The sequence below is a fragment of the Silurus meridionalis genome, chromosome 1, assembly GCF_014805685.1.
Source record: "Silurus meridionalis isolate SWU-2019-XX chromosome 1, ASM1480568v1, whole genome shotgun sequence".
NCBI classification, from domain to species: domain Eukaryota; kingdom Metazoa; phylum Chordata; class Actinopteri; order Siluriformes; family Siluridae; genus Silurus; species Silurus meridionalis.
In genome coordinates this window covers 4,838,339-4,981,423 of record NC_060884.1, presented here as the reverse complement: position 1 = coordinate 4,981,423, position 143,085 = coordinate 4,838,339, and the positions used below count along the sequence as shown (strand labels likewise).

The 143,085-nt window shown below is 37.4% G+C and overlaps 12 protein-coding genes across 18 annotated transcripts; 6 read left to right on the top strand and 6 right to left on the bottom strand.

Annotated features, from left to right (window-relative positions):
• The first annotated feature begins 4,931 nt into the window (after positions 1 to 4,931).
• fdx2 (ferredoxin 2) lies at positions 4,932 to 8,605 on the top strand. Its single transcript, XM_046852500.1, has 5 exons — positions 4,932 to 5,140; positions 6,574 to 6,628; positions 6,792 to 6,898; positions 7,140 to 7,227; positions 7,557 to 8,605. The coding sequence occupies exons 1-5, from the start codon at positions 4,966 to 4,968 to the stop codon at positions 7,711 to 7,713; spliced, it is 582 nt and encodes a 193-aa protein (XP_046708456.1). The 5' UTR covers positions 4,932 to 4,965; the 3' UTR covers positions 7,714 to 8,605.
• A 421-nt stretch (positions 8,606 to 9,026) lies between these two features.
• On the top strand, positions 9,027 to 13,981 carry zglp1 (zinc finger GATA like protein 1). Its single transcript, XM_046858904.1, has 5 exons — positions 9,027 to 9,163; positions 10,060 to 11,263; positions 11,455 to 11,564; positions 12,355 to 12,445; positions 13,067 to 13,981. Exons 2-5 carry the CDS (start codon positions 10,077 to 10,079, stop codon positions 13,197 to 13,199), a joined length of 1,521 nt encoding a protein of 506 aa, XP_046714860.1. The 5' UTR covers positions 9,027 to 9,163; positions 10,060 to 10,076; the 3' UTR covers positions 13,200 to 13,981.
• A 1,146-nt stretch (positions 13,982 to 15,127) lies between these two features.
• Positions 15,128 to 20,654, top strand: LOC124392166 (forkhead box protein D3-B-like). Its single transcript, XM_046858916.1, has one exon. The coding sequence runs from the start codon at positions 16,909 to 16,911 to the stop codon at positions 17,788 to 17,790; it is 882 nt and encodes a 293-aa protein (XP_046714872.1). The 5' UTR covers positions 15,128 to 16,908; the 3' UTR covers positions 17,791 to 20,654.
• Positions 20,655 to 58,472: 37,818 nt separating this feature from the next.
• On the top strand, positions 58,473 to 67,627 carry lyl1 (LYL1 basic helix-loop-helix family member). 2 transcript variants are annotated; one of them, XM_046854091.1, is made up of 4 exons: positions 58,473 to 58,671; positions 60,345 to 61,164; positions 65,287 to 65,381; positions 66,594 to 67,627. In XM_046854091.1, exons 2-4 carry the CDS (start codon positions 60,629 to 60,631, stop codon positions 67,172 to 67,174), a joined length of 1,212 nt encoding a protein of 403 aa, XP_046710047.1. In that variant the 5' UTR covers positions 58,473 to 58,671; positions 60,345 to 60,628; the 3' UTR covers positions 67,175 to 67,627. The 2 variants fall into 2 exon arrangements, with proteins under 2 accessions (XP_046710047.1, XP_046710056.1); XM_046854100.1 differs by lacking the exon at positions 58,473 to 58,671 and adding an exon at positions 59,820 to 59,938.
• Positions 67,628 to 72,328: 4,701 nt separating this feature from the next.
• On the bottom strand, positions 72,329 to 79,705 carry LOC124388938. Its single transcript, XM_046854078.1, has 6 exons — positions 79,491 to 79,705; positions 77,772 to 78,325; positions 75,713 to 76,061; positions 75,199 to 75,276; positions 73,663 to 74,633; positions 72,329 to 73,547 (listed from the first exon to the last, which is right to left on the bottom strand). The coding sequence occupies exons 1-6, from the start codon at positions 79,507 to 79,509 to the stop codon at positions 72,741 to 72,743; spliced, it is 2,778 nt and encodes a 925-aa protein (XP_046710034.1). The 5' UTR covers positions 79,510 to 79,705; the 3' UTR covers positions 72,329 to 72,740.
• A 6,381-nt stretch (positions 79,706 to 86,086) lies between these two features.
• On the bottom strand, positions 86,087 to 93,864 carry LOC124392780 (HMG box-containing protein 4-like). 3 transcript variants are annotated; one of them, XM_046859990.1, is made up of 12 exons: positions 93,753 to 93,864; positions 92,434 to 92,562; positions 92,263 to 92,338; positions 91,832 to 92,131; positions 90,674 to 90,853; positions 90,478 to 90,581; positions 90,307 to 90,388; positions 89,278 to 89,342; positions 88,990 to 89,107; positions 87,460 to 87,704; positions 87,075 to 87,197; positions 86,087 to 86,430 (listed from the first exon to the last, which is right to left on the bottom strand). In XM_046859990.1, the coding sequence occupies exons 1-12, from the start codon at positions 93,753 to 93,755 to the stop codon at positions 86,386 to 86,388; spliced, it is 1,470 nt and encodes a 489-aa protein (XP_046715946.1). In that variant the 5' UTR covers positions 93,756 to 93,864; the 3' UTR covers positions 86,087 to 86,385. The 3 variants fall into 3 exon arrangements, with proteins under 3 accessions (XP_046715946.1, XP_046715936.1, XP_046715954.1); XM_046859980.1 differs by having other exon boundaries at positions 93,689 to 93,817; XM_046859998.1 differs by having other exon boundaries at positions 87,111 to 87,197; positions 93,689 to 93,817.
• A 1,215-nt stretch (positions 93,865 to 95,079) lies between these two features.
• Positions 95,080 to 97,433, bottom strand: LOC124400792 (heme oxygenase-like). Its single transcript, XM_046872593.1, has 7 exons — positions 97,286 to 97,433; positions 97,047 to 97,103; positions 96,695 to 96,806; positions 96,331 to 96,546; positions 95,912 to 96,184; positions 95,704 to 95,791; positions 95,080 to 95,611 (listed from the first exon to the last, which is right to left on the bottom strand). Exons 2-7 carry the CDS (start codon positions 97,097 to 97,099, stop codon positions 95,490 to 95,492), a joined length of 864 nt encoding a protein of 287 aa, XP_046728549.1. The 5' UTR covers positions 97,100 to 97,103; positions 97,286 to 97,433; the 3' UTR covers positions 95,080 to 95,489.
• Positions 97,434 to 99,122: 1,689 nt separating this feature from the next.
• LOC124400700 (heme oxygenase-like) lies at positions 99,123 to 101,446 on the top strand. The gene is made up of 7 exons (XM_046872471.1): positions 99,123 to 99,271; positions 99,454 to 99,510; positions 99,751 to 99,862; positions 100,011 to 100,226; positions 100,373 to 100,645; positions 100,764 to 100,851; positions 100,943 to 101,446. Exons 2-7 carry the CDS (start codon positions 99,458 to 99,460, stop codon positions 101,062 to 101,064), a joined length of 864 nt encoding a protein of 287 aa, XP_046728427.1. The 5' UTR covers positions 99,123 to 99,271; positions 99,454 to 99,457; the 3' UTR covers positions 101,065 to 101,446.
• A 1,343-nt stretch (positions 101,447 to 102,789) lies between these two features.
• On the top strand, positions 102,790 to 106,840 carry LOC124400857 (heme oxygenase-like). Its single transcript, XM_046872701.1, has 7 exons — positions 102,790 to 104,520; positions 104,609 to 104,682; positions 104,764 to 104,875; positions 105,004 to 105,219; positions 105,316 to 105,588; positions 105,727 to 105,814; positions 105,906 to 106,840. The coding sequence occupies exons 2-7, from the start codon at positions 104,630 to 104,632 to the stop codon at positions 106,025 to 106,027; spliced, it is 864 nt and encodes a 287-aa protein (XP_046728657.1). The 5' UTR covers positions 102,790 to 104,520; positions 104,609 to 104,629; the 3' UTR covers positions 106,028 to 106,840.
• A 1,506-nt stretch (positions 106,841 to 108,346) lies between these two features.
• Positions 108,347 to 120,736, bottom strand: LOC124400483 (target of Myb protein 1-like). Of its 2 annotated transcripts, XM_046872402.1 has the most exons (16): positions 120,528 to 120,736; positions 117,309 to 117,393; positions 117,120 to 117,198; positions 116,284 to 116,433; positions 116,004 to 116,138; positions 115,270 to 115,401; positions 115,002 to 115,118; positions 114,460 to 114,593; positions 114,177 to 114,219; positions 113,829 to 113,946; positions 113,614 to 113,680; positions 113,063 to 113,138; positions 112,244 to 112,312; positions 111,030 to 111,089; positions 108,998 to 109,034; positions 108,347 to 108,876 (listed from the first exon to the last, which is right to left on the bottom strand). In XM_046872402.1, exons 1-16 carry the CDS (start codon positions 120,577 to 120,579, stop codon positions 108,737 to 108,739), a joined length of 1,494 nt encoding a protein of 497 aa, XP_046728358.1. In that variant the 5' UTR covers positions 120,580 to 120,736; the 3' UTR covers positions 108,347 to 108,736. The 2 variants fall into 2 exon arrangements, with proteins under 2 accessions (XP_046728358.1, XP_046728399.1); XM_046872443.1 differs by lacking the exon at positions 112,244 to 112,312 and having other exon boundaries at positions 120,528 to 120,735.
• A 3,438-nt stretch (positions 120,737 to 124,174) lies between these two features.
• bglapl (bone gamma-carboxyglutamate (gla) protein, like) lies at positions 124,175 to 125,726 on the bottom strand. The gene is made up of 4 exons (XM_046856197.1): positions 125,439 to 125,726; positions 125,093 to 125,341; positions 124,877 to 124,991; positions 124,175 to 124,502 (listed from the first exon to the last, which is right to left on the bottom strand). Exons 1-4 carry the CDS (start codon positions 125,587 to 125,589, stop codon positions 124,400 to 124,402), a joined length of 618 nt encoding a protein of 205 aa, XP_046712153.1. The 5' UTR covers positions 125,590 to 125,726; the 3' UTR covers positions 124,175 to 124,399.
• A 5,185-nt stretch (positions 125,727 to 130,911) lies between these two features.
• On the bottom strand, positions 130,912 to 137,581 carry LOC124389185 (endoplasmic reticulum resident protein 27). Of its 3 annotated transcripts, none has more exons than XM_046854506.1 (7): positions 137,470 to 137,581; positions 136,405 to 136,490; positions 134,488 to 134,625; positions 133,636 to 133,770; positions 133,371 to 133,496; positions 131,906 to 132,103; positions 130,912 to 131,689 (listed from the first exon to the last, which is right to left on the bottom strand). In XM_046854506.1, the coding sequence occupies exons 1-7, from the start codon at positions 137,525 to 137,527 to the stop codon at positions 131,648 to 131,650; spliced, it is 783 nt and encodes a 260-aa protein (XP_046710462.1). In that variant the 5' UTR covers positions 137,528 to 137,581; the 3' UTR covers positions 130,912 to 131,647. The 3 variants fall into 3 exon arrangements, with proteins under 3 accessions (XP_046710462.1, XP_046710456.1, XP_046710471.1); XM_046854500.1 differs by having other exon boundaries at positions 130,912 to 131,692; positions 137,470 to 137,580; XM_046854515.1 differs by having other exon boundaries at positions 130,912 to 131,692; positions 133,654 to 133,770; positions 137,470 to 137,577.
• Between the last annotated feature and the right edge of the window lie 5,504 nt (positions 137,582 to 143,085).

The window sequence follows — 143,085 nt, the reverse complement described above, 5'->3', positions numbered from 1 at the left end:
GCCCCTGTGCTAATAAATAAATAACCCCTTTTACACACGATTTAACTGTATATTTTTCTAAATATTAATAAAATGTAAAAGATGTGCATTGTATTTCATACCTACACAAACACTTAACAGCTGGTTTCATTATCTTTAAATGCTATTTAAGTTACATATTTTGTGAAACATTTTCTATAGATTTGGCCCTGTTCCCTTCTGTGACAAGTTCTCTTTGGAGAATGCAAATTATGACACTGTTCTAGTAATGGAAGCCCTTTGAGAAAGCAACATACAGTAGGGTTGAAGATGGTTAAGAAGCTAAAATGGCAAGTCTGTGATTTTATATAGTGTATTATTCTATGTGCAGTACAAATTTTGGAACACAAATGAAGATTTAATGAGATTGCTTTTTGAGGAGGGTGTTCTCTATCGCGGCTCTGGCCGCGATGTTGCTGAGGCAGGGTGGCGTAAGATGTCGTGGGGCTTACAGGCGGATCTGGCAGAGGGCCTGGAGACGGGCTTGTCCCTTTTACCCGCCTAACCTGCCAGGTCCAGCTCTTGCTCTCTGGTTCGGAAGTACGCGGTTTGGCAGTTTCTTCCCCCAGTAGAGGCAGCCTTGTGCTCTGCCTTTCTTCCTCTGAGGGGGAGAGTATGGAGACTAGAGAGCCCACGGACTCCTCCCTGCCTTTGCTGTATGAGTTGCTCCTAGAGGTAGTGACTCATGCTGTGTCCAATTTTGAATGGGCTTGGCCAGATGATAAGCAGAAGCAGCGTGGATGAACGCTTTTTGTGCCCTACAGTACTACCTCAATGCCGGGGCCTGCCTTTTGCCATATTTTGCCCGCCTCTTCACCCCACATATTTTGTGCGCCCACAGCCCGGAGTTACTGGTCACAAAGAAGCCCAAAAAGAGAACTCGGACCCCTCTGGCCAGGCGACGCTCTAATCCCAAGCCTAAGAAGCCGGCGAACCTAAGGGCCATCATCCCCAGCAAGCGGGCTTCGGTGCAGAGACCCTGACATCAAGGGGTCTTAGGTCACGGGGGGCGTTGTACATCTTATTATACGGTGCCCATCCCTCTTCAGCGCCAACAGGAGGTCAGCCTTTAAACCTGCCATGTTCGTGCTTCAAGGCACAGCGACCTCTAGCGACCTCTAGCGAGTGTGGACATATGCCGAGCACTGGACACAGCCGGTTTAGCTTCACCTGGTCAGGGGCTTACAAAGGAGGAGGATAGAATGCCTGCAGCACGACAGGTCATGGGGGAATAGAGGGCATCTTAGGTACATCGGACTGGGGTAAAGAAAGGCACTGTGCCGTGCCAGGAGTGAACTCTAGGATGGACGGGGCCACAGAAAGAGCCTGTGGTCCCTGACCATCTTCAGGAAGGATTTAGCCAAAAGAAAGGCAGTCTTAACTGACAGAAACCTAAGGGCCACCACAGCTAATGGCTCGAAAGGGGGGCTTTGACAGAGCCTCCAACACAAAAGCCAAGTCCCACACAGGCACTCTGGATCATGTCCCGGGCCTCACCCTCTGGGTGCCACGCAGGAAACATGTCACTAAAGAGTGTTACCCAGCAACTGCTCAGCAAGCGGAGCACAATAAGCCGCGATAGCGGACACGTAACCTTTCAGGGTGTCCAGGACATTTACAACGCTGTGGGCTGTTCCACCCCACTGACCTTTGTCAGGTTCTATAACCTTGACCTTAGAGCCAATCCCGGCTTCTCTGTCCTGCACTTTAGCTGTGCCCATACACACTAGGCAGGGACTGGTCAGTGTGGTGTGATTGGACACTCGTTCCCATAGCGTTGTTGACACAGCTCGAGTTCCTGAAAGGGAAAGTCTTTAGGTTACGTATGTAACTCTAGTCCCCTGAGGGAATGAGATGCTGCATCTTCAAGCCACACTTCCTGCACTCCTTCTACTTTCAGAAGCTAGCGTCGGCTCCACCGCATGTGCGTTTTATGCTTCCTGGTCATGACGTCACACCGCCGGTGACATTGCAAAATTGTTGACGCAGTGCCTTGTTCCCTCAGTGAACTAGGGTTACATACGTAACCTAGAGACAAGCGTATGTAATATTAAAATTAACACTTTGAGTGTTAAGTCAACGCTGCTCATTTTACTGTGTATAAAATAATAGTAGAGTAGTAAGCATATAACAGTTCCCTGAACAACCAACAAAATACAGCTGACACTATTTCACGTCACAAGATTACACAAACTTAATTCGCACCATCTGAGAATTCTGGATCTAAATCTCATGTTGATTCTTTTTCCACTATGATTTTTTTTCTTTTCATTTAAACTGCACGCATGACCTACTGTTTGCAGAAAAGCAGATTTACTTTTGCTTAAACAGGCTTCCAATGTGATATACCACTGACACTTTAAAAAAGTCACTGTGGTGAAAAGAAGTGTGAATCTAAGTAGGGTTTCATTTTCTATGCTCATATAAGAAATTGGAGAGAGCTTTGGAAGGTAAATCGTAATGAATTGTAATAATCATGTGCAGATATGAATATAACCCACAGGAACAGTAATATTTGTAAATGCACTGGACAGGAATATATGTAGTACTATTCTTTGCCTCAGAGCAAAAATCATCAGTCAGTGAAACAAAGGCCTCTATCACAAATGTGACTGCTTTCTTCTAATCTGCTCCCCTTCATGAGTCTTCTCAGTAGAGTGGGAAAAAAACCCCTAGCTGTTTAGTCTAAACATCTAAGCAACTCTGTGATAGAAATCACACACACACACACACACACACACACACACACACACACACACACACACACACAATAGGCCTTTAAGACTCATATATAAACAGCGTTTACAGATACATTCAGAATTTTATAGGAACATTTTTAGACCTTCACACTTATTAACACCTTGTTCTATGAATGTACATGAGAGAAAGTACATTAACCATGAAAACTAACGAAAATAAATAAGAGTCTTTACTGGACAGACATTAAACTGCCCTTTAAGTTTCTAAAGATCTTTTACACTTGCACCATGAAAAGTGCCCTGAAAGGAAACATTAGCCTAGCACCAAGCAGGACAGGTTTTCTAGATGTTGGTGCAATCAGTCTAGCTCCCTGACCTCCAGTCCATCTACAGCAAGTGATGCTGGATCAAGGCCAGGTAGACACTGAAAGACCTCAGGCATCTGAAGAATTTACTCTTCTACTTTTTTTGCACTCTTCTGGGAGGCACTTTTGCTCCCTGAAATTCAACACAGAGAGAATGAGGAGGAGCTTTTACCTACAGGCCATTGAGGTCCATAAACAGCAAAACTCTGGTTAGAGACCAGTTCACACAACACCCATATCACAGCCTGATTTTTCACTCACATCTGCACTTTATTCAAAATAATTTTGCTGCTGATGTTTATAATTCTCTTTTGTAGATAGATAAATAGTTACAGAGATGCACTATGTAGACAAAAGTATTAGGACACCTGCCCTTTCCTGTTATATGTGGTTCTTCCCCAAACTGTTACCACAAAGTTGGAGGTACACAATTGCACAGCATTGTATTGGATGTGGTGTTAATGTTTTTCTTCACTTAAACTAGGAGACCCAAACCTGTTTTAGCATGACAGTACCTCTGTTCATAAAGCTAGATCAATAAAGATAAGCTTTACATGGCTTGGAGTGCAAGACCTTGAGTGGCCTGCCATTGAGCTCAGACCTCAACCCTAATGAGATTGAAACACTGACTGCACTCCAGGCCTCCTCACCTCACCTACATCTGCCTCACCTACCGCATCCAATAAGCACCTGGCTTTACTAACACCCTTGTGGCTGAATTAACACAAATCTCTACAAGAGCACTCCAAGACCTAGGAAAACATCTTCACAGAACACTGGAGGTTATTATAAAAGGGGACTAAATGTGTAAATAGGATGTTCAAAAAGCATGTAGGAATGTTATGTCACAAACATTTGTGCAAGCAAACAAATAAAAACATTTGTAACTTTTAATAAAAGTGTACAGGAAATGGTTAAAAGAGTTTATGTATTCTTGCTTATTTTAATGGTCAAACTCTTTTTTTTTCTTTTTCGTCGTATGACAGTTGAGTAGGACCTTTTTTGTGTTAGTGGCTCCACCTAGTGGCCAAATTACAAAAGTACATTCATTTTCATGTCAGGTATTAATACTGAGGGTTTTTTTGTTTGTTTTTGTTTTGTGTGTTCTTTATTTTCCAGAAATAGTGTATTCCAAGTACTGAGAATACAAGGTAAATTTCTAAATATTTCAGGTGGGTAATAAACAATTTAATATTTAAAAATTAATTTAAAGTAGATTTAGGATAGATGTGTGATTAAATTGCGATTAATCACGAGTTAGCTCTTTTAATTAAATTAAATTAAATAGATTAAATAGCGTCTAATAGAAAGAAAGTCTAAAGTCTTAAAGGAAGAAAGAAAGGAAGAAAGAAAGAAAGAAAGAAAGAAGATTATTTTTTACTTTTTTATTCACATTTTTGGGGATTTTGTATAATTAATGAACACAGAAGTTGAATATGTGCAGTGGATCACTTAAGTTATTTCACTGTTAAATAAATTTAGTTTACAAACAAAAAATGTAAAATTAATAGTAACCTCTTCAAACAAACACAAACTGGCAAATGCTCATAATGGTTTTATTTAAATAATCGTTATGAAAGTAATGAAAGTAAATTTAATACAGTTAAAGAGGAGCTTTAATTGTTTTAAAGCTTGTATTAAAGCTTGTATTAAAGCTGTCTTTCGACTTATTCAAGGCTTTTCAATAGAACAGCTAAAGGGTTTAAAACAAACAAACAAACAAACAAACAAACAAACAAACAAACAAACAAACAAACAAACAATCCTTGGCTACTCCGTGTAACGACTGATGTCACAGTTGTCCACTAGGCGGTGACAAACACCTTCATCTCGCTAAAACTCCCAGCGAAGAAGAAGAAGAGGACCCACGTGACCAAACTGTCATGGCGGCCGCCGCTGCAGTCCGGACGAGCGTCGGACTCTCTTTAAGATTGGCCAAAGTTGCACCGCAGTGCCGTGTTTGTCCGTTTAACCGGTTAAATCTCTGCAACGGCGCCACGATAGCAAAGACAGATCGCCGTTTTTCAGCGCCGAGCAGAGAGTTACAGACTTCCATAAGTGAGTGAGATGAACTGGTGTGCTCCATAGGCTGGATAAATCATTGGTAAACACGAACGAGGTGCACGCACGCACGTGCATGCTAATCCCTGTTATTTTCACTGTCGCTTTTTTCATCTTACTTGAATGTTTTGCACAAGTTGTTAATAGTGATGAATCACTAGGGTTGTGCAATATATCCGTGTGTATCGTTATTGCGATATCAACTGCCGCCCGTCGATCTGTTCATCCGTCTTTCTACCCATTCGTTTCGATTAAATGTATTTTTTTGCTGCTCTTTCTGGTGTGGCTCGTAGCACCAAAAGGTTAAGGAAGGTCAATCCAGACATCTCAATTCCCATCAACACTTTCAATTCCTTCTTTGGAATCCCCAAATATTCTCAAACAAGGAGAAAGATGTCATTTCTTTAGTGTGTCCATGTCTGTCCAGACATCTCCTTCCCAATCAATAGGTCTTTCTACGATGCCCAAACCACTTCACTTAAAGCTTTTGCCCAGCTTTTCAGAGTAAACCAAGTATATCTGCAGACAAGTCATTCTTCACCGCTAGTTCTTCTGTAATGGTTTTAGTCACTTATGACCATAGTTGAGGACATGGAGCTTCTGCTTCACAGCTACAGCATCTGTTATGCTTCTAATGTACCTAACTTCTAATATTTTAATCTAGTTTCTAATATTTTTGACACTTGTGAACATGTTCATAAGCTACTTAAACCCATTCATTGTAGTCTGCACAAGGTCTCTCTTCGCACTTGAAGCGGTTCATCCCAATCTTTTTTGTCCCTGAACTTGGATTTTAATGTCAGCAGGAAAAAGGAATTGCAAATGAGCATAACAAACTCTTTTTCCCCCAGTAGAGACCAGTTCCTGATGCCCTGGTTGAGACGTATTGTCATGGATACATTCATAATACAACCTGTTTTGTACATCACATCACCTTATCAACATGGCTTCTGACAATCACAATATGTATCACAGTGTGAGCTTTTTTCCCCAAGCTCTTTTACAAAACATTTGGAAAATAAACGGTCATAATTGGTTAAGACAGGAAAAGAATCTTCTGCAAGCACTTAATTAGCAATTTAAAGAATTGCATTTTGTAGATATACAGTGGTGTAAAAAAAGTGCAAAAGGGTCTGGCTCGAGAAATTGAACTCTGGTGTGATAAGCCACAGTTTTAACGGGGGCAGACAATTTTTCACACAGGGCCAAGTATTTTTGGATTGTGTTTTCCCTCAACGATAAAAACCTTTCATTTAAAAACTGCATGTTGTGTTCACTTGTGTTATCTTTTACTAATATGTAAATTAGTTTGACGATCTGAAACATTAAAATGTGACAAACATGCAAAGAAATAAGAAATCAGGACACTTTTTCACACCACTGTAAAAGCTCTGAGTTTCTAAGTTTTTCATTGTGGTTTATTGTTTCAGATCGGCACCAGGGCGAGGAGGGCAGTTCGACTGTAGAAGATCCAGATGAAGATGTGTACGTCCTGTGGAATATTTCCTATAGTAACTTAAATGATCTGTATTATTTTGTCCACATTCTAACATTTATTTATTTATTGGTATCAGTGCAATTTCTGTCATGTTAAATTATACTCAAATCATAAGTTCATATTTTACTCAACTAAAGCTTTCTGCTGCAGCATTAATGTGGTGTTTATTGACCGGTCTGGACAGAGGATACCGGTGAAGGCGAAAGTGGGAGACAATGTTCTGTATTTAGCGCATAGACATGGCATCGAACTTGAAGGTGAACTTGATAACATTTTCATTGCTTTTTATTTCGTACTGGCATGACACGTTATAAATCCGTATCAAAGCGAACAAAATAAATTGGAGCTGTGGGTCTTACTTCATGCAAAGCGAGCAAATGTTGCTTATGTTCGATATGAATAAAAAATAAAGACCATTTTGTTTCCGTTTACAACAGAGCTGCCTGGAATGTCAAAGTTAATAAAAAAAATAATCAACTCGTTCTCCTGTTATTTCAGGGGCCTGCGAGGCATCGTTGGCTTGCTCCACCTGTCACGTTTATGTAAATTATGAATACTATGACAAGCTGCCTGAGCCTGAAGAAAGGTAAAGCTTAGTACATTGTAAACATATAATAATTTATATATAAATAAAAAAATATCCTGCAACTTGTACCTGCGTTTACCCTTTTTATCAAGTGAATCTGCGTTAAAGAACATTAGAGGTTTTACAGATTTTGACTATAGTCAATGTGTAGTTTCATTGTAAATAAAGTTTAATTTTATTAAGTATTAATATTATTAATAGACTATTCCTTTATTTATTTTTTATATATTATTTGTAGAAAAGCTTCTCTTTAACTATGAGTTTAGACCATCAATTTATATGCATGTCTTACGCATCTTTCATATTCGTAATATCTTTAACCTTTAAAGGGAGGACGACATGCTTGATATGGCCCCATTGCTGCAGGAGAACTCTCGTCTTGGTTGCCAGATCATTTTGACCCCCGAGCTGGATGGCATTGAGCTGACGCTACCCAAGGTCACGCGGAACTTCTACGTTGACGGCCACATCCCCAAACCTCATTGATTAAAGGGTTAAAGTCCCGAACGTGCAAACAATGGGTGACATCTTTTCTCAAGATGACTGAGAAGCTTGTGTTTAAAGGACTAAAGAACACTGGTGAAAACATCAGTCAGATATTTCCGTTTTCAAGTGTGTCCTGATAATCCGCACACTCTGAATAGTGTTTTCGAAGCGCACAACATCTGGATCAAGAAAAGTCTTTGATCCCTTCGATCAGAAACGTAAAAATGCCTTTTGAATCTGTTAAGTTAGATGGTTGAACACCGGGACGGAACGTCTTAGAAGCACCTCCGAGTTCTGGAGTTCTGTTGTAGTATTCAAAAATTTCCAAAGGTAGTGAAGGTGACATTTTGCTTTACGCACATCAGACATGCGCACAATTTTTCTGTATATATTCTTATGTGAGTGTGTAACAGTGAAATGCATTATGGCATTGTCATTTTCTTTTTAGGATGTTTTATTTTTTTTTCACAGTATGATTAATTTAGATCTTTTAGAGGATAAAGGAAGAAATTGAGGTGTTGGTTAGTGATATTTCTGCCTTCCGAAAGAACACAATTTTTCTAAAGCTGGTTTTCAGAATGATTAACAGGATTTACAGCTGTGTGTGTAATTTAGTCAAGACCTGACGATATTTTTGTGGAACTAAAATTAAATTCTCTAAACATGGCAGGAGTATTCAGCGTCCAGTGATGGCAGTATGTGAGCCATAGTGCACCCATTAACACGTTTTAAACTACGAATATACATAATGTTTTTGCTTTAAGAAATAAAATCTCACTGTGATGTAAAACCACTAAACCCACAAACTTTCAATGACAGCAGCTGGCTTGTAAATGGCTTTGCGTTACATTACACGTTTGTCAAACGAATTAAAATAAATCATAAATCTCAAGATGTTTAAGTTGGAGACTTTTTTGTTTGTTTGTTTTTTTGAGACATTGTGGTCTCTTCAAATGGAAGCCATACTTTGTGTCCTTTGTCTTTGTGCACTTTACTTTGAGTAGAGTAACAGCTAAAAAACCAAACTGTCTAATAAAGCAAGTTCCATATAAATGTGCACATTAAACAGAATAAATCAGACCATAAAGCTGTCATTGTTGACGTTATTTATATATCTATAGAGAGAGAGAGAGAGGTCGGCTAGCATGTTTGCTATCTATTAATTAAGCCTATATTACCTAATAAAATTAAATTCACAACTAAGATGTAATTTTAGCTCTAATTCTTTTAGTACACAGGATGAAATGTAATGAATGAATTATATTAAAATGCAAGTGCAATTTTAATGAAGTAAATTTCCAACTAGCAACACCTGGACACCTGATGGTCACGTGACACCCTCCTCTCACGTGACGCGACCGAGAGTCTAAAAAGATAAATGTATAGGGGAAACGGTGCTTGTATATAAAAGTAAGGTGTAAGTAAGGAAAAAACGTATTTTTTCCTCCAGGTAAGAAGTGGACTCTCACCAGGGTTATGTTTGCTAAATAACTTTAGATGGAACGCAGTTTGGAGAGATTTTAGCGACAGTAATTGCAGTAATGAGAGAAGCTCAATTAATTGTGCTTGGAGATAGAATGAAAGGATCACCAGTGTTCACGGTGTCAGATTTATTGTATAGATTTTAATTTGTGTATACACGTAAGAAAGTTGTCAAGATTGCATTGAATTTGTTTGGTGGGGTTGTCTTTGTAGTACTTTATATTGGACAAAGTCACACCTGGTGCGGTAAATGCTGGCGCGCGCGCGCCCACCTGTGCGTGAGGTGTCGCCTCAGATCATTCAGAATCTAGAAATGTATATATGGATGGATGGATTGATTACTTTATTATTTGACCACAGTGTAAACCTCCATCTGAGCAACAGTTTAGTTCATAAGACTTATATACAGCCTACAAGTAAGTGTAAATGTGTATAAACCTCATACCATAACTATCATTAAAACAGACAGGAGTTTTATGTTTCATTAACAAAAAGCAAAAATCTTAATGATCACTCGTGTGGTTAATCTTAAGCTTTTGTTCCACAATCATTGAAACTGTTCATTTGTATTTTTATTTCTAGGTTTAGTAAAACATGCTTAAAAATCAACCCCTTTTCAGCTTTCAGTAATGTAAGACTATAAGGTAAATTTGTTTAGTGAGGTACAAATAAGTGTATATATGTAAATAATGTATAGTTTTCACAAGAAGACTTTCATAGTTTTAACTGGAACAGCTGTGTGACTCAATATTTAGGCCAAAACGTTCTCATTAAAATGAAAATGTACTGATGGGCGAACATGCATTCCAATAATGGACATGAATTCTATTGACATAACCGTTAAGTGTCTTCTGTTTATCTCAGAAAATGGTCAACGAAGCATGAGTTCAGAAGGTAACACTCCAGCTGATCTCAGAAACTGCCCCAGGACTGCAGAAAGTACCAGCAAGAACATGGATCCGGAAGACCTTTGCAAGACTCAATCTTCTATCTTGTATCTTCTTCAGGAAGCCACCAGGCTTGTTACACCACCAAAACGGCACAGTCCAGATGCAGAAAAACTCCATGATGGCACAAAAGAGACTATTGTTTCACACTCAACTAGCTTGATGCAAAAAGATCCAGAGGTTAGAACTGTCACAGGAACCTTCTCTATGTTAAGCAGTAGTCCATGGGAGGTCATGAGTCTCATAAACCTCCAGTGCGAGAGGCTGCTCCACTCTGATGGAACACATGGAGAGGAAGAGGACTCGCACACCCACCAAATGAAAGTAGATGCTACATCTGAAGACGGAGATACTGCACAAGAATGGTCCTCATTTCCTTCAGCTGTTTCCACTTCTATAATGGCCAGAGAAGCTAATGCAATGGAGCGTGCCATTGAGTCTGTTTGCTGCTCTGTTCCAAATAACGTTGATCCAAATGACCACCTGACAATTGAGAGCGTCACTGAGAATGGTGAAGTTGCAGCAACCGTTGAAGAGGATCTCGCAGAGCATATTTCCAAGACCACAGAGGAAAGTTTATTTTCCAGCACAGTTATGAGTGAAGAAATGATGGATCACAGTATCCTTGTTGAAACACCAGTGCTACCCCTTGACTTGACCAAAAAAGTGGAAATTTGTGAACACACCACAGAGAGTGCTGGGGGTTTGAATGAAATGGCGAATGTCTCGTCCATTTCTGAGGCTCCCCAAAGTCATGAAATAAGCTCTGTTGACTTTACATCATCTTTGGTTGCTGAAAAATATGAAGACTCATGCTTATTTTTTAATGACTGTGACGATGCAGTGTGTGAAAGAGCAATTATGTTAGGAGCACCACCTTCAAAAACAGATTTAAACAATAACCTAGAGGATCCTATACTCCAGGAGAACGAAAAGACTCCTTCAGTAATCTCCTCTCAGCTCCTATATGGTAACCGAAGGAGGACACCTAGGAAGCAGTCTCACCCTGTACGCAGCCCTGATTTACAAGATCCAGGGCTTCAGGGAGTCACGTTCAGCATGCATACAGAGCTAGATCACAGCACAGACCAGTGCCGCCTTCTTATCACCTCCAACTACAGGCAAGCACTGGATCAAAATTATTAAATTTATAGGGTTTAAGTTTTAATAGGGTTATGGTGCATTCACAAATTCATGCAATTACAAGAAGTAATCCTGAGGATTTTATTTTTTTTAATTTGTGTAATTGTAAATCACATTTGTATATTTTGCGTTGTGTCCCTGCTGTTAATGTTAATGGTGTGTCCTGTAGTAAGCTATCCAGGCGTGGCAGGAGGAGCAGAAGCTGTAGGCCCCGATCCTTACAGAATTCCCAGCGAACCAGCAGCTCAGAAGAAGAGTGTGACTCAGCCAGCCAGTGCGGTAAGTAGCGCTGTGAATGTGTGATTATGCTCATATACACATACATACATTTATATTATAAAGACTAAGACTAGAGGAGGGCCAAGAAAAAGGTATATGAATGTGGAGAGGGATGACATGCAGGTGGTTGGTTTTAAAGTGGTAGATGTAGAGGACCAAGTGATATTGAGATTGATAATCCACTGCTATGACCTCTAACAGCAGCAGCCGAAAGAAGATATACACCGATCAGGCATAACATTATGACCACCTGCCTAATGTTGTGGTGTTCCCCATTTTGCTGCCAAAACAGTTCTGACCCATCGAACATTAACAGCATTAACGTCTTCAACAATTTGAGCTACAGGAGCTCGTCTGTTGGATCAGTGCACACGGGCCAGCCTTCGCTTTTCACGTGCTTCAATGCGCCTCGGGCGCCCATGACACTGTTGCCGGTTTACCACTGTTCCTTCCTTGGACCATTTTATTAGATACTGACCACTGCAGACCAGGAACAGCCCACAAGAGCTGCAGTTTTGAAAATGCTCCGACAGTCGTCTAGACATCACAATTTGGCCCTCGTCAAACGCTCTCAAATCCTTACGCTTGCCCATTTTTCCTGCTTCTAACACATCAACTTTGAGAACAAAATGTTCTCCTGCTGCCTAATAAATCCCTACCTCGAACGGCGATAATATATTTATATATAAAGGGTCATTAAACATGGAGCATGACATGTATTATGTTATGTAATATGGATGATTTTGGTTGATGAAATGTCTCTCCTACTAATGTGATTCTTGTTTTTTAGAGAAGATATGTGCATCTTGCTGCACGAGGAAGACTCCTTTATGGCGAGACGCAGAAGATGGTACACCACTCTGCAACGCCTGTGGAATCAGGTGAGATTGCTAAGACTCTGATTACCAGTGTACTGTATATTGAGGGCATATAAAATTTTATTGGCTGATTGATTTATAATCGGGCATGTTAAAAGGGTGGCTGAAAAGCATTCATCCAGTTTCAGGAGTTTGAGGATGTGGTTGGAACACTGAGTGCAAAAATGACTCTTTGACTCAACATTGAAAAGAGTCAAATATATCTATGAATTAAATGTGGCCCTATTTATTCATATATAATTGTGGTATCGTATCCAGAAGTGGGTTGGTGGAGCTTTCTTCTGAGTATGTTTTAATTGTATTGTGATTTTAAAGTGTAAAAATTCTTCACAATTTCTGAATGGAACATTCTGCCCTTACATATATTTCGTTTCTGGATTAATTTAGTGTGAAAGAGGTTTGAAAATACTGGAGTAATATGAAATGTTTTGTTAGAAAACAATTGGTCACTCAAGTTCTATTGCTCACTCAAAAACAGGTTTAAATTATAAGTGGTGATTTGTAGAGCTGCTTAAATCCAGCATGAGTTCAGTTCGATTTATATTTTAGCCTAATTTAAAAAAAACCTCGAATATTCCTCACTTCTGTTGTTATGATTGGGAATCCTGGTTTGAATGTGAACAGGTATAAGAAGTACCGTGTGCGCTGTCTGCAGTGTTGGAACATTCCCCGGAAGGAAGCCAGCTCCAACTCCAAGTGTTTGAAATGTGGAGATCTCCTCCAACCCGCCTCGCAAAGCAAACGGGCCGGATGGTAGGATGAACCGGTGTTGTACATTCCTGCTTCCATACATTCTAGAACCATCTCATCAATTTTCTTTTGGGAAATTAGTTTGTTTTAGAATATTAATATGAAGCATGGATGCACTCCTGTATAAAAGGGCATTTCTCAGCTTTACAACAATGAGGAAAGTAATATATAAAGTTTCTTTAGTGTCTGTGTGTTTGTCAAAGCTCTTGCTGGAATAGTTCTTAATATTGTTAATACTTCCATATATTTGTCACTGTGTTACAATTTATTTTTATTTATTATTATTATTTTTGATTGAGCGATAGAACTTTCAGTCTTACTAATTGTTTCTGCCTCCAAACAAAACAGTTTACTGTCCCAAGCTCCTTTATAATTTATTATCCAACATGTAAACATTGTGGGAAAGTGGTGTCTGTAAAAATGGTTAGATTTTGCACCTTGTCTGTAGTGTTTGCTGTGGTGTGTAATGGTGTGTAGCCTATTTAGGCCTTAAAAGCATGAATATTGCTGCTGTCTTTACAATCTCTTCTTTGAATTTTTTGTTTTTTTGCTGCCTGTGATGCATTTTTACATAAGATTTTCTGGAAGCTTGTTTGGATTTGGTTGAAAATTAAATTGTGATGTAGCACTGGGTATATGTTGAATGACCAACACCAAAAATAGCAGTTAAGTATTTTGTGCTGCCACGTGATGGGTTGAAATCATTAGTTTTATTTCAAAACAGGGTGTGCATAATTAAAAAAACAATTACCAATGGGAATTAAAGCCACTGATGAAGCTGTTGATGAACCCTGGCTAATTGCATTTGGACCCCCAGCCCATTTTGTAAATTGTTCAATAGACCCACAGAAAACTTATCTGCAACTTCAAAACCTTTGAACACATTAGAAAATTGTAAGCGACACAGATACCACATATAATTTCCATCTAACCATAATCTAAAACTTAAAAAAACATTCAAAAATGCTCAAACTGGACATGGATCCAAAGGATCTAAAATAAACGCACACGTCTCAATCCAGCCTAATCTCATTTCCATCAGTTTACTTCTCTCGAAATCTTACTTCAGTTTTTTATTAGAGCCATATAGCTGAATATGGACCAGATGAAGTGTAAAGATTTAATGTGCATTAAAGCAGTGGAAAACTTGCTTGATCATCTTATTATCCTTGTTCCCAGCCTTGAAGGGTATTACTATTTCTATCAGCAAGGAGCTACATTACTTTGAAGCAGGAAATCTTTTCCTCATGTGTCGCAAATTAAAAATTTTTTTCCTCCAGTAAACTTAAAACTAACCTGAAAGCATGGGCTTAGACTGAAAGCAGCTATTTTGGAAATATTGATTTCTTTTTATTTTCCTTGTAATTTACTTTTTGCCATTGTGTATAGGACGGAAGGCCACATTTCAAGTACATAAATAATGACTAATATACAATTGTAGATAATTGAACATGCTACTACTTTAAACCACTCAATATCTAAGAATTGGCACTGTTTACCTTTCATGTCAAAGTATTTCATATTGTGTATATATTTGTGCGTATGTGTATAATATTAGCTGCATAAAACACTGTTCAGCCATCAGTTCCTTTGAAAGCATGAACAAAACTACACATGTCCAAACGTTTGCGTTTGCTCCATAGACTTTTTGAACATCACATTCCAGATTTAGTCTCCCTTTGCTGTTATAATAACTTCCATTCCTTTGTCCTGGCTTACACTTGAAAATTTGATTAAGGATGTGTGTGTATGCCCATTCATTAATGAAAGAATGGTCATGGCATGGTAGTGAGGGTCATAGGCTGATTCACAGACATGCTATGTATATTGAGGGTGTTGGTCACAAACCTTTGTCCATTTACTGTATAAAGTAAAGCATTCCATTAAGGACAGCAGTTTGCTAAGAACAAAATAACACTTGTGGTGTGCTGGTATAGGAAGACAATACACTCTACAGTAATGTGATTGGGCCAGTTGCTGAGTTAAATGTAAATCATCTAAAGATATTATAGATCAACTGAAGAGATCAAACAGATTAGAAAATACAAACCTGAAGATCTGCCAACTCACAACACATTATTTCACTACTGTTTTGTAGCCTGCTTATATAATACATTATCAAATTGGTTGAACTGCATCAGAACAGAGGTGAAATCCTGCCTCCGTATTTAGCAATGTGTACACAATACCAACACTAGGTGGAAGTGTCTTTCTATTTTCTAAAAGTGGCCAAAATCCCATGTCTCCAGAGAGTAAAGTAGTAGCTTTTCCCTGTTCTGGTGTATCACATTTATATTAACGCATGCTCTGACCCTTCTTTTTTTTCCAATTTTGTTAAAGCAAGGGGGACCCAAACTAGTGTCAGTGACCCATCAATCGCCCATTGCTGATCACCTGCAAAATGCATCTCTCACACCACAATGAGATAAATCTAATGCTTGTAAGAAAATATTCTCATGTATCTGTCCTAATGAACTAGGTTTTCATTTCATTTAGACTTCTTTTACTCTGGACAAGAAAGTGTATAGAAAAGTAAAGTGATTACAAGTAATATAAAGGCAATTTGGTTTACATTAGTTAGTCTTATTGTGTGTAAATTTACACACACTCAGAAGCACAAACAGGAGCCTCAAACCTCGTATAAAGGTCGATTTTTCAAACCTGTTTTTTGTTAAGTCAGTTCACATAGACGGACAGACAAACTAAGGAATATATATATTTATATAATAAAACAATTAGATTAATGTTATTTTATCTCACATCTTTGCCAATAAAATCACTTTATAAAACTGTACAGAAATAGTTCATATCAAAATGACAGAACAGAACGTTTGGTTTAGGTGAGGTGAAATGAGTATCACTGAGCAGAAGCATAAAACAGTTGATGAGTGCCTTTTACATGTCATTCTGGCCAATCAATTATTTTTATTTGTGATTTCTTATATATAAGAAGGCTAAAGACCTCAGGGAGACGTTTCGATCGTCCAGCATGATTGTGCACTGATATTTACAATAAAGAGAAATTCTCTTTATTATTCTCTTTATCTCGTTACTTACTGATAAATGGGCTGTCATGAGGATGTTCAGATTGTGTGGAACACGAAAAAATATTAATAAAAGTTTTGTCTTTTATTTTTAATATGCTTTATTATAGCAGGGACTGTGCTTTACTAATTCTTCCCTTATTTTGGGTCAGACATTTTAAAGCACATTTAAGTTCATCTTGAGGTTTTGTACGTTTAATAAGAAAAAAGTATATAACAAAAACTACTTTTCCCCAATATTTAATATATGAGATTTGTTTTTAAACCAGTGGAGTGTGTTGATGGGGCCTATTTTTGGTATGAAGTCTGGTCTTTCCTGAAAAAAAAAATGACTTCACCTCCCTCTCATCTACTAATGGATAGAGTTACACGAGGGAAAAACTCTTGAGGATGTTTTTCCTTTCTTTCTCTTTGCTTTCACCTACAGGACTAAAAGTTAATGCCCCTCCTCTTGCGATTTTTATCCCAATCAAAACAAACATTTATCTTTTGTGAAGCATGAATGACGCGTCCGGAGCGCACTCTTTCTTCCATGGCAATTACAGTAAAGCAAGGCGTGTTTATTTTAGTTATTTCATTTTTTTCTTTGTACATTGATAAGATCATTACCGCAGCTCGGATGTGAGTGTGTGGATCCAGATCTGAAAGCGTTTCCTCGTTTATTGCGGGATAATGATTCTGGATCAAAGCTCCATGGAGGAGCCCGACATCGACGTTGTTGGAGAGCAGGATAAAGATGCTCAAGAAGTTCAGACGTCCAGGAGTGAGTTTAGGCTCAAGGTGAAGGATCCAGGTGACGCTTCGAGCCACAGCGACGCGTCGGGTGTCGCGTGCGTGAAGCCGCCGTACTCCTACATCGCGCTCATCACCATGGCCATCCTGCAGAGCCCCCGCAAGCGGCTGACCCTCAGCGAGATCTGTGAGTTCATCAGCCGCCGCTTCGCCTACTACCGCGAGAAGTTCCCGGCATGGCAGAACTCCATCCGGCACAACCTGTCGCTCAATGACTGCTTCGTGAAAATGCCACGTGAGCCCGGAAATCCAGGAAAAGGCAACTACTGGACGCTGGACCCCATGTCCTCAGATATGTTTGAGAACGGTAGTTTCCTGCGGCGCAGGAAGCGCTTCAAGAGGCACCGCTGCTTCACCAAGGAGGTGGAAACGCCGCTTCCGGGATTCCAGCTCGGATCTTACGCTTCGGTTTTACCGGTCCCGGCTTTGGATCTCTACCTCGAGCGTTCACCATCTCATCCTCCTCCACATCCTCATCCTCCTCACCCTCATCCTCCTCCTGGTCCTGGCTTACCGGTCGGCAGCCTTTTACCTGCACTTTCCACTCTTCTCAAAGGCTACCTCCCGCATCCATCACGCTCTCTCCCGCTCGACTCCTCCCGCACTCCTTTCCCCTGCGCGCAGCTCGCACCTCCGGCCGCTTTTCCGCCAGGATTTTATACACTTCAGCAGGAATATCACAAACTCCAGGCTCTGAACAACAACGCGTTCACCAGCAAACTTTTACAGCGATTCAGTGACGCGACACGCAACACATTTTAGAATAATGCAACAGCAAATATGATTCTCCAAACATCACAAACATCATTGGTGTCACCTGAGGAATTGACCAAAAAATTGCATTAATAAACCCGACATCTGTGGGAAAGTTTTCTATGTAAATATTTTCTAAATATAGAAAAATTGTATGAAATGATCCGACACTAGAGAACAGCAATAATAAAAACAACTAAGAGGAGCGTGCTATCATTTATCATGGACTGTACAGTTTTCATTCTTTAACTTTTTTAATTTTTGTTTCTGCATTCAGACTTTTGCATCAGACCGAATATGAAATGATGAACGCTTATAAATCTGATTATATGAGACTTATACTAGATATCAAACTTTTCCAGAGATTCAGTGTAATGCATTTTGATAAAGAAAAATATATCAAATATTCTCTGAAATATATATATATATATATAGCTCAAATAAAGACACACACGCAAAAAACATTACACCCCAAAACAACTTTACTGTTATAATGAGAAACAACAATAATAAAACCAACACGTGTGAAACTATTCGAAAAAAGTCATGGTAATTGTTTAAACAATAAAACAAAAATGATCATCAACAGTGTCGTGTAAAAACTACATTTTTGTTCGAATTTGTTGTATTTGGATCCAGGGGAAAAAACCAAACAAACACAAATACCATTTTGCGAAATAAACAGAGTCGTATCAGAAGATTGCTTTATTTGATAAAGTTCTAGTTTTAAGCATGTTTTATTTTTCTTTTGTTTATTTTTTGTTGACATTCACACATTTATTATCATTTTAGTTTTTTTTTCTTTGAGTATTTTGACCCATGAGTGTTTTTCCATTTTGAAATAAAGGACTAGCCTACAGTTTAATCTTTTATAATTATTATTATTATTATAATTATTATTAATATTAATTTTATTGTTATTATATTAGTTTATAACTTAAAAGGACATGTTGGATCTTTAAAAACATTCAGTGAAAATCTAGATGACATTTGTTTGTCACATCACAGCTTTCCATGGTGGTTGTTTTTGTTCATCTTCATAATTATTATTATTATTATTATTATTATTATTATTATTATCTTCATTACTTCAACACAAGCATTTTAGCAACATTAGATATATTCCTATATATTTTATATTGCAGGTTATTACATATTTACATTTCTTGCATTATTCCGATTTTTTTCCTGCAAGAGGAAATGCAAATGCAGATTAAAATGTATATTAATAGAACGCAGTTATGGTTTATAGGTTGTACAATGCAGTGAACAAATATTTGTTTAAGTAATATTTTTTCCACTGGCTCACACTTTATGGCTAATACTATTATAGATTGATTTTGACTACATAATTATTGAAAAACTATTAAATAATATTGACAATAACATGGATTTCGGCTGAGTTGAATTGGACGACCCGGCTGATATTTTTAAGATATAAAGAGCTATAAAGTAAAATCCAAACATTTACACAGTATTTAATCCAGGTTAAGTGTTCAAGGTGGTAATGGTAATTAAATGTTTTATATTTTGGTGTTTATTAGGCATCTTAAATTTAATCCACAGCTATTTAATAAGGCACTGTGCTAAATTCTGCCTTGTTTTTAAGCCAAATTAAATGTTAAATGGTAGCTTATGCAATATGAATGGGGTGATTGTAAATCTATGGCCCAGTGGAAACCTTATTAATCTTTCAAGTACGAGAGTATAAACGGAAAAGAAGCTGCGTCTAATAGCTACAGCTTTAAAGCCACAACGATGGAAGGAAAGTGGCATCAAATTTACATGATTTATGATTGATGTGGAAATTTCTAGACAATGTTATGTCTCATGCAGTTTCCCATTTGGTCCATGTGATTTTATTTTCTACATGGGATTAATTTTTATGTGTGACCCCCATCACCCCTCACCCCCCCAACACGATTCACTTACATCATCCAGTCATTTTCACAATTTATTTTTTCACATGCTGTGAAGGTCATATAAATTTATCTGATATGTGATTCATTCAGATGTAGGAAATAGGATTTTTATGCACATAGCACTATATTCCCTACTTGTACTTTTTTACCATGGAGGTCATGTGGTTTTTAGTTTTGTTTCATCTTCGATGTATTTTTATTTTATTACATATAGAACATTATTATTCACATGTCCAATTTCAGAATATAGCATAACCTCCTGACAACCATATGAGCACACATTCCACACTTATCCCCTGTGAAAGACCTATACTATGATCATGTGATCATATAGGATATATTTTCTGTAAAGAATGACCTTGGGTGAATGCAGGAAAAAAAATTTGGTGTTAGCCATCATTCACAAAATACTAAAAGAGTAACACATTCGCAAAGCTCCTTGATTGACTTCCGTGGCTTTATCACATACATATATATATATATATATATATATATATATATATATATATATATATATATATATATATAAAGTGCAATCATGTGTTTTCGTGTCTAGAAGAGGATCCTCATGTTTCCCTGTTCCTTTTTTTTTTTTTACATTTGCTGTACATTTGAAAGTGTTTGGATGATCAAATTCTATGCCTTACTGAACATGTGGGACTGGGAAAGATTTCCAAAGAAGATTCTGACCATCTCCAGATGAATGTTTTGGAGGATATTTAATGGAAAATAAACACTCGCTTGCATGGCTTGTTTCATTCCATACTCGTTTCTTAATCGAAATCCCAAACCTATTATTGGGGAAAAAAAACATCACTATTCAGAGCTGCTCTGTGTTGATTGCATGTCTCAGTGGGAAACGTTTGATGGATTTGCGCATGGATTTGTGTTTTTGCGTGCAGAAGCATTGGGGTCAGTTTGCACCTGACAAAATAAACAGTGTTCTTTATATTTGGCCAGAAGGAGTTTTCCATCTCTCTCTCTCTCTCTCTCTCTCTCTCTCTCTCTCTCTCTCTCTCACACACACACACACACACACACACACACACCCTCATTCACATTTTCGAGCATTTGCATCATTTTTTCGTTTATATGCATATGAACACAAACCCTGTCTAACTAATTTTTGTAGCCTTCTGCAGGCACGAAAGTCCAGCTGTGGAAAAGTTGAAGACTTGCATGAGATTTACTGAGATGAATGAAATATGATTTATTCTGTTGTTGTAGTTTCTGATGTTTGTTTTACAAGAGTACAGTATCAGTAAAATCCCGGTTTTGTTCTTTGAATGATCTGAATATTCGAGATTAAGGGTGTACAAGACCCTATAGACAAGGTCATTTAAAAAAAATAAACACAATAGACATCACAAATAATCACTGCCAGTTAATTTGTTGATAATATATACAAATATAATTTAGATAATTACAGAGATTTTGCATAGTACATAATTTAGTATTTTTTTTAAGAAATAGAAATATGCTTTTTAGGGTTACTAGATTCTAAATCACAGCACTTTTACTTAAATCAATGTTGGAAAATCATAGACATTTTTTCAGGATAAAGTAAAAAAGCCAGCAATAATCATAATTTTCCTCAATAAAATATTTAAAATTCTAAACATAATATACATTTTAATGAACGATTGGTTTTCAGAAAAAAAAAAATACAACATGGATTAATGTGCCACACATTGAGATACACTATATACCCTATATAGATTTGTATGTAGGTTGCCATTCCACATATAGTCCCCATTTGCTGTTATAATAGCCTCCACTCTTTAGATGTTCCACTAGATTTATGAGTGTGTTTGTGGAGATTTGTGCTCATTCAGCCACAAAGTTGAGGAGGCCTCGGGTGAAGTCAACATTTCAATTCATCCTAAAGGTATTCAAATGAGTCAGAGCACTATAACAGGTCACTCAAGATCTTCCACTCCACTTTAAGCATATCTTAATGGAGCTCACTATATGCACAGGAGCATTGTCATTCTGGAACAGGTTTAGGTTTTGTAGTTTTAATGAAGGCAAAATTTAAGTCCACAGCATCCAGAGATACTCAATACAATTGTGTCTCTCCAATTTTGTGGCAACCACATACCACTGGAAAAGTCAGTTGTCCCAATACTTTTATCCATGTGCAAAAGTGGTTAGATCTTGAAACCTAATATATGTTCTAGGCTGAACATATTACTGTTAGCATTTGCTATTGCATGCTATTGATAGAGATTTTATCCAAAAGACCAAAGGAAATGCTGTCATTTTTAAATATCATTGGTGATCTTGGTTTATACATTTTCTGAAACAGTTTACACACAGTTTTTTTTTAACTTTGGGACAAATTTAATTCATATTTTCCATTCCTTTTTAATTCAACTTGCAGAGAAGCAGCACAGTTCCCATATCCATTATGACAAGGTCGATTTATTTCTAATCATTTTGAGTCTTCGCTACTACCCTCAGACACAATGCAGCTCTCTAGCTATTTCTCAACTCAACAGAGCTTGCCCTCGAGGCTGTCCTGATCATGTTGAACAAGCATTCCATCCTGTTTTTCATTTTTCCCTCCTTCTTCTGTTTGTTCTGCCACATCTGTGAACGTTCGCTCCTAACAGCCCCAATACAAATGTAGCCCAAGATGCTTCCACAGAGCCGATGTGGAAAGAAAATGCCGATGGTTTATTTCAAGGCTACAGAACGACTTCATAGCATACATAAGCATTTAATAATACATAAGTATACACAGAGTTGCCAGTTTATTAAACGGCTTGTGAGATGCAAAGTGAGATGAGTTGTTTCATGCAGACATTAACCACCCAATTGTCCGAGCTCGGTCTGGGAGTCGAATTATTGCCACAATGCAAAACAAACCCTCAGAACCATAAAATATTTCTTCAGGAATGTATATAATCGAACAAATATTTTTAAATCTATATATTGGTATTATAAGTCAAAACTGTTTTCACAAAGGTGTTTTTTATTAAACTTATTATTAACTTTAACTTATTAACTTTAATAAACTCTTTGTCATATAGAGTATTTTAGGAAAATATTTTGAGGTGCAATATTATAATTGAAGTGTTTTATTACTCACATGATTTCGTAATTTGTCCATGATTTCATGTTTGTATGAAAAAAAATAACCACACCATATTTTCTATTAATTTTTTTATAACTCTTAATGATGTGGAATGTCTGTGAAACAATATGTAAAAGAAAAGAGTAGGCGCACCCTTACCCTCACATAAAGTTGCATTTTTACTTTTGAGTACTGACACTGGAGGCTCTGAAAAATGTTAATTAAAAACATCTCGATTACAGAAAGCGAAGCAAACCAAAACAAATGAAAAACAAGGGTTATGTTTAACGCCCGCTATGCGAGTCCCCGCACAAACTGTTATTCTACAAACAAAAATCTATTGAAGTGATGCTTTTTTAAAATTTTTATTATTATTTTCTTGCATCTGTCACTTCTGTCTGAACTGCATATTTTCACAGAAAATTAATCAACACCTTTAGAAAATTTGATAGGCTCAAAAACGAAATATTCTGCTTTGGAATATAGTTGTTTTTTTGTGCATCCCGAGAGGTCACATCATAAGACAAATTTTTACACAGGTATTTTTGTAAAGAGATTTTTCCTTATATATTATTTCAACGCTCCTGAATTTGTCCAAATGTGTTATCTGATGGTTATGCATTCTCTATAAAATCATTATGTAGATAGGTTTCCCATAAAGTTCCACATAAACCTGGCCTGCAGCTTGTACAATCGTAATGCCAGCATAATTTGCAGTAAGTCTAAATGGGTTTGACAGAAGTGTTACAGCTGAGGATTGACTTCAATAACGTGCACTTTTCTGCCAACATGCCGTTATGCTGACAAGCCCAAGATGAACACAGAATGCTAAGCTAGTTTGAGCACTGCACAGCCATGGGTAGTAGTTAATGAATCGCACCAACATGGTCACATGAAGTCACACAAGCCAGCTGAATGATAATGATAAGTAATGACTGGTTAGGATCAGAGTGAAGGCTGAGGTAAATAAGTGATCATTGCTTTCTTGATTTGTGTAAATAGGGGTATCTTGTTAGGATTTTTTTTTTTATAATTTTTGATTATATTTGTACAAACAAATACATTGGCTATTTATGAGCTCTATATCAGTCTGTTTTTCAGACTTTGCTGTGCTTTCATACTGCTTCATAATTTTTTTTGTGGCCAAACTATATTAAGACTTAATTATAAGCTGTACTACTTTTTTTCTACAGTTTCTCTCTCTCTCTCTCTCTCTCTCTCTCTCTCTCTCTCTTTCTCTCTCTCTCTCTGTATCTCTGTGTTTTTTTCCTTTCTCTTTGTCTCTTTGTATCCGATTTTACAGACCATTTTGAGTTTTTTGTTCACTTTACTAGGGTTTCTACAAATACAAATTATACAATAGAATACTTTACTGTACTATACTATACTGTACTGTACTGTACTATACTATACTATACTATACTGTACTATACTGTACTGTACTATACTATACTATACTGTACTATACTGTACTATACTATACTGTACTGTACTATACTATACTATACTACACTATACTGTACTATACTATACTATACTATACTATACTATACTATGCTATGCTATGCTATGCTGTACTATACTATACTATACTATAGAATAAGAAATACCAGGTAATTTATATTACATATTGAAGGTAGACATTGAACTCTGCAGGGTTTTGGAAAATTCCCACCCCAGCTACAACACACCCCTACTTTATTTCATTTTTCCAGTTTTTGTAAAGGAAACACATTAACAATGGTGCATATGCATTTCTTTATCTAGGCAGTATATCTTTAGTGTGGCCTCCAACAATGTATAAATTATTTACATATCAGCTGTGCAGAAACCTTTTTTTTACTGTCCCAAAATATACAGTAAATAGAAAGTGCAATATATTTTTTTAATTACAATTTATTTTAAATAAAGCATACCCGAAAGCTACATGTTGTGTCTACATGTGTGCATGGAGAATAAATATATAACTCAAACAACCTGTTCACTTTCATTTTCAAGCTTAGATCAGAAAGGTTGCCAAACATTTGATAAAACTCTAAATACAACTCAAAAACCACACTTGAATGCAGCCCAAAGGTTTGGGACAACATTAGCAACCTAATTTGTATGATTTTTGATTCATCTAAGGTAAATAATTGTTTATAAAGTTGATTTGTCTTCACATGTCTAACTCTGTGTCTAGAAAGCCTTCATCTTCCTGAATTTTTAAATAGAAAATTTGAGTTAAGGGGCATTTCTTAGTCCTATTCTATTGGATTTTTAGCCGAACACAGCACTATAGAAACACCCAGTACACTGCAGTGTTTTACAGTCTAAACTTCTAATATGATGAAGTGTGTATGTGTGTGTGTGAGAGAGAGCCTGGACCCCCCTGCTGTTGGCAGTAATGACAGTGACATATCACAGGAAAGCCACCCAGAAGGGTCTTGAGCTCAGACTGCAGCCATGCGTTCAGCATGAAGGGGAACCAGTGAGGGGTGAAAGAGTGTGTGTATGCAGGACAGATTAAGGCAGCTGATGAGGTACAGAAAGAGGAAAATAGTAAAGCTGTTAGTGACGGCATAAAACCCAGAGCAAGACCGATGCTTTTATGGACACGCGAAATAACGCTCTTTCATCTCACATGTCACTTTCAGATGAATTTGTCTGTTTCGGCGCTCGCCTGTAAAAAACGTCTACCCGAATCGAGAGCACAGTTCGAGATCACAATGTGTTTGTGATTAACTCAGTGACCAGAACTGAATCAGACGACAGGGCATCTGCTGAGCTTTGTATTTCAGACATGCTGCATTATTTACAATTATTTTATTTACTCTTCAGAGTAAATACATGCGCGCCAACAGACATGCTGCTGGAGTTTATTAGATAACCGTAATTAAGAATTGTTTCCACAAAGCTCAGGACCACCTGGTCAGGCTGCAGTGTATGTGTTTGTGTGTGTGTGTGTGTGTGTGTGTGTGTGTGTGTAGCCATAATGTGGACTTTTGCAACCATTTTACTTCTTCTACTTAATTCAGTTTTGTTCAGTTCAATTCAATTCACTTAAGATTTATTTACCAGTTCTGTTCAGTTAAGTTTAGAACAACTGGATTCACATTCACATTCAGTCCTGCACAATTATTTATCTATCTATCTATCTATCTATCTATCTATCTATCTATCTATCTATCTATCTATCTATCTATCTATCTATCTATCTATCTATCTATCTATCTATCTATCTACATTCTTCATGAATCTACTCTGAGTTTTTATGTTTTCCCTTTTCTAGCTTTTCTATTTTTTCTTCCAGGTTGTTCTGCTCCTCTCGCAGACATCTTCTCCTACTGTAATGTAGTTTATCAGAGTCACATGTCTCTCTACATGACACAGAAGCCCAGGAGGATTAGAGGTTTCTCTGAGTGCTGCTGCTTGTGGTGACATCACATTGCTGGTGTGTGTTCAGGAGTTTGGAGTGGAGATTGTCGTGTTATTGATGAGTGAAGATGAGTGAGATTGAGTGTGAATGCGTGTGAGCGAGTGTGGGTGAGTGTGAATCTGCAGCTGCATGCAAAATTGTGAAAAATGAAGCACAGTAATGAAGTGAAAGATGCTGACAGGAACAGCACACTACTGACGCCATTCTATACCACTGCTGTCCCAATGCCTCTGATCTGCAGCCAGAGAGAGAGAGAGAGAGAGAGACAGACAGACAGACAGACAGACAGACAGACAGACTGTTTAAGTGCTGTTACTAACTGGTGTCTCTTTCCCTCTATGTTGTAGATTCGTTCTGCCTTTTTTAGATTATTCATTATTCTTTTATCCTAGAAGTCTCTCACTCTTTTCTCCTGGTTTCACTTCTGCTCTGGTTTCTCTCTTTAATTCTCTTTACTTAATTTATTCTAGTTCTCTTTCATTCAGTTACACTCATTTAAGGTTTGTTCTGTGTAGCTCTCTTCTCTTAAAATTAGTTCAGTTTTATTTAATTATTTAATACAATTTTACAAAATTGTTTTTGTTCTACTAAGTTCAGTTGATTCAATTCAGAACTCACTGAAGTTTAGTTCTGTTTAAACCCAACCAGGTTGGGTGGTGCTTTTTACTTTTCATATGTACCTTACAGCATAGTAAAATCCTTTCTTCGCATTTCCTAGTGATGCTAGGAAGCTGGGGACAGAGTGCAGGGTCAGCCATGATAGAGCGCCCCTGGAGCACAGAAGGTTAAGGGCAGGTTCAAGAGCCCAAGAATGGCAGCTTTGCAATACTGGGACTTACGTTTGATTATAATTACTACTTCTACTACTACTACTACTACTACTACAAAAAAAAAAAAATTTATAATAATAATAATAATAATAATAATAATAATAATAATAATATGATTGCTAATCCTTCTCCTTCTTTTCTGCCTTCTCTTACAACTAAGACTACTACTAATAAGATTAAATCTTCTAGAAATATACTATTATAACAGTTATGCTAATAGTAACTAAACATAATAGTAATAGTGAAATTCAGGGGTCATTCAGAAGCTTCAGGTTCTCTCTGTGTTTTTCTGTCTGTCTGTCTCTTGTTCTTTTCTCTTAGTAAAGTTTGTGTGTGTGTGTGTGTGTGTGTGTGTGTGTGTGTGTGTGTGTGTGTGTGTGTGTTAAGCTCACCTGTTGAGGAGAAATTGCTTTTCTCTGCACAAAGCCAGGTGTCTCAAGATTTTCTTACTCCCTGTCTTTTTTTTTACACCCTAAAATGTCTTTTTTACCACTTTATTATTTTTTATGATGTTGATGGTGATCATTATTATTACTATTATTATTGTTATCTTTTCTTTGTTTCAGTCTTGTTTATTTTTAATTATTCTTTCTTTCTTTCTTTCTTTCTTTCTTTCTTTCTTTCTTTCTTTCTTTCTTTCTTTCTTTCATGGTTATCACCAGTTCTCTCTCTCTCTCTCTCTCTCTCTCTCTCTCTCTCTCTCTCTGTGCCACCCATGCTGTTCTCTATGGGTGCTGTTTATGTGTGTTCTCTGGTGGTCTTGGTGCAAGCTATATATTTTTTTGCCCTCATCCTTTTCTTTTCTTTTTATTTTTGCACTCCTCTTTTTTTATAGCGAACACAAAATTGTTCCTAATTCCCCGCTGCTGGAGGGGGCTAATTTGTGGCTTTTGGCTGAGCGCATGAGTCTCCTAATTTAAAAAAGCTGCACTCTCTTGTTCACCCTCGTTCCTTCACTTTTCACATTTCAAGCTTGACATGCCTGCTTGGGAATCGTTAAAAAATATAGATAGAGAGTGAGAAAGATAGAGGAAGATTGAAAGAGAGAGAAAGAGAGAAAGAGAGATAAGTGAGCAGTTAGAAACACTCTTTAAAAAACATGCTTGAGATGAATGAATGATTTCCAGACTCATTAGCTGTGTTGAATGCTTTTTCTGAATGCTGGGAGCACAAGTTAGTGTAAGGATAAACAAAATGATGATATTGCAGGTTGTTCCTGTGTCCTGTTTCTTTTTGCACTTTTCTGCCAGGACTACATGGTAGCTGTGTCTTTCCTCCACCGCTTCACAGTGACCTTGTGTTCCTCCTGAATGAACCATAAAACATGAAGAATGTCGTCATCACTGCAGTTTGCTCTGTACATTATTCAGGCCAACCTCGTAAAAGTGTTAAGAATTGCATTTTCCAGCACTTTGGTGGTTTTCAATGTGTGTGAGAGTGTGTGTAATGTGTGATATGCACTTGAAAACACTAACTCGTTGCTACTTTGTGACCTACTGCAAGATAGCAGTTAATGGAAACCACACAAATGCGCACAAACGATGAAACAGTAGTTTTCCATTTCAGAACCTGAAATTACGTCTTTTTCAGCTCATATTTTGGCATCGGTCAGTGCGAGTGCAAAACTTAAGAGGTTTGAAGACAAAATTGCATGGTATCAATGCTATTAATAATATTTTTTATACAGATTTATTTAGATTGATTTATGCCAAACAAAAAAGTAAACTGCAAAACATGTTCATGTTCATTCCCTGGCACCCACAAAACACAAGGAGCTGAAACAAAAAGCAAGGTAAATACATCCTTTAGTAATCCAACTCAGCCACTGCAGTGTATCATCTACCAAGGACACATGCCAAAGACACACTCTTCAAATAAAAAAAAAAATTAGATTACAAATTTTTTGGATTGCTTGATTTTCATTTCATCACGACATTTTTGTTCAAATCACAAAAACTCGTTTGTGATTTAAAAATTGTTTGTAATGAACCTTTTTTTCCGATTATTCTTTGACAAATACCAATTTTTTGTTTTTGAAAAAAAAATTGGCCACGCATGTGTGTTTGTTTGTGTGTGTCTCTGTGTGTGTTCATTGCTGCACATAAAACCTTAACAACTGCAGGTGCTGAAGACCCAAAAGAGAGAGGGAGAGAATGAGTGTGTGTGTGTGTGTGTGTGTGTGTGTGTGTGTGTGTGTGGTGGAACTGGGAGTCAGAGGAAAGAAAAGTATGTGTCGAGGATGTAAAGGCCAAAGAAACTATTATTGTGTTTTGACTGCTGAGGCCACAGAGGTGAGTTTATTTGAGCGGCTGTAAAAACGGAAAAGCTGAGAGTGGTGTGCCACGTGGCTGCCCTGAATGCCATCTTTACTTCTCCCCAGTGACAAATACAAGCTTTTAAAGAGTGACATAGGCACAGAAAGTCTGAGGATTGAATTAGTTTGATGTATATATGCAGTGCATTTAGAAAGTATTCAGACCGCCTTAAATTTTTGTCTATTTTGTTATGTTGCAGTCTGATGAATCTCATGACTCTACATTCCGTACCCCATAATAACAAAGTGAAAACAGAATTCTAGATTGGTCTGTACATTTAAAAAAAAAAAAAAAAGAAACACTGAAATACCACATGTACATAAGTATTCAGATTCTTTACTCAGTATTTAGTTGAAGCAACTTTGGCTGCAATTCCAGCCTCAAGTCTTTTTGAGTATGATGCAACACGCTTTGCACACCTGGATTGTGAGACTTTGTGCTATTCTTCATGGCAAATCCTCTCATGATTGCTCATATTGGATGGGGTCCGTTGGTGGACAGAGATCTTTCCAGAGATGTTTATTGAGTACATTTTATCAGCATCCCAATGTATCATATGTAATTCAGGGACTACCTGTATTTGGTAATATGCTGATATGCTGTAGATGATCACTGGTAGGGTGGTGTGATGTTGCCTGGCACAATACTGATTTACAGATTCCTCCCTAAAGTTGGTTCTTTTTCAATAGTACACTCAAGTGATACATTTCTCCTGAATTTTGGCATACATATTTGCTGAATTAAACAAGTTCTCCTCATGCATTACAGTAGCTGTAAACAGTCTTTTATCCTCATCATGAAATGAGACAAAATATTTCCTGTGGTGGAAATACTGTCAGATTTTTCTGTAGAAATGAGATGATTTAAAAGGTTTGGTGTGTGTGAAGCATATATAAAGAATCAGATTTTTTTTATTTAGAAATGGATATTGTTACAAAGCAGCTTTACAGACAATTCAAAATGCAGGATATGAGAGTATGAAGAGGCTTTGTTTTAATAGGAAGATTCTGTATAAAGAAATTTTTAACAGCCATAAGCTAGTCCATTCCTAATAACCTATTAGCTTGATGCTTTCTAGCATTCATAGAGCAGTGTTTTCAGTACCCAAATTAACTCTATCAAGTTATTATTGCACCTAGTGGTCAAAAATGGTAACCTCACAAACCACTAGCTTTGGGGGCAGGATGACCCTGTCATAATTTCACTGTATGAACAGTTTTTGTTATGGTTCAGGTATGCAAGACAACTAATGCTTTAGCCACTTCTGTCAAACACTGTGACACTGGATCTTCTAGGTCTTGTTAGCATGAACACTGGTGCATTTAGCTGCTGTATGTTTTGGGTCAAAATGCAGCAGCCATGCTGTTCATGGGAACAAAAAAGGGGATGATATTTCATCCATTCTTGCCTTCAAACTATTATTAAAATATATTTTTAATTTGATATAAATGTATTGTTCTCATTGTCTTGGAATACTATGTGTTATTTTGAAGTACTTTGGGTCAACCTTTTTTGTATTAGATCTACTCTATAAATAACATTTGTCTTGACTTGTCAGTGAACTATTATAGGTTTTGAAGTAACCACTGTCAAATGTTTAGTCATTTCTTTTACAGTCTATTAACTAAGTACAACAGATATGATTAGCAAAATTGAATCTTTATTATGTAGCTAGCTAAAAGAAGGTAGCCAGGTTGTTCATTTGTCATTCAAGTGCAATTAGCAGCAACCAGAACCCACTGTATTTACACCAAATTCTTTTAAAGGTTTATATATAAAATTATGTTATGATCATTAAGTCTGCACAAAACTATATTTCTTTATATATGGAAATTAAACGTTATGTCAAATCTGTATAAATTTGAGGGAATTGGTTTGTCTGAATTTTTGTAAAGCTGTTTGTCTGTGCTATGGGGCACTTGACAAACTTAGATTTGAACCATTCATTAGTATTGTCTTCCTGACCCACATCAATCTATAGTCATAGTAATGCAGAATATTAATCCTGTATTTAAGGGGTTAAATTAAGGGTGAGGAGAAAATGTCTTTAAAACAAGTTTTGTTTGTCCTTCAATACTGACCTGCCACCCACACACTGACCAGTGTGGAGGTCAGCGTTGATTCTTTGTTAGAGAATGCACTCCAATCCTGACAGGAGTGTATACTCCTTTCTGCCTACTCCCTTGCTTCCTCATTCTCTCTGTCCCATGGGCCCTGCACAGATGGGCCGGGTGTGAGGTTAAGAGGGTTAGCAAGGTTTTTTTTTCATCCAAAGGTCAGGTTCACTATCCCACACACTATGCAAGACTGGACCACCCTGGCAGAATTTTACTTACACACACACACACACACACACACACACACACACACACACACACACACACACACACACACACACACACATTCACACTTGCTTATATCCTTTGTCTCACTCACAGTCATCTTGAGCAAGCCAGTCTATGAAATCCTGTTCTGTATACCACCTCTACACTAACACAAGAAACCGGAAGATAGTTCGAATCTCAGGATTGTCAAAAAGCAATATTCTTTTTAATCCTCACGCATAGTTTATATTATTTTCATGCTCTTTCAGTTGTGGACAAATCTGAAAGCACTGCACTATGTTTTGACCTTTGCTTTGTTTTGAATTCTGTCTCGCTCTGTCTTTGTCATTGTCTGATTACCCGACTGTGTTCACCTGTTCCGTGTTCAGCCCTTTAATTAGCTTGCTTGTTTATACCTATTGTTTCCATTTCCTGTTGCGAAATCTTGCCCATTGTTTTGTGCAGCTCTGAATATTGTCTTTCTGATTATTGTATCTGGTTTTCTGACACGTGTTTGGATTATCGTTTTTTGATTATGAACTTCCCGGCTTTGATGTTGCACATTTGTGTATTGACCTCAGCTATGAGGTTGATGCTTGGATTTTCCTAAATAAACATCATGCTGAGTTTACAGATTTGCATCCTGCCTCTAACAGCTTGGCCCCAGGCCTTGCTTTGCTACATGTCACCTTTGTCGCGATCACGTACATGCTAAAACACAGAACTTAACACACTTCGTGTATCCCCATTTCCTTAATAACGCTCAAGTTTCTGCTTTCAAGGAGAAATGACATTTCTGAACTCAGCCATCTGGTGCAAAATGCATTTTTTCCACATTATGTCATTATATCACCTTCTACAGAATGACTTTGTTAAAAACATACAATCTGTGTGTACTCTGACCCTGTTTCCTTTCCTTCCTTTCTTGTCTGTCTTTCTGAAACAATAATATTTCACTTCTCACTGAAAAATGGCTTTGAGGCGTCTCAGTATGCTTTTGCTGAAACGGATAAAAGGCACATGAAGACCGTGTTATGTAAGTGTTCCAACAGAAAAAGATTCCTAACGCCGCGTATGAGTTCAATATGGGTCTCGGGCTGCTTAATCTCGCTCTAGTGTGTCAGAAACCTAATAGAGTTGAGCTAAGTGGAACGCTGTCAGCATGCAAACAAAGCTGGGATTCACTTAATAAAATGGAAACACAATAACACAATAAGAATGTGGGGGGGAAATGTATAAGTGCAGATGTGCAGGAAAGCCTGAATTCCTTTTGAAAAGCAAAAACATGACCCTGTTTAAATAGACAGAGTGCTGAAGTCAGACCATCTGGTCCACAGACTCGCGATCGCTGGAATTGGACCCTTCCTATTTCTGAGTGGGAAATAAGGCAGAGGATGTATCATTCCACTTCCAAGCTCCTGTCTTTCAAAAAAAAAAAACAAATCCGAAATTTCACAGGCACTTACTTTTTGACATGTAGAAGGATCAGAGTAACCGCCACTTGGGTCAGTTCGCATCTGACAAACCCTGGACTCGTCAAAGGCACAGTAATCATTACAAAACTGGACTCTTTCACATCGAATCTGTTATTCATTTTCTTATTGATAAAATACTGCATATAAATACGCCGTTTCCATAGGAATGCAACATTTTATTGCTATTCAGACGTGATAATCGGTTGACCATCAGATTTAATCAGCGGTGTCTACAGAGCGAAATTTAAAACAAGCCTTTCGCACAGCTGCCCAATGTATTATTAAAATCGCTAGCATTTGAAACTTGTTCAATCAATTATCAAATATTTTTAATGCCAATATTCAAAACAGATTCATCTGTGAACATCTTTTTCTTCTCAAGTTTCTGTCTTGATTGCAAAACTACCAGAATCTCAATATTTATATTCTGTCTTAAATGTAAAACCTAAATTGGCATGCATTTGTTTGTTTCTTAGCTTACAAACCTCATTCCCCTAAAAAAAAATACATTCTGTAGATACGTAAATACATTAATGTAAGTATATTTGTCACAGCAGAGAGCTTTAGAAATGTAACTGTATGAGGTATAACATACAGTGAAATGGAACAATGTGCTTCCAGGTCCAAGGTGCTACATAAAACAACATAAATTAACACAAGATGATGAAAAAACACAAAACTGACTATGACCCTACATACTGTGCGTGTTAAAATGTGTGCAGAATTAATTCTTAGTGCAAATTACACAACACAATAAGACAATAGAATTGTCCATCTAACTATATTAAATATATATTTTATTTATTTTCTAACTTTTTTTTTTTTTCCCTTCCATCCAAACAGGTTATAAGCTTCAACCAACTGAAAAAAATGTAAATAAATAATTAATCATTTAATATTAGAATATACAATGTAGAAGCTAATTTGTTTAATTCCCAATAAATCCCAATGTAACTGCAAATAAGCAACTTCTTTCATTTATGGTAAACATGAGTTTCTCATGTAATTAGAAATAATTTCCAGCAAAAGTCAAACAGCCTCCTAATCACCCAAAAACTTTATTTCATAATTTGCATCTAATTAATAATAGATTTAATCAATATAACGAGGTAGGCTAGTTGGTTTGGTGCTACTAGTGATTAGGGGCCTACAATTGGGAGTCAATAGTTTTTTGTAAATCACAATGAAAAAAAAAATCAGACATACTAGATTTGAAAGCAGTGTATGACAGAGCTAAATGAACAACAGTATTATTTTAACTGAAAAATACCAGTTGTGTTGTATTTTTGCATATATAATTATCTGCCTTTGACTCTGTCAGTCCAGCCATAACCTAAGATCACACTACATTCCATGTTTGAGCTCAAACTTATCTACCAAATTCGGAAAATTCATTACATTTACAGCTTACATCCCTGCGCCAGTGTGCGTTCGATTGTACATGTGTATTTTTGTATAACAGCGAAAATAAACCTAGAGCGGATGAAGTCATGCTAACGGATTAAACTTCTTTTCTGATGGGTTTTGGCACTAAAATACCACCATAATTGCTCTCTTACCAATATGTACACAAACACACCTAACCTGTCATGCCTCACAGCTTCAAAGCGATACAAGGATGAAGACCTCAACTCTGTGTGTGTGTGTGTGTGTGTGTGTGTGTGTGTGTTTATGTTTCATTCAGATGAAGTCATCAGAGTTATACTGTTATGTTACTTGACCAGAGAGCAGCTCTGTTTTTGGCTCGTGAAAGACAGCAACTGGACTCCGTGTTGATTTTGGAGTGCATGATCAATCCAGGCCACTGAGACTCGGCGGCGTTTTTTTATTTTTAAGAGAGCGCCGAGTGGAAAGTAAACCTCTACAGTTCTGAAGTAAAAATACCTATTAGGATGACAAGCCTCAGTGCAAAACCAAGCTTTAATATGCTTTGCTTGCTCACATGAAGAGCAAAATATTCATTTTCATTTCTGCACCAAAAACAACATCATATTTAACCTCGGTTTGGATTTAAGTCAGCGTTCAGAGCACAGAAAGTTTGCACGTGCAACATGGTAGCCGGGTAATCATTTCTCAGAGGAGGAAGTTCCTCTTATTCAGAAAGGCAGACAAATCTGTATGTGAATAGGAAGTGGCCCAGAGTTAGCGCCATATTGAAAGGATTGTTTCGGTACAAACTCTTCAAATGAATAAAACAAGACAGTTCAGTTAAGGACAGCTCATCAGGAAACTTGAATAGGCACTCTTTACAATCGTGGTGATCAGAAAAGAATCTCAGAATGACATTCTAAACCTATTCCCTTTACCATTGTGGGTACATAGTCTATTTCTAATAGCGTAGAAGATTCTATATTTACAAGGCAGGTTTAATGTGGGTTTTTATAGATTACAGTGAGTAATACTTTCTCCTAAACCACAAACCAAACCTGTGAGTCTGCATGGCATTTAAGAATAATTACAGATATTTATAGAAATCATTTTGGGGTTACTTTCATTCTTCTTATCTACAGTCAAATCCACTTTCATTGGATGTAGAATTCTGCACACCTGATCTTTTTTTTTCTTTCCTAACTCTAACCATAACCCTTACCCATATCTTCATCTTCAGTAAGAGCGTAACCCAGGTCAGGGAAAAACCTTAGACTCTGAGACAGATATGCAGATATAAATGAGACATCAACTCTTTTGAAATACAACCATTTCTTTCAAGATGTACAACTTGTAAGTTAAATAAGCAACAGGTGTTTTTTAGCATAGAATTAGCTAATAGATCAAATGTGGTTAATTCAAAGCTATGCTAATGACACAAGTATGTTAATAAATCAGGTCTGCCCGAGTCATCTTGACACCCAACCTCTGGTTGGAGTTCTCTTCAATTGGAGACCACTCTGTGCAGCTGATGATGGTTCCATAACAACAGCTTAAAGATGCATAAAATCACTGAGCATCACAAGAACTGAATGGACATATCGTGCCACCCAGATGAGGATGGGTTCTCTTTTGAGTCTGATTCCTCTCAAGGTTTCTTCCTTATATCATCTCTGGGAGTTTTTTTTGCCACAGTTGCCATTGACTCACTTATTAGGGACAAACTTGCATTTGTAAAGAACAAACCAATACATACTTTTATTACCATTTAATCTGTGTGAAGCTACTTTGAGACAATGTCAATTGTTAAATGCGCTATACAAAAACTGAATTAATGAAACTTAAATAATTTGTGTACAGTGTGAAGCCATACTTTTAAAGTAAACTCTTCTGTCAGTTTCACTAAATATAAGGAAACATTTTTTAATGTCACACCGTCTTCACCAATTCGAAAGACCTTGGACTTCCAGTTAAACATGTGACTTGTATTTTATAGGGGCGTGTTCAGGTGACAGAGTTCAGTGAATGTACTGAATGTTTCATAAACTATAATGGATGATTCTTGAAAGGATAATTCATGCAGGATGATGAATGTGAAGGTGAAGTGAAGCTACAGTAGGCTGGAATAGGTTAAGATGCTGTTTGCTAATATTACAATTCAAATGAATTCTACATGTTTTTAGTGTTCTTACATTTATTTGTATTTATTTGTTTAAAATTTTCACATAGTTTTGGATACTTTATTGGAGGAATCACTTGAATTCTGATAGATGGGATTAAAAACACAGGCACATACACACACACACACACACACACACACACACACACACACACACACACACACACACACATACAGAGTAATCCAGGCTTACATTGAAACCCAAATCTTGGAACTGTGAGGAGGAAAAGCAGCCCGCTGTACCACTATGTCATTTCTAACCCATTTATTTAAATTCGATTAAATTAGATTTGGAGCAACCATTAGATTTACAACCTTCTAATTAAGGTTTTGTATGAGTGATGATTATGAGTTCAGATCTCATGAATGGATCTGCATACTCACAAATATAAAAAAGTAGAGCAAACCGCTATAGGCCACGTCCATGTGAATCTTCCCATGTGAATCTACACTTGAAGACGCATTCATACATTGCCATTGTGTTACACGTCTATAGTATATTTATAACAACAGGCTGACTCTGTTCTGTTTATCCCATATGGTAAATCCCCTTGAATGAACTCTGACCTGCTGCACTTTAATCTCAAGCTCATTGATTTATTTCGTATCCTGTATTGCAGAACCAAAAACAAGACAACACTACTCTACATTTCGCTGCTGCCCAATTACTTTCATACATACTGTTTCTGGTTTCAGTCTAATGCAGGTCAGTTACACTGAACATGTCATTTGTCATTTGCTTTTGTGACCTTTGACCATGATCTGTGAAGCTAATGTTGCTATCTGCTGTTTAGCATAATACAAACGTAGCGCATAAATCATCACGCACTTATGTCACTCTGATTTGAGGTGTTCAGTGCATTAAAATGGCTTCAAAACAATATATAAGACACTTTTTTCTCTTAAGCATTATTCATTGCTTGTTATCTATGCTAGCTTTGTAGCTTCAGTGTACAAGGCTAACAAAAATAAACAAACAAATGATCAAACTGCTTGGTTTAAACTAGATACACTATGTGGCAAAAGTTTGTGGACACACGTTTTTGGTGCTTTTTGAACACCCCATTTTATATCTCCACTCCACTCTTCTGGGAAGATGTTGCACTTGATTTTGGAGTGTGCTTTTGCAGATTTGTGCTCATTCAACCACAAGGGTGTTAGTAAAAATGAAGTACTGATAATAGGTGATGAGGCCTGGGGTGCAGTGAGTGTTCCAATAAATCCCAAAGGTGTTCAATAGGCTTGAGGTCAGAGCTCTATTGCAGGCTACTCAAGGTCTTTTTGTTATAATATCCAAAGACATTCTACACATTTGTGTACCTCCAACTTTGTGGTGAGTTTGGAGAAGAAACTAATATAGTCTAAGTCTTGTGACCCAATTCATTGTACATATAGTGTATATTATTACATGCAATCAACTGTTAAACATTAATAACCATTAAAAAGAGCATCAATTGCATTGTGTTTGTGTAAATCTTTAATCAATCATTATCAGAAAACCAAAATAAAACATTTTGTAGAAATTTGTTGGACTCTGGAGGCTTAATACCATCCTAATGGTCCCTTTTGGTGTCCAGTAGATACCAACATGCAATCTACAAGTTGCCAAAAGTGTTCTATTGGTCCTTAATGATATCCACTAGGCATAAAATGCCAGAAGACAAAGCAGTTTGGAGTTAAAACCAGTACAAATTCTAGGCTTTCTATTGTTGTTTCTATTGTTGTTTTTAAGCTTGTGATAAAATGGATATCTGCAAGAGTGAAAGGGAAAGTTTATAGGACTGTGGTGAGACCTGAGATGTTGTATGGATTAGAGACAGTGGCATTGAGTAAAAGACAGGAGGTGGAGCTGGAGGCAGCAGAGCTGAAGATGTTGAGGTTTTTATTGGGAGTGACGACGATGGACAGGATTAGAAATGAGTTTATTAGAGGGACAGCCCATGTAGGACATTTTGGAGACAAGGTGAGGAAGGCGAGATTGAGAAGGTTTGGACATGTTGAGGATGGAGCCACCAGGAAGAAGGAAAAGCGAAAGACCAAGAAGGAGGTTTATGGATGTGGTGAAGGAAGACATGCAGGTAGTTGGTCCGACAGAGGCAGGTGTAGAGGACAGGGGGGTGTGGAGACGGATGATCCTCTCTGGTGACCCCTAATGGGAGAAGCCAAAAGAAGAAGAAGATTGTTGTTTTCAAGCTATCGAGCTGCATCAAAGTCACAACAAATCATTATCTTCAGACCGTAATAACTGTGTTTGTAATGCTAAAGCATTTGAAATTATGCTTTCTGTTTCATTTTTGGTGTAGGTTGCTATTCCAAACTGATATTCTTAGTAATAGTAAAAAACTCTCTCTATATATATTTATTTTTCTACTGACAGCCTTCCAGTTGCACTCGCTAATCCGATTTCCTTTGTCTTAAATAAAAGCGGATAAATTAAGTGTCAGATGAAAAGTTGCTGGACAAGAAAACAAGGTTCTTAAATCAATTTTTTTTCATTCTTGTGCTCTGTGGTGCTTCACCACAAAATGCAAAACTAGGTGCCAAATCTTTTTTCTGCCCATATGGTTTTAGTGAGCGATTAGTTCTCACTCACTTTCTCTCTCTCTCTTCCTCTTTCTCTATCTATCTGTAACCCTCTTTTTTCTTTTCTCCTCATCGATCATCCGTTATATAAATCACCTTCTACCATTGTGTCCCCATGTGCTCCACGTATTAAGATTGACACAAACCACAACATTCATAACTTGTGTTTTATAATTATTATTATATGTGTCATTATAGGCCATTAAATAAAATATTTATCTTTTTGACATAAAGACAAAGCAGTTGGGAGTCTGTTAAGAGTAAAGTTGAAGGCAAATAATTGTAAAGGATGACTTTGGCTTTGGTAGCATTACATTTTCCCTTTACTTGAACTAGGAGACCCAAACCTGTTCCAGCATGACAATGCCCCTGTGCACAAATCCAGCCTTTTTAAGATATGCTTCAACAGTGGATTTCTGTTTGACCATTTTTATAAAAAATATATATAAATAAATAAATATAAAAGAGGCTAAATCTAAACGTTCAAAACATAACACACATTTATTCCTAACGTCCTTTCTTTACTCAGATATTAAAAGTTATAATAGACTCCACCGAATAATAGTTTTTAATCACTAAACATTTGTTTTACTGATGCGCCAATTCTTAGATAAAGCACCAAAATCCGCCATAAAGCACTCATACAGCTATCCGTGTAGAAATATAGCAACAATTTCCGTTTGGAAATCGTCCTGATGATTTACATCATTTAAAACACCCTAATTTATTTGAAACACTTACAAGAATATTTTGTCTTCATGCTCTATGTTAAGTATGGTTGACTAATAATGAACATACATTTGTGTATCCATATTTGCCCATGCCCATGTTGATTAGAGTGTTAAAAACTAAAGCATTTTAGAAAATCTTATACAAAATCCTAGAAAATCCTATTATATTATGATTTATTTTATACCTTGGTAGTATTCAGAATGCTGTAACTATTACATCACTTGTAAGCACAAGCCTGAAGGTGGCAATAATCCATAATAAGAGTTTAGAGAAGTGGTTCGAGCTGATAGGAAAGCTATGGAAACTGCTCTGTACCACCAGGGTGAACAGAAAATCATGTCAAAACCATGCAACACTTCAAAAGCAGATGGAGCCCAGTGGCCTAGTAAAAAAGCACACCAGCTTCCTTTCCTGTCAGCAAAGCAGAAGATGGGATTAGGAATTGGAAAATTGGAAATGGATCAGGTGATGTTTTGTCTAGTTTCGCTGAAACTGTGTATCCACACTTCCCTTTTCTTCGCTTGTAGGACTGAAGAAAACGCGTGCGAAACGGCACTGTGAGGTTCCAGTTTCCAGATGACTGCATTTATGTATTTTTCACTGTGTGTCAGTGAACTGAATTAACTCCAGTAACTAGAGAGACTTGATTTCCCACTTTGCTACTGATTAAAATACTGTAGCTTCACATTTTCTTTTATGGCATTTGGCCGACACCCTTATCCAGAGCAACTTACAATTATCTTTTTGATACAACTGAGCAGTTGAAGGTCAGAGGAACCTTCTGATCAGAAGTCCAACATTTTAACCAGTGGGCTACCCTTTGAGCCTGATTTGTGTTCCCTTATTAGCTTGCTTGATCTACCATGTCACTCCTGTGCTTTCTGTGAATTAGCAATGAACTGTTCTGTTCTTCTGTTCTTTCTTCAACACTCTTTTTTTCCCTATCTTTTTTTTTTTCACATTAACCATTGTCTAACGACATGCATGTACCCCATGGTGTGGTGGAATAAACCTCCTACAGCAATAATTTCATTCATTTATTTCAGGCTCACATTTAGGAAACATTTCATCATTGCTGATGCTTGATAAAAAGTATTTTGTCTGTGTGTGTGTGTGTGTGTGTGTGTGTGTGTGTGTGTGTGTGTGTATATATATATATATATATATATATATATATATATATATATATATATATATATATATATATATATATATATATATATATATATATATATTTACATGTGTAAGCAGAGCATATGGTGAATGAGTTCCAACCCTTGTTCTACACAGTTTAACATCTGTAAGCTCTGTATATTTCAGGCCTGTAAATCTCTAATGAGAGACACAGCCAAATGAATAAAAGCTTCGTCCCGTAACGAAACCCATACACCACCACTGCACTCGTGAATCAAATTCGTTCTGTTTCTTATCATTTTCTCATTTAGCTAAGTGAGCACAGACTTTTGGAGCTGTTTTACAGTTGGTGTTTATGTAAGTCTCTTAATTGGGTACCCTATGCTGAGATTTCTGTTTATGGATTAGGTGTAATGGTCGAGGCTTTCCTGTGACCTTCACAGCATTTGTAGCATATGGACACATTAAGAGCATGTCACTGTCTGTTTAATGCTTCATATACACTTAGTGGGCATTTCAATAGGAGCAAATTCTCATTCAGGGAATGATCAAAGTCACTTAATCACTTATAGTTCGAGGGCTTCAGCTAATGTTCAGAAATCAGAAAAAAAGAAAAACATGTCAGGGCCAGATGAGTTGGTTTGTATATTTCAGGAATGATCTGTTTTGGATGAAAATACTCCTGGTCTCTAAAAAAAACCCTAAATAATGATAGCCATTTAGTAAAAGTACATCAGTTCTGCAGGTGGAAATATTAATAAAAGAGGTCAGAGAATGAGAAGACTGTTTTGAGCTGACAGGATGATGATGGAAACTCATGTACTGTAACAGATCTGTACAGCTGTGGTGAGCAGAAAAGCATTTCAAAATACACAAAGCATAAAACAGCAGCTACATTGGACACAAGCTCACTAAAATTAAATAGTGAAAAATTTGAAAAGTATCAGGTTAAAGTTTTGTGTAGTTTTGGTGTATCCTCTCTCATTTCTGTTCTTTGCAGACAGGATTAAACAAAACTACATGCCAAAAAAAAACCCTGCTTTGTCTGTTCTCCAAATGACTGTATTTCTGTAGTGTGTCACAGAATCGGTATGATAGTTCTCATAGATGTTTTCTTGTTTTGGACAATGCAATTTTTTTCTGTGTGACTATTTTAAGACCATAGACAATGAGCTGTTTAGGGAACTCTTCGAATGTCTTTTCCATTCACCATGACACAATGTTACATGTTTATTATACCGTACATATGCGGTAAACTGAGCCTCTGTCTATACTCTGTACACATTTGTGCACTGTATACACTCGTTTTCTCCCTTACACTATATAGACAAAGGTTAAACATTCCATTCCATATTTAGTCCCCATTTGCTGTTTTAATAACCTCCAATCGTCTGGGAAGATGTTCCACTAGATTTTAGAGATTTGTGCTCTTTCAGGCGCATAAGTGATGTAGGTGAGGTGAGAAAGCCTAGGGTGCAGTCAGCATTCAATTTCATCTCAAATGTATTCAATAGGGTTAAGGTCAGAGCTCTTTAACAGGCCACTCAAGATCTTCCGCTCCAAACCATGTAAAGCATATATTCATGGAGCTAGCTTTGTGTATAGGGGGCATTGTTATGCTGGAACAAGTTTTTGTCCTCTAGTTCAAGTAAAAAAAAAATTTTACCGCCTCCAAAATCATCCAGTTCCTACAACTTTGAGGTAACAAATTGGCGAAGAACTACATATGGCTCAAAAAAATGTCAGGTGTCCCAATATAGTGTGTTTATGCTCACACACCCACACTCATTCATCTACTGTAGATTTATATACAATTTCATGCCACACACACACAAGCACTCTCAGTGGAAGATCGGAACAACAGAACACAATTAATCCGGAAAAGATGAGAGATGAGGAATGCTGAGGGCAGCTGCAGTGAGTGTGTGTATACACACCCACGGTCGATGAATGTGCACGCACACACACTCACACACACACACAACAGGTTTGTACATATAAACACAGACCTCACAGGCGTTCATACTGCAGTTTATGCCTTGTTGTTCTTTTCTGCTCATTTCCACAATAAGCATCTTTCAGATTACAGATTCTGTCATGAAGGATCTGATAAAAAAAAAAAAAGATTACAACGTTTAAAGTCAAAGCAACCAAATGAGTTGCATTACATTAACTGCTATCTAAGATCTGCTTGTTTGAAGATATGAGGCTCATGAGAGCACAAACAAATAAACAGTAAGGATTTGGAAGCCATTCATGGATTTTCGTTATCTTAATGGAACGCCACAAATGGGTGTGTTGTTGCTTTGCGTTCTGCCTTTTTGTGTTCAGCTGTGTCTCCGTGTACCCAAATGTCCCCTCCCATTCATATCCATCCCGAAACAGTATGATGACTCAACCAAGCATTGCTACCTCACAGCACCAGGGTTTAAGGTTTTATCTGGGATTTCCTCCATCTCTAATAAACATTATGGGTTTGCTACTTCAAATTTCCCCTACCTGTGTGTATGTCCTCACAAGGCTCTGGATCTGACATTACTCTGACCAGAGACTTTGCTGGTTATTTTCCAGTGTCACCCAGATAAGGACGGGGTCTTTTTTAACTCTGGTTCCTCTCAAGGATTTCATCCTCATATCATATCAGGGAGATTTTTCACGTCACTGGTCACTGGCCACTGGCCCACTCAATTATTATTGTAAAGCTTCTTTGATACAATTTTCATTGTAAGGGTGCTATACAAATAATATTGATTTTGAAAATTTTATATATATATATATATATATATATATATATATATATATATATATATATATATATATATATATATATATATATATACACACACACACACACACACACACACATAATGATTTATACATTTTTAAACATTAACTAATAATGACAATTACCAATTTTTTTTAATCAGTATTTATTACATGTACTGTGAATATTTATTTAATCTGTATTTCTTTAAACATGCACAGAAGGGGATGGATATGTGTATGACAGATATTTATATATATATATATATATATATATATATATATATATATATATATATATATATATATATATACAATTAAATTTGTTCCCAACATTATTTTCATTCTTTATTTCATGCTATTTTTAAACTTTAGAATTTATTTTACTTCTTTTTATCCTTGTATTCTGTTTCTTTCAATTTGTTGGACAGCCGTAAAAAAGCATTTCTCTTGTCGTACTTTGTAATAATATTTAATTTTGAGTTTGTGCATTTATTTTGCACTTATAATTATTATACATTTTACAATTTTTTATACACTTATAAATATATCACTATAAGTGATACCTTTCGCCATAAAAAGAAATGTTTCGACTAATCATAGCTTTTTATTGGTTCCTTTTTTTTTTTTTTTTTGCCTGGATACAAGCTGTTTGTTGTTTATATATTTAGCAAGCTTTCGAAGTTTTCATTAAAATTAATCTAATTTCTCTGGAGTTTTAATCGTCATGTATGGGTGTATGAATACTAAGACAATAAAAAAGTTTTATTTTAATAATTTAAAATATGTGGCCCCTCAGGACTTTTTTCTGCTTTATAGGCTTTGTGGATTTTAGATGTGTGTACCATTACATCACTACCAAACGGCTCGTATATCTTTCCCTAATTTTACAATGGCTTTTTTTTATACTCAATGTATTGTTGAAAATAGTCTCAGGCCTGGACTCACACAGCTCAGCAAACAGATGCCACTTCTTGTACACTTTTCTGGTGAGAACTTTCAGAATCATCTTTTTCACCTCTTTTTATACACTCTTATTGAAAGCAGGGGATTATAAATGAGTCATTTTGGATTGGACAAAAAAGTCATGGCACTACATCATTTGGGTCTGGTGTATCATTTGAGATTGGTTTGAAATGAATATGATTGCATGGTTGCCTTATTTTAAACAGTTTATTTTTAGCCTTCTGAGCCCTTTATACCAGTCAGCTGTAAAGAATTAGTGTTTGCTTATTAAATTAAAGGTGCAATTTTTGGTTCCCTAAGGAACTTTTGGACTACAGAATCATTTTCGATCATAAATGTTTTATGCTTTATTTTGATTAGGCTAAAGCACATTGCTGTGGTACATCAACGATACGCATTTTACATCGTATTGCTCTCAAGATCCTTTTCTGGCACTTTTATCTTTATTGAAGCTGCAGGTTTGTTTGGAAACTTCAGCAGGTTAAATTGTATGAATTCCTACCCAAGCTGCACCCCACCACCACCACCACCTCCACACACACACACACACACACACACACACACACACACACACACACACACACTTCTGCATTTCCACTGACACCCTGCAGAGTCTCCCTGCGCCATCACTCCCGAATCTCTCTATTGTTCTGAACTATTGTTTTTCTTCCACATCCCTTTTTTCTCCCCCCTGGCTCTTTAACTCCAGGCCACATCTGTGTGACAGATGTTTAAACTTATGAGTAAGCTTTCTCTCTCTTTCTTTTTTTTGGAACACAAGAGCAGTATTAATCCCTCTCTCCTCCACCTTGCATAGACCACCCACATGAGCAGCCCTGCCTCAGCTGGACAGCATAAAAACCTTTTCTCTCTCTCTCTCTCTCTCTCTCGCTCTCTCTCTCTCTCTCTCTCCCTTTCTCTCTCTCTCTCTCTCTCTCTCTCTCTCTCTCTCTCTCTCTCTCTCTCTCCCTTTCTCTCTCTCTCTCTGACACACACACACACACCATCCACATAGTAAGACAAAACTGCACCTATGACTCTTATGCTGTAATTACAAAAGAACACCAGCTGCGGGTCAGTATTTTTAACCTTTGATTTCAACCTTTTTAAACACTACTAGCTTCTTCACCCTCTGTGCCATCTATTACACACACACGCACACACACACACACACACACACACACACACCCACATATCATTTAATAAAAAAAGAAATTATAATACTTTATGCAAATGTGTGTTTATTATTATTGAAACCGACACAAAATATTCTTGTGAAAGTTTTAAAGTAATTATGGTGTTTTAAATTATGTAAATCATCATGACAATAAAAACCAAACTTTGCTATGTTTCCACACAGACGGTTTGAATTGCCGGATGTGTACATTGGCGGATTTTGCTGCTTGATTTGAGACTTGCTGCCTCAGTATAACAGATGTTTAGTGATTGAAAATGAATTGATGCTAATCTAATAGTTGTGCTAAAATCAGCGCATGGACCCCATTACCCATCAGCCTCTGCAAGTCACCTGACCTAGTCAAGTCGCATGAATTTCTGTGTGTTTGTCAAGCTTTTGTTGAGGTTTGCATGTTCATATGTGTTTGTGTTTGTCTCAGCCTTGTACCTAGTCTTTGTGTTGTTTTTATTGGTATCCATGGTTTATATTTATGGTGTTGGTTTTCATAGTTTTTGGTTGTCATGGTTTGAATTAATAAAATAGTGCTTACGTGACAATAATGGAAGGGTGTCTAAACCGAAGAAAAAAACAAATAAATAAACAATGCTATACTGTGCTATGGCATAATTTATTGTCCTCTACTTCACATTGCGATGCTTTAATATACTATACTATAACTATACTATACTATACTATATAGTAGAGGTGCTCACACTTTTTTCTAATAAAAGGCAGAAAATCTTATTTGATTGAGGGCTGTGGTCCAAAAGTATATTCACCATACCAATTTATTATATTTAAATAAAACTTGCCATGGTACCCCTAATTTATAATTCCATAATATTTACAAATAAACAAAATATATAATACATTACTCTGCAATCTGCATAAAACTAATGCGATTTTATACTGTAGATCAGTGACACTTATAGTACAATGAAAACATAAAAACGATCCTATTTATAGTACAATAAAGCTCATTGCTTAATACAGCCATATGTTTGTAATATCTGTGATCTTTAATGAGAGACACAAAGCTGCTCCTTTTTTTTTTTTTCAAAGTCAAATTCACTTACATTCTCTACATTTAGTTTTCTTTTACATTTTTGCAGCTTCAAAATAAAACTAAAACAATGTTATGCTAAATTAGAAATAAAAATCCGCTTTTTCCCTCTTCTCATAAATGGCATGACAGGCCAAATCAGAGGTCACTAAGGCCTGACTTTGGCCTACGGGCCCTTATTTGAGCATCTCTGCTATATAGTTTACAAATGTTTCTCCAGATCGTATAGAGCAGATTTTGTCTCCTTTAAACTCCCCTTTCTGTTTCACATCAGTTTTAATGCTAATCAAGTTGACGAATAATGGAAGTCTGTTTCACCCAACAATGTTTTCTCGGGTCCAGTGGGTGTAACAAGTTTTACAGCACTTCTAGCAGAGAAGCCCATTTGTGGTCCTGTTACTGTGTGATTTCCTCCGCTATGACACATACTAAACCTGCTCATGAACTTCGGGGAGCCAAATGAGGTGTGCATGAGCTGGAAAATCTACAAACTGTGCTGTACACTGACCAGACAGGATCCTTACACACACACACACACACACACACACACACACACACACACACACACACACACACACATAGTGGTCCCTGTGACTTACACTGATGTAGTGAACATTGTATTTAAAGTACAAAATATGACATTTATGGCACTAGCAGTTGTGAACCACAAAGCAGTCATATACACTATATTTCCAAACGTATTGGGTCACCTGACCTTTATTGCTATGTGTAGTTCTTTTTCAAACTGTTACCACAAAGCTGAAGGCACTCAATTGTATTGGATGTTTTCAGATGCACTATTTTGCAATCACTAGAACTTAGAAACCCAAAACCGTTCCAGCATGGCGATGCCCCTGTGCAAAAAGTGAGCTCCTTGATAATCTGGTTTACTGGAGTGGCCTGCTATAGAGCTCTGATTTAATCACACACATCAGTGTGTGCCTTTCGTAACACCCTTGTGGCTGATGAACACAAATATCCAAAATCTAGTGAAACATCTACCCAGAAGAGTGGAGGGAATTATAAGAGCAATTTAGGACTAAATGTGAATACTTTAAGCAATATAGTGTATATACAGTAGTAGAACCACAGTTATACTGTATCATTCGCTTGACTTGAACTTTAGCACCTCAACAGCATACACAGGCATGTAATTTAAATACATTATGTAATTATTATAAAAATTACAAAGTATTACAGGTGCATGAACACTAACCTTGCATGTGGAATTACTCTCTGAGTTGCGCTAATAGAATATTAGTCAAGTACACTAGAGAATTAAAATTCATTGGTATAAAACATTATAGGTATTTTTTCTGCTTTCAATACATGAGTGTAAAATGATATAAGCCAGTAATAATAACAGTAATATTAACAGATTTGTATTTTTTTTGGCGTGGTTTTCAATTTTCATTTTTCTCAGTCGCTAGTAACATGTATGTCAATGAAAAATGATATACATAACTACAGAAACCATCACAGAAATGGTTTCCACTACAACCCATACCCTTACAACCCATCAGCTGTTTACTAATCAAACCATTATTAAATGTTTTTCATTATGGAGTGTTTCTGCACACATTATTAAACCATTATCATCCAACTAATGTTACCTTTGTAGAAATATTTGGATCTGAAGGCTTAAAGATATCCAATGGTCCATACTTGTGTCCAGTAGACTCCAACATGTGATCTACAAGTTGCCAAAGATGTTCTTTAGTCCTTAATGATATCCACTAGATATAGCATGTCACCAATAGATGGTCCACAATAGAGCCCACAGGATTACACCACTACACTTTTACCGTTTCTAATGAAAATTAGTTCCCAATTCTTATTATAATCTCTTTTTTCTTTGGTGTGATTAACGTCTAGTCCAGATTAAATGCAATTCTGTCACTCCATCTAGTGGCACTTTAAGAGAAATGCAGTATATGCTCTCAAATTTTGCATAGAAGCACGAACAGTTTAAATGATGTACATTAAAACAGGTTTTAAAAAATCTGTATCATTTCGAAACCACTAAGATTCACATTATGGGCCAACAGGAAACAACATAGAGAAAGAGAGGAAGGATGAGTAAAGTGATGGGAGTGATGTGCACATGGAAAAAATGAATATGTGGGCACTGTAGAGTAGAGAATGGAAAACATATCAGAAAGAGTTTAGGGATATGAAGCTATTTCCTGGCATATCACACAATCTGGGAAACTTTATCGCCTTTCCAAGTTCTTATTACAAAAGCCAGACCTTTGGTAATGAACATTTGCTGCATGAATAGAGGACAGGAATGGCTACTGTTGTTTCACCATGACACTGTGACCTTAGGAGCATGACAAAGCTTCAGAGTGGCGGCACTTCATCCTGATTCCCCAGCAGGTCATTGTGTTCCTCGCTGGGAAATTGTGGGGAAGTGTATTATGAGGAGTATTTGAGAAGTCCTTGTGGAGTCATAAACTCGAGCACATACCATTTGGAGATATAAGAGCTAAGATATAAAAGCTCTGTGAGAGAGCAGGAACGGTGGTGTTCTTCACAGACAGACACTGTGGTCTTTGGATCCTCTGATGCTTTGTTGCTCTTGATTTTTTCAGGATTTATTAGCCTGTTTCGGTTGATATTTTCTATTATAGCAGTTTATATTAATGAGCTTTTCATTAGGAGTAACGAGGACGGACAGGATTAGACACAAGTTTTTTAGTGGAACTGCACATGTAGGACGTTTTGGAGACAAGGTGAGGGAGGTGAGATTGAGATGGTATGGACATGTGCAGAGGAGGGACACGGGGTATATCAGTAGGAGAATGCTGAGGATGGAACCGCCAGGAAGGAGGAAAGAGAAAGGCCAAGGAGGAGGTTTATGGATGTGTTGAGGGAAGACATGCAGGTAGTTGGTGTAAGAGAGGCAGATGAAGAGGACAGGGTGGTATGGAGATGGATGATCCGCTGTGGCGACCGCTAATGGGAGCAGCCGAAAGAAGAAGAAGAAGCAGTTTATATTAAAGTGCTCATTTTAATTTCTACATATTTTAATTTCATGGTGGACACTCCACATATAAACTTTTTATTTGACAGGGAAATTAATAATTTTTCCTGTTGGTTTTTGTTGTCAATTATTACACTATTTATGTGCTGACAAAAAAAAAAGTTGAACAAGAACCATATGTGGTTCTTCCCCAAACCCCAAAGCTTGAAACACACAGTTGTGTAGAATGTCTTCTTTGTGCACAAGGTGAGCTCCATGAAGATATGATTTCCATGGTTTGGAGTAGAAGATCTTGAGTGGCCTGCTTAAGAGCACTGACCTCAACCATAATTAAAAACTTCGGGATGCATTTTAATATTGACTGCATCCCAGGCCTTCTCAACTACAGCAGAACCTGCTTTTGCTAATCTTCTTATGGCTGAATGCACACACTATCTATATTACACACGTTATGTATCAGGAAACAGGGACTAAATGTTGAATGGGATGTTAAAAAAGCACACTGTACAAATCTTTTGGTCAGGTGTCCACATATATTTATTTAATATAGATAGATAGATAGATAGATAGATAGATAGATAGATAGATAGATAGATAGATAGATAGATAGATAGATAGATAGATAGATAGATAGATAGATAGATTAGACTAAATTGTTTTTTACCTATGCAGATATGTTAAAAACTATGCATTCGATACAAATGCCAACTTGTATCCGATACACACTTTTTAAAATTGATGCATCACATCGTTAGCATCATTTTATGGCAATGCACCAATGCGAATCAGTGAATCTTATCATTCCTAATATATTTTAGTATTGCCAAGGATTATTAGAAATATTTTTTTTTGCCTGAATAAATTAATATATGAGTACAGCGGGTTGCTAGTGATTCACCATAGCGAGCTAAGATAGCTGACCAGAATTCACCACACTGGAATAATTGAGCTTGGCTGAGGTTTTGTGGTTTTTGCTTGATGTCTTTGAACCTCACCCACATATTAGCCATTTTTACCACATCTGCTAAGGTTAGTGTTGAACAAACAGGACATGAATTCATTCCACTTCTTCAGTTAAAGTACTTTAGAAGGCAAATGCAAGCGCTGCACATCATTGGCAATGACCTTGGCAGTGCAAGGCCATAAAATCCATCCAAGGTCAGGCTCATCAAACGCATCCCTGCTGGAGCTTCCCTCGTTACAGACAAGTGGAGTGAAATTTATGCACATTTTAAAGGAAAAGGGGTTTAAAAAGTCCACTACTGTCTATGCACTTAGCTTATCTGCTGGATGGTAAATTTGGGTAAAAGATAAGAGAGGCCTTCCTCTGACCTTAAACCACCCCTCATTCCCCCTGCTGCGCCACACTCCTAATTGGAAGCATGGGCCCCTCGGTATCACGTATTAAGAAATCACTTGTGAATTATGAGCGTTTGTGAGCTCACACCTGCAACTGTGGCTGAGATATCCTGTTTGGAAATGGACGCTGGCCTCGCCAACGGCCCCCCATGACACCCCTTCCACTGTGTCCAACCCCCTCAGCTTGAACAGGAAGTGTGGACAGGAAGCAGCTGTCCCCAACATCCGCCTTTGGCTTCTCAGGTGCATCCTGGGTACTTGAAGCCCACAACAGATACACAAATGTATATATCTGAATCTTTTTATGAGACTCAGCATGTAATAGATGCTGATGATATTTTTGGTCTGGATAAAAGAGCTGCTTTTGACACACAAAAACCTCAACTCTGAGAAAAAACTCATGAATTCTCACTGGATTTAATCATCAATCCATATTTCTACAAAAACTCCTATTATGTAACAGCAGGGTCATATACAGACAACACTAAGATTATTTTGCATATTTATTTCAATTACTAACACATTTAGTGATACTAACGAAACGTATTTGTTCCAAATTAAGGGCCTGAAAGAACGCAATCAAAAACAATGAATAAGGTAAGAAAATCGCAGCCTATAGTAGAAAAATGAGTTGCATATCTATGGTGTATGTCTATGGTAGCTGACTCTACACATTACTGGAATATTTGGGGCTCCTTGACTTTGGTGGTGCAGTGCTGTTCTAGGTCAGGTTGTTGTCTCTGTGATCGTTATGAATTTTTGTGTGTGATATTAAAGTAAATTAAGTTGTAGTGTGAGCTGGTTTTGCAATATGAGCACATTCTTCACCATTAGCAGCACAGCATTTTGTATCTGAGTTGTATTAAATGAAGAAAAATGAGACTTGTATAGAACCAAGGGTTCCATTTAGTACCCTTAGTCATTTGTCCTTCTGAGGTCTGAGGAAATGATGCTGTCTAATGTGTGACTTCAGGATTTCATTACCACCTTACAGGAACTAACACATGATTCCTACCTGAGAGATTTAACCTAAAAGGCAGGGTTTCTCAGCAGAGCTACCAGGAAACAAACAAACAAGCAAGCAAACAAACAAACAAACAAACCAAAACATAATTACTTAATAACTTACATAATAACTTTTAAAAACACTGCGGGGACCAGACTTTTTGCAAATAAACATTAAATTCAGATTAGCGTGTGTTTAATTTTATTTCAAAAAGGTTTTATTTAGTGTTTTATTAAATGTCATATATATATATACAGTACAGAACAAAAATTTGGACACACCTTCTCATTCAAAGAGTTTTCTTTATTTTCATGACTATGAAAATTGTAGATTCACACTGAAGGCATTGAAGCTCATTCTCTTGATAAGCTTCAAGAGGTAGTCACCTGAAATGGTCTTCCAACAGTCTTGAAGGAGTTCCCCGAGAGATGCTTGGCACTTGTTGGCCCTTTTGCCTTCACTCTGCGGTCCAGCTCACCCCTAAACCATCTCGATTGGGTTCAGGTCCGTGACTGTGGAGGCCAGGTCATCTGGCAGCACCCCATCACTCTCCTTCTTGGTCAAATAGCCCTTGATGCCTTCAGTGTGACTCTACAATTTTCATAGTCATGAAAATAAAGAAAACTCTTTGAATGAGAAGGTGTGTCCAAACTTTTGGTCTGTACTGTATATATATATATATATATATATATATATATATATATATATATATATATATATATATATATATATATATATGTATATAATCCTGTCCTCCTAGAAATCTGTCCTTTTTATTTTTAGAATGTAATGTAATATAACTTAATTTTTGTAGGTATAAAACGAAATTATTAAAATAATTAATATAAACAAAGTTAATATTGTAAAAAATTGCAACATGAGTTTTGTAGCAGTGCCTGATGCATCATTTTAAGTGAAAATAGAGCTCCAAAATAACCAGCTTCCACATTCACACATGCAGGCAAATAAGAGTCAGCACTCTTGCTTCTGTAGCAGTTTTTGGAGATCGGAGGAAACTGGGAAACCCAGAAACAAATCCATGACAACTTTACCTGAGAGTTCGATACAACAAACATTATAAAGCGTTGGTGTTATTTGAGCTTCACACTCACACAGAAAAGATTGTTCATTTTAGACTGTAGAAGTGTGACTGTGACTGCTGATTATCCAGCTCTCTAAATTTGATTTATTTGGCAGTTCTTGTGCATTGTCCACATATTAAAGGGCATTATTGTTGGCAAATGCAAACTAGAACCATTGACACATTTGTTGTAAACATGCCTAAATATCTTGCTGTGAACAAGAGTGAGAATTTCCGTTTGGAAAACTGGGAAAACCCCCTCTTCATGATACATCTTGGAGCTACAGGACATATCTGTGTGATACCTTTGAGGTATGAAACATGAAACTTATATATTCTAATATAATAATGAGGCTGAGAAACACAGTGTAGCATTGTATCACTCTATTTAACATCAAACAATATGCTATGCACAAGTTTCATAGCAGAATGCTCATTTTACATTATAGAAGATTTTACCATATACTTTATCGATTATACTATTTTCCTTTCGATTGTCTACTCTAAGCCTGGTATTAGGACTTAGTACTCATATAGAGAATATATTCCCGAATTAGCAACTGAAGCCTTCTGATGTGTTTCTCTAATAACCGACAAGCGATGATGCACGTGCACACACACTTGTCTGTGCTGGCATGCTGCAGTGTTTGTCACTTTCCCTACAAAATAGACTGATCTTATTGCTCTAAACAATTAGCCTTTCTGATCCCTATCGCAAAACACTCACAATAGTGTTTACACGGACCGCAGGAAGCGTGTCCATGGAGACTTTTTACTGTGTGTGTGTGTGTGTGTTTGAGAGAGAGAGAGTGTGTGTGTGTTTGAAAGAAAGTATATGGACATTCTATTTTAAATATTTATTTTAAAAATAGAACTAAATTTCAATTACACAGATGATTTGAGATACTCCTTATTCAATATTCAATTTCAGTGATGTTTTACCTCAACTGTTTTCTTTTTCAGAGTATGTACACATGATTGTAGATCCTTGTGTTGTCCAGGTTCTCCTAATGGTTCTTTGAAAAGGTTTCTGCATTCCTATGATGTGCTACTTGGATTTACAATGTAATATCTAAAAAGCCAGTTTTCAAACACAGATATGTCCTGTGGCTCCAAGATGCATCATAAAGAGGGGTTTTCCCAGTATTCCTGCTGAAAAATCTCACACTTACTCATGTCCAGGAATCTAGGCAAAAAAAAAAAAGTGCATTCTCAAAACTATTTGTACAAACAGCACAACACATTGTATTTCTTACAAAGGTTAATGAACATCGCATTGCCTTCAGAATGAGAAGTTTTTTTGTTTAGTCATTTGGATTACTGAAAATGCCCAAAGTTGAATTTCTACTGAATGGCATCTATCAATTTCAACAGCTCAATTTCAACACTTTTACTCTACTGTAATAGTGTCTGTTTGTTTTCTGGTTGTTCATCTATTTTCAGAAATTATAATTCTGTGTTTTGCTCTCTTGCCAATTTAAGGTTCATGAGATTGACCTTTGACCTGTTTTAGAGACCTTGTTGATTATTGGTTGATCTGATGCCGTACACTCACCTTCATTAGTGAAATTCAAAGTTCATCTGCCCAATTAATCAAGTCACATTTTCAAAAAGTGAATAGAAAATTTTGATGATAGATGACAACAACTGGTTTAACCATTTTGCATTCGATGACTTGTGCAATGAACTGATGCCTAAATGTTTTGGAGGTTAAGACTATTCAGGTGAGAACCAGAATAATATATTTAGATCAACATGACATAAAAAATTGATAATGTAGAAAACAGCGGACAAGTGTACACAATCAATTAAATTAATGTACCAAAGCATTCGCAATTTGATCGCAGCAATGAGAACTGCTTTTATGATGTGCACAAGTGACTAAATAATTTGGAGGACAAACAAGTAGTTTTGGGAATTTAATTTCTGTTCTGAGAATCGCTCCAAGCAAGTAAAAAATACTGTAAAACTAATGTGTAATTTTTTGGCAGTAAACTGCCAAACTACAGTGAATACTATAAAAAACCTTAATGATATTTTTTCGGGCCACTAGGAGACCTTCCAAATGGCAGTAAAGAAAGAAAAAGAAAGAAAGAAAGAAAGAAAGAAAGAAAGATAGATAGATAGATAGATAGATAGATAGATAGATAGATAGATAGATAGATAGATAGATAGATAGATAGATAGATAGATAGACAGACAGACAGACAGACAGACAGACAGACAGACAGACAGTATCTCACAAAAGTACACCCTAAGGTCCACGTGTAAGTGTTCAGACCGTATGCAACAAGTCGGTTTGCATGGCCGTCATTTCAGAAAGTAGCCTCTTCTGAAACTAGCTCATAGAAAAGCCCGCAAACAGTTTTCTGATGACAACTTGTCCAAGACCATGAAAAACTGGAACCATGTCTAATAAGACTGAGATAAATGTCCAGCATGTGTGGTGATGCCCTGGTGAGGAGTACTAAAAGCATTGTGTCTTGCCTACAGGCAAGCATGGTGGTGGCAGCATCATGGTCTCGGTCTGCATGAGTGCTGCTGGTACTGGGGAGCTGAGGTTCTTTGAGGGAAACATGGATTTCAACATGAACTGTGACATTCTGAAGCAGAACATGATTGCCCTTTTTAAAGAAACTGAGCTGCAATGCAGTTTACCATCATGAAAATGACCCCAAACACACCACCAAGATGAAAAATGTCTTGCTGAAGGTGAAAGTTTTGGAGTGGCCAAGTATGTCTCCAGACCTGAACCCTATTAAGCACCTGTGGGGCTTCCTCAAGCGTGTCTAACATCCAGCAGATGTCATTATAGAGGACTGAAAGAGGATCCCAGCAACAACCTGTGCAGCTCTGGTGAATTCCATACCCAGAAGGATTAAGATAGATAACAATTAGATTATGGTAGATAACAATAGTGCTCACACATAATATTGACACTCTGGAACACAGTTTTGACATGTTCACTTAGGATGTACTCACTTTTGTTTGTCTATTTTGACAATAATAGCTATTTCTTGAGTTATTTTTAGAGGACAGTAAATCTATACTGCTTTACAAGCTGCACTACTCTAAAATATATCCAAGTTTCATTTCTATAGTATTGTCCCTTGAAAAGATATACTAAAATAGTTGCTGAAATGTGAGGGGTGTACTCACTTTTGTGTAGTTAGGTAACTCCAATGCAGCTAATGATGCTAATACCAGAGACTAAACACTCATTACTCTTTTTTGTTTTTATTCTGTAATACATTAGGTATAAACTATAATGACATGAATATCACTACATATAAGAGCAATTGAGTTTACCTCTGCTTTATTTGACCTTATTATTAGAATCAGTTTCCTCCAGGTGTTGCTGCAAAGCCCCTTGGGAATTGCATGACTGCACGCATGCAAAGGTCTATTGAAACCCTGCGGGCAGGCTGCTGGTCTGACCTGGGCGTTAGAGAGTCTATTATACTCCTAATGCGGGATATATTTAGAAATAGAGAAATTCACGTCTCGAAGGAATTGCATTTTGAGACGCTCTCACAGGCTTAATTTAGCACGTAGGCAAATCCGCAAGAGAGATGGGGAGCTACTGTGCTGCAGTGTGCACTCAGCTGGAACAACAGGTGCTAAAGACACAGCAGGAGATCAGAAATGAAGGCACTAATATCAAATCTATTTATTGGGAAAAGTTTATAAAGCAGAGGAATGAAACTGAATATAGTTTAGTTGCAGTTTCATAAACTGAAAGAAAAAAAAATTTTTCTTCTGCCCTCTGATCAAGGTGAACTCAGACCCTTCAACATGCTCTTCATGCAAATCATTTTAAATGTAAATGGTTTGATGTAATTTAAGATGAAATGATGATTGAATTGATGAAAAAGATGATTTCTGCCGAGGCTCATGCAAGGACTGGGAAAGAGGCCATGTTAGGTTCATTGATTTATATTAGTAAAACAATTGAAGGCCCTCTTTGAAGATGTTAAAAAATTCCCTTTTATTTAAAAATAATAATAAAATTCACTAAATTAAATCAAGTGTGTGTGTGTGTGTGTGTGTGTGTGTGTGTGTGTGTGTGTGCTCATGTGTGCGTGCGTGCGTGTGTGTGTGTGTGTGCTTGCAGCCATCTTTGGTGTTTCTCACTTGTGATGTAAAGCCAACTTCCTTCTAGCTGTGATCCAAGAATCTCTAGAGTCCAGAACTGACCAGGGAGACCAGGGATTGTGTGTGTGTGTGTTTGTGTGTGCGTGTGTGTGTGTGTGTGTGTGAGAGGGGTATATGCGGGTGGGGGGGCATGTTTCCTTATCTAAGGTCCGCAGGCGGTTTTTGAGTCTCTTATCAGCACTCACCATATTGTCTGAGTACATCCTCCTGTCCAGCAGAGAGCGGAAAACTGTTCCCTCTCTCCCTCCCTTTTTTCTCTCTCTCTCTCGTCTGTCTGTCTGTCTCTCTCTCTCTCTCTCTCTCTCTCTCTCTCTCTCTCCCATCACTCTCACTGTCTCTCTCTCCCATTTCCCAAGTCCAATACATTCCCATCTAATTTGGAAGCCAACTGGAGCACCTTGTTGGCTGTGGGATTAGAAGGTAAAGGAAAGAAAGAGAAAGGAAAGAGTAAGAAACAGACACATTTGAGAGAACAGTGACCGGAAGATAAATCCATCACCTGCATTTACACAATAGGTTCTCATTGACACAACCAGTAGAACCAATTTCGTGTTTCCATTCTATTTGTGATGGTTAGTGTCGCTGATGTAAGACCAGTCCTTCATATTGATATTTACGCATTTCTGCTTTGAGGACAGAAGGAGCATATGAAAACTGAATAAAAAGAGAGAGAGAGAGAGAGAGAGAGAGAGAGAGAGAGAGAGAGAGAGAGAGAGAGAAGGCAAGTTTGTGTGTGTGTGTGTGTGTGTGTGTGTGTGTGTGTGTGTGTGAGAGAGAGAGAGAGAGAGAGAGAGAGAGAGAGAGAGAGGGAGAAAGAGAAAGTTACTGAGTAGGGAATGAAAGGCGTGATGGAATAGGACGTCGTGTTTGTCACCCAGAAGACAGGCACTCGAAGACATGAGGACACACACCAGTAGTGGAGACTCTAACATGAGCGTGTGTAAAGGTGTGATCAGCATTCTATCCACAAATATGGTAAGTACCTTAAGGAAGTTCTCAATAAGGCTATTAAGGAAGTTGACTTTATCGACAGCGCTCTGTTGTTAGACGGCTGCAAAACTGAACCATTTTCTTTCTTAATAAATAACTTCGGTTGATATTTCCATGTGACAAACTAAATTCTGACCACTTTTATCAACTATGTACAGGCTGAGTGGTCAGTTTATTAGGGATTAACACATTGTTCAAGCGAATGCGGCTCTGTAGACGTTTTAAAAATCCAGCTCAGAACACACTTTGCCACTATGTAGCTTAATAAGGATATTATTATACTGTTAGCTTCATAAGATAAAAACTTATAATACAATGGTAACAACTTATTCTCCCGAATTTTTTTATTTTGTTTAATAGACTTACTGTTATATTATAATAAATATAAATAGACATTCTATTATAATAATAAACATTTTATATTATAATAATAATAATAATAATAACAAATACATGCATCTTTAATACTATAACCTTCAGTTCTAATAATACTAATGATTAAAAATAATAACTTTACTAATTAGAAACAATTACTTCAGCTCTGTCGATATATAAATCCAGACACCAGTTTCAATTTTTATTTCACTATTAACAGACTTTCAGTAATAAATATGTATTAAGTGTCAGATGATTATAAAATGATAACATTATATAAATCATGAGAATATTTTATTATTATTTCCACATCATATTATTAATCTTAAAATATATTGTATTGTAGTATTCATACTGAAAATAGTGTTGAAATATAAAGAATTCGGATCAAATTAAACATGAACACCAGCAGAGACTGCATACCTCAATAAATATGAATATTAAATATATAATAATCAATTCACACAGTATTTCAAGAGATGTTATTATGTGCAAGAGTTAATATCAATTTAAAAGTTGATCATGACCATGTGCTTAACATTGACTTTCCACATCTTTACAGTATTATGCATCACTAAAACCCCAGAGTATTGAATAGGAATATGTTTATAAGTTTAAGTAGAAAAAGGAAACACACTCGTTGAATGGAAGCAGGCATCTGAGAAAAAGGACGAGGGAGAGAAAAAAGGGGAAGGATCTAGATTGCAAAAGCAAATCATGAATCATTCAATGGCGGGTAAAATGTATCTGTCACCAGTCCATATTTATTCTGGCTGAAACAGATGTCATCAGTGGTTTATTGTTTTATTTTACATTGGTGACAAAAAACGACTGAATCAGTAATTGTAGTTGAACTGAGCAGACAAGACACTAACAGGTAGAAATGACAATCTTGAATTCATTGTATCTATTTGGACTGTAGTAATAACCATAGCAATGCCTGTGTAAGAGCAACTTATTTATTTTTATTAATTAATAAATGATATTTTATATGTGTATTTCTAGACATGTGTAGCTTATCACAGGGGAGTTAAATGTTGTTAATTGTTAAATTATATTTTTTAGTTTAATAAAATACACAAACATATGCATAGTTAATCTGATACAACTGCATTCGCATGAAAAAAAAATACTTCCATGTGACTAAAAATATCATTCACTTGTATTATAAATATCACAATAGAAGTAGATTGTGATCATAAACCTGGCTCTATATACAGGCCATGGAGGCCAATAAAATCTCACATTTCTTCAACTTCTGATGATGTTTTGCATTTGTTTAGACCCCCTGAATGCCGTTTGAACTGAATGAACTGAAAATAAAACAAAATGCACCCTGTCGAGACTGACGACATGGGATTTGCAGACTAAACATTGCGGATTCCCTGACTGAGGCGTCTGAAAGAAGAATAAGCCAAGCTTCTGAGCAATGTCATCAGTATGCACTGATTCACACAAGCCAAGACGAAGAGACGTTTTACGCTTTAGTGTCTGTGACGGCAAAGAACACACCTGAGGCACAGAGTTAGAGCTTCTGTAGCTAGAAAGAGACAGAGAGAAGAAAACCATGATGGAGAAGTTGGAGCCCACGGTATCCCCCTCCCCTGCTCTGTCAATGACGGACCCCTTAACTCCTCCGAACACTCACTCTCCATGCACCAGCAGCCCTGCAGCGAACGAAGCTAATGGTACAGAGAGTGGTGCAAGCACAAACCCAAGTAGTCCTGCTACATCGGGAGCCAATGTAGAGGAAAAATCGACAGCAGCAGAGAATGCTACCTCACCATCAAACCCAAGCGTCCCTCCTATTTCCAGTTCCACGTCCACAGTCGTCCTCTCCTCTCCTCCCTCATCATCCCCTGCTCCTCTTCCCCCTAACATCCCTGTGATCAGTCTGGCTCACAGTAAACCCCCTCTGCCCCCAATTCCCATGCTTGGGCCTCAGCTAACCGCCCTCCACCCCATACCCACAGTGCCACACGGACCTGGGGAGATTCGACTGGCACAGCTAGCTGCCCTGTCCGGAAGTCCAACAGCCACAGCGCCACCACCTAGAGCTCTACTGCCTCACCAATACCTGCCTGGACACTCATTACTCAACAGGTAAGAACGGACAGTGCTATAATTTCACATTACTGAGTACTTATTATATACTATTATCTATATTATAATTGTAGATTTTATATGTATATATATATATATATATATATATATATATATATATATATATATATATATATATATATATGCAGTCAGTCAACTAGGACTAAAATTGACTCTTCTTTAGTGAAAGGAAGCATAAAGCTGTCACGTCTTGCACTGTGCATGCTATAAATCATCACACACTGCTCTCAGACCACATGCTAAGCAATCTCACGATCGATGCTTCCTCATGTTGTTTGACACAACTGGTAAAAAAGAATGTTGTCCAGTTAAACCAATAACATGATGAAAAATGATTTTGGGTAACTCAGCCCTGTTTGGAATTTTAAAACATTCAGCTTTATATGGCTTCGCAGTAATGCACATTATTAGTAATTATACAGTATGTATTATTAATTGTGATTGCCCTGATCTATGCTCGGTGAAAGTTTTGGGATCGAATGCATAAATAAACAGTAGAGTAAAAGCAAATCTTTATATTTAATCTCAAGGTTGATGATTGTCTTATAACCTCAATTTTTACTTGTTCTTTCACTTGGCTTATTATATGTACTATCAAAGACAATCATTATCAGAATCACAATCACAATCATTGGCTTCATTGGCCATGTATGCCTGAGCATACAAGTGATTTGTTTTAGAACAAACTGACAGCACATTTAACATACAGGCACTGCAAAGTCCTGAACTGAACATAAAAAAAATACAAGCAGGCTTGCATATAACACAACTAGATGACTATGCATAAACTTTTTTTTTTTAATACACATTGGCCTTTGAAAGCAAGTGCAATGATTGTCCATGTAGTCAATTGTCCAAAAATATATATACAAAGTAGAAGTAATGTAGTAATTAAAAGTCCAGTATACTAGTTTGGGGTTATGGAAGGGTGTTTGGTATCTTTGTGAATGCCAAAAAAAAAGCTATAATTCTCTAATTAAAATCTAAAAACTTTCCAATTAAATGCTATCTTTAATCAGTAACAATTTCCATTTCTCCATGTGTATTTTGTTTATTTGTATGTGAAGGAGAAATGCTTGAGCAGGAGTGTTGGTACATTTGGTTACACACAATCATTTTTACATTCAATGTAGTCATATTATGCTAGTTTTTAATAAAATGTTTAATAAATCTGGACCTAAGAGGCATTTTGTACAGTTACATAGAGTTATAGAATAGAATATAGCAAAATACACTACAATACAATAGAATACAATACAATACACTACAATACAATGGAATACAATACAATACAATATAATACAATACAATTGTGTATCATGTGAGTACAATAGAATGAGGTATTACATTGTTATAAGATTATGTAATAAGTATGTAATAGAAATAATGGAAAGCTGTACATAAAGGAAGAAATGTGCAATATGCAATTGCATATTTGAGTTGTAAGCGGTCTTTAGGTTATCAATCACATTTTACAAAAACAGGCTTCATAGAAGTTTTGCAGAAACTTATTTGTTTCTAGTACAAAAAAAATGAATTTGACACAATAATGGATTTTAGAATTTGTTCTATTTCTGCTTGTGAAAAATAACCATCATATAAACACGTGTGAAATGTTTATTGCTAGTAACCTCCAACTTAAGTTAAAACAGTCAAAGGCATGATATTAGCTTGAAGCATTTTTATATACATATAGCAATATTATATTAGATTAGCATTCCAGTGGTGTTGTCATAACTCATTGTAAAATAAAAACATTTGAATATTGAGATTGTGGTGTATTATTCTAAACGAAAGGGAAAAACTAGCATTATTAAATTTTTTTTGTCCTAATTTGTCTCTCATCTGTGATTATCGGTGCATTTGGAAATTTGGAAGGATTTCTTTAATCATTTAGCACATACAATTCAATAGAGGAAAAAGAAACAGGAATTTGAAGCCTTCTGTTCGCCTGCTGTGATCAAGTTCAGTCTAAATTGACTTCATTAAAAAAAATATTGACAAGCCGATAAACTCGGCTGGAACAGATTGCTGCTAATCCAAAGGTAGCTGTTTGTAGAGGTGCCGAATTGACTATTTTAGCATTCAAAATTATATTCTCTAGATCTTTGTGGTTCAATGTTTTCAGGAACTAAAGAGAGAAAGAAAGAAAGAGAGAAAGAAAAAATAAACAGAGGCCGATTACTACAACAGCAACCCATGACTTATTGCACAAGTCCTCTGTCTGCCTTCTTTTTCTGTGGCATGCTAACAACTTCTTTCTACTGCTGTCATGCAAAGAGTATAATTCGATTATACAATTTCTATATTGTGCAAGAGAAGCATGGACCATCGTGCAAAGGTTCCTGTTTTTCAGCTGGATCTCCTTGGACTTTATGCACAACAGCGTCGTGTTAATACAGAATAATGCACAATAACAAAACACCCCCATGCCTTATCCAGATTCATTTGAGCTGACAGGGAGGTAATAATACCTCAAAAAACTTTACAACCGTGGTGAACAGACAAGCATCACAAAACTTGACTGCGGCATGACATTAACTGTGTGTAAAAAAAAATTATGCTAGCAAATATTTCTCTATACACAATACGATTATTGCAGGAAGCAAAAGTTATATTATTTGCCTGTCAAAGGTTTGGAAATACAGTCTTTTCTGTTTTTTAGGGACATGTATGTTCCTTCTGTTTATATGTAACAAACTAAAATATGAAATAATGTGAAGATTTTCTTTGACCAAAAAATAAATAAATGAACAGATCTTACCGTTTATTTGAAAAATCCTCCCTTAGCATGAATAACAGCACACGCCTGGCATCCAGGTAGTTTGTTTCTACAAATAGTCAGCGAAATAGTCATGCCTCTTGAAAACCAAAGGTGATCTTAACTAGTTGGAGATTTCTTCCTGACCTTGCAGTTCAGTTCATCCCAGAGAAGTTCAATAGGATTTAGGTGCAGTGACTAGCAAGCCTTTCTATAATAGATAACATTTTTTGCTTTCTACATAACGTTTACAGAACTTGGATGTATGCTGCGGGTCGTTGTCTTGTTGTATGGTGAACTTGGTTCCAGTTAGCCACAGTCCAGAGGGAATTGTATGGTGCTGAAGTATGGAATGGTAGCCATGTTGGTTCAGTATTCCTTTCACCCAGATTAAGTCTCCAACCTTCCTGCTCCAAAACAACCCCAAACCATCTTCTCTTCTCTTCTCTTCTCAATCTTAATTTCTTCTGTTGTCCATCTACAGAACTTTCTTCCAGTAATTCACTGTCCAATTCTTGTGTGGTTTTGCTTTTTATGTAGTTTGTTGCATATAAACAAAAGGACCATGCATGTGTCTCAAAAAAAAACTTTTTATAGGCACTACAGCTACTACTGAGTTAACACTTACAAGCAAAGTGTTTCCAATGATAAAGGAGCATTACAATTCAAAACTGCTTATTCATTTCAATTTTTTTTGAGAGTGGGTGAATGCATTTATTAAAAACTCTAATGAGAATACTTTATTAGTGGAAAGTTGAACCTCTATGTTTTAATGCAAAAGATATGTTATACATAAAATATGTCTTGAATGTCTTAAGACATTTTTGTAGACTCGCAAGTTTAGACAACGAAGCAGCCCTAACCTATGCATATATGATGTGTGTATGCTCGGTGACTGAACGGTCAAAATTAGGTCAAGTTCCTTAAAATCCTTCAAAGAAAAGCAGATATGTAGAAAACGTTCTAATTTAACAAGCAGCCTGAGTTACGAAAAACCTGTTGCACGTTCTCTTGTCTGGAACAGCTAAAGATCCACATCGACTCCCTCAGTCACCCACTGTACAGATGTAATGAAGTCAGGTCTTGACTGGTCACATCGTTTCAATCTAAACACAGGAACTCACACAGGAACTAATCAAACTCTAGATAATTGCTTTGTATGGATTTTTTTTTCTTACCTTCTTCGAAACAGCGGCTAAACTGTGCAGTTTGCACAGAAGATTCCAAAAGTACAAATGGTCCCAATTATAAAACTGTTTAAATTTGGTTGGTGTTCTATTATTTTTTTGTGCCTTTTAATTGCTGATTCACTCTATTTTATTTTGTTTTGTCTTTTGTAGCTCTTTCCTAAGTCCCTCCAATAGTTTTGGTTTCTTCACCAACAACCGTGTAAAGAGAAGACCATCATCCCACTTTGAATTGGATCTCACTGATTGTAAGTTAAAACATTCCCCTTGCTTCTCAAGTCCCATGAAGCATACCCAAGATTACACAACACCCACTATGTCAATCGATCTTGTTTTTTCATACATACACTATACGTACAAAAGTATCAGGAAACCTGACTTTTCCAGCCAAACTGTTACCACAAAGTTGGAGGTACACAATTGTATAGGAAAGGTCTTTGGATGTGCTAGATTTAATTTATTTCGATCACTGCACTAAAAGGCCCAAACCTGTTTTAATATCACAGTGGCTACATGCACAATGTAAGCGCTAAGAAAATATACATGGTTTACATGGGTTAAAGTGGAGGACACCTTTAGGATGAACTGGAGCACTGACTGCCCAAGAGGCATTTTTAGATTCATTTCTGTTTGTTTATTTATTTATTTTATTGCAATTATAATCTATTGCATTATAAGTTTAATTTGATTCCATTAACTTTTCTTTTATTATTATTTTATACATTTCTTTTATTTATCTCTTATTTATTAATCCTTTTTTTTTTTTTATCCCATTTGCTGTTCTGCACCAGTCATGATTGGGAATGTGAAAAATAAAATTTAAATTTAAATTGGGATTCTGTAAGTTGCTAAATGGGTTTCTGCCAAAAGCCATACATATATGTAATATAAACAAATTTAAGGCTGATTAAGACTTATGGATTAAGACTGAGAGTTACAGTAGGTTAAACAGTGAAAAACAGTTTTTTGCCCTGTCCATTGCTGATGCAGTTTCAGCTTAAAACCATTACGTCATTACATGCTAGACATTCAGTTCTTGAAATAGCTTGATGTTTCACTGAATCAGCTCGGTCTTCAGTACGAACACAGTTTCAGTGGAAAATCTGTGTAAAGTAGTTCCATCCACTAATGACATAGCATGTATGCACTGAACGAAGGTCAAAGTATCAAGTGTAAAACTAAAATTGAAGTAATATTTATCAATAGAACTAATAAATGCAATGTAGTAAATCAGGAGTTTAAATTGATGGCAAAATAAGAAAAATGTAGGTTAAACTACAGTATTATTAATTCGAAAAATGAAACTTCTGTTATGTTTTGTTCTTTTTATCCATACTGTACTATACCACTCTACATGACTATACATGATTATATACTGTAGGTCACATGTCTATGGATCATGCATGTGTCATAGCTGTTCCTTTCTTGTTATATGAGATGTGTTTATGTTTCTTTCTCAGGTCCTCCTCAGAAGCTGGCCAGACGTGTTTTCACAAACAGCCGTGAACGCTGGCGTCAACAGAACGTCAACGGCGCTTTCTCAGAACTCCGAAAGCTCATCCCTACACACCCACCAGACAAGAAACTGAGCAAGAACGAGATCCTGCGGCTTGCTATGAAGTACATCAACTTTCTGGTGAAGCTGCTGAATGACCAAGCCAACGACAACAACCTGACTGACAGCGCAGAGGAGGACAAGAGCAAGAAAGACGCAAACGAAATGCTGGGCAATGGAAACAGAGACTGCAGTCGTGTCCTGCACTCAGCGCATCCCTCAGACGGCACATTGTTGTCTCAGGTCACAGCGGCACTACCTGCTGTGCGCCTGGCCTTAGTCGCTTCTCGCCGAACCAGAGACTCCACTGATTCAGTCGTTGCCTTGACTACGTCACCTGGCTCCAGTTGCTATGGTGACACGGACAGTGAAGAGACGTTAGGGTCACAGAATTCGAGTATTGTTAAGAAGAGTGTTAGTGAAGGGATGATGGAAAAAATAAAAGATCAGATACAGGCTGTTATGCCTGCTGGATACCAGCGGTGACATCATGTGTGACATCGCCTGTGATACCATGTTCAAACACTGGAGCACAAACTGACAAAAATAGAACAGCTGGTCAAAAAATGTACTGCTATATATATATATATATATATATTGTGTGTGTGAATGTGTGTGTGTGTGTGTATGTGTATGTGTTGGTATTTCTGGGTGAATTTGTGCTATTATTATAACGATCTTGTTTGAATTTAGATTAGTTGGTTACATCCCTCCATACAAACACTTACAAACAGTGTTAAAATTGAGACGTTTAATATCGTCAATGTTGGATTGTGTGCAGATTAATTATACGCATCTGAGAGGTTATCATGTTTTTAATCTCTCTCACACACACACACACACACACACACACACACACTGTTGTTGTAATATTGTGGCACTTTGAAGCTTTCCATATGGGTTTCCTGTAAGGAAAAATAAACACAGTGTGTATTTGGAGACCTTTGCACTGTTCAGGAACAAATAGGAATTGTGTCTAATATAAAACAAGGAGAATTTATTTTTTGACTGGTATTAATGATAACTGATATAATTTTTTTAATCAGGGAATGTGAAAATGTTTGGAAAGACCTTTTTTGTCTCCAAAAAAATCAAACAACGTTCACATCACCAGATTTAAACAAATCTTTAGTGAAAGATAATAATAAAGGGAATAAATTTACAGCATGTCCAGAGCGACTTACAGGCACTGGGAGTGGCAGCTTGGTGTGGCTGGGATTTGCGCTAACAACCTTAAGATCCAAAATTTGATGCTTTAACACAACGTTACCACTTTCCATAATATGTTTTGCAGTCAACATCATTACTCTTTAACTACATAGGCTAGTTAGTAAAGTGATATTGATACTAGCATTGTTATTTCTATGGTGTGTGATACCATATAATACTGTTTAAAAAAAAAAAAAAAGAAGAAGGGTGAAAGCACCCTTAAAAATTTCACTCTTCTGGCATAATTTCCGGCAGGTTTTATATAATATATAATAAGTGTGATTCATACACTATGTTTAAATGCCAGGGAATTTCCCAGCATTCACAATCTCGGAAGCAAGTCAAAAGGCTAGCTAGGCCTTCACAAGCTCTCATTCCACATTAGCAAATATTATTAGTTTTTATAGTAACAAAAATTTATTATTATTTTTTTTTTTTATAGAGGAAAGAAATTCATGGCAAACGAAACATGGGAGAAATTCCTGGTGTAGCAATTGTTTTTTTCCTTGTATTTCATAGTATACATCAGACTGGTTAAAGCTAAGCATTTTGGCTTCCATAGTTTAAGGAAAGAAGTACAATTGCCAATAAATAATGTTATTTTTTTCTATATTATCAACATTTTGAAAACTTTGATCTCATTCATAAACTGTACCTTGTACAAAGGAATCCGAATATATATATCCATGTGTGTGCTTTGATAAGGGACTAAACTGGCTACTATCGAAAAATATGATAATAATGCTAATATAATTTAAAATAATAATGAACACAGCAATAATTAACACAGCATTGTTAACACAGCAAGAGTGAACGGGTGTACTATGATATAAGATGAGATCAGACCTGTCTCTCAATGCTTGGTTCTTAGGTTCATGGTCCTGAGGCAATTTTGAGGGCTTCATTGACTCATTAGCTAATGTATTTCCACATATTACACGCATACATATATTGTGAACTGCCTGTAGAGATGAAATCAAATTTTTGATATTGTGTTAAAGGTCCTTTTTTAATCAGTAGCTGCCTACTGATTTTTTCTTACTTTCTCCGCTAAAGAAACTTTTAAGAGATGTTCATGTAACACTCAGTAATAATCAGCTGAACCTGTTGCTAGTGTGGAAATTATGTAAAAAATACACGCGGTATATAAATTTAAATAGTGGCTCTAAATAAGCAAAGTGGACAATAAACAATACAGTGTCATAAAATAAGATATTTCCCCAGAGCATATTCGAGAAAAATTAGCAACTCTTTCACTGATACTGCTTGAGGGACTCCATTTTACAGTATAAAAAACATTTGTAAGTAGTTTTTGCTCATATTGAACATATTGTATAATTTATTTGGAATTATATGTCTGTATTATCTGGACATTGTTAGACCAACAGTAATTTGGCTTGATAGCATGACATGTCATCATGGTGACAAAATTTTTTAGCTATTATTATTTGGAAAATATGGCCAAAACTGTCTTTTTGTAATAAATAAGGTTGTACAAATACAATATCTTAGATTGGTGTTATATGACAATGTGGAAGTTTAGATTAACTTCTTACATAATTATTAGATTTTAAGAGTACATAATATAATATAATTATTATACTATCCATAATAATTAATGTTATTCTAGCTGATTATAAATATTGCATCTGTATTTTTATTTTAAAGTTTATTGAAGAATTTAGGTTAACAATTTGCTGGTTTTAGGCCAAAGGTCATAGGTCAGCCAAGATGGCTGATTATATAAAGCTGCATATATGGTAGGTTTTCAATCTTTCAAATTTCTCGGAATTGGAAACTTTTAAACTGAATTTTTTATTCTTACATAGTTTTCTGACTTTACTACTACTATGATTATACAATTTGAAGATTTTAGATTCTTTCAAACAGAAACATTGGAACCAAAATGGAAGCCATTTTGTTGCTCTTTGTTTTCTTTTTAAGATTGGCGTTTCTTCCTGACAGTACTTGCAATCCATGATTGTGGATGAGTTAATTGGATTAAAGATAAACGCTAAAATATGTTTATTAAAGATAAAAAAAAACAGTGTGGCAGATGAAAAGAAGGCAAGCTAGATGTACGGTATATCGATTAGCTGATGATTTCAAGCTCAACAAATTCCAGATCTCGTGCACAAACTCTTCTATTATTTTTACCACAATTAACACTACGATAACTATGATAATCACTTAAATAACTTAGTTGTGACCAATGCTACTGGAAACATCCAGAAATCTCCCACATGCTACTGTACTGTACTGAGCTCTAGCCAACATTTAGCAATAGGAGCTACACACCTCTTTCTCATAGCAAGCAGCAGCATTCTATCATGTTCCACATGTGAGATTTGGGCGTTGAATGACTAGTTGAAATATTTACTGCGATAAATTGCCGAACTTAACAAAACAACAGGGAAAGTACCAAGAAGAGTAGGGTGGAAATCATTAGATGGTGTCCTGGAACCGGACATCGTTTATCCATTACACTGGTGTGGGAATCGGACAGGACTGGAAAAAAAGCATCAGCTTTTTGAGACTATTTTTTTTTTCCACACGACTGCTGGGAGTCATGGCTGTGGTCAGGTACCTTGGGAGGTCAACGAAAGTTGCAGAACTATACTGGTGACTATACGAGCGTTCCTTGCTGCCATTTCTTCTCCTCTATCAGGTGTCCAGGAAACGGTGTTCAGTTGGTGCTGTCTCATCAGCAGCCAGCCCACTTCCTGACCCTGATCATGGGAAGAAGCGTACGGGAAAAAAAAAGAAAAATGAAAATCACCACCAAAGCGGTTTCTCTGACAACACACACCACATCCCACAAGGAAGGGAAACTTGCATAAGTGTGTAACGCAGGCCACAAGAGAGCCACAGCCTCGGTTTCTCATCCTGAGTATCACTTTTTAGATAGGATGTTATCATTTTAGCTCAGTTGTTAGATAAGCAACATGGACACCGTGCACCCCTCCATCTCTGGACCCCGATATGAGAAGCCCTAGAGGGGCTGCAGTGGGGGCGTCAAAGTGGTCTGTACCACAGAGATAAACCTCCCTGCTGGTGCCTTCCGTGCCCTGGAGCAAAGCATTGTGGGCACCACACCCTCGTTGCTGGCACAGCGCTGGGCCACCTGCTATATTTCATCATTCCTGCTGTAGTTACCGCAGTTACGACATCCCTGATGACACGGAGCACTTCCTCTGGCCAGGGTCACATGCCGCAAAGGGCTACACATACACATATTGAGCGATACCAGAAAAACATGGTCCCGCAGAGCTGGAAAACAAGCTCAAAAGGTCAGCAGCATCCCAAACAACATAATAAATGCACTTAGTACATCCTCAACAATCCAATATTCAGTACATCTGAAGATGACCGAATTAGTGTTTTTTGACACAACAGTTTAATAAAAGCAATAAACTGTAGAGGTGGGAATTTCTAAGATCAATGAATTTTTTTTAATTATTATTATTTCTGTAGTTGTACACATTTACAACCACCATCTTGAAAAAACATCTTGGTTTTAAGAAAAATTCCATCCAAAAAAATCCACCGAGAACGTTTTTCTTGTTCATTCTTATCATGATTTTTGTATTGTATACCAAGATTTATTTATATAATTAATTTTTTGAAGTTGAAACTTTCTCCAATGCCATGCTGGTCTACTTTAGCATATGTTAATGGTCTCTACATTTGCCCACAATGCTATCCGTCTGCCTGGTGATTGTGGGGCAATTTCTAGGCCGTGCCTCCTACACTGGAGCTGACAAGCACATAAGCCACACCTCCTCCTCTGGAACTTACATGCTGCGAATACGGGTGGCAATCGTCTATTCAGATATGCAACAACACCACAAACCATGTTGATTTTATATGCTTTAGAAGCTGTGCTGTATAAAAAGGGATGGTGGGGCATGAATAAACATACACTTACTTGTGTCGAGCTTGCGTTTCCAGTGTCCAGCATTGACATGCATATTAATGGAAATCAGTGGAACAAAAAGTGTAATGCGATCATGGTTTAAGACTGACAGGTTCAATGTGATTCATACCAAGAAGCATTAAGAGAGAGGTACTATCCCAAATAATGCTGACAATATCAAAAAAGAGATGTATGTTAAAAATGACTATTGCTCTGTTGCATCTTAACTTACAAGATTACACAATTAATAGAAAGTCTGAATCATTATAAAACTGCTACCGAGCTGGAAAATTGAGGAACTTTACTTATTTTGAAATTTAAAAAAATAAAAGTTTAATGTCAGTAAATTGAGATGAATTTTCCATATATGGCAGCATAAAAAACGGAAGAACATCTAACCATTTAAAACTTTTATTTTATTGAACCAAGAATTTGGCTGAAAGTCTATTTGCAATGAACTGGTTTCTGGTTCACATTTGACACTGAAACCATGTTTAGAGTTTTTGATACAAAAGACATTTTCCACCAGAGGTCTTCAATTTTATTTTTTTTATTAAAAGTGCAGGTGTGGATACAAGCTTTAATCCAGTCTAAAGTATAGATTTTAGAATAATATATTAATCTTCGATAGATGAATAGCAGACCTTTCACACAAGGTACAACTAAGTACTGAGTTACATTAGATATTTTTAGTGTTTCTTAACTTTCTTACACTTGATTTTTCATTTTTGTTACAATCTTTAGTCCATCATTTGCCTTTACTTTCCGTCAGTCAAAGGCACAATCAAACAAACCACTGTTCAGTTTTGTTCACAACTGTTAAAGTTTTGTTGCTCACTTGTGTTAATAAAGAACAGCTTCAGCATTAAGTTATAAATAGCAGAGACTATAAGCGTTACTGGCAGCAATTTTTCCATTGCTGTCCAATCAGTCTGTTTTGGGTTTGTTGTATTTTCGTCTTCCATATTCTGCAGCTACAGATCCTGCTGTAGCCCCAACAGCACCCCCTACAGGTCCACCAACGTATAACCCAAGCACACCTCCTAGCATTGCTCCTCCAGCCACCAGCTTAGGTACCTGCTTGGCACCTTCCCCCACCTTCTGCCCAACAAACCGAAGGACGGATCCGAGCACAGAAGTCACAGACGTTGCTGTAGATTGGGCTGGTTTTACTTTTTTCTCATCTTGTTCAATCTCCTCTTCTTCTTTCAGAGAATGTAAAGTGTTTGAGACTGCTCGGTCCAGATCATCCTCTCCCCCTCGGCCTCTTCGCAACTGTGCAGTCTTTTCTTTCCCTGTCTCCCCCTCTCCCTGGTAGCTGTAATGGCTTCTTCTGTTTTCCTTTATCACCTGCTCTACCTTTTCCAGCAGATCCTTTATATTATCTCCATTCCTATCTTGCTTTAGCACGTGGTAGCGGTCACCACACTTCTCCACCAACTCTAGCAACTCGGGCCGCTTGGCTGCGATGTATTCCTCCACCTTTACATCTTTTAGAATGTCACAGTGTGTAAAGAGGACCAGGGTACATCGTTGAATGAAATCATTGCCAAAGGAATTTCTTATAGAGGCCAGGTCATGCAAGTTTGAGCGGCCGGGCAGGGTTATAGGAACACACAATAGAAAAGCATGAGGACCTGGGGCACACAGATCAATACAGGAGGACAGATGGGTTGCTAACGTCTCTGGGGGACAGCTGGGACTGAACCAGTCTGGAGTATCCACCACTGCCAACTACAGGAGGGCAACAGATTGACTCATTACTAACATGACCTACCACTGGCCAATCATTCACATATGCATATGTGTTGTAAGTCTGAAAATGTAATGTGAGATAGATAATACTGACTTGTTTCTGTCCAACCACAGCTGTTCCTTTTACACACGTCTGTGTGGTGGCACCAGTGGCATCATCTTTACGCAGTTTAAACTCATCTCTGCCCAGAATGGCATTCCCTGCTGCACTTTTTCCAGACCCAGACCGACCAAGAAGAACCAGTCTCAGTTCATTTGAGGAGTCGCTGGGAAAGGAAAAAGAGGAGGCAGCAGTGGAGCGAGAGAATAAAGCATTAGAGGAGGACAAGAAGGTGGTATTGGTGCTGGGAGAAGATGAGACAGAAGTAGAGGAGGACAAGAAGGGGTTATTGGTGCTGGGAGAAGATGAGACAGAAGGGGAGGAGGACGAGAAGGCAGTATTGGTGCTGGGAGAAGAAGAGACAGAAGGGGAGGAGGACGAGAAGGCGGTATTGGTGCTGGGAGAAGATGAGACAGAAGGGGAGGAGGACGAGAAGGCGGTATTGGTGCTGGGAGAAGATGAGACAGAAGTGGAGGAGGACAAGAAGGAGGTGTTGGTGCTGGGTGAAGAAGAAGAAGCAGCGTTAGAGGAGGACAAGAAGGAGGTGTTTGTCTTGGGAAAAGCAGTGTATGTAGCAGTGGAGGAGGATGAAAAGGAGGTATTGTTTGGACGAGTAGAAGAAATCAAACCATTGGTAGAGGTTGGGGCATTGGTGGGGGAAGATGAAATGGCTGTAGAGGAGGAAGAAGAGATGGCAGTGGAGGAGGAAGGGAACAAGGCATTAGAAGAAGAAGAGAAGGGAGCATTGGAGGGGGAAGAGGTAAGTGCAGCAGATGAATAAGAGGAGAAGTTAGTAGAGGAGGAAGTGGAAAAAGCAGAAGAAGAAGAAGACAAGGAGAAGGGAGCAGAGGACAAAGAGGAGAAGGCATTTGAAGAGGGAGAGTAAGAGGTAATGGTAGCTGTGGGTGATTTGGGTGAAGTTGGAGCAGAGCTGGTGTCATCTGTGGTGCTGATTTGGTAATGAACTGAAAAAGGAATGAGAGAAATTTCTATGCATTACACACAAAGTTCTTTCAGGCAAGTATGAGGATTAAGGGAAAGAGTATGACGGCTAATAGTGGGTGTATTTATGACACAACATAACTTTAATTAAACAGTTGCAAGATCAAGTTCAACTGGTTCAACTGACTGTCAACAGAAATATGATTAAAAAAACACCAAAAAAACAATCGGTAACACTTTTCTTCTAATTGGTCAGATGGACGGTGTTGATTCTTTTACTAGAAAAGCTGCTCATCCTGTAGTTCTAGCTGTTAGGTTTCAGTGATCTTGTTCTAATATGTCATGGTTCCAATAGTAACAACATGTACAGGGACTTGTTTGACTGAAGCGCAACACAAACAAAGTTGCAAAAAGTATAATCATTGACAGGTTTCTATAAATATTTTTGGAAGGTGTCTTCAGTATCAGTGTTTGGTAAAAGGAATCGCTGTGTCTTTCTGAGACAATCGACTTCAAGTTTCAGCAGAAACTATGACCAAAAAAAAAAAAACCACTGACAGTAAAATTAGGTGGTAAAGGGTGACTCACTGGTATTAATGTAGTTGTGGTTGCTCTGGTTTTTGACTGGTTGGTCTGTCTCGGACATTTGGCTGAGAATGGCGCCCTCTGGTGGTGAAAGAGGAAATAGTTACGTATAAAACGCATGTAAAGCAAATGTCAAGCTATATAAAATACAATTGGTACATTTACTAAAACGATAAAATCTTTTATTCATTAAGGTACATTTCGTGTTACTATTATATACAACAATTACTAAGTTATGAATCATGTACTCAAACGATCTGGTCATAACCATTAGAAATCATCACAGAGATCACACTGCTTTCCACTGCAAAAATTATTACTATTATTATCTCTTTTACAGCTACTGAAACTCAAATGTTGTTCCTTCTAAGCACTTGTGTGTGGGTATGTTCTATGTGCTGATGCTGGGAATAGGAATTTTTGCTTAGGGAGGAAATCTGTGTTGCATACGCTAAATTTGCAAAACATTCAATCTGAAACAAAGCATATATGATTAATAATAACTGAGGCTTGGCACCTTTACTCAATTTGAAACTGGGTTGCTTCTGCTTGAGTCCTATGGGCGAGTCGTCATACCATGACTGAGAGTCAAGCCCATTGACCAGCTGCTGTGATAACACCCTTCCTGTTGCTGGTCCCATGCTCCTGACACGGATTTTTCCTCTCCTTCCCGACTCTTCCCACGTCTCCTCTTTGGCCCATAATGACTGAGTCAGTGTGCTGTGATCTGGTTGCACCAGCTCCTTCTCCTGCAGACTGTACCTCCTCTGGAGCTCATACTCTTTCTCAGGCACTCGCTCCTCTACCTCTTTCTGCATGGCACTTGGCAGGTAACAGCCGCCGGTCCTCTGTGTCAGCTTCTCAACCTGGCAGTAAGATTCATCCATATGAGTTACACACATTCCATTCATTCCAATCAAACAAAGCCTGCCATTCTTCAGTTTCATACAGTATTGCCAAGCTGCCATTCTTGGGCCCTTAAGCCTTTGTGCTCCAGGGACACTGTATCATGTCTGATTCTGTGTTTTGACCCCAGCATCCTAACATCTCTGGGATAGGTGAAGAAAAGATTTCACTGTGCTGTAATGTACATCTGACAAGTAAAAAGCCCTTTTACCCTTTTTACCCTTTAGTAGAAACTTTCAAGCTTTGTTAAATAAACAACAGCCTGTAAAAGTGTGTTTGCTCTATATTTTCTAGGGTTGCACTAAATGGTTTCTCTATTATTAACAACCCAATGATTGACATATTCTAAAAAAATGATAAAAAAAAATTTTCAGATTATATACAAAATTGCACCAATTGTATTGACTATACTTAATCTGCTATACCCTACTGAACTACAGTATACTACATTACACTATACTACACTATACTACACTCTACTGTATTATACAATAGAATACAATATGCTTTTACATTTCAAAATACAGTATACAATATGATATGCTATACTCTACAACACCCTACACAATACTGTACTACACTGTACTACACTACACTACACTAAAGTACACTAAACTACACTTCTAACTGTTTTATCTACTGTCCTGTCCTAGATCACAATGTTGGAGCATAATAGATACAAAACACATGAACTCCATCTCCGAATCTTCACCCTTTGTAATTGAAGCTATAAATCTGGTGTAGATCTGAAGATCAATGACTTCGCCGATTTTTACCAAATGCACCATTGGTGCGCAATGGGGGTCAAGCCCAACACAATGCTCTTTACTTTTATTTTATTTTATTCAGCTCTAGAGTGGAATTCTAAGTCTTTAATTTACAATGTATTACAATCAATTAAATATACAGCATTGGTCAGCACATTTTAATGGTTTGTTTCAGTTAAATTCGACATGCGGCACATGGGTTTAGATGGAAAAAGACGTATGAGTTCTGCTTTATACTTCAATAGAAACTGTAGGCAGAGCCACAAAATATATCTGCACTTTAGCACAGTGTTACCAGGTTGCATTCTATAGGAGGAACATTTAAGCATAAACATGTGTTCTGATTGCTTTGAAATTATAAATAACTATGTATTTTTTTTATGTTGGCCATAGGGTGAGCAAAATATTCAATTAGCGGAACAAGGCCAACATTCAGTGGAGTTACTGTTACCACCCCTAGTAAAGCACACCCAGATTTCATATTCAACTACTACAAATTATGATTAATTTATAATAATGACCTCTTGTATGTTTTGTCCTATTATAGTTGCATGTGGAACTGTGTGGACTATCAGCTTTCAATAATCACCTACATTATACCAGGAATGAAAAATAATGGGAACTGGAGACTCCTTCTAAAAATGTTAAACACTCACAGTAATTGTACTGGATGTAATAAAGTTTTGCATTATTTTATGTGTTGTAAAGCAGCTATATGAAGTGTCCACCATGCAAATACCTGTGGAATATGTTGAAAGCATAATGTAGTAGATTGAATACAAACTTTGCAGTTCAAATTGCTGAAATAGAAAATGAATCAACACCTTTAAACTAATCAAAATCTGTCATTCGTTTTTATAAAATGGATTCAATTTGGGGGGTTAAAAGCTTCAGAAAGCTCACCTTCTCCAGCAGTGATCTGACCTGCTGTCTGTCATTTGGTCTGCGGTTATTGATCACATGCCAGCGTCCGCCACACTCATTCACCATAGCACCGAGTCCAGGCTCCTCCAGGCTCACGTATCGCTCATGGTCTCGACCTGTCAGATAATCCCCGCAAGTAAGCAGCACCAAGGAGTGCTCCAGCGCACCTCGGCCAAACACACGCTCCAGCTCAGCAGGGATTCGGCATTCCATCTCAGTGAACTGTCCTACGGGCACCAGGATGAGGAAGGCATGCGGCCCGGGTGCCACCAGGCTGAGAGCCCTCTCTGTCTCTCGCTGAACACTGAGGTCAACATGCACACCTTTCCAGTACCAACGTGGCGTCTCGACCAGTTTAAGTCGGCGTCCTTCTGACACGCCACACCGAACCTCATTGACCCTTGATGGCACAAGGGGGCTGATGCTCGCGCTGTCAGTCAGCAGAGTGTTAATTGTCAGGGTCTTTCCACAACCGATGTTGCCTACCAAGATTAAGCGCAGCTCTGGGGTGCCACCCTGGCTTTCAGATAAGTCTGTAATAGAGAGATTGAGAGAGAATGAGAATGAGTAGAAAAGTAGGCTGCACTTGATAAAAAGTGTATAAGATTTTTTTTATTAGATATTAGACAAATATCGGATCATATCCTGTACAAAAAATGTGTATTAATGCATGTATTAATTTTTATGTATACATAAGAACTTATAACAATAATAGTGTTACAGCTCAAGTCATTCATTCAATAGTTATACAGTCTGAAAAACTCATTCCACAACATTCGGACTTTCCATACATGCTTCAGTAATCATGTGCTTTACTATGCTCGATGCACTAACGCAGATGCCATAAATTCTTATTCCTTTCCATGAATGACTAACGCTAGATGACCCATATGGGTTTCACACTGGTGTATGTGTAAATTTTAAGGTCAGGGTGTGTGTCGTATTTTAGTCATGCAAAAACTGCATTCTTCATCTCTTACACAAACACTCACACTCCCATATTAAACACCCAGTCGGGCTTGTTAAACAGCATTCAGCAATGTTTGGTCCCACACACACACAAACACACGGACACACACAGACACACACATAGACACACATATGGACACATTCACTCTTTTTCACTGGAATGAAATTTGCCATGTGCTAAGCATCACATTATCTTATCTGATTACTTCGGAAATGTTGATGCACTTTGTCATAAGGCAGCGTTAGGAACAGATATTTGGATAGTGTGTTTGGAAGATACTGGAAAGTCATTGAAAGTGATCCGACTCGTATTGAACACTTAACAGCTTTTTAAATCACAAATTCAGAGCAAATTGCCGACAGACTGGAAGAACGTGGTATTTTATATACTGTATTTTATATACTGTAACAGCTGATTCATTGTACAGCCGTTGTGTTTAGTATTTCAAAAGGAAAGATTGTATGTTGCATTTTACATTTCTAAAGTTACAGTCGGTTTGTAATAATTCAAAACTCATTTTCTGTCTTGACTATAATCATAATTTATATCATTTTTGCTATTATTAGTATACAGAGATTTAATGAACTATTGCAATTCATCCGTTTACTTAATTACTTGAGGAGTTGGAAAACAATAAGTGGTTAAAAATATTGTATCAAGAACAAACAATTTTTTTTAATAATTTATCATCTACAGAAGTAAAAAACAGATGGCTGCACTGATCTTACCTCGACTACGTACATCCATGTTTCTTAAACCTCAGCAGCCGGAATGTCTAAATTCCTTGAGTGTCTCGTCGTCTCTTTCTGACTGGAGCAGCAATTTTACTCCTCTGCTGGTCATTAGCCAATGTCTTTCACCTTAACCTGTCTGAAGGACCTCCTGCTTATGTCCTCCCACGTGCATTCTCTCTTCTACCAACCACAGACACACACACATACACACACTCACAAAACTGGCTCCACAGCACTTATTGTTCACAAGCTTCCAGGCATTCTGCATGTGGGTGGAGGTGAGACTGCTATCTTCCACCTGTATGAATCAGTTCCTCTGTTACCGTGGTTACACCCTCCCCCAACAAACCTGCAAGACATCCCAGCACATGACAGCTTTCAGATCATTTGCTGCAAGCTCATTTTGATTGAAAGTTTGCAAATACTATTACCTTACATGGACGTCCTAACAAGTCGCACACCTTTTTAATATATGTACATATATCAGACCCCTTTACTCTGATACCCCTAAATAAAATCCAGTGCAATCAACTGCCTTTAGAAGTCACCTAATTGGTAATTAGAGTCTAATTGTGTGTACTTAAATCTTAGTATAATTGCAGCTGTTCTTTGAAGGTCTCTGAGGTTTGTTAGAGAACATTAGTAGCAAACTGCATCATGAAGAATAAAGACCACACCAGACAGGGCAGGGATAAAGTTGTGGAGAAGGTTATAAAAACATATCCCAAGCTTTGAACATCTCACGGAGCACTGTTCAATCCATCATCAGAAAATGGAAAGAGTATGGCACAACTGCTAACTGCTAACATGGCCGTCCACCCAAACTGACAGGCCGGGCATTGATCCAATGGAGTGAGTAGCCACAGTGACACTATAATTTCTTTCTTATTTTATTTTTTATACCCATAGCATTGTTGTGTATGTTTTCAAGTTCAATTATATATTAATTATATGTATATATTTTTTAAATGCACTAAAAGGCAAAGAGTAAACAAAGTTGCGGTCTGCCAATTAAAGTGCCCCTATTTTTCTGCACGTTATCGACTTTAATCCGTTCCTTAAAACTGGTCGAAATGCGAAAAGGTCGAAGAGCGAATGTAATTATTCCATAAGAAATAATGGAAAACCAATTAATCCGTTCCCGGCCTCCACCGATACCCATTTACTAATTTTTTAATTTTTTAAAAAATTTTTTTTTTTTTTTTTTATTTTCCCTGTGTGCAATTTCAGCCAACCAACCGATTTCCTGTTACTGCGTGTCTTTTTCAATCCGTTGGTGTATAAAGTCCTGTCTCTCACTCACCACAGATGTAGACTAGTTTATGGAGCTAAGAATCAGCAGGCAGAAGGCAGTAAGAAGTTTGGGGTTAATGTGGATGAGACAGAGGGAGTCAGTGATGTAAACATGACTGAGAACAGACACATTCCTGATCATCATCATCTTTTCTCTGCTTGTGTTTTATATGTGGATCTTCAGCCTGGACACATTCATTAGGTAACAACATTTTAATTTGTTTTTTATTTATATATATATATATATATATATATATATATATATATATATATATATGTCTGATTGCGCCTCTTTTATATATATATATATATATATATATATATATATATATATATATATATATATATATAAAAGAGGCGCAATTAAAACCTTCGCCAAAAAATACGTTTATCCACGACGTCCTTTCTTAGATATAAAATAAATAAATAAACTCCAGATAAAAAATTTTTAATCAGTAAACTTTTGTTTTATTTCTGCGCCAAGTCTCAAATCAAACACCAACTCCGCCATGTTTTACACAATTTACCCTCTGGGTGGCGTTTTGTGGGTTTTTCCCTCATAATGGCGACACAAACTTAAATGACTGTCTTTATTGATCGTACAGATAAAAACAATACATCATTCAAATCTGTAAAATGTCTATAATTTTCTATATATAAGCTTCCTGACTTGACTTGAAGAGGTGCAGTTTCTCCGGTATCACCTCATTAACTGTCCGTGTGGAAACATAGCAAAGGCTCTTAATGATGTCCACAGGTCTCTGCACTGATATAGTCTTTATATTTAATTACTGTACATATGCTTACATATATATCACATGCAGTAAATATGATACATGTTTAACACCTCCAAGCTGCCAGTTTTGGGCACCTGAGCAAGCCCTTAACTCACTACTGCTCATTTAGTAAATGAGATCATAAAGAGTCGCTCAGGATAAACACTTCCAACAGGCTTTCCTGACTTTCCTGGTTCGATTCTTACCTCTAGTTTCATATTGAACATTATAAGAAGTTTTTAAAAACAGAACAATAAAAGGTCATTAAAATTGGTTGCTGGTAAATAATGGTATATCAGTGGTGAGGTGTTGGAGATGTGGTTCTTGTACCTAAGTCACTTCACAAAGACAGAGTAACTGAGAGAATAAACAGGAAGGAGAAGTTTTGACCCTCTACCATCATGATCTAAGAGAAAACAGTGGTCGCTTAACTATAAAAAAACCAAGAGTCTAATAAGCAAAGCCTTGTTTGTCACCCCTCTGGTAGTGTAGTGGTTAGTAATGTGGCCTCTGCTATCTGACTCACCCGGTTCAATTCCTACCCCTTTGCTTTATTTTAAATTGTTTAAAAAGTTTTATAAAAGAACCAAAAAAGGTCCTAAAAATCAGGTTTTTGCAGGAGATCCTGTGGCTCAATTGGAAGAGCTTTGCCTCTGGGTTGAGAGGTTGCTGGTTCAAACCCCAGCCAGGGCTCAAAGTTAAAAGTGTGGAAGGTTCCAGTGACCATAATGAGGAAGGTGTCAGAAATGCATGCATGGAAGGTGGGTTGAGGACGGTTACACAGGGCGTATCCTGAACCAGGGGGGCAATATTCAGGCGTCTGCCCCCCTGGCATCTGAGAAGCTGAAAACAGGGGCTTATGAAACAAAAGCATCCAAAAAAAGTATGAACTTAGGCTCCTGGCAAAAATTTATTTAATAAAACTTTTTCTTCTCCCCTAAATGCAAAACTGTCACCCTCTTTGTTTGTTTGTAGGCTGTAACCCAGCAGTTGTTCACAGTCACCCACTCCATTGCTCAACACACACTAATTTCCACACAACTTACCCATTGTGGGGACAAGCCAGATTTGAACCAGCAACCTCTGAGCTCAGAGGCAAGGCTTTTACCACAAAGCCATCAAGTCCTACAACTCACCTTCTTTTTTTTGGGGGTTTATCCTTCGTTTCATGCTTCAAAGCAAGAAATTCAGACCAGAAAGAAACACAGAAAGCAGGATTCGAACCCTGAACCCTACCAACAGCAAAATACCAGTCTTAACCCACTGAACCATCTGGAAGGACAGGCTGTGCCAATTGTTTAGAGCAGGTCTATCTTTTCTTTTAAACCATCAACGCAATAATATAATGCTAAAGACAGACGTAGGAAGCAAACCCATATCATGACTAGCAGGGACAAAGCAGGATTTGAACCCTGATTCACACCATCAGCAAGGCACCAGCATTAACCCACTGAACCATTAGGAAGGACAAGCTGCGAAGCTTGTTTAGAGCAGGTCTATCTTTCTTTTTAACCCATCAAAACAAGAATATGAAGATGTAGGAATCAGGAATTTAACCTACCTCATGACTAGCAGACAGAAAGCCAGGTTTGAACCCTGACCACCAACATTAGCAAAGTACCAGCCTTAACCCACTAAACCATCAGGAAAAAACAGGATGGGAAGCTTGATTAGAGCAGGTCTATCTTTCTTTTTAAACCATCAACACAAGAATTTAACGCTAAAGAAAGATGTAGGAAGCGAATACAGATGTAAGTAGCACAAGTTGAACCGACATTGTAAATAGCAGGATTCGAACCATGAACCCCACCAAAAGCACAACACCTGATTTAACCCACTGGACCATCAGGGAAGACAGGCCAGGATGTTTGTTTAGAGCAGGTCTATCTACCTTTAAACCATCAACACAAGAATATAAAGCTAAAGAAAGATTTAGGAAGCAGAAAAATTGCAAATAGCAGGATTTGCAACTAGGAACCGACATCGCAACTAGCAGGATTCAAACCCTGATCCTTACCATCAGCGAGGCACCAACCTTAATCCGATGAACCATGGAAGAGATCAGACTGGGATGCATGTTTAGATGAGGCACAAGCCTTAAAACACTGAGCGACCGCTGCTGAAAAGCATGTGTGCTTTTTGAAGGGTTCATACTTTGTTTCATGCCAGCGCAGTAAGAAAGAAGGCATGTAGGACTGGCTTTGAAACCTTATCACCAGCGTGGACTATATTAAGGACCATGTTCAGGCACAAGCCTTAACCCACTGAGCTACCACAGAAGTGCTTTTTTGGTGGAGTTATCTTTCATTAAAGACCAGGAAATCAATCCAACACAGAAAGGACTGAACTGAAATGTTTTCAGAGTGGACAAGGTCCAGAAGTTTTATTCACTATCTATCTATCTATCTATCTATCTATCTATCTATCTATCTATCTATCTATCTATCTATCATCTATCTATCTATCTATCTATCTATCTATCTATCTATCTATCTATCTATCTATCTATCTATCTATCTATCTTATATGATGTGAGGTCCAGTTAACAGCTAAAAAAGGTGGAAGTAATAACTACTTTTTACTTAAGTACATGTCTGAGCCAAGACTTCTTTACTTTCACTTGAGTAAAAAGTATAATCAGTACTTCAACTTTTACCCGAGTATTTTAAAATATGAGGATCTGTACTTTTACTTAAGTAAAGGATGTGTGGACTTTTGTCACCTCTGTATATATATAATTTTTCTATGTTTAGGATTTTATAAGTTTTAAAATTTGCAATTTATTAATGAAATTGATCTTCCTACATATGAGTGTGTTTATGTATGTGTGTGTGTGTGTGTGTGTGTGTGTACCGGCCACTTTATAAGGTACACCTGTCCAACTGCTCGTTAACGCAAATTTCTAATCAGCCAATCACATGGCAGCAACTCAATGCATTTAGGCATGTAGACATGGTCAAGACGATCTGCTGCAGTTCAAACCGAGCGTCAGAATGGGGAAGAAAGGTGATTTAAGTGACTTTGAACGTGGCATGGTTGTTGGTGCCAGACAGGCTGGTCTGAGTATTTCAGAAACTGCTGATCTACTGGGATTTTCACACACAACCATCTCTAGGGATAACAGAAAATGGTCAGAAAAAGAGAAAATATCCAGTGAGCGGCAGTTCTGTGGGCGCAAATGCCTTGTTGATGCCAGAGGTCAGAGGAGAATGGCCAGACTGGTTCGAGAAAGGCAACAGTAACTCAAATAACCACTCGTTACAACCGAGGTATGCAGAAGAGCATCTCTGAACGCACAACATGTCGAACCTTTAGGCGGATGGGCTACAGCAGCAGAAGACCACACCAGGTGCCACTCCTGACAGCTAAGAACAAGAAACTGAGGCTACAATTTGCACAGGCTCACCAAAATTGGAAAATAGAAGATTGGAAAAAACTTTGCCTGGTCTGATGAGTCTCGATTTCTGCTGCGACATTCTGATGGTAGGGTCAGAATTTGGCGTCAACAACATAAAAGCATGGATCCATCCTGCCTTGTATCAACGGTTCAGGCTGGTGGTGGTGGTGTAATGGTGTGGGGGATATTTTCTTGGCACACTTTGGGCCCATTAGTACCAATTGAGCATCGTGTCAAAGCCACAGCCTACCTGAGTATTGTTGCTGACCATGTCCATCCCTTTATGACCACAGTGTACCCATCTTCTGATGGCTACTTCCAGCAGGATAACGCGCCATGTCATAAAGCGCCAATCATCTCAGACTGGTTTCTTGAACATGACAATGAGTTCACTGTACTCAAATGGCCTCCACAGTCACCAGATCTCAATCCAATAGAGCACCTTTGGGATGTGGTGGAACGGGAGATTCGCATCATGGATGTGCAGCCGACAAACCTGCTGCAACTGCGTGATGCGATCATGTCAATATGGACCAAAATCTCTGAGGAATGTTTCCAGTACCTTGTTGAATCTATGCCACGAAGGATTAAGGCAGTTCTGAAGGCAAAATGGGGTCCAACCCGGTACTAGTAAGGTGTACCTAATAAAGTGGCCGGTGAGTGTGTGTGCGTGTATATATATATATATATATATACTTTTCAAAGTAGCTCGAAGTCTCCTGCCTTCTACTGATCATCTGACACTAGTGAAGACGTGTTTGATACAGGAACGAACGTAACCATAATATTTATTTAAATAAGAAAAAGTTGCAGGCTAGAAGTCCACGTCATCACACAAACCATATGTGATGTAAAATGAAATTGATGATGGATGTCACAATAAAGATAAAAATTCAAAGTAATATCCAACACTGTTATAGAGTTGATTATGCAATATTCATAACGACAACCAGAGAAGGGTGGAGCTTAGAGCTAGTAAATAAGCTGAGCTTTCAATTCATAAATCAAGTTAGGGGCAATTGTTTATCACACTATATTGAACTGTCTGCAATAGGTAACACCCCCACACATCACCACCACCACCCAACACACCCACACACACTAAAATCAGAGCTGCAAACAGGTTAAAAGGGCTCACTAAAATGCTTTTAATTGAAAGAATGACAAAAACACAGCGACAAAAATACAAAATGGAGAGTAGACAGGATAAAAATGGAACGCCGGGGCTAAGAAGCAGGTTAAAAGGAGACGTGTAGTCTGTGGTCTGTCCAGTGCAAAAATGTGCAATTCAAGTCCTTCTCATGATGAGAACCAGGAGTACTGTCAGGGTTGACAAAGGTCCAAGGGTGAGGAGCTACCAGCTAGGCCTCATCTTCCAGGGAAAGAAGAGCAAGTCTGTAATTGGGAGAGGATCTGGTAGCTTTCAGAGTCCAGGCATGACGTAGGCTATGTTATCCAAAGTGTTCGACTGAAAGTGAAGGTGAGAAGTAAGAAAGGAAAATCAGATCAATCAAATCACTCATTTTTGTTTGCATGTCCAACAACATTTAGAAAAACAGGCATTTTGACTGACATTGCTGATGACATCATGATGACTTCCTGTAGCCAATCACCATTTACGCACCCTTTACAACTTCAAACTTTTATCAGACAGAACTGAGAACATTTTTGCAGTTCCTTGGCTACATCTTGTCTAGCGGATCTTAAAATCTATATATAACCAGAGTGCAATAATTATGATCCTGAAGCTTGTGGCCTTGAAGGTTATGAGCTAAATGTTAAATATAGACACAGTCTACAGAAGAAAATGATTGGAATTATGTTCAATATTAAATAATTATAACCAAATAAGTGATTTTAACCAAACCGCCTAGTTTCATCAGTTTCAGGATCACTGCTTTAAGTTGTCAACAATTACCTTGGTAGAGGAAAAACTGCAGATTCGGAGTAACATGTAGCTTTGTTGGATGAAGTAATGGTTCGGGGCTGTACTGCTCTAGTATTAATTCTCCTTGTTACCCAAGAAGACCAAGTCTTTATAGGCTCTTCTAAGTTTCTCCAACATCTATTATAATTACTGCATGTTTTGAGATGGTAGTATGGTGAAGTTACCAGTACGTGAGGAGGGCAACCGTTAAGTTCTGGCACCTGAGCAGTGAGGCACGCCAGAGGGCCAAGAGCACACAGCACGGAGTCCAACAGTACAGAGAGAGAGCCTGATACTGTCACCATCCCCTACACACACAGAAAACAGATTGATGGAGATTAAAACTAAGCCAGCTTCCAGGATGCTGGTTAAGATGCAGACACTTTACAAACAATGAGACTATTACTCAGATTTTAATCATACCTACTGAGTCAACTGTCACACACAATTTTAATAAAATCTTGTACATTGTGTTTTAAAGACTAAATACTGAATATCAACATTTTAAATAAAACTGTGTGCAAAAACCGATTCTAATAAACAAGGAATACCGAAATCTGCAGCAGATACCTCAGTCTCCTGAAGCCTGCGGCCAATCAGGGACAGCGACTCGCCCAGCAGCTGCAGGTGGGCAGCGGCATCGATTGGGTCCACCTCGGGATCTCTGAGTGGGGAAGGCGAGGGTTCAGCTACAGGAGCCAGAGACGGTCCGTTCTGTGGCAGAGTCACAACAGGCTCTGGCCTCTTCGGTACCGCTGCTACTGTCTGCGTTGCTTTTGGGGTCGGAGTAACCACACCTGGGAAGTGAGCAACACCTAAAGGAGGCAGATAAGAACGTGGTTGTGAAGAGAGTATGACAATGTGCAATATTAAGCTTTGAAAGTACAATCCTCTTGGCTAGTGCACACAAAGATATTACACCTGCAGGACACAATACACAGTGATTCTGGAGATCTGGGCAACAGTTTTGTTTTTTTATTATTTCTGTTCTACATTTTATATCTAGTGATATTTCTAGTGTCTAAAAAACCCAATCTGCATGCCTGTGTCTATTCATCTGTCCACCTACCCACTTTATCCATCTGTCAGACTGTCTATCCACCAATCCATTTGCCCATCTCTCAATCTGTCCAGCCATATGTCTGCTAGTCTATTTATCGTTCTGGCTTTCCATCTGAAATCATGCGACTATCCACTAGGACTTCAATGGTACACAAAATTCACAGTATTGTAAGTGCCTCGGTTTTTAAGTTTATTTAGAGGGAAGAAACGCAAAACATAAAATTGCTTGTTGTTTTTTATTAATGCAATTTATTATTATTAACATTTGTGAACATCAACAGTTTACACGTTGAAACGTTTTTAATAAAAATGCCTACTTGTTTAAATAATACATAATATATTTAATCAAAACAAAATATATATATATATATATATATATATATATATATATATATATATATATATATATATATATATGTATATATTCATTCAAGAAAATAGAATGAATCTAATTTACGCAATATACTATTTTAATATATTGATTTAATTGAGTGATTGATTAAATTAACAAATGAAAACGATTAAATAAAATGAACATTTTACATTTGTTAAACCCTATTTGGGTAATACAGATGTGTATATAAAAAGTGTGTGTACTTATTTCAGCATACTTTTACAAATGTCTTCATTCCTTCCATCCTTTATTCATTCCTTCCCTCCATATGCAGAATTGTCAGGATTTTCTCCTTTTAAAAGAAATTCTTGATGCTGTACATAAAACCCTAAAGATTTGTAAGTTTTAGGATTTAAAGTTTTATACCCCTGGCATTGTTCTGTATATTTTTCAATTTGATTAAAATAAAAAGAAGAAAAACTGGCACGGTGCTCAAAGTGCAAGGTTCGCCAGTTAATACGTTCGGGAGGGAACTCAGATTTTAACAATGTTCCGCCTGTAAAAAGGATGCACGTTTGCACCGAACCGAAAGCCCTGTAATGAAAAAGTTCGGTAGGAATACATGTACCGTTACATTCCCACTGTCCATGGATGTCTGTCCCTCTATATGACTTGTGTGTTGAAAACAGTGGTGGTCTACGAACCTTTAGGTTTGCTGATGTCTTTGGCAGGTTTGGGCTGGCTGTGTTTACTGTGTTTGCTTGTAGTGGACTCGTACTTCATCTGCTTGTGCTGCAGATACTCTGCCCTCTCCCTCCACACCTGAGAGATCCACAACAAAAGGAAACAAACCCATTGATTCTACGAACAAAAGGTTGCTTGCGCGACCATCAGAACAAGAAAAATAAATCCCTCCGGATATATGGTGAACGAGCACTGAATACATAAAGACTCAATAGACTGTAATGTTTTCCCTCAGTCTAGACACTGACCTGCTTGTCTCCTTCAGGTAGCTGCTTCCAAGCATCGGCCAACTTTTTACTCAAATCTCCAAAATCTGTAGAACGACACGGCAAACATGATTAAATGATTCAAATAATTATTATCTGTTGCATAATCTCTGGAAATCTGATCATTCTATTGATTTTTTATTTAACAAATAAGCTGTACAGTGAGTGACTTGTATATCCAAACCCTATAGAATCGGCCATACATGTGCAAAAAAAAAATCCCAGACATTGTATGCATATCTAAATACATTATACAGACAAAAGTTTATGGACACCTGGCCATCGAGTGCTTTTTGAACATCCCATTCTACATTTAGTCCCTATATACTGGAATAAGAACCTCCACTCTTTTGGGAAGATGTTCCACTAGATTTTGGAGTGTGCTTGTAAAGATATTTTTTATTCAGCTTCCAATTCATCTCAAAGGTGTTTTAAGTGTTGAGGTCAGAGCTCTACAGCAAGCCACAGAAGATCTTCCGCTCCAACCCATGTAATCGATATCTTTATGAAGATGGCTTTATGCTCAGAGGCTTTGTTGTACAAGAACACGTTTCCTAGTACAAGAGAAGGAAAAATGTTATCCTTCAGCATCCAAAACCATCCTATGCAATTGTTTGCTTTCAACTTTGTGGTCATCATCTGGGGAAGAAGTACATATGGATGGAAGTGGGGTGTCCCAATACCTTTGTATATATAGTGTGTATCTATATTAACAGCCCCTCATTTGCTTTGCCACTGTATTTATTGAGATTATAAATGGACCGTTTACTTTAACATCAAATAACAGCCTTGTCATAATCGCTATATAAACATGTAAGATATTTATAGTGTGGGTTATATACACACAATAACAGGCTAATAAGTACACAATTACATAATTAACCCAAGATATGACTACTTGGGGTGTTTTGGGCCAGATATGAACCAAGTTTTGTTTGTTTTTTAAACACAAAGACTGCAGATTTAAGTAAAATGTGTCATTTTATATAAAGAGGTACTGCAGGTACTGACCGAGCCCCGGCTGCTCCTCCAGGATGCTCAACCTGTACTCTTTAGAGAAAATCTGATACGCTGTGAGGACCTTTTTCTTGGCCTGAAATTCAGAGAGCAAAAATAAACCGAGAAATGAGTTAAAATGAAATGAAATGTAGCTTGAATGTGTTAGCATGGCCGACAATTCACCTTCGCTGCCTTTAACCTCGCCTTCTCTTCTTTCTTTCTCTTTTTGACACTGTGGGATCCTGACCTTCCTCCTGCATACAACGCAGCCTCCGAGCTGCCATTGGCTATGAACGACAGAGAAGACTTATTAAAACACTACTCTTATTAGAATAAAATAAAAAAAAAAAAAAATTAGCAATCATGATATTCTTCATACATTTGCTGCTGTGGCGTCGCTCTTTCTCCTTGTCCTTCTTCTTCTTGCTTTTCTTGCTCTTTTTGCTCTTCTTCCTGTACTGGTTGAAGGAATCGTCGATGACCAGCTGACCGCCTTCTTCGTCCTCCGCTGAGGAGGAGCTGTCGTCGTCCAGCAGCTCGTAAGCTCCCCCATAATGCCCTGCAGTCAAAGGAGATTTCAATATTTGAATACACTCAAGATTTTGGCTGAACAAACAAACCAGTGTTGTATAGTGGAGCAGCGTGTCGAAGTGTGGTGGATTTCATTTCCATGATAAAGAGAGCAGGAAGGTTATTCATTGGAATTCAGATTCCAATATGGAAATAAGGACTGTGTAGAAGAGGCATTCCGTAAATGTTACATTGAAACCTCATGAGAAAAAAAAAACTTCTGATGGCAAAATAAAGACATTTCCAGGAAAAGAAAAAAAAATATGCTGCATTTTCCAAAAATATCTGTGTTGTCCAAGAGAAGTCTAATTGTTTTGTGTTCTTGCTGAACCCAGTTTATTTTGAACCACATGACAATTACAGTAATTTTTTATCATTCAAAAGTGTCAATAAACTGTTTACAAAAAGTCAACACACGACACTGACAGTCAGGATAGTTAAACAGGTATAGCACTTCCCCCTGGGTTCTTTATAAGTGATTTTAGTTTATTCTGTTACTGCGCTAATAACAAAAAAACCATGGCTGCATAGCTGTCTCTCAGCAGCATTTAACTTTAACCCAAGTCCATGCTATCATGTTATTCTGACAACTATGACCTATTATCAAGTCAAGCAAAAACGCCTTATTAAGGGCTCACATTTTAAAAGGCAACTGCTACAGAATGTCATGTGTACACCAAAGCCACCACAGAACATTGTGTGCTTGTCTCAGCTTCAGGCGCTCTGCAGAGATTTGTACATCTTTCTGGCCATGAGCTTCAGAATGGCTAATCTGCCTTGTTCTGTAAAAGTAGCCAGTTGTTGACTGCTTTATTAGCCAAAACCAATATTACCCAAGTCAGTTTTTCAGGAACAAGAGTGTACCTGTTTGTGGTTAGTATCGCTCTCGGCTCTTTACTTGAGCAGCCATGTTTAGATTGTGGATTACCAATCACTTTGCATTACGCACCCGCCAGCTGTTGCTCACCTTCCAGCTCCACTTCCTCGCCGACCATTGGCAGCGACTCTTTCGTTACATGTGGTTTCTTCTTAGCTGATTTGGGCACGGGCATGCTTTCTCTCCTGCGATCTTTAGCCGAGGGGAGGGAGGGGTACGCCGGTTTCTTGGGAAGCGTAGGGCAGGGCTCTGAGCCTACAGCCGTAGGAGAGGTGATGGCCTGGAGCAGACCCATGGCGGTCATGCCGTCGTGAGGGGAACTGGAGAAGGCTGAGGCGGACATGGAGCTACCATGGCTGTCTGATGGCCGTTTTTTCTTCTTGTGGTGATCTGGGAAGAAATGTAGAAACTTACTGCTTTACGATGTTGCTTCTATTCTTTGCAATGCACAAGGCACTTTTTTAACTAGGGGTCCAAGAACCAAATTATCATCATTTTTTTGTGCTCACCCTCAAACCCACCTTTGTAATGATGATCATCGTGATGCTTCTTTTTCTTCTTGTGAGACTCACCGCTTGCTACAAATCCATCCGGCTCCTTTGTAGAAAAAAAGCAAGCTTCATTGTAGCCCTGATCAGGCAGTCGCACAAACATAAAACCTCATCCTGCAAATCACGTTCCGCTCTTCTCACCTTGGGACGCTTCTTGGAGGACTTGCGAACCTCGGCATCGATGATCTCCTCTTCTCTCAGGAGGTCCTTATAAGATCTCCTCTTCTCTCTCTGACTGCGGCCTGCCACCAGGCTCACCTCACCCTCCATCTGACAAACCACACACAGAAATCCACAGTGGATGTCATTCCATCAGGAACATATGGAACTTCATCATGGACAGAGGCATTTAACGCATTAAATAATTTACTACCTCAATATTTAGCTCTTTATTTCATGTTTTTTTTTCCTGCTGTCACACAGACACCTGATTCACATAATAGCTTAATAACACCTCCACGTATGTGTCTAAAAGCAGGGAAAACACTAAAACAGATACAAGGTGTTCTCCCAGACCATGTTCCTGCAAACAACCAGATATTAATGTAATGAACCATTTCCAGTACATCAGCGATGATTGAAACTCGCCGATTTGGATGATGTCATAAATGAAATAAGGTTTTCCAGGATCGAGGTTTGGGATTTCCTTACTTTGGAAATTTGTGTTAAAAAAAAATCAATTATATAGTACCAAATTACCACGTAGAAGCCCCAGAATTGCTAAGTTACCCCTGTTTGTCCCTATTGCCCCCTGAAACATATAGAGATTTTAACTTTCCTTTGGGATTCATAAAATACTCTATAAAAAAAGAGGAGGGGGGTTTTGGATTGGATCCGGATTTATTCAAATGTGAACAAATTTGGTTTCTTTAAGCGATCTCGAATGACCTGGTTGCTCCAAGAAACCAGATAGTTACATCTCAGAAATCATCCTGATCCTAGATACATATTTTACTTTATATCCTGGGTAAAAGATTTCATATGCGATCTAACTGAAATCCGAGAGGCGGATCGGGGGGTCGCCCGCTAAATATACACGTTTTCCCGCCTGTGTTTGAAAACAATTTTGCTACCAAAACACACACACGTCTCTTTAATGTTTGCCGGATAGCTTTAGCTCTCCCTTCTAGCTTACTGGCTCACGCAATTGAAGTTCAAATTCCTGTTACATAAATAGTGCCCTACACAGCACACGAAGCAACATACTACAAATCCCTAAGTAGTGCACTTATGCAGGGTGTAGAGATCTATTTTGACATTCAGCCTCGGGGACCGAAGCTAAACGAAGCTTGAGCAAATATACATAGAACTAGTTAGCAAGCCGGCTAACGTGCAAACACGCTAAACCGTATTATAAATGCCGAACTTGTGGATTTAATATGCATAATTTGGATACCATCATTCATCGCAGGGTGTGGAAAGAAAAACGTCATCTTCATTCAAGAAAACGGAGAAATTACCATTAACTAGCATTCATAAACTTCAGGCTATCCTCGCCGCCATCTTGAACACCGATTTGTTTCTTACTCCACTGAACAGTTGAATAGAACCAAACGTTAAACGCACAACAGCGCCTCTGGCGGTTTGGGTGAACAATACCGTTCTTTAATAAATATGAATTAAAATGTATATTCAATACAGTGTGTTAGAGAAGTGAAGAAAACAGTAAAAAGAGTGCAGGCAGGGTGGAGTGGGTGGAGAAGAGTGATAGCAGGAGTGATTTGTGATAGAAGGGTATCTGCAAGAGGTGAGACCTGCTATGTCATATGGTTTAGAAACAGTGGCATTGAGTAAATGACAGGACGTGGAGATGGAGGTAGCTGAAGGTTTTCGTTAGGAGTGACGAGGATGGACAGGAATAGAAACGAGTTTATTAGAGGGACAGAACATGTAGGACGTTTTGAGGACAAGGTGGGGGAGGCGAGATTGAGATGGTTTGGACATGTGCAGAGGAGGGACATTGGGTATATCGGGAGGAGAATGCTGAGGATGGAGCCACCAGGAACGAGGAAAAGAGGAAGACCAAGGAGAAGGTTTATGGATGTGGTGAGGGAGGACATGCAGGTAGTTGGTTTGAAAGAGGCAGATGTAGAGGACAGGGGGGTATGGAGACAGATGATCCGCTGTGTCAACCCCTAATGGGAGAAGCCGAAAGAATAAGAAGAATACTTTTTTACAGTGGAGGGCCATCAGGGCCAGCAAGGCCTTTTCTACTCGTCTATCATAATCACTGATGATTTACACAGCTTTTTAACAAGTGAATGATCTGTCTCCTGACACAATCTCCATATTCCCCAAAAGAAATATATTCCAAGCCTGCTGAGTTGTGATTCAAGCTCTCTTTTGAAACCCTACGTTCAAGTCAGTATTTGCATGTAGAACTGATTAGATTACACTAAGCTGCTACACGCGAGAAAGAAGTCACTCCAGTGCCAAAAAGCACAGAGACGTCTGATAAAGCGGAACATTGATAATGTAGTGAACTCTGTAATCCTTCAACATTAATGAATGATGATAAAATAGTTCTAAAATAAACAACAACTGGATTTTGAATGCATTAAAGAATAGCAAGTCAAATTTATCCACGTATTAAGTTAATAAAATATTAATAACTGCTTAATAAATATGATAATGCAAAGTCTTTTGTTTTGAAGACATTGAACACTGGAGACTCCTTTCTTAAATAATAAACAGATATTTAAATATACAGATGTAAATAATCCATACATCTGTTAATACAGAAAATAACAAATAATGCATGTTTTTAATTAGAAAAAAGTCTGTAAATTTTTGTTAGTGTTTTATTATAAAAGGCAACATTTGTACACCTCAGTGTTCTCTAAATATGTACAAGTATTTCAAAATGTGCATTAAAGCTACGGTCCGTCTTCTCGCTTTCACGTTCTCTCTCAATTTTTCTTACACACACACACATGCTACATTCAGTACAGGCCATCAAATAATACAGTATCTGGGTACTATATGTACATACTGATCTTCATTTAAAGATGTGATTGCTACACAAAACACTTTACAATAATTTACAATAATTGCTACACAACTACACAGTATACAAAATAAGACCTGTCCGAATTAAAAGTGCATTCTGGAAAGGTACAGAATTATTTCCTGATGTGGGAGATTCCATTACTGTTGCATACTATTTACAGTATTTTACACGATATTCAGTCGTATATTTAAAACGCATACACTCCCATTCCGAGTGCCAGAGCCAAACACACTCCAAACAGCATCCTGAGCAGCTGAGAGCCGGATGTCAGTGAGGAGGTCACTGCTGATCTCTGGCTCACGCTGATATCTGAGGAAAGAGAGACAGTTGAAGTATTAAATGCTGGATAAGATAATGATTGCTGGATCTGTGCAGCTTGTGTTAGTGAAGGTTTTTTTTACCTGGAGTCTTGACGTCATGTGTTTTGTGTCTTTGCCTCAGCTCGTTCTTCTCTGACATGTTCAGCAACTTCTGGAGTTCTTCAAACACCTGAAAACGAACCACACACGCACTGATGTTATGTCGTCTCGCAGAGATAAATCGAATAAATGCCCAACAGAATGTTTAGTATCCTTTAAGGTAATCAGTAAAGTAAAGCAGTTTTCTTACCTGGATGTTGAACTCGAAGGCTCTGACGGCTTCCTCCAGCACTCCCGCTCTCTGCGTCTCTGTCAGCTCGATGCTGTTCATCCTGCTTCTGTACAGCTGCTTGAACAGATTCGGGCTGCTGACGGCAGGAAACGAGAAGAACCCCAAGCCCTCTCCGTTCTTCAGTCCCAAAGACTTCTGGGTAATACGGCCCAAAATCTGGCCCCCTGACAGGTCACCCAGGTAGCGAGTGTAAGCGTGAGCCACCAGGTATTCAGGATGCTCGCTGCCGATCTGGAACAAGAGACGAACAACATGTATATTTAACTACAAAGTTCCAAATTGAACCAAATTGAGTTTATAGTGGACGTTGAATGAGGCTACACTTGTAGTACAAGCATAGTGCAGGAATAGTTATCATTCAGAGGCCCTTGTAGTACCTCTCTCAATCTCTGAGCGTATCGCAGTGTAGCAGCCGGTACGGTCATCTTCTCTCTCCATTCTTGACCATAAAAGTGCTCCAGGTCTTTCTTGAGTGCCTCCATCCTGGCCAGTTCCTGAGGAAAGTATATTGGTGCGACACTCTCGTGAGAGGCGTTCCTGTCCAGTTCCTCTTCCAGAGCTTCATAGATCTTGTATAAGGAGCACAGCAGGAGCTGAGGAAAGAGACAGAGAGGAATAATGTTAACTGTTATGTCATATTTAAGGCGTCGTTTCAAGAACATTGTATTAAAGCATGACTGGAATCTGATTTTAAAGGTATTTGTGATGAGAGTGATGATCAGCTACAGGAAGATGACTGACCTTATACTGATGCAGGCTGATGTTTGCTTTCTGGAAGGCCAGCATCAGTTCTGTGTTCTCGGCTCGGACGTGGCTGTCTTTAGTCACAGCCTTTATCTGCTCAGACAGATCACTGTGTAGAGAGAGAGGGAGAAAGTGAGAGAAATCCAGTGCTGTGTTCACCTGAAATACCTTAATTACACTGTTTCTAAATGACACATAATTACACTTTCATTACACCGTTACTTCCCGTGATTTTTAACAGAGATGGTTTGTGGAATATTAAAGCAAGAACCCAACAGATTTTACCGATTATATTCTCATAAATTTAAATATTACAAAGTGAATGTCTAAAGTTTGTTTTTGCACTCACCGCTCTGTGACCTGAACCTTCTCCGTCTGTACGTTCTGCTTATCTGCTTCCATTATTCTGAGAGAAACAAATAAAAGTAGATAGTGAGAACAGATGCAGTGTATAATCTCTGCAACAAAAAACCCAAAACCTGATGGAGCATCTCATGAAGACAACATATAAGATGCGAATGTGGAGCAAAAATGTCCAACAAATCAAAAATGCATTTACAAGTCATTATTATGAAACTGTTTACTCACTCAGTATGGGAAGTTCTAGTCTTCTGTTAGAGTTGTTTTGTTTTCTATGAAGAGAAGCTCTTGGATCTGCTGTAGCTTGTGGAGTTCATTCTCCAGCTGCTGCTTTTATACTCCTTCTGTCGCTCCCTCCCTCTGTTCACAGCAGGGAGAAAACAGGAAGCGGTATTCAGGCCAGCAGAACAAAGCGAGAGGGAGGACCTACAGCTAACCCTGACTTGGCATACAGGGTGAAAGAGAAGAAGAGAAACATTGACTGAGAGGGAGAGAAAGAGAAAAAGAGGGAGGGATTAGAACTAACCATGACTGAGTGGATTTTTTTGCCTGGAATTGTGCCTTGTTCAGTCATGTGATCCTTACTGCTTAAACATGTTGACACTGGGGGAAAAGTACACATGTGGATGCTAACAAAGCAACACAGAATGTGCTTGATAGACAGATCAAAATTAATGAATTAAAACACATTAGTATTAAAACAGCAGGGTGTTATGATATTGGAGAATTATCTACGGTTACTATTATCACTAGATATTTTCTTGGAGTAGCATTAATATATTTAATATTGTATTTTTTTAATGTATTTATCGTTGACATATGATCCACTTTATCTGTTTATAGTTAGATGTAAGTGAATGTTTGCTAGACAAAACTGTTTGTATTTTCTTTATCTTTTTATTATTATGAACAGAGATACACGGACTAGGGCCTGGAGTCCATAGTTTGCTTGCGCTGACTTTTGATTTGGCCTGCCATGCAATATATATTAAAAGAGACGGGGGAAAGCCACTAATACATATTTGATTTATAATTTAATATATATTTAATATAAATATATATATATATATATATATATATATATATATATATATATATATATATATTTTAATCTGCAAAAAAAAAAAACCCCACTGAAATGAAAAGTCAAAAATTGTAGAGAAACAAAGAAGTAAATTCAAATAAATAATAATAATAATGATGAAAAAAAAAATATATTTTTTTCTTTTTCAATTCACTATATAAAGTACTAGCATTATGTCTCATTAAAGATCAGTGATATTACAAGAATATGGCTCTACAGCTTACAGTCTGAATAGCTGTATTAGGCATTAAACCCTTGTACTATAAATAGGATTATTTATATTGTTCTATATAAGTTTAATTAAACTAGAAAACATTAAAACTAAAATGGCATTAGCACATTACAGAGTAACAAAGTTAGATTTTTTGGCCCTTCATAGGAAAACGGTTGGGCCCCTCTGCTATAAACAACAGATCTGAACAATATAAACCTGTAGTTTGCCTTTATTTAATTATGCAAGTAGTTACACAAGTCCTATAAATCTTTCTTCGGTAGTAATCAGAATCTGGTTTCCACCCAGGCAGCTGAGCTGTGGTTTAAACACTCCTGATAACGGGCAAATCAGAACCATGACTCGGCGAAACGCCCAGCAATCTGTACGACACTGTAGAAATGATTTGCTGTGCAATCCAGCCGGCAGAGGGAGAACAAGTAGATGATCTAAACATGAGTAAGCAGTTCCTCCACATTTACAATCAGTAACAGAACCTAGCCTTCAACATGAAGAGAAAAAAATCAAGCAAAGCCATATGTAAATAATGACTAAAGAGCATTACATGGTGTACCATGTGTGTTAAATTCAAGTCTTCTGATTCTATTGTCAGCCTGAAGAATGTTGAGTCATGGTTAGTCCTAGTTCCCCTCTCCCTCAATGAAGTCAATGCTTCTCTTCTTCTCTTTCACCCTGTATGTCGAGTCAGGGTTAGCTGTAGGTCCTCCCTCTCGCTTTGTTCTGCTGGCCTGAATACCGCTTCCTGTTTTCACCCTGCTGTGAACAGAGGGAGGGAGCAACAGAAGGAGTATAAAAGCAGCAGCTGGAGAATGAACTCCACAAGCTACAGCAGATCCAAGAGCTTCTCTTCATAGAAAACAAAACAACTCTAACAGAAGACTAGAACTTCCCATACTGAGTGAGTAAACAGTTTCATAATAATGACTTGTTAATGCATTTTTAATTTGTTGGACATTTTTGCTCCAAATTCGCATCTTATATGTTGTCTTCATGAGATGCTCCATCAGGTTTTGGGTTTTTTGTTGCAGAGATTATACACTGCATCTGTTCTCACTATCTACTTTTATTTGTTTCTCTCAGAATAATGGAAGCAGATAAGCAGAACGTACAGACGGAGAAGGTTCAGGTCACAGAGCGGTGAGTGCAAAAACAAACTTTAGACATTCACTTTGTAATATTTAAATTTATGAGAATATAATCGGTAAAATCTGTTGGGTTCTTGCTTTAATATTCCACAAACCATCTCTGTTAAAAATCACGGGAAGTAACGGTGTAATGAAAGTGTAATTATGTGTCATTTAGAAACAGTGTAATTAAGGTATTTCAGGTGAACACAGCACTGGATTTCTCTCACTTTCTCCCTCTCTCTCTACACAGTGATCTGTCTGAGCAGATAAAGGCTGTGACTAAAGACAGCCACGTCCGAGCCGAGAACACAGAACTGATGCTGGCCTTCCAGAAAGCAAACATCAGCCTGCATCAGTATAAGGTCAGTCATCTTCCTGTAGCTGATCATCACTCTCATCACAAATACCTTTAAAATCAGATTCCAGTCATGCTTTAATACAATGTTCTTGAAACGACTCCTTAAATATGACATAACAGTTAACATTAATCCTCTCTGTCTCTTTCCTCAGCTCCTGCTGTGCTCCTTGTACAAGATCTATGAAGCTCTGGAAGAGGAACTGGACAGGAACGCCTCTCACGAGAGTGTCGCACCAATATACTTTCCTCAGGAACTGGCCAGGATGGAGGCACTCCAGAAAGACCTGGAGCACTTTTATGGTCAAGACTGGAGAGAGAAGATGACCGTACCGGCTGCTACACTGCGATACGCTCAGAGATTGAGAGAGGTACTACAAGGGCCTCTGAATGATAACTATTCCTGCACTATGCTTGTACTACAAGTGTAGCCTCATTCAACCTCCACTATAAACTCAATTTGGTTCAATTTGGAACTTTGTAGTTAAATATACATGTCGTTCGTCTCTTGTTCCAGATCGGCAGCGAGCATCCTGAATACCTGGTGGCTCACGCTTACACTCGCTACCTGGGTGACCTGTCAGGGGGCCAGATTTTGGGCCGTATTACCCAGAAGTCTTTGGGACTGAAGAACGGAGAGGGCTTGGGGTTCTTCTCGTTTCCCGCTGTCAGCAGCCCGAATCTGTTCAAGCAGCTGTACAGAAGCAGGATGAACAGCATCGAGCTGACAGAGACGCAGAGAGCGGGAGTGCTGGAGGAAGCCGTCAGAGCCTTCGAGTTCAACATCCAGGTAAGAAAACTGCTTTACTTTACTGATTACCTTAAAGGATACTAAACATTCTGTTGGGCATTTATTCGATTTATCTTTGCGAGACGACATAACATCAGTGCGTGTGGTTTGTTTTCAGGTGTTTGAAGAACTCCAGAAGTTGCTGAACATGTCAGAGAAGAACGAGCTGAGGCAAAGACACAAAACACATGACGTCAAGACTCCAGGTAAAAAAACCTTCACTAACACAAGCTGCACGGATCCAGCAATCATTATCTTATCCAGCATTTAATACTTCAACTATCTCTCTTTCCTCAGATATCAGCGTGAGCCAGAGATCAGCAGTGACCTCCTCACTGACGTCCGGCTCTCAGCTGCTCAGGATGCTGCTCGGTTTGTGTTTGGCTCTGGCACTTGGAATGGGAGTGTATGCGTTTTAAATATACGACTGAATATCGTGTAAAATACTGTAAATAGTATGCAAATGTAAATCAAGTCACGGGTATTAAAAAAAAAAACATGTGGTTCAGGAAGAATTTCAGCATGCACTTTTTTGGAGTTTTTTTTTTTTACAATCTGGTTGTTTTGTACACTGTATAATAATGAATATTGTTACTGTTTTATTTTTTTTATTTCTTGATGACAGGATCAGTAAAGTCATTGTTCAGACATACTGTATTTCCCAGCTAATGTTCTGTATTGGATGTAGCATTTCATACTGTACCGAGATAAAATGTTAAATACTGTTAATTGTACATCAAATGTACATACTCTGCTTATTTAAAACAAAATAATAATAATAAAACATGGAAGATTTAAACACACTGTCTGTGACCTTATTTTTTATCTGTGACCACGTTTTTTGTGAAATCTCGGACAAATTAGTGTAATTCCATTTAGCAGGTGCCTGAATGGGTGGTCTTCTAGTGGACATCTAATTAAGAGAGCAACAACAGGCTTTTAAAATCACAGAAGCAGTAGACTGAATGGTTATGGGTCAATACTTTTGACTGGAGAGTTGTAGAGAATAGTTTTACTCATTACCAAGAACCATTTAAAATATGGTCAGGGTTTTTTATTTTTTTTATTTAGGCTATTTTGGATAAAAGTGTCTGTATCAAGGTGTTAAAAGAAAGTGAGAAGAAATACTTTAATACTTTAAATACTCTGGGGTTACAATAGCTTGTTTCATACTTCATGACTTTTTCTATGAAACTCGATGACACATTTTACATTGAAGTGAACTCAGGAAGTAGTGGTAAGAACAAAACTTGTTACCAAGGACAAGCAAAAAAACAAAACAAAAAAATTAAACCGAATCCGCACAAAAACTGTCTCTCTCTCTCTCTCTCACACACACACTCACACACACTCACACACACACACTGTATGTCAGAGAGAGCACAAGGTAGCAATGAAAAGCACATAAATCCAATGAGATTTATGACATAGGCAAAAATGTTCAATAATTTATGCACTATGACTACAAATAACAACTTGGCTATATTTGGGCCTTTCACCCAGACACTTGAACTTCGGCAGCAGTCGATCAGGGTACACAAGCAGGCTTGGGATCCAATACACGTCTACAAAGACCTTAAACTAAACGGTCAATTCAAAGAGAATTCATAGGGAGTACACATAAGTAGGCACACACATAATCCAATAGGCGATGTTAAAAAGCGTAGAATAATTTGTTGAGAAGACAAAACACAATAAGGTGTAATAACATATCTTGGCAAGAATGACCTCTATTTACCTCTAAGCCAATTACTTTGTGCACGATAGAATCCTGCGCAGTCATCCAAAATATCCAAGCGCCAGAAAACTAGGCTTGGGTGTGAGAACAGGAAAGTCAAGAATCTCTGAGAAAGCAATTAAAGTCATAAGCAAATAAGGTGTTCTTATGGGCACACACTTCCCAATCCAGGTGCTAGAATATCTTCCAAATCCATATTGATGGTAGTAGCAATGTTGATCAAACCTTGATTGGCTATATTTTACCAACAAACTTTCTCTCGGCTTCTCCCATTAGGCGTCACCACAGCGGATCATCCGCATGTTTGATTTGGCACGTTTTTACGCTGGATGCCGGCGTATCCAGGCTTGGGACCAGCACTAAAAGTGGCTGGGGTTGGTTCCCTGACCGGGGATCGAAACCAGGTCGCAGCGGTGAGAGCGCCGCATCCTAACCACTAGACCACCAGGGAACCTTTATATTTTACCAACAGATCTGTTGATATGACAAGAGGCTTGTGATTTGGTGATATTTCCTCCAGGCTGAAATAAACTTAGGACTGACAGAACTATCGTCAACAGAGTAACAATTAGAGAAGACCTGCAAGTGGAGGACAGTTCCATGTGATGTACAGTAGGAAAGGGCCACACATAAAGCCTTGAGGCACTTTAGTCACAACCTGCATCTAACCTTATCTTCTTATTCTTTTATTACACTATTTCTTGGAGGTACGACTGAAGGCAGTTCATGTGATGGTACAATGAGTTGGTGAGGGTGGTGTGGACAATCCCCTGGTTTACCAGCAGATAGAGCCAGTAGTCTTAGATCTGAGGAATTTCAATAAGCTCTTGCAAACATGTTTCTTCAGCTTGAGTAATAACTGTTTATTCAAAGAAAGGAAAACTTGTATTTGTTCATTAACAGTACAGTGAAATTCTTGAAGAGTTGTTATCCCAAAGCAGTAATTGGTCCTGGATTAGATTAGTTCAGGACTGACTTAGGACCCTGTAGGTGTGAATCACCAATGCAAACTACACTTATGCACATTTCTGAAATTCAAATTGTATGTGAACAGGGAGAAGAAAAAAAACACTTTAATTGCCATTGAGCAAATGATTGTGACAAAATAATAGTACCCCTGCAAAAAAAGATCAGTGTTGAACATAAAAAAGCATGCTGCATATTTCTCCAAAAGCATTACATGTTCAAATTAAACATATTAGGTTAGTTTGTTATTAATGTTTATTTGTGAGCCTTTAAACAACAAGACTATGCACTCTTTCCCGGTGTGTCAATATAAGTAAGCAAACAAAGATCCTCTGACTGAACCACAAGTCACACGTTCAGGCTAAAAATGCACCAAGTCATGGTTAGTTCTGATCTCTTGCTCGATCTTCCGTCTGTTTTCTCACAGCATTTGGAATGTTTCGTGTCATGGTTAGCTCTACTCACGTCACGGGTTAGTCACAGTGCCATGTCATGGTTAGCCATAAGACCGCCCTCTCAGTTTATTTTGCCCCGAGTGCTGCTTCCTGTTTGTTAGAGCTTAACAGTGAGTAAGCAGAAGTGCTTATTCCTCTCCCAACGCATTTCAATTCGAGTTTGCTTCTCAGCAAATTCATGTTTAACCAGAAAAACAAATTCATCAAAACAAAATAGTATAGCAAATTGTTGCAGGAAGATGAATAATAATTCATCGTTATTGTGATATCTGATCTCTTATTCAAGCTGTAATTAAAATCAGTTTTTTTTTTCTTTATTCTATCATTAAGATCACATCCACTTGTTGTTAGACAGGAAGAATAACGGTTGCCTCACACCATTGTTGATCATTTTTCTATTACAGCACATTTTACCGCTTAGTCATCAAGTAAGCGATTTGCAGTGATTTTGTGTTTAATTCAAATCGGCCTTATGTCCAGATAATATTGCAACACAGCCGCTATGAAGAGTACATTTTTGTGCAACATTAGCCAGGACTTACGTCATCTACGTGGCGTACCTGCGCAATCTCAGAACTTTATTATTTTCTGCCAATGCAAGATTAAGTGAGAACGAGTATAAAAAAGGGGACATCTAGGACGACTCCACAAACAAAGCAGATCTGGTCTCAGGAAGAGGAGAGTTCCCTGAAAACTACACTGAAAGCAAACATTGAGTGAGTAAACGGGGTTATTTTTTAAGCAAGTCATTTTAAAAATCGATTAGAACTTACCTGATGAATTGTCCCTCTGTTTTTACTGTAGCTATTTAGATTTTCCACAGAAATGGAAGAGGAGAAGCAGAAAATACAAACAGAGAAGCCCCAGATTACAGACTGGTAAATTAGATGATGGGCAACAGCTCCATTGAAATATTGAGGTTTATACTGGTGGTAACATGAAGCTGTATCTGTTTCTAGTGACCTGTCTGAGAAGATAAAGTCTGTGACTAAGGAATGTCATGTCCGAGCCAATAGCACAGAGTTGATGCAAGCGTTCCAGAGGGGAAACATCACCCTGATGCAGTATAAGGTGAGTCACCTACTTTTCTAAAATGATCTCCGCTCTGCTTTAAAAACCAGATTACGAAGTTTTTAGACGTTTTGTCAAATGTTTTTAATACATGCCAACCACCACCTGGTTCCTGTCTCTTTCCTCAGCTCCTGCTGTGCTCCCTGTACAAGATCTATGAAGCTTTGGAAGAGGAACTGGACAGGAACGCCTCTCACGGGAGTGTCGCACCAATTTACTTCCCTCAGGAACTGGCCAGGGCAGAAACACTTAAGAGAGATCTTCAACACTTTTATGGTCAGAACTGGAGAGAGGAGATGTTCATACCAGCCTCTACACTGAGATACACTCAAAGGTTGAGAGAGGTAAGCGATGTTTGGAAATAGAGCAACATCTTACAAAATCATTAATCTCATTTCCAATGCACTGCAAAACCCACACTTATTTTCTATCTGTCTCAGATTGGTTGCAAACATCCTGAATACCTGGTGGCTCACGCTTACACTCGCTACCTGGGTGACCTGTCAGGGGGCCAGGTGCTGAGCCGTGTTCCCCAAAGGTCTTTGGGGCTGAAGAACGGAGAGGGCTTGGGGTTCTTCTCGTTTCCTGCGATCAACAGTCCGAATCTGTTCAAGCAGCTGTATAGAAGCAGGATGAACAGCATCGAGCTGACAGAGACACAGAAAGAGGGCGTGCTGGAGGAAGCCATCAGAGCCTTCGAGTTCAACATCCAGGTTAGAAAACTGCTTCGCTTCACAGGTTCACTTAAAGGATGTCGGACATTCCGTTGAAAAAGCTGCTTAAACACTTGCATGATTAATACTGTAGGTTTCAACACGATGTAACACCGGTGTGTGCGGTTTGTTGTGCAGGTGTTTGATGAACTCCAAACTTTTGTGAACATCTCAGAGGAGAACGAGCAGAGGCAGAGACGCAAAGCACAGAACTTAAAAACTCCAGGTAAAAACAAAACACCAACACAAACTGCACAAATCCTGCAATCGTTCTTTTATCCAGCATTTTAATACTTCATCTGTTTCTCTTTTCTCAGATATCAGCGTGAGCCAGAGATCAGCAGTGACCTCCTCGCTGACATCCGACTCACAGCTGCTCAGGATGCTGCTCGGAGCGTGTTTAGCTCTGGCACTCGGAATTGGAATCTACTTATTTTAAATCGTTTGACTGTATAACATTTATTTATAGTTGAACTCAATTTGTCCAATCCACCAGATGTGAGTGTGTGTATGCTGATTGTCTTTTTCTACCTGGTTATTGAGGGCACACGTCTTAAAACACAGCTGGATGTTTAAAATGAGCCACTTTATGTGAGAAACACTAGATTATTAGAGAGAAAGTAGGACAGCACCTGTAAAGCTTCCAGGGCATTCCAGGAGGTAATGATGTCACTGCTATGTTTCTCACTGTTCCTTCTCACCCCTGTACTTCCTGCTAACACCTAGAAGACATAACCTCTAAACAAAATTGTGAAAGTGCTGCAGGAGCATTTTAAGAAGCATTAGATGCAGTGTTACATGGACATCGGAATTTTTTTTTTAAATGATGTAAGTCCAAGAACAGCAAATTTAATACTTAGCGAATTTAAGGCCTAAAACGTAGATTTTTAATTTTTTTTTTTTAGACTTTTTAAGATTCAGCAGAAATGCTGTGTATGCATCTTATTATAACTCAAAATGCTGCAATCATACGCACCATCCATTTCTCCGGTCAAGAACATTGCTCAATAGCATTATGATCTCTGAATTCATATGCGAACACTAACGATTTAATAACAGGAAGCTTCTGAGATGCTTACGTCACCACTGTTTTGTGTTGGAATGGGAAGCCATTTATTTAGACACCAAATAAAACCTGTTGTTTTCCCCCCATAATCTCGACAATTCTACAGTCTAAAGAAAATGAAATAAAAAAAAATGTACAATCTGCAAATTGTTTACTTCATGAAACATAAATCGTAACATTAAATTAGCTCTTGTCATATTCGTATTGTTTCAGACTCAATCTTATGATAAATTTTACTTACTTACAATTTGGCGATACAGCGCCACACAAACACAACACTTGCGTTTACAGGTCATTTGTTAACCATATCAATTACAAGTGCATTACAGTTTCAGTCACCATATAGATATTTTTTTACGCTTCATATTCCTGATTGCTGATCTGTAATCACATTAAGCAGAATTAGTTATATGACCTAGTAGAATTAACAGTAACAACTTAATTATTAGACTTGGTAGAATAAATTGTGTGAAAGAGCCTTAAACAAGCACACACACACACACACACACACACACACACACACACACACACACACACACACACACACACACACAAGCATATCAAAAAAGCTCACTAATCTATTAAACCTTTTAGATACAGTCAATCTATAATTTAGGGTTGATTGTGTGTGTAAGAGTGTATGTTTTTGTGTGTGAAGGTGTAAGTCACGGTTTCAGATTGCTTTTCCGTTTCCTGGACAACGCATTAAAGACTGTGAGTGTGAGAAAGTAGGAATGTTGTTGAAAAGCTCTCACCAAAAAAATCTAGGAAATCGTGATTTGCATAACAGAAATCATCTTTCAATGGTTTCTGATTGGAGTGTTATTTTATATTACATTTATATTACATTCATCTATAGCTAGACAGTTAGCTGGACTACGCAATAAACCCAAAACCTAGTTACAGTTTAGTAATTTGGGGAGGGGAAAAACTCCCATTAAATTGAGGAGAGGAAAAAAAAATATCTGCTACAATTTTTGAGGACACCTGACCATTGGTATTGATTGGTATGAGCTTTTTGTACATCCCCTTCCACAATAATCCCCCTATTTGCTGTTATTATAATATCCACTCTTCTGGGAAGGTGTTCCACTAGATTTTGTGTTAGTAAAGTCAGGTACTGATGTAGGTGAGGTGAGGAGGCCTAAGGGTGTAGTCAGTGTTCCAATTCATCCCGAAGGTGTTCAGCAGGGTTGAGGTCAGAGCTCTACATCAGGCCCTCAAGAGCTTCTAATTAACCCATGTAAATATATATATTCATGTAGCTGGCTTTGTGCACGGGGGCATTGGAATGCTGGTTTTCGAAAATTTTTCGCTGAAGTGACTTGAAAAATTAATGCTACCACATCCAAAGACATCCTGTAAAATTGTGTGCCTCCAATCTTGTGATAATGCTTTGAAGAAGAACCACATATAGCCTGAAACGTCAGATGCTTACCTCCATATAGTGTCTATTGAACGAGTTCATTTCATATTTCTGCATTCATTCATTTGTGTAACGATGCATGCTGACGAGCGATGCATGGTTCTGCTTTTGTTAACCTTCTGCTTAACGTGTACACACTTCAAAAATATACTATGGGAAATGCATAACAGAAAAGTTGAGTTAAAAAACATTTGGCTAATGCAAGCTTCACATTACATGTTATGAGGTACTTCTTGTTGTTAGAACAACATTGATATTACATTAGGTTCTTTACATAAGCACACAGAATTTTAATCTCTAGTGCAATAATCAGGCTATTGCAGAATATAGTGTACAAGATTTTGGAAATCTACAAATCACAATAAATTCATTTGCTTGATAAAATAAATCTCGACATGTCAACAGACACTGCTGTTCATTCAGCTTAAAATACAGTAAGTAGACAAGATATTTTAATTAAGAAAGCTTATGCTTTCTTACAAAATGATCAGTTATTAAGTAATTAACTATAAACTATAGCGGTAAATGAAAGGCCACAATGCAGTTCTGCAGTTCTGTACAAACGGCTAAAAAGCAGTGAGGTGAAATGAGCTACTTCTAAGCAGTGCATTTTTGGCTACCTGCTTCTACGTACTTCATTCGCTGACTTTAATGCGTTAGAGGGTGAAGAGCTGATCCTGAGCTCTCTCTTGTTTCTGTGCTGATTGTTGAGAGTTGGCGGGGGTTGAGGAGTTTTTCTCTACAGAAGGAAGGTGTTCCACTGCTTTTGCTCTCTGCGCTAAAAACTTGTCAAACTCTGTGAGGAAGAGACCGAGATTCGGTTAGCAAAAGATCAACGAAAAATCAAGTGGAAGCAGTAAAGAGAGAGAGAGAGAGAGAGAGAGAGAGAGAGAGAGAGAGAGAGAGAGAGAGCTCACCTTCACTGGTAACACCTTCATCATCATAATCATCATACTGAAAAAATAAGGCATTTGGTGTGTAAACATTTAAAATCTCAAGAAATCACTTTGTTTTTTTTAACATGAATTAGTTTTCTGTAAGTGAACAGTCTGTGGCTGTGATTAGTCTTTTTAACACTTGTACTACACATTCAGAATAATTTATTCTGGATAAAAAGATTGTGTCTTTTTGTGTTCACAGGGCATTTGGTTAAAACTAGACGGAAATCCTGTGGAACTCAAGAGACAAACAAGACAAGAAGGAGGAGTTTTTTTTAGTTTTGTACAGGCATAAGCGAGTGGTCATTGTTTACTGTGCTGTGGCAATGCATTCACATGATCTTCAGTAACTGCCTGGTCAGGGTCTTGATGGTTTAAATACGACTAACAAGTTTTGATAAAATTATTTACAAACATGTTAAAAGAAATAAAAATTCCCACGCACATTCGTAGAACAATTATGAACTGAATTAACAAATATTTCCAATTTACACCACGCCCACTTCAGGTTTAAATATACATACAGCAAGACTTACAAATACAATGATCACACTAATCTGACAAAGCTCTAAAAGTATTTATGTATTATTGTTATTTATATTATATATTTTTTGTGGTAATAAACATAAGCTATGATAGCTATCTCCAGCTTGCATTCCATTTTAGGATCTCCAGATGGCGCCAACAAACTACATCAATTCAATTCAGTTTTATTTATAGAGCATTTTAAATAATGACATTGTCCAACAAAAAAAAAAAAAAAAATTAATAAAATATATTACAGAGATAAATATATGGGTGCTCCCATCAGGATTTTTGGTATACCTATAACGATGCCGATCACCAATTAGAGATTTTTTTTTTTTTAGGGCTATTTGAAGCTTTCAACTGATCTTTTTCTCTATCTATGTGTTCAAATAGCATCAAGTTTCAAAATAGAGAAAATTAATTTGTTGTTGTGTTACGTACCGTTACTAATGTTTAAATGTACTTGCATTAATAACCTTTAATTTGCCTTGAGTGTATGAATTTGAATCTTCATTTATGATTTTCTCTATTAGAAATAATGTAGAACACCAAAAGAATATATATATATCCTGCCGTTATTGCACCCCACTTGTCATGTCGTTACCAACAGCTGAGTGAGGCGCACTTGAGTTGCTGAACCACCCCTCTCTTTCTTAGCACTAGCCAACTTTCAAAGCTTTCTTTCAAACTTTGAACTATTCTGTGAATAACCTTCAAATGTCTGAAACGGTAAGTGGTGTTTGAGCTGCTTCCAGGCTCATGGATTTTTCTTGGTACACAAGTTGCAGACTGGCAGTGTATTGTCTTATTCACAATCCTTGTACAATTGACCAATGAAGTGCCTATAAGTTTAGTGCCTATACGTTTAACTATCATAAGTTTATTACTTAGGCCAAGATTTAGCCAGTAATCTGAGCAGTTATGCAAGAAAGCAGGTGTGTCTGCTATTAGCAGGCGTGCTGGGTATGAGGGTTGATATAGAAAACACAAAGCATGTTATTGGCTGCCATTTAACCAAATTCCTTGCTCTTTATTTTGCCCTAAAGGGATGTAAACTTTTGCACTTATTTGGTGCCCTAGGATAAAGTGTACCTGCCACCGATATCTACCTATGTGGGTGTACTTCTGACAGATTTGAGTTTGATTTAGTGTGTTCTGATATTTATTTTTATTCTATTTCATCAGGTAATCAGGTCTCTGACATGGAATTAGCACAATTTCGAAACGTTACAAGCCTTTTTAATTGATCATCTTTGGCAGGAGCTCATTTGATTGCCTGAGGCTAGGCTGTGATTTTAATAATAATGACCTGCAGTGTGTATATTTAGAGAGGATTTAATGAGTTGTACTATGCTGGTGCCACCACTGGGAAGTTAAAGAGAGTTCAAGAGATTGTCAATGCTGCTGACTATTCAAGAGATTAACTTCATGGACTGTTTAACTGTAATTCATGCATATAAGAAAAAGCAAGGTTCAGAATTACCGTTTCTGCAGATAACCACTTCTCAATGTCATCCATAACAGCATTCTGTGGTGCTGGTACCTGAAGAAAAAAAAAACATCCAAACGCAATTATACGATGGGATGTTTGATGAAATGTATTATCCATTTTATATTTCAATACTGTTTGTGTGACAAATCATGATCAAACCAAATATAAATCATTACCAGACCAAGAACTGTGCAAGTCATGACTTTCAGTGAAAAAGCATAATTTCACATAAATCACTAACACTGATTCATCACTGCACCAGCATGCAATCAGGAAAACAATCATGCATCATCAGAATCACCTTCCATGAAATCTTGCTCCTTTCGGATTATTCTAACCCTTTTGCTACTCTCTGTTTTGATGAGCTGCTTTTAGCGAAATAATTTACATAAAAGCACATGATTGGCCAAAAAAGAGCATGTGAAAAAAAAAAAAAAAAAAAAAAAAAAAAGAAAAACCCACCCCTTTCACACAAATCTTTCCACTTTTCCCCCCAAATTAGTTTGTTCCACTTTCTATTCAGGGTTAACTCATGAGACACTGTTGATTTAGTCCTTTCATTATCTTCTGTCATTCTAACATTATAAAAATAATGACTCCCAAACTATAGCAATTTTAATCACGTAGTACTTGATTCCATCATTCTACAACTGATCTGAGTATTCATACGAGCGTAGGATCAATCGCAGAAGATCTCAAGGTGATAATATTTAGATAGATACATATAAAATATATATAAATATATAGCCACATTTTATGGCCAATGGTAAGTGGACAACTGGCCACAACACTCATGTGTTTGTTAAACATCCCATTTCAGATTTTGTTCCTGTATGCATTTATATTAACCTCCACTTTTATATAAAGGCTTTCCACTAGATTTTGGAGCATGGCTATGGAGATTTGCCCATTCAATAAGATCATGCAGGGTTTCATGGAGTGCAACAGCATTCCAGAGGGTATAAGTTTGAAGCTCACTTGGTACACAGTGGCATTGCTAGAGCAGATTTGGCTTGATCTCTTAGTTCTAATGAAATAAGATTGTAATTCAACAGCATACAGAGACATTGTATAAAAGTGTGTGCTTCCACCTTTTTGGGGAACCACATATAAGTGTGATGAGATGGTCAGGTGTCCACATACTGTTGGCTATACAGTGTATAAAGAGAGCATGCATCCTAGATCTCATCATAGTTGAAACCCACCAGTTCCTCACTGTAAAGCCACTGTGATTGAAGAATCCAGTTACTTGCCACATTCTTCACACACTCACGCTGGCACACACAGACACTGGGTTAGTATGTTAGTGTATCACTAATGAGCTGTTGGTTGGTCAATAAAGCAAGCAATAAAATAAACAAAAAACGAATCTATAAATCCGTGCCGTATTTATTCAACGACAGTTACTTATAAAAAGTGTTTTGTCAAACGCGAAACGTCGATAGACTTTGCTTAGTAGAAATTACGTTTTGCTACATAATGCAACTAAATGCATTCGAATGTAACAAGGTCATGTTTTTGTATTCACTGAAGCAGCTTCTTCTGAAAATTAACCCTGATTTTGATTTCATGTCTCTAAGCGCTCCATTGGCTTTGCTTTCATCTTAACATTTGTACTCAGCTTTCTGAAATGCCTTTTTGACAAATGTCTGCATTCAACAGAATGGATTTCACACTTATCTGATTATTAAAAACCTAAGTTTATACAAAGATATAAAACTGAGTAGCAATTGAGCACTTATTGCATCATGCATGGAAACTTATTTTCAAATTCAATTATGAGAGGAATGTCAGCATGGCTCAAGAACATCATCATATAGTAAAACTGACACGTCAAAATTCGATGTATTCTTCAAACACTCATTTCTACTGCCACTGCCACAGACTAAAAGAGGAGTTCTATGACTTCGTAAAGGAAAGATTCAATATGTTCTCAACCAAGCATCTAATTTTGTAGCTTTTACAAAACAAAATGTGTATTATATAGTACATTACTTAAAAACTTAACAATTATTTATACCAACCCCTGCTGTGACCTGGAGCCGAGTGTCTAGTGCTTCGGCTAAGCCCTCTACTGCGCCAGGGTCCTCGTATCGAACACTACACACAAAGTTGAGAATGCAGGTGCACAAACAAACACACAAACACAAATTTGATTACTGTGCACACCTCAATTCTAGCAGCAAATATTTGATATCCAGGCAAGCTGGAATTTAATATTTACAAATAACAAAAGCTGATCACATGAGCCTGATTCAATAGCATTATCATAATTTCCAAAAATTCTAAGAGCATTTTATATAATAATATAGATACATGTAGTTTTTTATTCAATAGAAATAATTCACATTGTAGAAGCTAGTGCTATAACAAATAAACTTCACAATAAGATCCTAATTATAAAACTTTTTCTTAAAACCAGTTCCTGTTGAACAGAAATGCAGCTTTCCTGTAAAACTACATTTCAATATATTCTCAACTCTACTACGCATAGTTCAACTCAATGTCAAAGGTTTCATCTTAATCCCAGCAGAAATGCACTACTAGGCCGGGATGACTGTATTTGAACGCTTACCTCTTTCTCTGCTCAGCCAGTGAGCTTCCTCTCGTCTGGGCAAACATATCAAATTCATCATCATCTCCTGCAGCGAGGAAAGATGGGATAGACAGAATATAACACATCGAGACAATGAGTATATAAGAGAGAATGATGACACAATACTGAAAAGAAAAGAATTCAAATCATTCATTGTGAACTATTGTACAATTAATTGTACAGAAGCAACAGACCTGCACTCGTTATGGGATTAGATGTAGGCTGGGCCACAGGCTCATTGACGGGTGGATTTACCATCGGAATGACTGGTGCTAAAGCGGTACTAAGGTCTATAAGATTTCCTGCCGCCTGCTTTAATATAGAAAAATAAACATCAGAATTTAATAAAACATACTATATAAATTACTGCCATTAATGATCAATGTTTTATTTGAAATTATAATTATACCAAATACGTGACTATTTTATACGTTTTAAATAATGAATGAATTAATTATTGAATTTAAATAAATAATTAATTATTAATTAATGAGCATTACAGAATCTTTACATTGAACTATAGATTTTAAATATAAATGTACTTGTTCTGTTGGTGGTCTTTGGACCGTGCTCAGCCTTTCAAACCTTTAAAAAAAATTTTTATAAATAAATACCGATAAACTGATTTATTAGACAGATATGACATTTTTCAATTTTCAACACCATGAGAAAGTATTAGGGGAAAAAATGATTCCAACAAACACTTTTTTTAATCACACTTTCTCTACAGCTGGATCTTAAATTGTGTTTTGCCAGGCAATATAGCCACATTGCAAGAAATAAGTGAATAAAGTAATGAAACTTGACCAATTATCAATGCAGTACCTCTCATATCGTATGAAAGCATTGTTGAGATCATCGTTGATGATGAGCAATTCTCCAATCAGCTCTTCATCACACAGACTAGGGATGAGCTCGACTACTCGCTTCTGCATATCCTTACACACGGAGGACAACTGCTGCTCACACACATGAGAGAAAGAGAAAGAAAAGAAGTTAATGTCTGCTATATAAGTGGATTATTTATCGTCACAGAGACTGAATGACTGAGGTGTGATGACGAAGGTGAGGTCGGGGAAAAGCAAAATCGTGGGGGAGACGAGGGTTTGAGAAAATAGAAATAGATTGGAAATGAGCAGGGAAGAAAGTGGATGAGTGACTAAAGTAGTCTAATAGAAGTAGAAGTGACCGAGGTGATGAGTATTGAAGTGAGTGAGTATGAAATTGTGAGGATAGACAAACTGAAAAATAAAAAGACGAGTATTCGAAGGGTTTTTAATTTCATTTTTTAATTTGGGATGTGAGTTGAGTGAGAAAGTGATTAGGGATTAAGCTAATGATTTAGTAAATGAGTGAGGGAAAGATACCTGAAGTAGCTCTGTGTCTGAAGGTGAGCTCTCTCCTGGTCTAAGCTGGTTCAGCATCTCGGTCATTACACTGAGGTTTCCTTTCACCAGGTCCAAATCTGCTCTTAGCTTCTGTTTCTGAGACACACACACACACACACACACACACACACACACACACACACACACACACACACACACACTATTCACTACAGGTCAAAATCTGCACTCATTAATAACCGATATAAAGCAGACGTTATTACACATAGCACATTATTTATAGTTGTACCTGTTCAGGTGAGATCGGTGCAGGTGTCCCATTCGTCTGGGGGATATCTGCAGTGTGAGTCCCTGCCTCATTAGGAGTGTGTGTTGTGGGTTCTGCAGCAGGTGGGGCAGGTGTATTGTTTTCCGGAGTGCTCTGAGAGAGGCCATAAACCAGAGAGATTTATCTCTCTCAATAACACAGACCAAAGTACACATCAGATCTGTTCCACATGGCTGGATTGAATATTTATTTATAATTATTTAAAAACTATTCTATTGTGATATAATTAAAGGTAGCTGATGTGACTTTTAACCCACAGGTTGGTTACGCTGAAGCCTGGCACAAGGCAAAGTAAGGTGGAAAAGGAAAAGGGAGTTGTGGTGGAGAATGTAATGTGTAAAAGGACATTAAAACTGAAATGTGTTTAGACACTGAAGACTGACACGTCAACACCAGATTATATAATCAAGCATCTCTGATCATTATTTTATGGTATTAGACCTCGAGTTAAAGAGAAATTCATTACTGTGCTTAAATCAATAAAAAAAAAAAACCTCATACATTTTCTCTACTTCTATGATGACAGGTTGCTGTAACCTGCTGGATACATTTTGCATTTATTTTGCATTCTCTGCTTTATAGGAATCTCAGAATGGTGGTGTTCACTTTCTTTTGTTGAAATGTGTATTCTGTAAAGACAGTGTCCTGTAGTAGGATAAAGTCCAGGGAAGAATAAACACACAGTATGGATTTACCCTGATGGGGGTGTGTATGGGTGATAAAGCATCCAAATCAGTCATAGGAAACTCCAGGCCTCTCTTCCTCAAATCGTCATAAACACACACCACACCAGACAGTGACGGAACGTTGCGGAAAGCATCGGCCCATGCCTAAGAAAGTGAAAATGTGACCGAACAAGTGATATTTATTCGAAATCATTTGGGCAAAATCCTATTGGGTCAATGTTAAAGTCCCATAATCAGCCCAGTAACAAAAATAATGCGCCATTGTGTTTCGCTGAAATGTGGAACAAACCTGAATGAGGCTTAAGACTCGATCATGTAAGACCATAGGGGGATTGTTTTTGGGGAGAATGGTTCGGACCAGCACTCCCTCGACGAAGTCACGGGTGCACACGTGGACGTGAAAACGATGACCGCAGTTCTTCACGCAAGTCTCAAGAACCTGGACAAAATTGGGAAAAAACAGATCATGTGAAATATCAGAGACAAAAAAGGCATTTTTTTTTCCAAGCCAAGTAGCACTAAACTTGCACTTCTCCATTGCTGAAAAATTTAATCCGTTTTACGTCTGTGGTACGATCCAAGAGAGATTTGCACCATAACAGAAAGATAATTGACTATTGCATGTTGGCCTTATTTGGAGTTGTAATACAGCAAATTACATTTGGATTAGGCAAAGAAAGAACTGCAACACCAAGGAAATAAACGAACAAACAAAAAACACAAGCATTAGAGGTAGCATTACATAAGAAAAATAAGACCTGTTTTAAGAGCTAAAATTTTGATTTTCAAATGTGAAACTTTTTAAGACTGTGAAAACCCAAAATATAACAGTTCTTATTAACATGTTTAACATAGTATATTACATTAGTATTAGTATATTATTTAAGTAATATACACTAAAACATATTTAACACAATGAAATATCATCTATTAGAAAAAAGCACATCATTACATATAGTATTAAATATGAATAAACATCATATAATGCTTTATTAAATTACTAAATATAAAACATAAAAACGTGAATGATGAAAGATGAACAATTATTCGGTGAATTTAGAAATGAGCGTACGCATACAAACCTGTTGAGGACCAAAAGGAAAGAGAAAGGAAAGAAGTACTTACAGTCAGTGCCAGCATGACTTCTCTGAAATTTTTATTTCCCACGATTTTCTTTTTTAGGGCTCTCGTCGCAACTTTGGGTCTGTAAGGACGTGAATTAGTGCAAAGTCTGCAGTTAAACACCATACTGAACACGACAAGAAGAAAACGAATGAATAAGAATAAATGAAGTGTGTTTAAATGGTGTCCTACCCATCGTCTGTCTCGTTTATGATGTCACAGATTTCCATGTTCATGCCCCAGTCCTCGCCCTCTAGGGAGCCTTTAGTAGCTTTCTCTGCACAAACACACAAACAAAGTCACCGCTAAACAAATCGGACCTAAGGTGTTTTTTATTTATCAGGCACACTTCTTTTATTATGACTAGCATCCATGAAAAGCTAAAGAAACCTGAGCTTGTGAGTCTGGTGCACATACAAGACTCTAAAGATGAACAAAGTGCTGAGCTTTTATTCAAGCATACACAAGTCACTGTCAATTAAACAATTATTTAGTATCGATGTATATTAAAACGAACGAGTTCTCAGAAATGGCTGCGTTCCTTTGATTTGAATTTCAAGTAATTGAAAAAAACCATCACTTTTTTACGAAACAAATAAATACAACTGACATAAGATTTCACCAGACACGTAAATTGGACATTAAAAGAGAGAGAAACCATGAACAGATGTTCAAATTACAGAGAAACACTCCTACAGTCACATACCACAGAAAGGGTCCCTCTTGATACTAATTTCTACGCCTACAAACGTTTAAGCATTTCAAATTTTTTTTTTTACAAGTGAAAAATCTGTTCAGTGCATTAAGAACGCCGACCCCCAAACACAAACAGGACCCTATAGAAATCAGACGCATTGTGGAACTTTTCTGTTACGTGTTGGGGATGGGTAATTACATGACAGCTGCTGGAACAATTCATTTAAACAAACACCTTATTTGTATTTCTGGTTTTAGGACAGCTTCTTATCAGATCTTTCAGTTCAACCCCTGACCGATTACCAGACAGCTGTTGATGGTGGAAGTTTGTATGAGCGCTCATGTGATCTTTCATTCGCACAAGTTCCTCCCAGACCAAACCTCTAACGTGCGAGTCTTTCTAATTCGCTTAAGCCCTCCTTCTCGCTCAGTATTTTCATGTGACTCTCAGCTGGACGTGTACACGTTCTCCCTGAGCAGCTCCGAGCATTTCTGACATCGGTGTGAACAGTGGGAAGGGTGTGTGAGAAACATCTGATTAAGAATGACCTTCAATCTAATAACAGTACTGAACTAAAGTTTACAAATTTTGGGATCATTTCAGAATAAAACAGAAAAAACATACACTGCATTTACCTTTTTTTGTTTTGTTTTGAAAATACATTTTTATATATTTATTTATGATTTTTTGTATTTATATATTTGTTTTTTATATTCTTGTATGCAATTTCAGCAATAAAATTTATTTTTTTAAAAACAAACAAAATACTTGTTTATTTTAAGAGACTTATAAGATTATATACACACACACACACACACACTATATACATACATACAAAATATTTTACAAATATATAAATAAAAACAATTGTTGAGACAATCCAGTGCATACAACAAAAGTGAACTCTGGATCTGAAAAAGATATCGCCCTCTTCAATAAAGTGTTTATTGCTAAAACAACCTTTAGCACAGGAGTGTTCACAGTTCAAAAACAATGTAGTAATTTCCTTTTAAACAGATCTGAAATGAGCATCCAGTCTGTCACAAGCAACCAACAAATGCAGGAAGTTAAAAATCACATATGAAAACAAATAAGTCAATATTCCAGTCTGGTTAATAATCCTTTCAACCAATTGTCATATATATATATATATATATATATATATATATATATATATATATATATATATATATATATATATATATAAAAGACGCCTCTGTTCTTAATGTGCACGTTGTGAATGAAGAAAAGATGAGTGGACTGATTTAGACCTAAATCCTAAAGTGGTTTCTTCAGCTGGGAGGTAACAAAAACATCCTCCTTTCACACCGATGAAAAACACCGAGTTTGTTCACATCACGCAAAACGCTCATTTGAATAACTCTACCGGCTCATGGATCAAATTACCATACTGAAGAAGTGAGTGAGTCTCACAAGGCACATTTAAATCCCAAGTAGGATATAGGACCTTTAAACAACACAGACGAAAAAATGTAAAAAGAAATTCTATGCAATGACGTTAAATACATAACTACACATATTGGCTAGGGATTCGGTCAGAATATACTACATGCTCATCTGGAGCATTTGTGTCATAGTCAATGTCCTTTTAGCCCATAAATGATTGGACAAAGTCGCTTGCACATGCACACATTCACAGCTCGTGATGATTTGGAGTCGCCAGGGATCTTGTTTTATGGAGAAATTTGTAGAACCCAGAGCAAACCCTGTCATGGGAGAACATCACTAACCTGAGCTGACCCAGATGCTTCTGGCACCATGTTGCTCAAATACTACTTAAAAACAATCACCATTAGATGGATAAGATTCATTATATTGCCAACTGGCATGAATTTGGAATGAATGAAAGCATGTTTTTTTTTGCCTCCAGTGTGATTCGGGATAAAACAAAATAACTGACTCGTGAGCTGAAAGGTGTCCGAAATCCCAAATCATCTCTACCTGTAATCTATACACAAATATCAGCACCAAAAACCAGCACTGGATGTGATATAAGTAGGCAAGAGCTCTCAGGTTCTAAGTGAATGTTTGTTCTACCACGGCTTGAGCTCATCCATGATGTACCGATCTGTCGCTCATCTACACACAGGTGAGATCTCACAAAATTTTGTGAACTTTCCAGGGTCCACCACAAGCATGTGTTTAAAGGGAATCAGTTCAACACACCGTACATGTAATTATTGGAAAATATACATCATTTTGGAAGGAGTCTCCTCAAGCACATTATAAAGCACATGCAAGTGTCCAATTCTTTATATAAACCTGCCTAACATATAAAAAGCAGTGTTTTCAGTTCCCCAATTATAAAAATATAACCAAAACACACCCATTAGCAAGACAAATTTAAAAAAGACCAGAAAACCTTTAAATGTTAGTGTTTCACAGAGATGATTGTAAACTACAGCACTAATATACAGTCAATAATATACAGTGGTGCAAAACATCTGTTCTGCCAGAGCCAACTTTCATCTTGTCGACTCATCAGTAACTTAAAAAATATATATAAAATAAACATATAGAAAGAAATTTTAAGTAAAATTAAACTAACCAGTAATAAATATAAACATGTACTAATGAAACAGAGCAAAAAGAAGGTCACCAGGAAGCTTGTTTACGTTCTCTGGTTGTAATAAACCGACAATTCAATTGCAGGAAGTAAAATATGTTATAAAAACAATAAGGAGTTTACTCACGGATACGCTGGCCCACCGGAGAGGAAAACGGGTTCCCGGTGAGAAAATCCATTTTTACTCTAAAAGATCACAAAACAAAATTATATACACGCGTTTGGCATATTGGGTTTTTTTTTCTACGTGGGTTCCGCAGTTTATCGCTACAGGATTGAACAGTGCTGTAAGTAAACGCCCGCGCGCGCGCACGCACGCCTCAGAACAACGCGAGCGCGCGCGCGCACGCACAGAACAACGCGCCCGCGCACGCACGCGCGCACGACAACGCTCAGAACTGAATCGCGAACGCGCGGTCACGTGAAGGAGAGAATCAGTGTAGGAAGTGTAACAGCCTAAAGGTCTTCAAGCAACTTCAGTTTATTTGCGTTTCAATTTAGACAAAATAGCGTTTCAGAAATAGATTACACTTACACTTCTAGGCAAAAAGTAAATCAATTAATAACAGATTTACACTTCTAGGCAAAAAAAATAAAAAGTGTCAATTCCATCAGCCAGATGTACACAGATAGATGAAGTGACTTAGTATAGAATACCTTTTTTTCTGAAGTCTTTGTGAATAAACTTGCAGCTTTTTACATAAAGATAAGTCTTTATGTCTTGAAACACATTTTGAATGTCCCAACATTTGAATCATCACGATTTTCTCTTCTTCTTCTTCTTCTTCTTCTTCTTCTTATTATTATTATTATTATTATTCTTTTGGCTATGCCCATTAGGGGCTGCAACAGCAGATCATCTGTCTCCATACCAACCTGTCCTCTACATCTGCCTCTTTCAAACTAACTACTACATCCATGAACCTCCTCCCTGGTTTTTCTCTTTTCTTTCTGCCTGGTGGTTCCATCCTCAGCAAGTTTCTACCTATATACCCCATGTCCTTCCTCTGCACATGTTGAGCTATTTTATGAGTTGCTCAGTAGCTCCTAGTTTTATAACCACAATGACTATAAATGACTGTAGAAAGATCATTACTCATAATCTTACACTTCAGTGCTCATGTTAGTTCTCACTCTCCAGTGTTCTGTATTGTTTAAAGATTTATAATCACACTTTTGATGTCACCCAAATGAGGATGGGTTCCCCTTTTGAGTCTGATTCCTCTCAAGGTTTCTTCCTCATAACATCTAAGGGAGTTTTTTCCTTGCCACAGTCGCCATGGCTGCTCATCAGGGATAAATACACACCATTCACCTTAACTGTTATATTCTGTAAAGCTGCTTTGAGACAATGACTGTTGTGAAAAGCACTAAAGAAATAAACTTGACTTGACTTGACTTGTCCAAACCATCTCAATCTAACCTCCCTCACCTTGTCTTGAAATGTCCTACAATGATGGCCCCTCTAAAAAACTCATTTCTACTCTTGTCCTACTTCGTCACTCCCAATGAAAATCTCAGCATCTTTAACTTTGCCATCTCCAGCTCCACCTCCTGTCTTTTAGTTAATGCTACTGTTAAAACATAACAACATAGTCAAACCACAGTCCTATAAATGTTCCCTTTCACCCTTGCAGATACACTTCTATCACAAATCACTCCTGTTATCACTCTTCTCCACTCACTTCTTTAACACACTCTCCATTACTTTACACTGTTGACCCCAGGTACACAAACTCCTCCACCTTCACCACCTCTTCTCCCTGCAGCTGCACCGCACCACTCCACTGCCCTCCCTTTCTTCACACACATGTTCTCTGTCTTACTCCTACTGAATTTCATTCCCCTTCTCCACAGCATGTTCCTCCACCTCTCCAGGCTCTTCTGCACCTGTTCCCTACTCTCACCACACATAACAATATCATCCATAAACATCATAGTCCACGGATACTCCTGTCTGACATCGTCCGTCAACCTGTCCATCACCACTGCAAACAGGATAGGGCTCAGAGCTGATCCTTGATGCAGTCCCACCTCCACCTTTAACCAGTCTGTCATTCCAACTGCACACTTCACTTCACACTGTCCTCATACATGTCCTGTACCACCCTCACATACTTCTCTGACACACCTGACTTCCTCATACAATACCACAACTTCTCTCTCGGCAGCAGCTTCAAGCAACATGGATTTTACGCTACAAGTGCCCACACTGCTGACTGTGAAGGGCTTACATCAGATACCTTAGAGCACTTGATTGTTAGTTGGGGAAAAAAAAGGGTACTATGACATTTTAAATCATCGTTATTTTGATTACTAAATGTACAAACAGTTTACTGCAGCAAAGCTAGATGAGCTAATGGTTTTGCATGTGGTCTCCAGAGTGCTTGTTTCTTTTCATTCTTTTTGTTATATTAAATATTTTGCCATTTTGATCATGTTTTTTGCCCAGGCTTGTAAACTCCCAATTACTGACAAGAATACAACCTCTGAAATGGCAACCAGGGTAAAAAAAAAAAGAATCTATCTTCTTTTTGCCAGACACCTAATACTGGGATTCAAATAAGCACTACTTCTTTTATTACATGGACACCATGATTTCAACTTCTGCACACTATTACAGGTTACTACGTCTCCTTCCATAATGTTTGCAAGGTTGTATTTTACCTGCCCTCAGAATGAATGCCATCCTATTCAAAGTGTGTTTATGTCTTGTACTCAATGTTCCTGGGACAAGCTATGGCTCTATAACAACCCATAACAGGATGAAATGATTACTTACAATTAATAAACTTAAGTAAATTATTATTGTCAAATTAATTTGCACTAAAATTTAACTAACTACTGTATGTCCTGCATATTTGCTGATTCATTGCCAAAAAATAATTTTTCCATTTTCTTAAAAAGATTTGAATGTTGAAATACTTGTTCTTTTAGGTTCAAGCTTTAAAACATTTTAAATTGTTTTGTACAAGGAATAAATGGCCCCATAGATTATTACAATTATTGCTAGCTGTTAAATCTGACTACTTATAAAGAATTATGACAGAAAGACTTGACTTTATGACTTTATATAATATATGCACATATGTATGTTTAATACTGAAGAACTAAACAAGGTTAAAGATGAGTGTTTCCAGTGGAAAATTAAGGAGCAAACTTTAAACATTAACCTACTGACTTGCTGTTACTGTAACAGGAAAAGTGTGTAAATATTTGTTATATATCATTTAATGAATCAGACCTGATACATTTACAAAAAACAGACCAAGTTCACATTTGTACACGTCAAAACATTTTTATTGAAACAACATACAAGCATTTTCCATATCATTGTGTCACTTAAAAATGTAATGTGTATATTTAAAAGAAAAAAAAATACTATCCACAGTCCTAGTTCAACTAGCAAATATGTGAGTAAAGTACAGTTTATGATTTTATCTCCCTTGGCTTATAGCGTAAGGTAGGGAGGTTTAGCACCTTTGTAATGAAAGATGGCATTAAGCCATCAAGAGATCTTAAACTCCACAAAACAATAATTTAAGGCTAAATTAAATGAACGATACGCTTATGGTTTGCCTACTACTGTGCCAATCCTTGATCTATGCAGATATAACAAAACAGCTCTATGATTAAACCCTACATTAGCAGATGTAGCATTTTACAGTCCCTGTGACAGTTGTCAGGTTGATCGCACCACAAAGACCACTTACATAGTGAGATACTCATGCCCTTCTTATACTACTACATAATTGAGTCGCTGTGATTGCGGTCACCTCTGATACAAAACCAGAAACTTTCTAGTGGTTTCAGTGAAAACATACAGCAAAGCTGTCGAAAAAAAAAGCTAAAAAACAGCTGTTTACTTTTCTCCCTTCACATCTATGCAAAGCAGCGGAGGCAGTGAGACCCGTTCAAATACCGCAAAGCTGATTTCTGTTCCATCTAAATCTGGATTAGCTTTGAGTCCTTGTAGAAGCGACTTCTCTCCGAAGCCATTTAGAAAGGGATAGGGCCGTAGTATGCGGTGTAAGCTGCCACGATCCCGTTGGTGTCAGACATGTGTTCACAGGCCAAGTTGGCCTCACACACCTCGTGCAGACTATTGAAAAAGAAATGGAATTGGTGAAATTTGGCTGATTCTTTCAAATTGCACATTAGAGCAAAAATGCAATCTTGCATATTATATGAAAGAATAAAACACAGTAGATAAAATACAATAGAACACTGAGATCTGCACAGAACTGTCTGAACTGCTTACATTTAAGAAATAACACTATATTAAAATAGAATATCAAAATAGTAGAATGTAATACAGTCTTCTTAGAATAGAATAAAATAGAATAGAATAGAATCAAATAGAATAGAGTAGAATAGGATACTCAGGAATATAGCAGAATAAACTCTAATACAGTCTTTATAAAATAAAATAGAATACATTTGTGGAAAACATCAAGTGTGGAGTTGAAGATGTACCTCTCCAGCTGAGCTAGGGTCAGGTCTGCTGCTGGAGTTCCAGCTCTTCTGTGTCTCCTCAGCAGAGCCGTGGCAATAGATCTCTTCACCATCACATGGTCAGGTGCACCTGTAGCTGCAGGATGAGAAACACTGGTGTCTCTCACGCACTCATAAACACTCATAAACGATCCTGTTAAAACGAGCATGCGGCGTAATTGAGTGCAATGAGCTCACCTTCAACGCTGTTAGAGTTAGACTCAGATGAGGAAGAATCGGAGGCTGAATCAGAGGCGGAATCAGATGCAGAATCAGAGTCTGATACTGAGTCAGAGTCAGAGGCAGAGTCAGATGCAGAATCTGATGCAGAGTCAGAGGCAGAGTCTGATGCAGAGTCTGATTCAGAGGAAGAGTCTGACACAGCGGGGGCATCAGTGGCAGGGTCAGGTGCAGGATCGGCGTCAGGTTCAGCAGCAATATTCAGTACTGCACACAGGACAGAACACAGACTCAGAATGCATAAGACATGCATAACCTTTAGACTGTAATATAAATATACAGGGACAAAATTTGTCCTTCTTACCTCCTGTAGACATGCAGGCAGACAGCACAGCACAGAGGATGAAAAGGGTGAACGTCTTCATCTTTTTGCCTTTTGTAGGTTCTCTTTTCTTCAAAGTTTCGCTTTTGGTGTCTTGTTCGACTTCAGTTCTTCTTTCTCTGTTTTCTCTCATTTTTCCTGAGCACCTTTATACTGTTCTAACCCCTTCACAAGGACTGTTTTCAAAGGTTGTGATTGGTTTGAGAATCAAGTGACACCAAGCCTCTTTTGGCTTTTCAACACACACCCTCACACACACACACACACACACACACACACACACACTTGCACAAATGCACCCCAAACACCACTTTCTAAAACAGTCGTACATGCACCCGAGACACTATATAATTCAACCACAGACAATTTTGACTTGACTTTCTTGGAAGATTGGTTTGAATTGAAAGTAATTGAAAGGTCTATATAGATCTGGGTCAAAACATTCTTAAAATGTATACATCTGTTTTTCACCAAAATGTTTCTTTTAAAAAAAGGATTTTTGACCCCATTCAACTCTATACACATTTTAAAATGCACAATGATAAAAAAGACCCGCAGTAGTCTGTACTTATTCATTACCAACAATATGTGACAAGCATCATTTGTTAGTTAACTGTCAGAATATTATAATATATGATCATAAAGCACAACATCAGGATTGTTGACCAAAATGCAAGGTCATCAACACCACTCTTGATGATTTAGAGCAGAGCACTGTATATGAACGAATGTATAAAATGTATAAAAGCAATGTATAAAACGTGTAAAAACAAATCCACTAAAGACCATTATTAAAAAACAAACAAACAAACAAAAAAATGGCGGCAGATGCCAGTTCGCATTTCAATTAGCTTAAAAAGAAAAAGAGTAAAAATTGGTTGATGTTGAGGTAAATTTTAAATGAGGTCAGTACAAACTGAAGACAATCTGTACCTGCTAAATGGTCGAATTAAGGTAAATGTATATTAAAAGTGATGGCGAAAATTTGAACGGAGGTCAATATGATCAGCGGTAAATTCAAACTAAAGTTAAACTAAACACTGAACAACTCAACCTTAACAACTAGTCAACAAAAGGAAATGCTAAAATGGAGGTCAATTTAAACAGAGGTAACATGAAACAAAGGTAAAACTGAATTAAAATAGAACTGATGTAAATTATGGACTGAGGTAAAGTGAAACTGAAGTAAAATCATTAGTTAATTAGCTAGCTAGCTAGTGTCTTAGCCTTCAGCCAGTTAGCTAGCAAGCTAGTTAAGTTTCCAAGCCTAGCCTACACACAAATCCTATTAAATGATCTCTTGAATTCATTTAATTTTGAAAGACTTGCTCATTATGTCCTTTCTCTGTAGTTTTTAATTTAAATAAAATCATTAACCCACAAACCTGTTCTAGTCATTGTACTTCTATGCAATCAGACTTCTTTGTCTTTCAATCATGTTTCATTTACCAGTATCATATTTAATATCAGGACTGGTTAAACGTTGTATGTTTTTCAGAATGTTCACTTAAAATTATTACTTCAGAACTGCACATTTCAGTTTACTATATCCAAACTTTTATACATTTTAAACAAATGAAACGTGTTACACACATGATCATTTTTATTTTTTTTTATATGGTGCATAATCAGATAGATTTCCCCTTCACTTCTTCATTCGGGTGCACCATTAATCCTTTCACACAGACCAGTTAATTGCCGACTGTGTGTGTGATCCGTCTGTAAATGACCAAAGGGACTCATTATGTGCCCTTTTTAATTACAGATTTGTTCTAGACTAACCAAAACCACAGTCAGACTAAACCACACAAGATTTTAGGGCAGACTTTGATGCCTGTTAGAGTGTTTCTATATGTTTACATTTTTGGTGTAATGTGTTTTCTGGGGACTACATTTAGATTTTCTCTTGCAGATATAATCAACACATTGATGAAGGGGTTATTCGATATAAGTCGATATAAGTCGTGAAAGTGTGGCCTTGATCCATGTCCAGCTGAAAACCAATGCATTCATGTATCAAGCATTTATCACTGTAGAGGTTTTATAGTTATAGCTACTATACCAAAGATGTTTTTTAACCTCTCCCCTACTTCTGACTTGTTGTTTATGCATGTTTATGATATTCCTGGTGGAAGTAATTTATCTTGGCCAGTCTGGTATATAATTTCAATGTCTGCTGCAATGACTTTTGTGGAATCGTCCCAATGTGAGGGATGCTCTAGGGAAAAAAAGAAAAACATTGCCACATTGAGCCTTGGCAAATCCTCTTTAGTGTTACCCATGTAAATGCTGTAATTTTCAAATATGAGCGCTGCGTTTTTTTTCTGTATTTCGCATGCAAATGGCTCTTTTGCTTGTTAGTCATAGACCACAACAGATGGGAGCTGGTGACTAATGAATGTAGAATAAAATATCAGAATCCAAGTGGCTTGTCTAAGTGACTACGCATCCAAATGACTTTTCCCAGAACCAGCTGAACTTATGATGCACCATTAACCATTTTTACACGGATTCAGATTAATAATTCTGTTGCAACTTTAGATTGAACCTCACTAGCATTTTGACATACTGTTGACAAAATTCAGGGTTGCAGCTTCACCTAGGCATTCAACCTAAATAAAATCCTGTGCATAAATAAATGAGATAAACATTTTGGCCGAATAATAAAAAGACGACTTACATCCCAGATGTTTGTGTGGTTAGGGGTCATTTATAATGTGCAATTTTTCTGTAACACAGAGATTTATTTTTTTTAAATAAAAATAAAGTTTTCATACAAGTAGGGATGCTGGCGAGGTACTGATTAGGCAGTGTGTGCATACATTAAATAGAGTACATTATTAAATAGGGTAGAGGTAGCTTAGTGTTTAGACTTAGCTTAGATGTTGGACATCTGATCAGAAGGCTCTTAACCCTCAATTGACAAAATTATCAAAAGTGAGATAATTGTAAATGAAATAATATAAATGAGAGATAAATGAGATATGTGACCATCCTTAAATGAGATATTTGTATAGCAATTACACTAAATGCACTAAAATGTGGCAGGTTTTCATTTACTTGAAACAATTACAAGAAAATAAGTAGCCTGCTATGTTACAAAGTATCCAAAAAGTGCTTTATTTTAAAGACATGCCTATGGAGGAAACATTAGTTAAAGTCACATTAGAGGCATTTTTCAAAAATTTAAATTTCTCTCACAGTAAAATCTCTTTTTGTTAGTCTGTTCAGTGTAATTGTGTCCAGCACTTCCTTCTACATCAGTTTCATAACCTTGTCTTACTTATTGTTGATGTTCTAAGCAGGTGTTGTAGTATTGTGTTAAAGCCAGAGGAAGTTAAATGTTTGGGAGGCACTGGCTTCTCGCTTTTGCAGTGTGTCCTTATGAGGTTCTTATCAGAGACCATCAGCACTGATTGTGTATGCTGAAGAAAGATAGGATCTGAAGACAGATGAGATCGACTTCCCTGACTGGCTGTTTTGATAACTTTTATAAGTAGTAATGTCATACTATTGAGCAACAGTTTCTACACGATTGGGCCTTCTTTTTTTTCAAAATAGAAAATACAAAAACTAAACACTAATAATAGAAACTACTATTGCCTGCTGGTAAGGCCAGATATTTTGTTTCATGCCTGCACAAAAAAGATGTATATATAAGACACCAGTTGTCATTTTTGAAAGATGCAAACCATGGTTGTTGCTAGTTCTAGGTATGTCAGGGTCCTTAGAACTCTTGATGATGGAATGAGTATGAGTGTGGTATTTAGAAAGTGGTTGTAAAAGACTTCAATGATGATATAAAGTGTCTCCAGAACAAAGCAGCAGAACTTCAGCTGCTACAGACCAATCAAAGAAATAAGACTGATTCAGGGAACGGATAGAGAGAGAAAGATTGTGTTTGTTTTTGTGTGTGAGTGTGTGTGTGTGTGTGTGTGTGTGTGTGTGTGTGTGTGTGTGTGTGTGAGAGAGAGAGAGCGAGATGGAAGTTCTTGGAAGAGGGTTCACCGAGCACAGCAGCCGAATGTGGCCTCACCGCTGGCATCCGCCATTACGGGCAGACACCACAAACAAACCCAACTGACCGCCGTGTGTGTGTTACACAGAGTTGTAGCGCTGCACACAGCCGAGGCAGTTTGTTGGAAGAATTGTACAGGATCAGGCATAATTACAGTAAGAGTTTATCTGCTTTTAGGGCATAATGTACTTTCCAGGGTTGAGCTCCTTTCTCTATGGTATTGGTCCGTCAGTTTCAGACGAACACAACAAGGCAGTGTTTTATACATAGTTTCTATAGTGTAAACCGAATGCCAGAGAATTTTAATGTCTGTCTGCCAAGAATGCAGGAAAAATTTGATGTGATTGTCTGATTCACCACCCTACTCTCTCTCTCTCTCTCTCTCTCTCTCTCTCTCTCTCTCAGGTCATCTTTTACACTACAACCAGCCTTTAAAGGGATAAAAACAACCTGAACTACTACATGTGATCTTTACTCGTGCAAAACATTTTTAAACCTTTAATTTAAACCTTTTTTATAGACTTGCTGGGCTGTTTTTCCTGATTCACCTAAGGAGAATGATGCAGCAGAGATTTTTCTTTTCTTTTGCCAAAAAAAAAAAAAAGCTCCTGTAGCTCATGATTTTGCATAACCCTGTAGCTACATTACATCCTGGCATTTTAAGTCCAACATTTATGACTTGTATCTTAAATTTCTCATTTATATGACATTTCAATTATCCACATAAAATTTCTTAAACAATATTTTGTATAAAGTAAAAAAAATTTAATAAAAAAAACAGTTTTCAAAAAAAAATTCTCAAAGATAAGGTTAGGTCTGGTTTTGGAATTTTGATATTTATATTTATGATCTTAAGAGGAACGTAAAGTAAAGAAAATACTGTATATTGGCTATCCAGAACAGAAAAGTATGTCATTACCTAATGTACAAAATCTTAACAGCAATCGTTTTTATTAGAAAAAACTTTTGGAAAATCTGGAATCTTTTTTTTTTTGTATAATTTCACTTAAGAGAAGGAACCGCGTTGTTTTAATCATGGTAAGAATTCCAACAGAACAAAGCTGTTTTTTTTTTTTTTGAATAAATAATAAAATTGCAGAACAGAAAATTGCAACAGAAAACCATTTCAAAATAAAAAAGAAAAGATCTGATGGTTTAGGCTTTCTATATTCTGAAAATGACATTTTTTGTACGATTTGGCCAATAACAGGAAACCATGAAGTAACATTCAATAAACATATAAGTCCATTTAATTCAATAAATTATTCAATAAATTATTATATTAGTAAATAATTTTCAACTTCAAGTGTCCAGTATTAAATTAGTCAAGTGTCTAGCATTAAAGTGTACTTAAAAAAAAAAAAAAAAAAAAATCATTAAATCGTTTTTTTTTTTACTTTATTTATTTATTGTTTTAAATAAACAATAAATTTACAGAAAAAGAAAAGTGTGGCATTGGATTTCTTATAGTCTGTGTTAGACAATGTGACTTACATGGATAAGGTTTAAAGAATACAGGTAGTGATTATATATATATATATATATACACATGACAACATCAAATCTAAATATAAGGCATGAGACGGTTTTCTATATTTTTAGAAGTTTTTTCTAATTGTGTGTTCACAATTTCATGCTACATGTGAACACGTAAAATATGTGAAAATACATGTAGGGGTAAAAATCTCTTTTGTCACTACTACTACTGTAGTACTACTACTACTATACTACTACTATTTTATTTTTATTCTTCTTATGGAAAAAAATTATCCAAAGATTATATAGCAGAGTCTACCTGGATTGTTTATCATGTTCTTACTACACTGTAAATGAATTGCAATGAGTGAAATTTTTATAAGGTTTTATACAGTCTGGACTAAACGATGTTTGAGGCCAGCGTATTTCAGTTACCGCCGAAGATTTTTCAACAGTCTGCCAGCGTCTGCGGTCCGAGAGAAAGCCACGCACCAGTGTAAATAATACAGTATAGAGATTCGGCCTTAAAAAAAAGAAAATCGCCGTAGTTTCTTTCGGACACACAATAAACACAATTTTATACTGGGTTTCAAACTATTTGGCTTTTTGACTTAACGTCTCTCTCGCTCTCACTCGCATAGGATCAAACAAAACATTTATATGTTGTAAAAAAAAATTTATTTGTTTTTGGTGACATTCAGAGTTCAGACTTCACTTCAGGTTCTCCAGTCTCCTCTTTCTTCTGAGGGGGAAAAACAATTTATCAAGATCCACCATAATCGCAAGAAAACGTCAAAAATATGTCGGAAATTTTGCATGGTGTTCATTAGCACTGTGTAATTATCATCATCATCGTGCAAGTATCATTACTTGTGTGTAATTACTGTTATACAGCGTTAGATTTCTCTGGTATTTGATTGGATAGAACGAATCCATTTTAAAATGGCCGTCATACCTGTAGCTCTCCACTAAGAAAGGAGTCACAGAAAGTTTGCACACGCTCAGTGGAGATCTCGCCTGGTCCCATGAGCCACGTTTTGTCTGATACAGCATCATAGAGGCCGACACGTGGGAGGTCACCTGATTTTAGGTTGAAGTAACCCAGGGCACGAGCGTTGGCTTCGTCTTTCCCGTTTATCAGCACAAACAGCATCTTGAGAAATGAAAGTCAGACGTGCTTATTGCTGAGCAACCATCCCTTTACTTATTTTCAGAACCAGCCTGGTTGTAAAAACCAAAAAAACTTACATAAGATATCAGATATTTCATCTAAACAAATATATTATACATTTATTTGTCAATAGTTTCAGTTCTTTGTCACAATCCAATTCCCTAAAGTGTCATTTACAGTATTTCTGGTAATGCTTTAAATCAAGGTTCCTGTAAATAAAATCCAATCCATATACAATTACATATAATACATATACATATAATATACAATCCATATAAATTAGAAATAATTATATTACAGCATGATCCTATATGTTGATTATGTACGAAAATCCAGGATTCAGGTGTAAATAACGGAATAGTTCAGCTTCAGTTTTTTTTTTTGGTTGTTGTTTTGTACAAATACTGTATATCAAGGAATTGTTTATTCATTTTATGCCTCGATTGTATATTTGGTTCATTTGCTTTCATTTTATTGTGAAAAAGTTTTAGTTGCATTGTTAATAATACTTGTGGTGTCTTAATGCTGATTTGTTGCTGTGTTAAATAAAGTCAGTTCTGGGAATCTTAATGTAAAGAGTTATCAAGGAAGGTCAAATCCTTTATTTAAGATCTGTACCATATATCTAGTTGTTCTCAAAATTAGGTCCAGGGATCCCCAGGAGTCTGTAAAGCACAGCCATGGGGTCCATAATCCAAGCTCCAAAATGAATTTTTGTTTTTTGTTGGTGGAAAGTCCAGGAATAAAAGGCTCCAAGATATTATTTTTCAAATTGTAATATTATAATATTATACCTAATAATAAAAGAATTAATTCACAATTAATTAATTTACAATTAAAGGGTTGCCTAGCTACAAAATGTCTAAGAACCACTGGTATTTGTAATATTAGTATGTGGGTCTATACTTCATACATGGACTTGACCAGAGTCTCTGACACTAAAAAGTTAACAACCTCAGCAATAATGAATCTGTAATGGATTGACATTTGATGTCACCTAAATGAGGATGAGTTTGGTGTCTGGTTCCTCTCATAATATGTCACAGAGCTTTTCCTTGCCACTGTCGACACTGGTTTGCTCATTAGGGGTAAATTGTCGATTATTAAAAGCGTTATACAAATCGAATTTGATTGATTTGCGGGGACTGTCAATATATACTGTGTCCCTATAAATATATTATTAATGTACACCTCTGAGGTTTATGAACTTTTATAATGAATGTGCTGGCACGTAATGGATTGGGAATACCTTTCCAGCATAGCGAGGCCCCAAAGCCCCCACTCGCTCCTTTAATTCGCTGTAATTTTTACTCCCCCTGTTGGCAAAGAGCACAACATGCACCTTCACTTTGGACTGAAACAGACCCACGGCAGACTGAGAGAGAGAGAAAGAAAGAGAAAGAGTAAATGGTGAGGTTGACACATTTAAAAATAAATATATTTTCTTGTTGAAGCAATATATCGTGATTACGACTGTACTGTAGTGTGTAGGAGCTGTGTGTGTGAGTGTGTACTGTTATATTTTTGCGAACCACTTGATTGTACTCTGTGATATATCGGATGTTGCTGATGGAGAGGAAACGAACAACTCTGTCCTTATCTAGATTTTTCATTTCGGCTGGTTGTAGGTTCTCCTGGTGCAAATCTGCCTGTGGAAACACACACACACACACACACACACACACACACACACACACACACACACACACACACACACAGGAATTATAGACCTTTACTCATAGATACTTTATTTTGTTCATTAAATAGTATATATTTTTTTTTGTTTAAGTGGCATGTGCTAAGGAGTCATAGTGCCTTATAGCACTGTTATAGATGCCCATTAATTAACACTTCAGCTAATGAGCATTAAAATCATTTACTTGGCTGGCAGGTGTGTTGAAATCGTGCTCATGATTCTAGATTCTTAGTTCTGAATGCAAATTTTATACTCCACTATGACCTAGATATTAAATACACACACACACACACACACATATATATATATATATATATATATATATATATATATATATATATATATATATATAAGATGACTTGAATATTTCATTAAAGATGTCTCAATATTTCATGAATGAATTTTTTTGTCTCTCTTTAAAGTAAGGACACTGCACTTTATAAATCCTCCAATATTGCTTTATAAATATGTATGAATATAAGTGTGCAATGCTTGTGCAAATTGTCTAAGTGGATTTTTAGTGCGGTATTATGTTTAACAAATGTATATGTTATTTTTTAGAATAGCACGCTTACTAATATTGCAACAAAGACCTAATCGGTTATGTTACAACAAGCCGAATGAGAATACATTATAAGGACATAAACAGTGTAAAAAAACAGGTGTCTACCTTCCTGAAGACAGAGATGGTGTCTGAGTCAATGCCGTATTTCGCCCACACCTCCTTCTCATTGCACAGGGCAGCTGGAAGAGACTTCACTACTTTAACAGCTTCCAGAAACTCATTATAGCCCAGCCCTCCATCAGCCTGATACACATGTAACATGCTGTAAGTAACATGATGACTTTCATGAACTGAATGATTATGAATTAATCTCAATACCAAAATGTCTCTTCTTATTTATTTGGTCTTATATTATAAAATGTACACTTTATAGACAAAGGTTTATGGAGACCTAACCCTGAGACTTGTACACTGACCAGGCGTAATATTATGACATTATAACATTATGACCAGTGACTGAATAACAATGATTATCTCTTCACCATGCACCTGGTAGTGGGTGGGATATATCAGGCAGCAAGTGAAGATTTTGTTCACTAAATGTTGTGTTAGAAGCAGGAAAAAATGGCAAACGTAAGACCTAATTGTGAAGGCTAGACGACTGGGTTAGAGCATCTCTAAATCTGCAGCTCTTGTGGGATGTTCCTTGTCTGCAGGGGTCAGTATCTATTAAAAGTGGTCCAAGGAAGAAACAGTGGTGAACCAGTTACAGGGTCATGGGCAGCCAAGGCTCACTGATTCTTGTGGAGAATGAAGGCTGGGCTATGTGTGTTCTGATCCACAGATGAGCTACTGTAAGATGTTAATGCTCGATGGGTCAGGACTGCAAAAAGGGGACCAGCACAATATTAGGCAGGTGGTCATAATGTTATACCTGGCCATAAAGTTATGCCTGGTCGGTGTATGTATTCATATTTCTAAATATCTAATTCCACATTTATTATTTATTTGCTGTTATAATAACCTCCACTCTTCTGGGAAGTTCCACTAGATTTTAGAGTGTGCTTGTAGGGATCTGTGCTCATTCAGACACAAGGGTGTTAGTAAAGTTAGGCACTGATGTATATAAAGTGAAGAGTCCTGGGGTACATTCAGTGTTCCAATTCATTGTAAAGGTGTTCAATAGAGTTGAGGTCAGAGCTCTAGAGCATGCCACTCAAGATCTTCCACTCCAACCCTTGTAAAACATATCTTAATGGAGCTGGATTTGTGCACAGGGGCAGTGTCATGCTGGAACAGGTTTGGGTCTACTAGTGAAATGATAGGAAAATATATGGTGCTACTGCATCTAAAGACAGCTGTGTGCCTCCAAGCACAACATATGACTGGAAAAGTCAGGTTTTCACAAACTTGTCTATAAAGTTTGTGTCATGCCTTAAAATACACAGGTAACACAGGAAAAAAACATTTCACAAATCTTTTAAAGCAATTATTTCTATCATTAATTCCACATTTATATTACTGCCATGTGCCTGACCTTCAGTCATAGATAGATGGTATATTTTGAGCATTGTGCCCCCCCCCAAAAAAAAAGGTAATGGGATAAACATGTCTGCAAAAGAGCAGCCAAACCCTCTACAGCGTTTTACATTATGCCCTTGACTAAAGTTTTAAATTTCACTTAAAATTTGAGGTCTGTGTCCTCAGTCCCAGACAATGTTTAGGTTCATGTTGGGTTGCTGCTGTGTTTGTTTATAGAGACCAAAGGCAGCCAATCCCACAATGTCTCAGATGCTCCCTTATTTCCGTCTTTATTTCCTCCTCCGCCTGGTTAGTTGGGCCAAATCGTTCAGCATTCTGGGATCGCTACACACAGGCATTTCCTGCAGGGCCCAGATTTCACTGAGCACACATCGAGGTTATGGTAGTGAGAACAAAGCTCTCCCACAGGGACGTTATTTTCTCTTCGTCAGTCTGCATTCCTAAAGGTTTTCACTGGTCACTTTTTGCATTATTTACCCCCTCACACACAATACAAAACACAAGTGAACCAGAGAGACAACCATACACACAGTCTCTGACCTCAAAGAACCCAACGATGACAACTTCAGCTGAGTCGATGAAGGTTTCTGCTTCAGAGATATCCGTCAGTCTTGGGAAAATGAGCTCTGCAAGGTGACACATGAGCTGTCGATCAGCTACATAGCAATTTTTTCTAAATTTGAGAAATATTCAACATAGCATAATATAATGAACATAACTGACATGAATAAAAATGGACCTGCCTTATATTGACTCCGAGGTTAGACTTTATAAAGAATGTACATTTGAATGCTTATCAGAAAGGATAGGAAGCTAAAATCCCCTAAAGTGGTCAAGATGTCGCACACAGTTATTATTCTGAACTTGATTATTTGTCAATTGTTGTTTTTTAATGCTTACAATGACATTTTAATTTATTAGGAAAAATCCTACAAACATTTTAAAAACTCCAAAAGGCCAAATTTGACTAACAGCTTTATCTCTAACAAGTGCTGACACTTAGGACACCTTCCATTATTAAGTAATTATTCCAATGATCCAGAAATAAATATTTTTGGACAAAGTGGTGTATTGTCATATTTAATTGAACAAGCAATCAAGTTCTAGAACATTTAGGACATGCTAGAACTCTATCCAATTGAAGGGCTTATTAAATAAACTATACAGAAAAGTTTAAAAATTTTCTCACAATGATTCTCAATTGAGCAGCCCATTCTAAATCTATTATTCTGGCATAATAGGGTAAAACATAACTCTATAATAAATTAAACCATTTCTGAAACCTCTAGAAACCCCCCAAAGATTTACTGAACATTCTGAAATAATGGATTTTCTGAATCTGGAACACACAAGCACATTCTATTAAACATTCTAGACTGGGCATTCTAGAATTTAAAATTACAATCTAGAACCCACACACACTACTGAACATTCTATAGTTGTAGATTCCCCCCATTCTAGAGTTCCTGAGTAATTCCAAATGAATATACAGATAAACAAGTATTCACTAAATAGATTAGAGCATTGCACACTAGGTCCGACGTAACATTCTAGTCATTTCCTGGACATGTCATAGAGACCCCTGAGAAATTCAAGAAAGCTGACCTTTATCCTCTGCTCTGCTGCAGGTGACCAGCAAAGAAACCACAAGAAGGAGCAACATTTTGGGAGATCAACAGCAAAGGACCAACACAAGAAAAAGAAAGAAAGTAATATATTGGTCCTGTTCTTGGACCCCCGGAGTGAATCACGTGAACTGGTTCAATAGTAGTGATTGGTCCAGTCTGTGAGAACCAGACAGGTGTCTCTGATAATGTTAAGGTCAAAATGTGTTAGATTACGTGTCACAGCCTGAGTGATGGACATTTGGTGAGAAAAATGTGAATAGTAACTATACATGTGGGTGATAAATTGATCACATACACTCAGGAAAATTTATAGAAAGCTCAACTACTTCTTTTCAAAATCTAAAAAACGTATGTATATGTTTTGTGATCACATGATAGAATAAGAATATTTACATTTTACATGACAGTAATGTAGACTGTTGTGTCTTTAAGTAGGAAACCATTAGCATGAACATGTGCATGTTTTGTTTTTAAACAAATTCCTTTGCTATAAACACATTAATAGTTTGTGAATCACAGTAAAAGACTTAATTTTTTTCTCTTTACTCAGCAAAATGTCAAAACATTTGAAATTTTATTCATCATTTTCACTGTTCATGATAAATGACTGGGCCACCTGAGCTAATTTGATGCAATTTCTGACAGGATTTTACTTTATAATCTACAAATGTTTCTTCACTAAAGTTATCCAGCTGGCTAATATGATAGCTTTAACCTGACAGAATTTCTGTGAAGCATGTAAAAAGTCACATTAATAGATGTTTAGAAACTTGATTTAGGATGATAGCTAGCGAGAACCATAATCCTCTGCTCGAATCTCTGTGTGAGATTTTAAGACTTCATTATACTCGTTATTTTTTTTTTACCTAAATGTCTATTAAATATCACTGAAATATTTAAATGATCGAACTTTGCCATAACAGGAAAAACTCAGTTGTTCTGTATTCCTTGTTTTCGTCCTGTTCATAATTCTCATTCATAATTGTTTCACTGCTAATGCTAGCCAACTGGCTCGCACAAGTTAACTAGACAGTTCTGGGACGAGTTTGCATCAGACATGTTTGTCACTAATGCTTATCAGCTAGCTAAAATGATTGAACAGGTTCTGGATACACTCTCTGGAATGATTTCAATTCACAACTATTAATGTTTAGAAATGTCACTGCTAATGCCATCTAGCTAATAAGAGAGTCTTGTGTGTAGATTTAGACAAAAGAAATAAAGGTGTAAGCAAATCTGCAGAGTGTATGAGCACATTTTCCTCCTTTTTGACTAGATGTTTTCTTGGTATCCTCACATGAGGAGGGTTTTATTTCCTGTTTGTATTACTCTTGGGTTTCATAGTTAGCAGCTACAAATTACTATAAAATAAAAGCATACGTCATAGCTTTTGTCTGAACGTTTACAGCTTTGCAATGTTTGTCCGCATAGCACACCCTAGTGGAATTTTGAAGTTACTGCCAAACATGGCTATGCTAGGCACGTGTTAGTCACAAGTTGTTGTTTCAGGGATGTGAGATGGAACTATTTACTTCTGACTACATGTTTGTGTGTGTGGTTTTGTGCACTAGAGAATTAGCTGTCAGCTATGCTCAGGGTATGAGAGCAATGTTCTAGTTTCAGTCACTCACATACTGTAGATGAGTAAGATGTAAGGCTGATTCATAGCATGACAATACACCAAGCTTGGCTTCTCATTAAAGTCCCCAAGAGAGTTCATGCAGTGAGCTCACTATGTCAGTCATTTTGTGGAGGAGGATTATCATAAACAAATTGATGACCATGCTATTTTAAGGGTGATGTTTTCAAGCTCTCCAGATGATGACACTGATAGTTTGTACTATAATATACAATATAGTCAAAATGAACAAAATTATTATTGTGTGTTCTTCATAATTCTTCACGTGCAATTTCTGGCCATTTTTATTAGGAAATTAGAATAAAGCATAAATCTATGTGGGACATTCTTGATGTCTGAAGTTGATGTCAGGAAGAGACTGGACAAGCTGATCATGAAGGCCAGCTCAGTCTTGGGGATTCCTCTGGACACTGTACAGGAGGTGGGAGAAAGGAGGATGGTAGCAAAACTATCATCATTGCTGGAGAACGACTCTCACCCCCTGTATGAAACAGTTTCATCATTGAGCAGCTCCTTCAGTGACAGACTGTTACATCCTAAGTGTCTGAAGGAGCGATACAGATGGTCTTTTCTCCCTGCTGCTATTAGACTTTACAATCAAAGCTGCTCCCAGTGAACCAGTCACCACAATACACACTGCTATTACTGTCTAACTGTGCAATAATAACAATTACAAAGTATCTTAAACAACACGTGCAATATCAGAAAAAAAAATAATAAATTGCAATATTACCTGTGAGCATTATTACCTGCAATACGTGCAATATGTCTTATAGCATAACAAATTACTAGTGGTATCTTATTTGTATTTATACCTTGTGTTGTGTATATAATGTACACTAAAGTATGTCTCTATTCTTTTATATATTTGCATTTATTTTTTCTTTGCTGTTGTAACGAATAAGGGTATATCTTATCTTATCTTATCTTATCTTATCTTATCTTATCTTATCTTATCTTATCTTATCTTATCTTAGAGTGAATTGACAATTAGGGGAAGAAAATTATTCTGTAAGTTTTGTATTTCATGGCTCTAACCTACCTCCCTTAATGGCTCCATAATGTTAAATTAATGTTATTATTCCAATACTTTTTTAGGCAATGCATCTAGCAAGCATTAACTAAAAGTAAAGCCTGTTACAAACATGTTTGCTTTGTTTTTTTCCTGCCATTTTGCTGTCTCTATTGAGCACACAGCTCAAATTGTTATTCTCGTGATAGTTTACACAACAGTCGATGTGTTCATATGGGCACCTTCAAGTTGCTCTTTGCATACTTGTGTAATAATCGGAAGGAAAAAAACATGTGTGGTGGATAGATGTGTTTTTTTAATGGATGGATTTTATACTATGGGACTACGGTTCCCACAAGCCACGGCACCATCACATTGCTTGTCACGTGACTTTCTGCATCTGAAGCATATTCAGTTGTAATTACCACTTGCATAAAAGACTCTCTGTGTGGCTTTTTGGATAAAATGTATAAATGTACAAATGTATAGAAGATTTACATTGACACGAAACACTAAATGAATCGACAAGGAGGCAAAGGATATATCGCTATATAGTCGAATCATTTTGTGTTTCAAGTCACTGTGTTTCTTTTATACATTTGTGCTTTATTTAAAATATCTTTTCATTCCTGCTTCACAACATGACAAAACCAAGCATCTGTCAGACGTCTGGCCAAAACCATGTTCTAATAAAGAAAGAAAAAACTGATGAGCAGACAATAGAGTGAAAAATGAAATTACACACGGGAAATAATGCACCGCAGTTTATAGTCATTAGTGTTTTAGGTGTATCATGGGATTATTTCCTTATAACAACATGCTTTAGCATGGAAAAAAACGGACATGGCTTATTGCACGCCCAAATACAGAGCGTCTGGGCTGTTCATAGAAAAAAACCCTCTTATCTTCACCCCTTTTAGAGTCTTCAAAACTGATCAAGGCATGCTTGCAATTTTTTATTTTTTTTTATAAATAACTATTACTTGATTTGCCTTGTCTAACTGTTCCACTGTGTCCTGCCACTCATATACCCTGTATTATCCCATCAACACACAAACTCCTACCCAAGCAGAGAGTGTATTTCGCAAGAGCGTGTCTAGGACTTCAGGTTAATTAAGGGTACAGTGCACTTGAGGGTGTAATGAGGTATAAATATAGAGCAAAAAAACAAAACACAAGCCAGATTTAGTTGCTTAATCTTTCCTCTGAAGATTATGATAATTACATGTATGTAAGGACACGAGTAAGGGTTAACCACAAACAAGGACAAAGGCTGATGAAACAACCTGATTTAAACTTAAAGGCTGTTCAAGCATTTAGTCATGCAATTAACTTGCCCATGCTGTGAGCATTAAAGCAAAACCTACCACCTAAAAACAGCAAGGATTTGATGTCAGGTCCCCAAGAATACAGCTACATGGTAAATAAGGCACTCTCTCAAAGCTAAAAAACTGATCTGAGATCCTGAAATCCGGCAGCAGAGTAATTTATTACTCATACAGGTCACTGCTACACTGAATCGCTTATCACCAAAACATCTTAAGGTCGGTGTTACACAGATATCTCTCAGTAATTTGGGATAAGACTAACAATTTCGAGTCTGATTTGCCCTCAAGATGCCCTCATTTTAATCTCACCTGCAATGATATTCTTCCTACATCATAAAATAGTGTCGGGGTGTGAAAAATCCAATCCACATCCTTTCAAGTCCAGACATGACTGTGGCAGATTTGAAATGGAGTTATGAAATAACCAGAGTATAGGTTGGTTTGTTAGAGATTATGCATTCAACTTTTTTCCATTGAACCCAAAAATCTCCTACACAACAATTTTTGGGGGGGGTTGTCTGTATTGGGATAAATGTTATGCAGAAGTCTTGCCCAAAGTGTTGACAGTTCCATAATCATCGTATAATTACATATCACATAGTGACATTTTTTGGGATCATTGAGGTTTTAAAGGTTTTCTAATGCGATTATGTAGATTGTAATGTTTTAGATAAATGGATGTATGGATGGATGGATGGATTGCTGTTTTCATCCCAGACCAAAATTCACACATGGACCCCCAAGGGCCCTGTTCTTCAGTAAGGCTTGAACATTTGTGAACCCTATATAATACTGGATCATTTTTCTCAGAAAAATACATGACCAAGTATAACATTTTTGTCTTAGTTGTTCGATTCGGTTCAATTTGTCCATTTTTAAAACTTGTATGAAAGTCTGATGATGTTTGGATCATGTTTGTACAGAAAAAGAGAAAATTCTAGGGGGTTTAAAAAAATTGTCAAGCACCACTGTAAGTCTTTTCAATGTAAAGAGTGTGGTGAAACGTGAAACCTTCTGTTTTATTCATCTATATTAGATCTAACGTTTAGAATATTTAGATGGGAATAATAATATTGTAATGGTAAAATAATGGTTTGAATAGAAACATTTATGTGCATCTAGGATAAAATAAACCAGGACAATACAATGAATACGAGCAGTGCCACTGGCTTACAGCCTCTGAGGAGTGGTGCAAATTATGACTCTGCATCTCTGATGAGTAGGTTGTATTTTATTCAAATGTTTTTGTCATGTTATTAGACAAAATAGATACTGAACTGCTCCAGATGATGTGAGTGGCACAGTTTTGGTTGTAGTGTAGAGGTTTGGAGCTTGCTTTAGTAAAATGGTATTCACCCTCCATATGTGATTCCTCTCTTTCTGTAATGCTGTGCGTTGTTATATTGCGTTTTTGTACTGTATTGATGGCTTCTATAAATGCGACATGATAGTGGTGGTATTAAGAGGTCGATTAAGTCGGGTAAGTCCACAGTGAAGGCCCAGGTACCAAATGCACGGCCCGCCACTGCATCTTTTCAAGAGACAATACAATAGACATGAAAACTATATTTTAAAGTAGTCAATGTGCAGCTTGTATAACAGTACAGATTTACT

Coding starts and splice junctions, on each gene's coding strand:
- bglapl (XM_046856197.1), bottom strand. CDS start 125,589: ATGAGAGAAAACAGAGAAAGAAGAACTGAAGTCGAACAAGACACCAAA. Junction 125,342..125,438: donor TGCCTGCATGTCTACAGGAG/GTAAGAAGGACA, acceptor TCCTGTGTGCAG/TACTGAATATTGCTGCTGAA. Junction 124,503..124,876: donor ACCCTAGCTCAGCTGGAGAG/GTACATCTTCAA, acceptor CTTTTTCAATAG/TCTGCACGAGGTGTGTGAGG.
- LOC124392166 (XM_046858916.1), top strand. CDS start 16,909: ATGATTCTGGATCAAAGCTCCATGGAGGAGCCCGACATCGACGTTGTT.
- zglp1 (XM_046858904.1), top strand. CDS start 10,077: ATGAGTTCAGAAGGTAACACTCCAGCTGATCTCAGAAACTGCCCCAGG. Junction 11,565..12,354: donor TGACTCAGCCAGCCAGTGCG/GTAAGTAGCGCT, acceptor CTTGTTTTTTAG/AGAAGATATGTGCATCTTGC. Junction 12,446..13,066: donor TGCAACGCCTGTGGAATCAG/GTGAGATTGCTA, acceptor GAATGTGAACAG/GTATAAGAAGTACCGTGTGC.
- LOC124400700 (XM_046872471.1), top strand. CDS start 99,458: ATGGAAGCAGATAAGCAGAACGTACAGACGGAGAAGGTTCAGGTCACA. Junction 99,511..99,750: donor AAGGTTCAGGTCACAGAGCG/GTGAGTGCAAAA, acceptor CTCTCTACACAG/TGATCTGTCTGAGCAGATAA. Junction 99,863..100,010: donor TCAGCCTGCATCAGTATAAG/GTCAGTCATCTT, acceptor CTCTTTCCTCAG/CTCCTGCTGTGCTCCTTGTA.
- LOC124388938 (XM_046854078.1), bottom strand. Junction 75,277..75,712: donor CAGTTTCAAATTGAGTAAAG/GTGCCAAGCCTC, acceptor TTTCACCACCAG/AGGGCGCCATTCTCAGCCAA. Junction 73,548..73,662: donor CTGTGGTTGGACAGAAACAA/GTCAGTATTATC, acceptor GCCCTCCTGTAG/TTGGCAGTGGTGGATACTCC.
- LOC124400857 (XM_046872701.1), top strand. CDS start 104,630: ATGGAAGAGGAGAAGCAGAAAATACAAACAGAGAAGCCCCAGATTACA. Junction 104,876..105,003: donor TCACCCTGATGCAGTATAAG/GTGAGTCACCTA, acceptor CTCTTTCCTCAG/CTCCTGCTGTGCTCCCTGTA. Junction 105,220..105,315: donor ACACTCAAAGGTTGAGAGAG/GTAAGCGATGTT, acceptor TATCTGTCTCAG/ATTGGTTGCAAACATCCTGA.
- fdx2 (XM_046852500.1), top strand. CDS start 4,966: ATGGCGGCCGCCGCTGCAGTCCGGACGAGCGTCGGACTCTCTTTAAGA. Junction 5,141..6,573: donor AGAGTTACAGACTTCCATAA/GTGAGTGAGATG, acceptor TTATTGTTTCAG/ATCGGCACCAGGGCGAGGAG. Junction 7,228..7,556: donor CTGCCTGAGCCTGAAGAAAG/GTAAAGCTTAGT, acceptor TAACCTTTAAAG/GGAGGACGACATGCTTGATA.
- lyl1 (XM_046854091.1), top strand. CDS start 60,629: ATGATGGAGAAGTTGGAGCCCACGGTATCCCCCTCCCCTGCTCTGTCA. Junction 61,165..65,286: donor GGACACTCATTACTCAACAG/GTAAGAACGGAC, acceptor TGTCTTTTGTAG/CTCTTTCCTAAGTCCCTCCA. Junction 65,382..66,593: donor TGAATTGGATCTCACTGATT/GTAAGTTAAAAC, acceptor TTTCTTTCTCAG/GTCCTCCTCAGAAGCTGGCC.
- LOC124392780 (XM_046859980.1), bottom strand. Junction 90,389..90,477: donor CGAGGTTAAAGGCAGCGAAG/GTGAATTGTCGG, acceptor TCTGAATTTCAG/GCCAAGAAAAAGGTCCTCAC. Junction 89,343..90,306: donor GGAGGAGCAGCCGGGGCTCG/GTCAGTACCTGC, acceptor GTCGTTCTACAG/ATTTTGGAGATTTGAGTAAA.
- LOC124400792 (XM_046872593.1), bottom strand. CDS start 97,099: ATGGAAGCAGATAAGCAGAACGTACAGACGGAGAAGGTTCAGGTCACA. Junction 96,185..96,330: donor ACGCTCAGAGATTGAGAGAG/GTACTACAAGGG, acceptor CTCTTGTTCCAG/ATCGGCAGCGAGCATCCTGA. Junction 95,612..95,703: donor ACATGACGTCAAGACTCCAG/GTAAAAAAAACC, acceptor CTCTTTCCTCAG/ATATCAGCGTGAGCCAGAGA.
- LOC124400483 (XM_046872402.1), bottom strand. CDS start 120,579: ATGGATTTTCTCACCGGGAACCCGTTTTCCTCTCCGGTGGGCCAGCGT. Junction 113,681..113,828: donor TAATCCCATAACGAGTGCAG/GTCTGTTGCTTC, acceptor TCCTCGCTGCAG/GAGATGATGATGAATTTGAT. Junction 112,313..113,062: donor GGCTCCAGGTCACAGCAGGG/GTTGGTATAAAT, acceptor TGTGTGTGCCAG/CGTGAGTGTGTGAAGAATGT.
- LOC124389185 (XM_046854500.1), bottom strand. CDS start 137,527: ATGTTGCTCCTTCTTGTGGTTTCTTTGCTGGTCACCTGCAGCAGAGCA. Junction 134,626..136,404: donor TCATCGTTGGGTTCTTTGAG/GTCAGAGACTGT, acceptor CATGTGTATCAG/GCTGATGGAGGGCTGGGCTA. Junction 133,497..133,635: donor TGGTTCGCAAAAATATAACA/GTACACACTCAC, acceptor TCTCTCTCTCAG/TCTGCCGTGGGTCTGTTTCA.